General features: G+C 45.6%; 6 protein-coding genes across 11 annotated transcripts; all 6 read left to right on the top strand.

Moving 5' to 3' along the window:
* Positions 1-868: 868 nt before the first annotated feature.
* Positions 869-8,593, top strand: LOC146342594 (vomeronasal type-2 receptor 26-like). Its single transcript, XM_084807917.1, has 3 exons — positions 869-911; positions 1,082-1,122; positions 7,718-8,593. The coding sequence occupies exons 1-3, from the start codon at positions 869-871 to the stop codon at positions 8,591-8,593; spliced, it is 960 nt and encodes a 319-aa protein (XP_084664043.1).
* A 2,407-nt stretch (positions 8,594-11,000) lies between these two features.
* On the top strand, positions 11,001-19,150 carry LOC146342595 (vomeronasal type-2 receptor 26-like). The gene is made up of 3 exons (XM_084807918.1): positions 11,001-11,153; positions 14,995-15,121; positions 18,249-19,150. The coding sequence occupies exons 1-3, from the start codon at positions 11,001-11,003 to the stop codon at positions 19,148-19,150; spliced, it is 1,182 nt and encodes a 393-aa protein (XP_084664044.1).
* A 16,299-nt stretch (positions 19,151-35,449) lies between these two features.
* LOC146342596 (vomeronasal type-2 receptor 26-like) lies at positions 35,450-50,154 on the top strand. The gene is made up of 5 exons (XM_084807919.1): positions 35,450-35,485; positions 38,377-39,225; positions 46,927-47,154; positions 48,990-49,065; positions 49,976-50,154. Exons 1-5 carry the CDS (start codon positions 35,450-35,452, stop codon positions 50,152-50,154), a joined length of 1,368 nt encoding a protein of 455 aa, XP_084664045.1.
* LOC146342597 (vomeronasal type-2 receptor 26-like) lies at positions 46,933-65,697 on the top strand. Of its 6 annotated transcripts, none has more exons than XM_084808613.1 (3): positions 46,933-47,154; positions 57,685-57,811; positions 64,684-65,697. In XM_084808613.1, exon 3 carries the CDS (start codon positions 64,686-64,688, stop codon positions 65,583-65,585), a length of 900 nt encoding a protein of 299 aa, XP_084664739.1. In that variant the 5' UTR covers positions 46,933-47,154; positions 57,685-57,811; positions 64,684-64,685; the 3' UTR covers positions 65,586-65,697. The 6 variants fall into 6 exon arrangements, with proteins under 6 accessions (XP_084664739.1, XP_084664736.1, XP_084664738.1 ...); XM_084808610.1 differs by lacking the exon at positions 46,933-47,154 and adding an exon at positions 50,166-50,965; XM_084808612.1 differs by lacking the exon at positions 46,933-47,154 and adding an exon at positions 53,124-53,251.
* Positions 65,698-92,560: 26,863 nt separating this feature from the next.
* On the top strand, positions 92,561-117,069 carry LOC146342598 (vomeronasal type-2 receptor 26-like). Its single transcript, XM_084807920.1, has 6 exons — positions 92,561-92,652; positions 94,192-94,483; positions 107,264-108,115; positions 109,621-109,848; positions 115,542-115,668; positions 116,150-117,069. Exons 1-6 carry the CDS (start codon positions 92,561-92,563, stop codon positions 117,067-117,069), a joined length of 2,511 nt encoding a protein of 836 aa, XP_084664046.1.
* A 22,004-nt stretch (positions 117,070-139,073) lies between these two features.
* Positions 139,074-142,505, top strand: LOC146342599 (vomeronasal type-2 receptor 26-like). Its single transcript, XM_084808617.1, has 2 exons — positions 139,074-139,191; positions 141,607-142,505. Exon 2 carries the CDS (start codon positions 141,609-141,611, stop codon positions 142,503-142,505), a length of 897 nt encoding a protein of 298 aa, XP_084664743.1. The 5' UTR covers positions 139,074-139,191; positions 141,607-141,608.
* Positions 142,506-143,581: the final 1,076 nt, after the last annotated feature.

Here is a 143,581-nt window from a genome sequence, read left to right on the forward strand (position 1 = left end):
TTTGCTTCTGTGCTCATTTTGGGAACGTCTCTTTTCCTGGATCCATAGAGTAAAATCGTTTGAGGGAGGAGGGTATATAAAGAGAAGGAGAGAGCCAGTAAGACTCAGAAAGACCAGGCTGCAGCCAGGGCAAGAGCAGGAGAGATGGCCAGAGCCTGAAGTGAAAGCAGGGTCCAAAGAGTAAGCAGGAAGAAGCAGCCTAGAAAAGTCTTAAGGACAGCTAGGGTAAAGGAACATGGGTTTTGCAATTTTATTTTCCTTTTAATGCCTTTTGTATCACTCAGCATTATTGTGTAAATACCAATAGTTGCTATTGCTTGCTTTAAATTTACCAGTACACTGTCATGGTTCACCCCCGTGTCTGGTGTGTCACTCTACAGCCTAAACCCCATGTTATTGGGAAGGGGAAGGTAAAAGAAGGAGGGTGGGGCTCTTAAGTATGCAAGAGATCCTTAAGGGGTTGCTCAAGGGGTACAGGTCATAAGGGGAACCTTGACAAGCTGGGAGAGAGAAATTCAGGGACATTGGTATATGTGTGTGTTGGGGGGGCAGGTGCCAAGTCAATATATCACAAAGTCAGTATATACAATATACTGTACCTATATGCTTTACTACAGGGGAGGGCACCGTGTTTGGGGCCCCATCATCCCTAACTATTGCCTATGCTGGCTAGGGCTGATGAGAGCTGAAGGCAGGAACTTCTGGAAGGCCAAAGTTGCCTTCCAGTGTTTAAACCAGTGGATTGCTAATATGTTGTACTCAGAACACACAGAGGTTTGAACCCCACCTTCACCGTAAGGATTTTTAATGTTCTTTTCAACTCAGATGGGTTTAAAGTAAGGATGATACATTGACAGAGTTAAGAGTAATGGAACAAACCTATACATCTGCATTCAAAAGTGATCCAACAGGTATCCCCTTCATTTGGGGGAGGGTGAAAACTAATCCAGTTTAGCGCTTGTGCAAAGCATCACGCAGCCTCCAGAAGTTAATGCCTTGAAATCGGGTTCTACTTTTTGGTGTCACTTCCTCCTCCCTCCCTTTCAGAAGTTCTCATTTTTCTGTTCTCATGTTCTTGCAGTTGGCTATTACAAGCCCATGGGACTCTTGCTGTTGTGCTTGGTAGGTTCTGAGAAGACATCCATTGACATGGGATAGCCATGCTTTCTTCCACAATGTTCCAGAGAACCTATAATTCTGAATCAGCACACCTTCAATTATGAAATTAGACATTATTACATGTACTTCTTCTCCAACTGTCCAGGGACTTCCAGTGCCACCTAGCTGTGGCGGCGGGGCGGGTGGGGGGGAGACTTTTGTCTGCCGCATGCATACAAAGGAGTAAGTCCACCGGAATGCAGTGGGACTTACTTCTGAGTAGACATGCGTGGGATTGCAATGTGAAAGATGCTATTAATATCCCTGATGTCATTCCTGGCCGAGGCTACAAAAAGACATACCTCTGTCAATTTGATTGTTGACACTTTACACTGTACAGACATGTTTCGAATTCAAATGACCAGTGACCATTCAGCTGAAGCTGTGCTGCTGTACAATGTGTGGGAAGTCATGAGCTGGATGGCACAGCTGTGAACAAAGGTGTGTTATTCCTGGGGATGGCTTTACTTCTGCTGCCTCAGCTGGCATCCAAGGTTCCTTTTGATTCATGCAGCATTGGTGACCCTCTTCGTATTCATCACAAGTATTACCACCCCGGAGACCTGCTCGTTGCTGGCATTCTGTCTCAGATCTACATCTCTTCTAATGAGGTCACATTTCAAAAACATCCGTCTGAGGCTATACAAGATGAGTTCATGTGTGCATTGGTTTTGTTTTTTTCTCAGTTTTATCATAAAAGTATTCATTTATTATTAGGCACACCTATTCTGTAGATTGGATTTAGGTTCAGTTTGGTGGGGAATGATTTAACCAACAACTTTCTCTCTTTTTCTCAGAATGGCATTGTCCTTCTGGTACCTTATGTTGTCATGATCATAAGTCCTTCTAAGGTTGAATGCAGATACCATCCCTCTGAGGGTATAGAAGATGAGTACATGTACACATTTGTGTGTGTGTGTGTGTGTGTGTGTGTGTGTTTCTTTCTCAGATTTATAATAAATCCATTCAGATATTATTAGGCACACCTATTTTATGGACTGGATTTAGGTGCTTTTGGGCGTGGAATAACTTGCCCTGAATTTCTCTCTCTTTCTCTCAGAAAGGCAATCTGCTCCTTTCACTGCCTTATATTATCAATATCATCATCACTTCTAATAATAAACTCAGACAACTGAATTCTTACAGGGTTTGTAAGTGAAATGGGGACACCCCATAGGAAGCGAATGGGTTGTACATACACGGGGGTGACTCCCTAAGGGTTTCTATATCTATATTCTAAATGCAGTTACTAAAGGGTACCATAAATCTCCCCCCCCCCCGCCCCCGCGCTGTGTAGGCAGGAACAAAAGGCTGGTCAGATTGAACACCAACCCATGGAGGGTGGTGGCTCTAATTCTGGTGGGGTCATGAATCCTCGCAGGTTTCAGTCAGAACTAGCCAGAACTGTAACAGAGCTATCCAAGGTGCTGAAACAAACTCAGCAAGGTAGGCAGCCACTGTCCCTTATTTCCAACTTAACCTCATCTAGGGGACCCTCAGACCTTACAGGACACCCCTAAGGCTGATGAAACAAGGACCCAAGTCAGCACCCTCTGTTTCAAAGCCCTGAAACTTTAAACAGCAGCAATAATCATGAGGAAAGTTAGTACCAAGGCCTTAGTACCAATGCTAATTTGAAAGAAGCTCACACGTTCAGTTAGGTGGCAACTTTATTTATGGAAAGGGAAAAGGCAAAGGGAATCACATGCAAGAGAACCAGAGAACCAAAACTTCCAGGGCAGAACAATAAAACACACTACTTTTCTAAACCTGTTTATAGGTCTCAGTGACACAGGTTTTCAGAAGAGCAATACCTCAGAAAGCAAGCCCTCCAAGGCAAACCTTGCATGGGGAAAAACAAAAACAAATGAAGGCCAAGGCATCTCCCCCCATCCCATGTTGGTTTTATACCCCAAAACCGTGAGCAAATCTGAGGTGATCTTTGATCATGAGCTAAGTGAAAACAATTGCTTTCTGGGGGGTGGGGGGAGAAATTTCTTACCCTCAGCTGAATTGATCCAACACAATTAATGAAAGTCTTCCTGTGGCCTTGAAACCAGGGATGGCACAATATAGAACACCCAAGTGCTTTACCAAAGATGTGCATGGCAAGCCTTACAGGCTGTAAAACACAGCAGAAGAAGAAGAAGAAGGAGGAGAAGAAGAAGAAGAAAGGATTTATTGATATTATATCTATATTTTTGTGAATGTCCCAGAGAGCTACGGCTATTGGGTGGTATAGAAATGAAATGAAATAAAATCAATCAATGAATACAATAAAAAGAAAATATTTATTCATATATAGTAAAGGGAATACATTTGGGTGTTTTTTTTTAAACAAACAAATGAACAACACCCCCATCCCAATGCCCCATATACCTATGAGGCTTGAGGACTTGCAGATTTTTGACAGCATGGCAGTTGGGTCTGAACAGAAAAGGAGGTGTCTAAAGCAAGGGTCTCCAACATTTTTGGCTCATTAGGAATTTTGACAGTGTTGTGGGTGTTTTCACAAAATGGCTGTGATGGGCCATAATCCCATGTCATCAATAAAGCACTGTGCCCTGGGTTCAATGTATGACACCCTTTTGTATTTTATACAAATTAGAGTGGTTGGTTTGAATGCATAGTTAATCACAGTTTTCTAATGGATGTGGAAATACACCGGATGAATCTTAACACCCCAGGCAGTGAGTGAGTGAGTCCAAAGCATCTAATCACTCTTATCTGCCATACTTCTAATACATGCATGCAGGAGAAGTTACAAATCCATAAAACAAAGCCAATCTATCTATATTTAAAAAGTGGTTCCAAAAATTGAACAAATGCATGCATGTGTACCTCTGCTAACTAATAGCTTGCAGACATGTACTGGGCAGTGTGTTTGGAGAAGTCAAAAGCCTAGTGTTATGCATCGATGTTTCCTCACACCTCCATGGACTGAGACCATTCAATGTATTTGAAAGCAAACATATACTGAACAGAAACGTGACTAATGGAATATTCCAAAGAAGGTACACAGTGATGCAGCATGTAACTCTCATTGCAGGGTCCTAACTCAGAACTACCAGCACATCCTGGCCTTGGTATTTGCTCTTAAGGAGATCAATGAAAACCCCTTGATCTTACCCAACATCACCCTGGGCTTCTATATTGCCAACAGCCATTTCATTGCAAGCTGGACCTACCTTGCGTCACTGGAACTGCTTTCTACATGGGACAGATTTGTCCCTAACTATAAATGTGACATCCAGAGCAATCCAGTAGCTGTCATTGGGGGACCGAATTCTAACATTATTCTCTTCATGGCCAAAATTCTGAGCATCTACAAGATTCCACTGGTAAGAAATTCACACTGGAACACTAGAGTTTAAAATGGCATTCACACTTCTCTTGTCCTTTTATTACATTGTATGTATGACTGTGTTTTAAAGTAGAAAGGGGTGCCTTGGCATGCAGGGAAATAACAAACGCTGGAAGAAGGAAACCCAGGGTCCTATATCTTGATCAATGCAAGGCACAGCATTCTGCTAAGCTACCTTTGGCCCCCTGTATCGCCACTCGAAGCTTTGCAGAATTGCAGTTTAGGACCATAGAAAGAATTCAGCTGGAAAACCTGGGTAGCAGTGAATGTTGGTGAATCTCTGCTATCTTGTGGAAGTGGAGGGACAGTGATAAACTCTGTACACCTCATTGTTCAGGCGTTGGGTGTTATAGAGAATCACCCCTTCCTTCTAGCCCCATGGGCACAGACAACACTGCCCTCACTCACCTATTTACCAACTATTTATTTCAGTCCAAATTCAGTGCAAAGGCATAATCAACTCCATGTAAGCAGTAATCATGTTCTACATATTCTCACATATTGTCTTCACTTACAACTTTCTCTCCATGCAGCTGCCTTTTCCCTTGGATTCCCAGTCTTCTTCCTCTGCAGGCAGGGGGTGGGCACTGGAGTTTGGGCCTCTGCAATATCATTTAAAAATATGTCTATGTTTTAAAATGCTAAACCTTTAATAATGATAACCCAGTTCTTGGGAACCTTATTCATAATGCAATCTTATGATTCATAGTGCAATCTTTTGCATGCCCATCTGCATGCAATGGAGTGATGACGTGTCTGGGTCATTTTTTTGGGGGGGGGAGTAAAGAACTTGTGGTCAAGTTGCCAACAGCAGAGCTCCTTTTGATGTTTCTGCAGTTAGAGAAGAAAAAAAAAGTGAAACATAAAAATAGAGGAAGTAGCCTCCTCCACTGCTCAGGGCAAAGAAACTCCAAATGTTGGCATAGCCAATTCCTTCTTCTATATGTACAGATAGGAATTCACACACCTGTGTTCGGGGATTACACACACCCCTCCGAAAACACACACATCCACAGATTACTCAAATGTGATGTTTGGATTATTGTTTTCCAAGGACTAAACCAAATATTGTGGTGCAGTGGCTAGAGTGTTGGACTGGGTGTCAGGAGATCCGGGTTCTAGTCCCTGCTCGGCCATGGAAGCTCACTGGGTGACTTACAGCAGCCACAGCTTCTCAGCCCAGCCTACCTTACAAGGTTGTTTGGAGTTCGTTTTGTTTTGTTTTTGCTTTAAAAATAGCTTAGTTCTATCGGCCCTATAATAAGCTCATCAGAGACGTTGGTGCTGGTTAAAAGGATACACAATGTTCAATCTGATAAATGACATATGAGAAGAGCAAAGCAAGCTCAGAACCTCACCAATTCTACATCCTTCCTGTACCATGGGTGCTTTGAGCCAGTCACTGATTCTCAGCCTCACCTACCTCACAGGGTTGTTGTGAGGATACAAAGGAGAGGAGGGTTATGTATGCCAACTCAGGTTCGTTCAGGAGAGGGAAAGGCAGGATATAACTGTCATCATACATACATACATATTTCATTGTTGTGGAAAAAAATAGAAATTCATAGCATCGGACAGTTGAGCCAAATCATTATGAAAATCTCCAAGCTAGTGATAGAATGGGACAAGGGGGATATGTTAATTTGCTGGCATGAGTCAAGACAGTAACATGAAAACATCAGATACAATGTATGACTCATCCTGGTTCATAGGGCATCTCTACACTTGCAATTTATCACACATTCATCATTAGCGACTGACAGAGGTTTGTGGGTCCATTACACAAGGTAGTAATCCTCCAGGGATTTCCCCACCATTTCCCCCTGCCTATCCCATGTTATCCCGAACAGGAAAAAAAAAATGCAGTAACAGGAGTGCCATGATCTCCCCAGGTATTTCTCCCATAGAGCAAAGAAACCTCTGTGTGTGGGTGCGGGTGTGGGCGGTTGTTTTGGTTTGTTGGTGGTGTGGTCATGATGACGAAAGAAAGCCATTGGGGTGGTGGATGTATCAGTATACTCATAATGACCCGCCAGCTTGCTGCAATACCAGTTTGCCGCCATGCCGGTTTGCCGTGCCCTGACTAAATGCAATGCACTGACTTTTGCTCCTGACTTTGGCTGCTTTCTCCACAGCTCAGAATGGGCAGGATGCCGGCATGCCAGTATTTAGGGATGTTGGAGAATTCCGCCACAGACCCCAATGATGCTGGATTCCAAGAATCTGGCCCCATTAGGGTCCATGGAGGAATGGCGCACTCACCTCCACGCCCCTCCGGAATCCGTCCAGGCCAGCTCCCCCACGTGGTGATCCTGCGGAGCCAGCAGCCAGCTCCGCAGCCCTGGCAATACAGCCGGCCACCATTGCCATGCCGTATCGCTGTGCTAAGTACAGACGCAAATGGCCTCCACGACGCCATTTGCACCCATTTTCACGCGATAGGCTACGCAAATATCTACATAAACATAACTTGCATAGCCTCTCGTGTGAAAACAGGTACGCAAATGGTGTAGTGGACACCATTTGCGTCCAGACTTTGCACAGCGATACGGCATGGCAATGGCGGCCAGCTGTATTGCCGGCGTTGTGGAGCCGGCGACTGGCTCCACAGGATCACCGCGGAGCAAGGCCAGCCTGGACAGATTCCAGGGGGAGGGATGGATCACCTCCCCCCCAGGGACCCCCCCAGGTGGAACGGGGTAAGTGATCCACCCACCCGTACCAGTATTCGAGCAGTTTGCTGGGAATCTGCTGCCTGTGAGGGTGTGGTACTGGCGGTTCGGTGGAGGTTGCTCTCCACCCACATTGTGTGTCAATCATAACCAAACCGAAAGGGGCAGGAACCAGGAGGAAATTTTACAGTGTCCCCAGTGCATGTAATGGCTTTTCATGGAAAAGTAGCCACCCCTTGAAATGGCAAGGAATGGAATATAACGAGATAGAAACAATTGTTTAAAGTTGCCTGATCTGATCCCGTAATGAAACTGGATGGACAAAACCCTGGTGTTGATGTGGATTTTTGCCCCTGTGTGATGAACCCTATACAGACTCATTTATGTGCCCACACAAAATCTGGATTGCAAATGATGTTTGGGAACATGCATTACAATTGGGAATGTTCATCACTATGCACAAACATTCGTACCCGGATCATTTAATCTGGAAATATCTGCTTCATCTCCTTCACGTCCTCAGCTAACGTATGGCTCAGCTCCACTGACAAATAACAAACTCCAAGCTGCTTCTTTCCACCCTATGTTTCCAGCTGGGACTCATCAGTATATGGGCATTATCCAGTTACTGCACCATTTCAAGTGGTCATGGATTGGGGTGATTTATATAGATGATGACCATGGAGAGAACTTTGTACAGAAAGAACTTCCCAAGTTTTCACAGAGAGGTATCTGCTTTGACTTCATAGAAAAACTACCCCAAATCACTTTTTTCAGTGACATAGAAACAATGATGAAGGATTTCATTGAACTAGCTTTCCTTGTCAAGGGAAGCACTGCCAATGCAGTTCTCATACATGGAGAAATTCAGACAATTCTAACTTTGAGAATTTTGGCTGAGATTCCAGCGTATCGTCATGGACCAATGATGAGATTAAGTAAAGTCTGGATTATGACAGCCCAGATGGATTTCACATCACTACCCTTTCAAAGGAATTGGGACATAAGCTTCATCCATGGTGCTTTATCCCTTTCCATTCACTCAAAGGAGGTGTTGGGATTCCAGAAATTTCTTCAGAACAGAAACCCAAACTCAGACCAAGAAGATGGCTTCATCAGGGACTTCTGGCAACAGGCATTTATGTGTTTGTTCCCCAGCTCCAGTTTAGATATGCATTCTGAGGGGATCTGCACAGGGGATGAGAAGCTGGAGACTCTTCCTGGGTCTGTTTTTGAAATGACCATGACTGTCCACAGCTACAGTACCTACAATGCTGTCTATGCTGTGGCATATGCTTTGCATGACATGTGTAAATCGAAATTTCAGCAAGGACTTGCTGGAGAGAAGCAGAATATCCAAAATCTGCATCCATGGCAGGTAATGTTCTCAGCACACTAATGCAGGAGTATTGAGCATAACTGCTCATATAATGATTGTAGGGATCAGCAAATGTATACGTTCAACATTCTTCCACATTCACATTTTCAAAATCTCAGGTTCTTTCTCTCCAAAATATGAAGAATTTTGATAATGTTGGCAAATTCTTAAAACAAGAAAGAAAGAAATTAAATTACATCTTTCTGCACCAGCCAGATTTAATAGGTGCATCTGTTTCCTGCATGGAGAGGGCAATGTGGTACTTACCTGGCTTGTAGCTGTTAAAGATGAGGGGTCTATTTGAAAAAAAGAGGTGGCAACCCTAAGCAATGATGCTGTTGAATAGGGATTTAAACCCAGACTTTTTGGATCTAAGCCACAAAGCCATTGGACTGGATGGATTAATCTGTTCATTACGGTTTCCCCCACATTTAGTTCTTCAGAATAAGAATAATTTCCTTTTGTCTCAAATATGTAGAACATCACGATTTTTTGGTAAAGTCTTATCAAAATTGAACTGATACAAAAATCTCACTGATCCCTACACACTTCAATCCAGAATGTATCAAAGGTACTTCTTTTGCAAAGGATAGAATTTTGTCATCTATGTGCTCCTGTTCACATTAAAATCACAATTCCCTCGATTAGTTTGGTCATGTCTGATAAGTGTAAATTGGTTGCAGTGCATAACATTGTTTGGTCATCTCCATTTGATTTGTATGCATTTTTATTTTTCATAAGTTTTTGAACAGTTGTCAGTACATGTGGATGATGACAGTGATGATGATGATGATGATGGTGTGTGTGTGTGTACATACAGTATGTGTAATCAAATCATGTACTCAATGCAGAAAAAAACAACATTTTACAGCCTCTGGTTTCACAGCTTCTGTCTGAAAACCTCCAGTGAATGAAAGCCCATAACACCTCTAGGTAATTAGATCTATGGTTGAACTACCCTTACCACTACAGTGATCACCTAGATTCTGCCCTCCCAGAACTTAAGCTTATTAGATATAGTTTGGTCTTGTGGAGTAGTAGAGAAGAAGTATTTGCCCCATTTTGTGAGGCAGTAGCTTAGTGGTTAAGACGCTGAACTGCAGACAGGAAGGTCGGCAGGACAGCAGTTCGAGACCCGAGTGCCGCATGATGGAGTGAGCTCCCGTCTTCAGTCCCAGCTCCTGCCAACCTAGCAGTTTGAAAGCAAGAAATTGCAAGTAGATAAATAGGCACTGCTTCGGCAGGAAAGGTAACAGTGTTCTGTGCACCTTGGTGTTCAGTCATGCTGGCCACATGACCACGGAAGCGTCTTCGGACAACGCTGGCTCTTCAGCTTAGAAATGGAGATGAGCACCACACCCTAGAGTCGGACATGACTGGTTGGGGGCACCTTTACTTTTAGCAGCCATTCAGTTGAGGATTGTCATCATGTCACTTCACAATCATCCCTTCTTCAAGCTAAACATATCCGGTAGCTTCAACATTTACTCTAATATAATTTTGGTTGTTGTTCCACTTACCCCATGTGCTGCACTCTTTTGAGCCCATTCCAATTTTATTTTTATATCCTTCTTAAAGCATGGTGCTCAAAACTGGACATAGTACTGCAGATAAGATTTGACTGGTACAGAATAAAGTGGAATTAATACTTCTCATGACTTGGAAACTATAGTTCTAATAGCCTAAAATAACACTAGCTGTTTTTGCAGCTTCCTCATGCTACTGACTCATGTTCATCTTGTAAGTGGGTGGGAATAATGTAAACACTGTATTGCCCTTCCCTTTGCATTGGCTGTGTTTGTCTTCAATGACTTCATCATGTAATAAAATCTATTTACTCACCAAGTGCTATGACATTTGTCCTATTACAACTGAGTGCTGGCTGTGAAAGAGGCCGGGTTGTGACCTGACTATTCCAGCAAAAGCAATTAGTAATGGGATCATGATGCATTCCTCCATGCCATTTACTACCCAAGGGTGAAGTCACACATGTCCTTCCTCTTTCGCCATGTGGTTTTCACATTCATTAGATTGTGATCCTCTAGGCAGGATCTTAACTGGATTTCTATTTTCCTGTGTATCTTTGACTCCTGTTGCTCTGTTCACTGCCATGCACATTGCACCTTAGTTGCATGATTACTAATAGGACCTACTACTATCACTACTAATGCACCACCCAGCATTTCAAAATGCTCAGTTACTCATATTACTAGTCTACTAATGCCAGTTTTAGCATCAATAACTTTTAAAAGAAGTTCTTAACTACATATGTCAAATCTGAAATATGAATGTCTCATTGTTTATTTGCATAGTGTACATAATGTTGAATTGTCTTTCTCCCCTTTCAATTTAGCTCCACCACTTTCTGAGAAGTGTCTCATTTAACAATACTGCTGGTGAAAGGGTTTCCTTTAACCAAAATGGGGAAATGGTGGCTGGCTTTGATATTCTCAGTTGGGTCACCTTCTCCAATGACTCCTTTCTTCGAGTAAAAGTTGGAAGCATAGACCCAGAGATGCTCCCAGATGATGAGTTCACTATTCATGAGGATGCCATAGTATGGCCCATGAGATTCAATCAGGTAGGATTTGTGCACCTTCTCTGGTGCATCCTGTCATTCCCATTGTTCAGATGTGATTCATTTGGAAGACACTGAAATAGCTCTATGATTTCTAACACAAAATAGTCAATTTACAAAACTTGGAAAGTTGGAAGGATAGACCCAGAGATGCTCCCAGAAGATGAAGTCACTACTCATGAGCATGCCATAGTATGGCCCACCAGGTTCAGTCAGGTAGAATTTGTTCACCTTCTGTAGTGTCACTCATCACTCCCCAATGTTCAGAAATTGATTATGTGTGAAAACACTGCTATAGACCTATGTCTCTGTTTTGACAATTAGATAAAGCCCATTCAAACCATGTTTTCAACTCCCACATTTCCACTGACAAAACTTTAAAATGACATTATTTTTAAGTGCTTTGTCCTATAAGGTTGAACTCCTTTGCCTAGCTAATCTGCCATAAGTTCCATTCAACTTGAAGGGGTTTTCCCCAAGCAAATATGCCTAGGATTCATCAGTCATCAAGGTCACCTTCTTAGGAACAGAAATTGATATCCTCAACAACAACTAGTGTCCAAGTCCATCACAGAATATGGGTACTGATCTCTTAGTCTCTTCTGCCTTCACTTTCAAACTATGGGGCCTTTTTGATCATTCTTGTTGCAAGTTTGAAAATCCTCATGGTGCATGCATGCATGCATGCTTGTGTGAGTCCATTAGAAATACTAAGAAAGCCAAATTCATTTAGGGTGCTCTCTTCTGGCCATGAGACAGTGGCTGGATGGCCATAGGATTACTCAGATTTTTCGGGAATTGACTTCAGAGAACATGCTCTGGAGTCGGTTCCCAGAAAACCACCTCCCTTCCCCTACCCCCGCTGCTTCATAGGCGGCATGGATCGTCCCTGGCTCTGCACTCATGACAGCAGCACAGAGCAGGAGGAAAGGGAGTGTTCCCAGGGGTGGGAAAGGACCTCAGAAGGGCCAGTACAATGCTTCCTATGTGTCATCTCCACCCCGCCATTCTGAAGCACTGTGGCAAGACAGCTGAAATTGGCCACCTATCCGCAAATGCAGTGTGGCCGGAGTGTGGAGGAAAAGATCACCTCTGTGGTCCACCCAACCTGCATTGGATAGGCGGTTGCCTCTGAGTTTGGAGGAAGCCGCCTATCCCCATAGGATTACTCCACCCACCCATGTTTGCTTTCCCTTTTGGTCCTTCCAGGTCTGACAGGTGTCAGAAGCAATCCTTTCCTCAGAGAAGAGATCCTATGTTGGATTCAGCCTTTGTCTCCCTTGAAAGGCTGCTGCATAGCTGGGAAAGAAATACTGAAAGGCAGCATGCAAAGAACTTGCAATGCAATCCAAGCTTGCAATGCAATTCGCAACCCTCCCCCAATGCATTCGACAGCATGTGTACATTTGAAAACTGCACATGAAAAAATGTGTACTTTGAAAAATGTGCACAATCACATTAATCAGAAGGTGTGTATATTTCAGAAATGTACAGATTTGATGCATACATTTGAAAAAATATGCACAGATTTTCCCGCAAAAAGAAAAAAACAAAGAAAACAAAGCTCATAATCTGATAGAGACTCAAGTTGAAATGAGCTTCAGGATGGAATTCAGAGAACTTTGAAGGGCTTTGCTGATTTGAACATCCCTAATTCCAGGGCAGCTCACAATAATACAGCAATTGGAAAAAATACAACCCCAATAAAATAATAACAAAGAGGGATAAAAACGGCAGATAAAAGCTTACCGATGTATCTGTACATCTTTAAAAGCCTGGATGAATAAAAAAAGTGTTCACCTTGGCACCTAAAGGAAAATTGTTTAAAATCTGTTATTGTATTTTAAATCTCTGCATTGTTGCTAGGTTTTTATTTTGGTTTGTACTTTTATGTTGTAGTTTTAAGCTTTTACATTTTACATTGTATTTTATGATGCATTTTGTGGTTTTAATTGTTGTGAACTACCCAGAGAGCTTTGGCTAATGGGTGGTACAGAAATGTAATAAATAAATAGATATGTTGGTGCCAGGGGAGTCCGACATGCATGCAGCATGCAGCATGCAGGGGATCATGGGGCTTGTAGTTAGAAAACAATACATTTTGTAGGGCCTCTGCTGCCTAAGAGAGAGTCCTCAATCACGTATTACCATCTCCCTCTGTCCTATTGTGAATGTGTTTCTGGGAAGGAGGAATTTGGGGGAAGGTGAGCGGGGGACTGTTTGGCAAAGTCAGGATATCAGTCAAGGCAGGGTCCAACATCCATTTTGAACTGGGTTCAGCTCAGGGGAGACTAAGAGCCACTTCACAATGGGGCTGGAGTGTTTGAGCAGAGAAGTCGACATTTTGAGCTCCCCCTTCGGAGTCTTGTGACAACAACAAGTTTTCCAGCAACAAATTATAAAGTTTAATCACAGAAGAAGCAGAGTATTAGCAGACAACACCGACCAATTGCATCAAAGATAAAATAACAGGAAAATCATACTAATTGGAAAATGCTCTGTATGGTGTTTCGAAGGATGAGATACTGAAAGCTTTAAGGTAGGGGATATATTTGCCCAGGAACATTATCATACATGGCAAATACTCTAGGATGTTTTAGCAACCTATTGCATGCAAGTTACTCTGTAGATACAATGATATGAAGCCCTAAGCAACTCCAACAGTTACACATAACTTAGGGCTTTTCTACATGAGGCATTTATAGGGTTGGCGGAGAATTTCTCCCCGAAACTTCGGGGGGCCGAGCGCCAACGTGTTCGGCCCCCCGAAAAAGGTTCGGGGAGAAATCCTCCGAACCCCCCCCGCCCCCCGCCCCCCCCCCGGGACGGGACTTACCTTCGCCGAATATCCCCCCCGGCGGCGGGTCCGGACGGTGGTTCGGCGGGTGTTTGAGTGGGGCAGGAGCGGCAGCCGGTCTTTCGTCTGGCTGCCGCCGCCGCCGCCATTGCAATAAAAGAAAAAAAAACAAAAACGCCCCCTGATAGGCTACGTGACGATTCACGTAGCCTATCACGGCTAGATTTGCAAAGTCAGCCGTGATAGGCTATGTCAATCATCACATAGCCTATCACGGGTGACTTTAAAAAAAAAAAAAGTGTGTACGGATAATGGCGGCCCCCATAGGGAGCCGCCATTCCCGTTCCTTATTTGGTCGCTGTAGTCTACGTAAATGTTTACGTAGACTACGGCGAAAATAAGGGCAACGGTATTTGCATTGCCCTTATTTTCGCCGTAGTCTACGTAAACATTTACGTAGACTACAGCGACTAAATAAGGAACGCGAATGGCGGCTCCCTATGGGGGCCGCCATTAGCGTACGCGCTTTTTTTTTTTAAAGTCACCCGTGATAGGCTACGTGACGATTGACGTAGCCTATCACGGCTGACTTTGCAGATCTAGCTGTGATAGGCTACGTGAATCGTCACGTAGCCTATCAGGGGGCGTTTGTTTTTGTTTTTAAACTTTCGCGTTCACGGCCGGGCGAGGCGGGAAGCCTCCGCCCCCGGCCGGAACTTCGCGGGGGGAGCAACGAAGCGCCTCCCCCCCACCGCGAACGTCCTTCAAAGACAGGTAAGTGACTTTCGTCCACCCCTAGGCATTTATCATGTGTTCATCATCCACTACTCCTGGTTGTTGATGGATTCTTTAGACAAAGTCATGACCTTCCAATATTACTTCTGTGTCTAAAGAGCACTTTCAGCATTTAGAGCAGAGAAAATGTGATCTTTAATTGTTGAAGTGAAAGAAAGGTCTTTTTTCTACTGGTAATATATAAAGTCCAAATGTATTTTCCAAATGTATTTTCTGGATGTTAACACAGCCTCCTCTTCCATTTTTGGACAGGCACAGCCACTTTCTATGTGCAATGACAATTGCCATCCTGGCTATTTTAAAAGAAAGAAGGAAGGGAAGCAGTTTTGCTGCTATGATTGCCATTCATGTCCAGAAGGGAAGATTTCAAACAAAAATGGTAAGAGTTGTCACATTATACAGTTTATCATCAATATTAGTTGTAATCCAGTTTGTATCCACCATTGCCTCTCCCCACTACCCAAAAGAAGTCCCAAGTCAGTGAATTAAGGTTCAAGGAAACAAGAGTAATTTAGGATCTGCAAAAAGATCCAGAGAAAAGTGTGTGCACCTATACCTTAGTTAAGGTTTCTTACCCTGGCTCTATGACAAGGATGGGGAATCTCCAAGTTCCAAATATAATCTAGCCCATGGGAGTTACCCATCCTTTGATATGGAGGACCCTGCCCTAGGGGTGGACGAAAGTACCTTACCTGTCCTCGAAGCTTGTTCGCGGTGGGGGGGAGGCTGCTCCCCCCGCGAAGTTTAGGCCGGGGGGGGAGGCTTCCCACCTCGCCCGGCCGAAATTCAGGCTGGGAAGGAGGCGCCTCGCCTCGCCCGGCTGCAAAATCCAAAGTTTAAAAAAAAAACAAAAATGCCCCCGTGATAGGCTACGTGATGATTAACGTAGCCTATCACGGCTAGATCTGCAAAGTCAGCCATGATAGGCTACATTAATCGTCACGTAGCCTATCACGGGTGACTTAAAAAAAAAAAAAAGTGTACGCTAATGGCGGCCCCCATAGAGAGCCGCCATTTGCGTTCCTTATTTGGTCGCTGTAGTCTACGTAAATCTTTACATAGACTACAGCGACCAAATCAGGAACGGGAATGGCGGCTCCCTATGGGGGCCACCATTATCCGTACGTGCTTTTTTTTTTTTTTTTTAAGTCACCTGTGATGGGCTACGTGACGATTTACGTAGCCTATCACGGCTGACTTTGCAAATCTAGCCGTGATAGGTTACGTTAATCGTCACGTAGCCTATCACGGGGGCGTTTTTTTTTTTTCTTTTCTTGGAATGGCGAAAGACCAGCTGCCGCTCCCACTCCGAACAAACACCCGCCGAACCGCCGGCCGGACCCGCCGCTGGGAGGGACATTCCTTTGCTATTTGTGTTGCCCTTATTTTCGCCGTAGTCTATGTAAATGTTTACGTAGACTACACGTGCCCAAATAAGGAACGCAAATGGCGGCGCCCATGGGCACAAAAAAATTTGCGTACGCGCTTTTTTTTCCCCCCAAAGTCAGCCGTGATAGGCTACGTAAGGATGTACGTAGCCTATCACAGTGTTTTTTGAAAATCTAGCCATGATAGGCTATGTAAATCTTTACCTAGCCTATCACGTTTGTTGTTGTTGTTTTTTTCACCTTGGAAATGGCGGTGGCGGCAGCTGGTCGGAAGACCAGCCGCTGCCAGCGCCGAACCACCGCCGAACCTCTGCCGGGAGCCACCATCACCAGGGACATTTGCCAAAGGTAAGTTCCATTCCGGGGGTGGCGGACCGTTTCTCCACCAATTTCGGGGGGCCGAATGCGTTGGCATTCAGCCTCCTGGAGATTCGTGAAGAAATTCTCCACCATCCCTACCTGCCAGTAGGGATGGACGAAAGGGACTTACCTGGTCCTGCAGATTGCTTCGCGGTGGGGGTGAGGTACTTCGGTTCTCCCCCCAAAGTTCAGGCGAGGAGGGGGAGGCGCCCTGCCTCGCCCAGCCGAAATTCAGGCTGGGGGGGAGGCGCCCCATTCCTCACCGCCGAAATTCAGGCCGGGGAGAAGCGCCCCGTCTATTCGGCCACGAAAAAAAAAGGAAAGTAAAAAAAACAAAACACACCCGTGATAGGCTACGTAACGATTTACGTAGCCTATCACGGCTAGATTTCCAAAGTCAGCCGTGATAGGCTACGTAAATCGTCATGTAGCCTATCACGGATGACTTTGGGGGAAAAAAAAAGCGCGTACGCAAATGGCGGCGCCAATGGGGCGCCGCCACTTGCATTCCTTAGTTTGGCACGTCTAGTCTACATAAAGAGTTATGTAGACTATGGCGAAAATAAGGGAACGCTATTCGCGTTGCCCTTATTTTCGCCATAGTCTACGTAAATCTTTACGTAGGCTAGATGTGCCAAACTAAGGAATGCAAATGGCGGCGCCCATGGGCGCCGACATTTGTGTACGTGCTTTTTTTTTTTTTCAAAGTCACCTGTGATAGGCTACGTGACAATTTTCGTAGCCTATCACGGCTGACTTTGGAAATCTAGGCATGATAGGCTACATAAATCGTTACGTAGCCTATCACGGGTGTGTGTTTTGTTTTTTTACTTTCCTTTTTTATTTTGCAATGGCGGCAGCAGCAGCCAGTCAGAAGATTGGCTGCCGCCGCCGCAATGCCGCCGGAACCCGCTGCCGAGAGGGACATTTGCACGAGGTAAGTCCCATCCTGGGGGGGGGGCTGGGGGCCGGCGGAGAATTTCACTGCCAATTTCGGGGGTCCGAGTGCGTTGGCATTCGGCCTCCCGGAGATTCGTGGATAAATTCTCCGCCATCCCTACCTGCCAGATATGACCGATGTGGAAGCCAGATCACCAAATCAGTGATAAATCTCCCTGAGAAAGTAAGGAGTAGCAGGAAGAGAATCGGAGGGTGCCAAAACTTTCCTATTCAGCCCCCAAACAGAGGACTGGCTAACCCCTTACTGAAGCATAGGGGAAACACAATGAATGCCACACCAGCAAAAAGAGGCATTGGTTGAGGTGTGACTGACATATAAGTGGCTGGTTATGCCTCTCCCCACTGACCTGCACCCATCACATGGGGACCCCAACTCCCCCACCCCTATATTCCTCCCAAAGGTGAAGGAAAAAGAAATACCCCAGCCTGAATGCTGAAGAATGACCGTATGTCCAGACATTATGATTTCTAATTGCTTACTGCAGTGGTAGTAGGCTGTTACTAGGCTGTTGCTAAGGGTGATTATATACAACTTGCTATGATGACCTATTTGTTTATGACATTGCAAATAGAACCTCACTTGACTGCAATAAAAAAATGCAGTATTTGAGATTGCTTTGCTCACTTGGGCTTCACCTTGACTATCCATGAGCACTTCTTGTAGACAGCATGGCATGAGGAGATCTCAAACAGGACTTTCAGGCGTTGAGGCTTCATTCAGAGGTCTGAAATATTACGTTAATTGCTGCAGTGCACTTTGCATAAGGTGCTCATGTATCAGTGTGTTCTTTTTCCCAGACGTGGATGACTGCTTTCAGTGCCCAGAAGATCATTATCCAAACAATGACCAGGATTTTTGCATTACGAAATATCTAACTTTCTTGTCCTTTGAAGAATCTCTTGGAACCGGTTTGACCATTTCTGCTGTGACCTTTTTTTGTGTCACAGCTTTAGTGCTTCGGATCTTCATTAAGCACCAGGACACTCCAATTGTTAAAGCCAACAACCGGAACCTCACCTACACCCTCCTTGCCTCCCTCCTGCTCTCCTTCCTGTGTGCTTTTCTGTTCATTGGCCAGCCTCAGAAGATGACCTGTCTCCTTCGCCAAACTGCTTTTGGGATCATCTTCTCAATGGCTGTTTCTTCTGTGTTGGCCAAGACCATCATCGTAGTTCTAGCTTTCCTGGCCACCAAGCCTGGGTCCAGCATGAGGAAATGGGTGGGGAAAAGACTGGCCATCTCCATTGTTCTTTCTTGTTCCTGTATTCAAGCTGCCATTTGTACTGTGTGGCTGACAACCTCTCCCCCATTCCCGGATCGTGACATGCACTCAATGGCTGAAGAAGTCATACTGGAATGCAATGAAGGGTCAGTCACCATGTTTTATTCTGTCCTGGGCTTTATGGGCTGCTTGTCTGTTGGCAGCTTCATTGTGGCTTTCCTAGCCAGGAAATTGCCCGACAGTTTCAATGAAGCCAAGTTTATCACCTTCAGCATGTTGGTCTTCTGTAGTGTTTGGTTGTCCTTCATTCCAACCTACTTGAGCACCAGAGGAAAATACATGGTAGCTGTGGAGGTCTTCTCCATCTTGGCTTCCAGTGCTGGGTTACTGGGCTTTATATTCTTTCCCAAGTGCTATATCATTGTTCTGAGACCCAATCTGAACACAAGGGAGCAACTGATAAAGAAATCCAAGTAAGACCACCACTCTCCTGCTGAAGTGTTCTATAATTGTATTGATTTTTTCACCTCTGGGTGGTCACTGCACAGACTATTGGACATAGTAAAGTGATTAACTTCTGGTGGCAATTTAAAGGGAACCGAGCACTTGCACTTGCAGTGAGTTAGAGGAAGTAAGTTGCCATGCAACTAAATAGTTGGCTGATTACGTGCAATAGCCAGGAGATATTTGGAACCGGAATGCCGTTCTCTCCCCTTTCTAATTGAGGAGTATTGTCGGCTGGTGTTTGTGTGGAGAATAGACTGGGTGTTTTGAGCAGACTGAGCAGGTCCAGATCAAGGCTATGGTGGGTCCTGGGACTAGCATAAGTCAAATAAAACTATTTTATCTACAATGGAAATTTGAAAACATTTTACTACATATTTTAGTGGAAATAACCTTCTATTCTTTCCAGAAAGCAAACATGTAATACCTCATTCATGGTAGACAACTCAAATACGAACACAAGATTCCACTTTATAACTTACAGCACACAGACACAGGAAACATTAACACACATAGGAACTCCATCACAAACACTCATTGACTCAAGGATAAGACAGAGACATCGGGCTGTTCTATCTGAGGCTCTTAAACCAGTTCATCTACTTTCAGTTTTGAGCACTACACAAGCAACAGTTCCCTTCCTGCTTTTCTGCTATGTAACCTCTAGGTGGCACAGTGATATAAGGCAATTGCGCTAGGGGTGAACGAAAGTCATTTACCTTTTCTCGCAGCTTTTTTGCGGTGGGGGGGAGTGCTTCGCTGCTCCCCCCGTGAAGTTCAGGCCAGGGGGGGGAGGCTTCCCGCCTCGCCCGGCCGAAATTCAGGCCAGGGAGGAGGCTACCCACCTCGCCCGGCCGCGAACACGAAAGTAAAAAAAAAAACAAAAAAACGTCCCCTGATAGGCTACGTGATGATTCACGTAGCCTATCACGGCTAGATCTGGAAAGTCAGCCGTGATAGGCTACGTGAATCGTCACGTAGCCTATCACGGGTGACTTTAAAAAAAAAAAAGCGCGTACGTGAATGGCGGCCCCCATAGGGAGCCGCCATTCGCGTTCCTTATTTAGTTGCTGTAGTCTACGTCAATGTTTACGTAGACTACGGCGAAAATAAGGGCAACGCAAATAGCGTTGCCCTTGTTTTCGCCATAGTCTATGTAAACATTGACGTAGACTACAGCGACCAAATAAGGAACGCGAATGGCGGCTCCCTATGGGGGCTGCCATTATCCGTACACACTTTTTTTTTTTTTTTTAAAGTCACCCGTGATAGGCTACGTGACGATTCACGTAGCCTATCATGGCTGACTTTGCAAATCTTGCCGTGATAGGCTACGTGAATCGTCACGTAGCCTATCAGGGGATGTGTTTTTTTTTTTCTTTCATTGCAATGGCGGGGGCGGCAGCCGGTCGAAAGACCGGCTGCCGCTCCCGCCCCGCTCGAATACCGGACGAACCGCCATCCGGACCCGCCGCCGGGAGGGACATTCAGGGAAGGTAAGTCCCGTCCCGGGGGGGGGGGGGGGCGGGAGGCGGGGGGGCGGAGGATTTCTCCCCAAAACTTGTTCTGGGGGCCGAACACGTTGGCGCTCGGCCCCCCGAAGTTTCGGGGAGAAATTCTCCGCCATCCCTAAATTGCGCTTAGGGATGTACGAAAGTGACTTACCTTTCCACGGATTATGTTGATACTGGGGGGGAGGCACTCCGTTCCTCCCCCCAGAATCCTGGCCGGCCAGCTGTGCTCCGCAGTGATTCTGCGGAGCTGTTGGCCGGCTCCACCAGCAGCCGGACATCCGACCTCTGGCTAGCACGAGGTCGGATTGTTGTTGTTGTTGTTGTTGTTTTACTGGAAATGGCGGCGGCAGCAGCCGGTCAGAAGACCGGCCGCCGCAGCTGCTGCCGCCGAACCGCCACTGCAGCCGCCGCCGCCGCAGCCGCCAGGAAGATCCGCCCAAGGTAAGTCCCGTCCTGGGGGGGGCGGGGGGCGGGCCGTTCCGCCACTGATTTCGGGGGGCCGAATGCGCTGGCATTTGGCCTCCCTGAGATCCGTGGCGGAACTTTTGTACATCCCTAATCGCACTAATGCACAAGAGGAAAATGTGTTTTCTTTCACTATCAGAAATCATTGCTAGGGATGGCGGAGAATTTCTCCCCGAAACTTCGGGGGGCCGAGCGCCAACGTGTTCGGCCTCCCGAACAAGTTTCGGGGAGAAATCTTCCGCACCCCCCCGCACCCCGCATCCCCCCCGGGACGGGACTTACCGCCAAATGTCCCTCCCGGCGGTGGGTCCGGCCGGCGGTTCGGCGGGTGTTCGAGCGGGGCGGGAGTGGCAGCCGGTCTTTCGACCGCCTGCCGCCGCCGCCATTCCAATCAAAGAAAAAAAAAAACGCCCCCGTGATAGGCTACGTGACGATTAACGTAGCCTATCATGGCTGACTTTGCAGATCTAGCTGTGATAGGCTACGTTAATCGTCACGTAGCCTATCACGGGAGCGTTTTTTTTTAAAAAAAAAAACAATGGAGGTCGCGGCCAGGCAAGGCGGGAAACCTCCTCCCCGGCCTGAATTTCGGCCGGGGCGAGGCGGGAAGCCTCCCCCCGGCCTGAATTTCGGCCGGGGCGAGGCGGGAAGCCTCCCCCCCGGCCTGAACTTCGCGGGGGGAGCAGCGAAGCACCTCCCCCCCACCGCGAACAAGCTTCGACGAAAGGTAAGTGCCTTTCGTCCACCCCTAATCATTCCCAATTTTCCTTGCTCTATAAAAACCTCCTGAAAATGCTGTTTACAAACAGAAGTGAAACTGGACGGTCCTCACATCGTCTAAAGAACCTGTAAATATCTGTGACAAGGGAATGATAAGTGCACGACAAATTCCTTCAGCCTTATCTACCACACAGGATTGTTGTGGGGCTACAAAGCGGGAGACTTCTAGCTGCTCGAGGAAAGGCAGAACTTAAGTGTAATAAAATAGTGTAAAAAACAGATATACTAGAAAAACTTAGCAGGCTTATGCTATTTTATTAATAAGACACACACCCCGCTGCCTCAGAAACACACATGTAAAATGCTCAGTTCTGCACTACATGCTCCCTTACTGTTTGCATGAGAGAGAAGATGCCTCCAGGACCTGTACTGGAAAGATATAAACTGGGAAGGAGACTGAGGGCTGACACCAACTATTATCTTACTTCAAAAAATCTAAAGCATCCTTTTCCTTCTCATATTCCCTACCCATAGAACTCCATCTTCCCCATGATCAGTTCAAAGGAAATTTATTAACAATGCAACCCTTTCCAAGACTACTCAAAAGGAAGTATTACTGGGTGAAGCGGGATTTTACTCTCAGATAAATGTGTACAGTAGGGGTGGGCCACCTTATGTGGTCTGGGAGCTAATTTTCCCCTGGACACACCCCACGACCACTCACCTGGTGCACCACACCCTTGCTGTGGTGGTGACTTTTTTTTTTTTAATGGTGGCTTGCAAACTGCTGCAGAGGTTTACTAAGGGCAAATTTAGTTTTAAAAAAATCTAATGGGGGATTGCTAGGCAATGGGGGTGTGGAGTGGGATCATGTGTTGCCCATCCCAGATGTATGGGATGCAGCCTTACAGCATAATCCAATGGATATCTATTTAGAAAAGTCCTATTGTGGTCAATGACTTCTTGTCTACGTTTGCGTAAAACTGCAGGCCACGAGCCTTTCTACACAAGGCTTTTATTGTACACTCATGATTGCTCACTCACAGTAGTTTTAGGGATGGCAGAGAATTCCGCCATGGATCTCGGTGAGGCCGAATGCCAGTGCATTCGGGCCCCCCAAAATCTGTGGCGGAACAGCCTCCCCCCCCATGGATCCCCCCCGGGACGAGACTTACCTGGGGCGGATCTTCCGGGTGGCTGCTGCCGCCGCCATTTGCAGTCTTGTCAGGGGATTGTTTGTTTTTTTTACAAGATGTGATAGGCTATGTAAAAACTCACATAGCCTATCATGTCTGGCTTAAAAAAAAAAAAAAAAACACGTACGCAAATGGCGGTGGCTACAGCCGCCGCCAGTTGCATTCCTTATTTTTGGCCGTCTTAGTCTACGTAAATATTTACGTAGACTAGGATGGCCAAAAATAAGGAGTGCAAATGGCGGCGGCCGTAGCTGCCATCATTTGCGTATGCACATTTTTTTTTTTTTTAAGCCAGACGTGATAGGCTACGTAAGTCTTTATGTAGCCTATCACGGCTGACTACAGGGACACAAACGGTGGCAGCTATGGATGCTGCCATTTGCGTCCCTGCTAGCCAGCGGCTGGATGTCCAGCTGCTGGCGAAGCCGGCCAGCGGCTCTGTGGAATCCCCATGGAGCGGAGCCGGCCGGCCAGGATTCCGGGGGGGAGGCATGTAGCGCCTCCCCCCCCAGCGGAACCCGGCAGAGCCAGGTAAGAGGAGTTTCGTACATCCCTAAATAGTTTACAAGTCTGTTACATGATGTCATCATCCTCCAGGGCATTTCCTATGCTTTGCAACAATTATCACAGTTTTTGCTTTTTTGTTTTTTTTCCCCCTAATGAGGAAAGTCTAATATTTAAAAATGGTGGAATGTAGGGATATACGAAAGTCACTTACCTTTCCGCGGATTATGTTGATGGGGGGGAGGCATTCCGTCCCTCCCCCCGGAATCCTCGACGGGGGGGGAAGGCGATCCGTTCCTGCCCCCCGGAATCCTCCATGGCTGGCTGTGCTCCGCGGCAGCTCCGCAGAGCAGCCGGCCAGGCTCAGCCCAGCCCAGAGCTGTCCACAGCCAGATTTCTGGCCGCGGAGGGCTCTGGGGAAAAAAACAAACAAACCCGTGTATGCAAATGGTGGCGGCTATGGCCGCCGCCATTTGCGTTCCTTATTTTTGGCCGTCTTAATCTACGTAAATATTTACGTAAACTATGACGGCAAAAATAAAGGGGAATGCAAATAGCGTAGCGGCCTTTTTGATTCACCGTTTTAGCCTACGTAAGTCTTTATTTTTGCCGTCATTGTCTACGTAAATATTTACATAGATTAAGATGGCCAAAAATAAGGAACGCAAATGGTGGCGGCCATAGCCACCGCCATTTGCATACGTGTGTGTGTTTTTTTTAACCCAGCCATGATAGGCTACGTAAATCTTTACGTAGCCTATCATGTCATTTTTTTTTTTTTTTACAAGACAAATGGCGGCAGTGGCAGCCGCTCGGAAGACCAGCCGCCGCCGCCACCTGGAAGATCCGCCCCAGGTAAGTCTCATCCTGGGGGTGATCCACGGGGGGGCAGGGGAGTGGCAGGCCAATCTGCCACAGATTTTGGGGGGCCAAATGCACTGGCATTCAGCCTCACCGAGATCCGTGGCGGAATTCTCTGACATCCCTAGTGGATGAGAGTAATTTCACAATTCAACCACTGTGCCAGCTAGGGGTTAGGTAATGGAACATATAGAAAGGTGGAGAAAGAGCCCCCCAGTAAAAATGCACATGTAAAGGAGCCAATCTTAATCCCACAAAGAATCTGGATGCAGAAGCCTTGGCAAAGGTGTGGGATAAAAGCCTCGTATATAAATGCCCCAACTCTGGATCCCCTTCCTTTCCATCCTTCATGTGACTGTGGATGGTGATGGATGGATTCATCTGCACAGCTGCACCCACACTTGGCAGGTGCTCATACAGTCACAGCAGCCACCCACCCCCACTCACCAGGCTGCATGGACAGCTTGGTGAGCAGTCCAGGAGCTACCGGCAGCCACCCACTCTTTGATGCGAGTCACCATTTTTATTCAAGATGATGGCTCCAGACTTTCTGTATTTTTAATTGTATGCAAAATGGCTGCTGTACAGGGCCCTCTCTGTAACATTAGAGGGGCTTTTATGCCCCTAATGTTGTGGACCTTCTTAAAGAGAGGGAGGAAGCTACACCTAGGGATGGGTGAACCCATCTCTGTCGGGATGGGGTGGGGAGCTCAATTAGCTGCCCCCCCAGCTCTCATGGCCTCTCATGGCCCAGCTCGGTGAGCCTCCCTGGTTGCCCTGCTCACCCACTGAGCTGCGCAAGCCAGGGACTTGTGCTTTATGAGCACAAGGGCTTGATTGCTGAGAAAACCCCATTGAACCCAATGGAACTTACTTTTGAATATATATGTATATTTGATGGACTCCCCCCTGATTACTCCCCTGGGCGCCACTCACCAAGCCACAAAACACCTTCAGATGTGCTCTCTGAGCACTGCACGGTCCAGGAGCACCACATCACCATCCACTCCTAAATGCCAGCTGACACTTTTATGCAAGGTGGCAGCTCCATAATGTCCGTATTTTTAATGTTGCACAAAATAATGGTCATACAGGGCTATCTCTACAATATTAGAGGTGCAAATGGCCTCTTGTGGGCTGTGGGGTGCTCTTGAACCTTGCGACAATGAGCGAGCGTATCTGCAAGCTCCCTACAGCTCAGCAAGGAGTGTTTGGAGGGCTGAGCAGGGAGGAATTTGTTGGACTTTGCCCCACTCTTGGGAGCTCCTGACATCCCTTACTGTGAATCAAAAAAGAAAGCAATGGGTAAAGTAATGTGTGCCGTGCCGACATGCTGAACATACTTACTTACTGTGAAGGTAGTGTGTTGCTATTCTCCTGCTGCAATGGATGGGATGGGGGGGGGATTCAAGGAGGAGTACCTGACCGGCACACTGGGCAGGGGGAATAGCTGAGCCAACATAATGCTCATAGTGAGTGAGTTACCACCATTGCAAGTACCCTTAGTTACTCTGCACTTGAGTCTCACCACTTTTTTTTGGATACCTTCCAACTTAATATGAAATATTTGCTTCTGTGCTCCTTTTGGGAACTTCCCTTTTTCTGGATCCACAGATTAAAACTGGTTGAATTTCACACACCCTTTCAGACCTTTCGTCCCATTTAAACTGTGTGAATGTTTGAGGCCTACAGAGGCAAAGGAAAAAAGGGTCAGGCTTGGAGGCCTGTTGGGAGGAGTTAATCGTGAAAGGAGTAGTTTCATTTCTTCAGGTTGTCAATTTCATTTCTCCACTTAAGTTTCATTTCTTCAGGTTGAGGCAGTACTTTCAGTTTTGAGGGAGGAGGGTATATAAAGACACAAGAGAGCCAGTAAGAATCAGAAAGACAAGGCTGCAGCCAGAGCAAGAGCAGGAGAGACAGCCAGAACCTGAAGTGAGAGCAGAGTCTGAAGAAGAGCGAGCGGGAAGAAAGTTCCTTGTTGATGTTCAGTCGTTCAGTCGTGTCCAACTCTTCGTGACCCCATGGATCATAGCACGCCAGGCCTTCCTGTCCTGCGCTCTCTCCTGGAATGTGCTCAAGTCTATATTCATTGCATCAGTGATGCTATCTAGCCATCTCATCCTCTGCCGTCCCCTTCTCCTTTTGCCTTCAGTCTTTCCCAGCATCAGGGTCTTTTCCAGAGAGTTTTCTCTTCACATTAGGTGGCCAAAATATTTGAGCTTCAGCTTCACTATCTGTCCTTCCAATGAGCACTCAGGGTTGATTTCCTTTAGGATGGACTGATTTGACCTCCTTGCAGTCCAGGGGACTCATAAGAGTCTTCTCCAGCACCACAGTTCGAAAGCATCAATTCTTCAGTGCTCAGCCTTCCTTATAGTCCAGCTCTCACACAGCCATACGTTACTACTGGGAAAACCATAGCTTTGATTAGACGGACCTTTGTCGGCAAGGTGATGTCTCTGCTTCTTACTATGCTGTCTAGGTTTGCCATAGCTTTCCTCCCAAGGAGCAAGCATCTTTTAATTTCATGGCTACAGTCACCATCTGCGATGATCTTGGAGCCCAAGAAAATAAAATCTGTCACAGCTTCCATTTCTTCCCCTTCTATATGCCAGGAAGTTAGGGGGCCAGATGCCATGATCAGGAGAACTGCATGTCTTAGCCTCTTAAAGTCTAATGAAGGGTTCCCCCCGCCCCCCAATTTCATTTGTAAATACTTTCACCACACACTGGAAGGTACAGCCCCAATCAAATATAAATCTTCTCCCAAACTTTGGGAGGGTCTTTACACACACACACACACACACACCCAGCAACACTGCAAATGTGATGGACAGACATTAGGTGGCCCAGATGTTTCTTTCAGCTCTTCGTTGGCTTGGTATGCTTTAGCTGAACTGGGAACAAAGACCACATTTTTTCAGTGGTACAACATGAGGTCATTGTATCTGCCCAATGACAATTCCCATTCCCATTTGGACTTGAAGCATTCCCATGCTGAAGGCAATGGGGTGCTCTTCCATTGTACTCTGCACACATGGGTTTGAATGCCACCATCATCAGCTTAAAGGGTTATGTTCTTATAAACCTAGACGGAATTAAAGGGAGACTGACACATTTACAGGGTAGAGTCATGATGTCTATATGCTCCCCCCAGAATCAGAGCCACCATGCCTCTGGGTACCAGGGTGCTTTCAGATTGAGCGTTCCTAGGGTTAGGCTTTGTGCACCAATTCACACTTCTTTTTCCTTAATGTATTTTCTGCAGTAAGAGAAAAAGATGGAAGGAGCAGTGGGACAACATGGGCTTCCCAATGGAAGGTGACATTGTCTAGACCCACCGTGAAATTATGTGAATGTATTGGGGTGATTTCCCCACAAAAGCCTCATCTGAAAGCACCCTGGTCAATGGGTGACAACAGTGGAAGTGGGATTGTACCCCCATGCCCTCCAGCTCTTGGGCCACACACATGCACCTGACTGGACTAGACAGGACTTTCATAGGAACCAGTAATGCTCTTATTTGCGAAGAGAAAACTCTCTGGAAAATACCCTGATGCTGGGAAAGACTGAAGGCAAAAGGAGAAGGGGACAGCAGAGGATGAGATGGCTAGATAGCATCACCAATTCAATGAATATGGACTTGAGCATGCTCCAGGAGAGAGCGCAGGACAGGAAGGCCTGGCGTGCTCTGGTCCATGGGGTCACAAAGAGTCGGACACGACTGAACAACTGAACAACAACAGCAACAACAATGCTCTTATTCTTAGTCTTGAACAAGTTGATCCAATTTAGAACTTGTGCAAAACATTATGCAACCACTTCAGATTAATTCCTTGAAATCTACATTTTTGGGGGGGAGGGGGGCATTTGTTTTCTTTCTGAAGGATTCCTTCTTCTGATAGCATTTTCTTGCAATGGATCATTGCAAGCCCATGAGTCTCTTGCAGTCTCACCCCATAGGATCTGAGAACCTGTCTGCTGAGATGTGAATAGCCAAGTTTTCTTCCACAGTGTTCTGGAGAACCAGATTTAACTCCCCTTAATTATCTAATTAGCCATTATGCCATCTACTTCTTCTTCTCCAGGCCTATAGGGACTTCCAGTGGAAACTAGAGACAAACAACAACAGTACTGAGGCATTGATCTTGTGCAAGTGTACAAAGAAGTACGTATCATTGTTTCCAGTGAGATTTACTTATGAGTAGACGTGAATAAGATTGCAATGTGAACAATGCTATTAATAACCCTGACGTCATTTTTGGCCAAGGCTAGAAAAAGGCATCGCTCTGTTACTTTGATGGATGATACCTTCGACTGTACAGACATGATTTAAAATCGGCTTTCAAATCAAATCATGATTTCACATTTCCACTTAGGCTGTGCTGCTGCACAACATGTGGGAAGTCATAAATTGGTGCCTGGATGGAAGGACTGTGAACAAAGGTGTGTTATTCCTGGGGCTGGCATTAGTTCTGCTGCCTCAGCTGGCATGCAAGGTTCCTATTGATTCATGCAGCACTGGTGCACCTCTTCGTATGAATCACAAATATCACCAGTCGGGAGATATGTTCATTGCTGGCATTCTATCTCAGATCTACCTCTCTTCTAATGAGATCACATTTGAAAAACATCCCTCTGAGGATATAGAAGATGAGTTCATGTACGCATTTTTCTCCTCAGTTTTATTATAAATGTATTCATCTGCTACTAGGCAATCCAATTCTGTGGATTAGATTTAGGTTCTGTTTGGTGGGAAATTATTTCACCAGCAGCATCTTTCTCTCTTTTCCTCAGAATGACACGCTCTTTCTCTGACATTCTTTCATCATCATTCTTTCTAAGACGGAGCTCAGATGATTGAGCTGATATCATTGTGGAACCCATAGTAAAGGAATGGGTTCTTACTTACTTGGGATGACTCTCTAGGTGTACAGAATTATATATGTTGGTAAAGTAAACAGGGGAAAAGATTAAACACACACAGACACACCCAACAACACCTTGATAAGAACAATAAAAACAAAAAGAAGAAGAAAAAGGATAGCACAACAAATTGATGTGAGATCTGTGGACACACAGATGAACGATGGCAGTTCAGCCCATACAATAAAAACCAAAGGGGGGAGTGTCTAAAGGCACAAGAAATCAGCAGACTATGTGAATCTATTATTCATAGCATTGACAGCCATCAAACCACAGAAAATTAGGATAATGAGTTAAGCGGGGGGGGGGGAGATAAGTGGACAACAGAGAAGTGATTAAATGAAGCCTGAACAGTCTAAAGTGAGTAACCAGGAGGAGGGGGATTCATGTTGTAGGTACGTGTGTCATGAGGTTGAAAAGCTCATCCTGCACTAAATAGCAAATTTTCAGAGGTAGAGAAAAGAAAGGGGGCATCTTTTCTCCACTGAATATTTATATTATTTACTTGTTTATTTCTGTACCGCCCAATAACTGAAGTTCTCTGGGCAGTTCACAAAAACACTCACGTTCTGGGTTGGAGCTAGTCTTCTAGTGCTATATAGCACAGCAGAAAAAGGCTTTGGGAGGTGGAGTGGATTGAGAAAGCAAAAACATTCATTTCTCCCTTCCCCCTCCTTCATGAAGTCCAAAGATCACTACAAATCTCCTTTCCCATGGGGCAGGAGCTCTGAAGAGGAGCACTCTTGCTATACCCAGGTGAGTGGTATAAGATTGTAACCTGCAACTTTCTGGTGCAGATCCCACTACTTATGATTACAGCAGCAGCAGCAGCTCACTAATAGTAAATTCAACTTACAATTTGAAAACAGAGAAGAATAATTCTATTGAGTGCCCCCCCCCAATGTCTGTAAAGTGGCCAAACCCCCTAATACTCCTACATTCCCTTACACCAGCAGTTCTGCTTACCCAGTAGAAGAATGATTTCTCTCTTGCAGAAAGCAGCATGGCCTGAGTTCAATGTAAGATACTTCTAAAGATTTCTCTAAAGAAGTCACTTTCAACAGGGGGACTTCTTTGTTTTTGTACTTAACCTTTTTATACCTAAACTGCTCTTTCACCCTCAAAATGTCACCACCCTTATTGAAATGGTCATGGTATAATATAACATCAGAAATTCTTTCTGACACCCAGAAATTTTACTACAATTGGTTAAACTGTTTTGATTTCATGAGCGTTCCGAAATCCCACCCCAAGATCAACCCTTAATATGATATAATGTTTAATTAAATTTACAGAAAGACCTTAGAATAGTGTCACTGCTGTGATGGCAATCATAACACTTTCCCAAAACCTACCAAAATGTTTCTGTCATGTATTTTATTCCAGTTGCAATTACTGTTACTGAATTACGAAAACTACAACAGGGATTGTGTGTCTGGGAATGGATGCTTCTAGGTCTGTTTGATCTGTCATGGGTCGTTGCTGGTACCAAAGGAAATCATCATCTTACTATTACATCCAAAGGAATGGACTGTGGATGTGCTCACAGCTTGCTGCCCATGCTTACTCCTGAGAGGCTACCTCTCAAGGGTAGCCGTGCCCCATTCAACACCAGGTCAACATCCCCCAGCCTCCTCTTGTCTCCCACCAAAAGTACTTCGGTCTTGTCAGGGTTCAGCTTCAGCTTACGCCTTCCCATCCAGCCACTCACCATCTCCAGACATTTGGACAGGGATTCAACGGCCAACCTTGGTGAAGATTTAAACAAGAGGAAGAGCTGCATGTCATCCGCATATTGATGACACCGCACGCCAAACCTCCTGATGATAGCCCCCAGCAGCTTCACATAGATGTTAAATAGCATCGGCCAGAGGATGGAACCCTGTGGCACCCCATAAGTGAGCGGCCACGGATCTGACACCTCCTCTCCCAGTGCTACCCTCTGGTACCTGCCAGAGAGGAAGAACCAGAACCACAGTAATAGGGTGTCTCCAATGCTCAACCCCTCCAGGCAGTCCAGGAGGATACCATGGTATCAAAAGCTGCTGAGAGGCCAAGGAGAACAAGGAAGGAGCATTCACCCCTATCCAAAGCCCTCTTCATATCATCCACCAAGGCGACCAAGGCCATTTCTGTCCCATGCCCAGGCTTGAAGCCTGACTGAAATGGATCTAGATAATCAGCTTCATCCAAGCGTGCCTTCAACCGCATCGCCACCACCTGCTCAATCACTTGCCCCAAATTGGCAGATTTGAAACTGGGCAAAAGTTGTTCAGAACTTGGGGATCCAAGGAGGGCTTTTTTAAAAGTAGTCTTATCACTGCCTCCTTGAGAGCTGATGGCATCACTCCCTCCTCATTGGAGGCATTCACCACCGCCCTGATTCCTTCACCCAATCTCTCTCTGCAGCTCATAATGAGCCAAGATGGGCAATATGACAGGATCAAGTAAGCAGGTGTTTGGCCTTACAGATGAAAGCACCTTGTCCATTTCATCAGAGGAGGAAGGTGGAACCGATCCCACAAAACTGGTTTGCCACAGGCTGCCTCTGGCTCGCTAACTGTATCCACAGTGCACAGAATAACCATCCTGATCTGATTGATTTTATCCATGAAGTGCCTTGCCAAAGCCTCACAGGAGGCCTTAGAATGCTCCAGCGGTTCCAGAGCAACTGGACCGACCAGGCTCTGGACCACTTGGAACAGCCTCCTGGGACAGTACTCTGCAGACATGATACAGGCAGCATAATATTCCTTTTTTGCTGCCTTCACAGTCACGTGATAGGCTGAAGATACAGCTCTAGCCCATGTCTGATCATCTTTGGAGTGAGACTTCCACCACCGATGCTCTAGCCATCTCACCTCCTGTTTCAGACCTTGTAACTGTGGATTTGAGCCATGGGGAAGGTTGAACCCTGTTCAGAGGGAGAGGGCATTTTGGAGCCACCCCATCTAATGCCCCAGTGACTGCGGCATTCCACCCACCCACCAGAGTCTTCACCGAGTGGCCGTTTGCATGCTCCAGAGAATGCCCAAACGTGTTCAGGAATCCATTCAGATCCATAAGATGCCTGGGGCGGACCATTTTAATAGGTGGTCCTGCGGAGGGGTTGTGGAACCGAGAAGTCCAACATCACCAGATAGTGATCTGACCATGACAAGGGGTTGGTGGATATGCCTCCAACTTCCAGATCACTCCCCGCTTCTCCAGAAACAAACACAAGGTCTAGCGCATGGCCGGCTACATGGGTGGGCCCAGTTGGAATAGGGTGACGCTCCCAGGGAGCCATGGTCTCCATGAAGTCCCGAGATGCACCCATGAGTAGGGATGTACAGAAGTCCCTTACCTGATCCCGAAGCTTGATTCATGGTGGGGGGGAGACGCTCCGTCCCTCCCCCCCAAATTCTGGCCGGGGGGGAGGCGCCCCATCCCTCCGGCCGTGAATCCTCCTGCCCTGCTGGAATGCAAATGGCAGCGGCTGTAGCCGCTGCTGTTTGCGTCCCTGCAGTCAGCCGTGATAGGCTACGTAAATGTTTACGTAGCCTATCACGACTGAGTGAAAAAAAAAAACCCGCACGTACGCAAATGGCGGCACCCATGGGCGCCGCCATTTGCGTTCCTTATTTTGGCAAGTGTAGTCTATGTAAACATTTACGTAGACTATGGTGAAAATAAGGAGAACGTTATTTATGTTCCCCTTATTTTCGCCGTAGTCTACATAAATGTTTACGTAGACTACACGTACCAAAATAAGGAATGCAAATGGCAGCGCCCATGGGCACCGCCATTTGCATACGTGTGGTGTTTGTTTGTTTTTTCACTCAGTCGTGATAGGCTACGTAAACATTTACGTAGCCTATCATGGTGTTTTTTAAAAATCTAGCCATGATAGGCTATGTAAATCTTTATGTAGCCTATCACGTTTGTTGTTGTTGTTGTTATTTAACTTTGAAATGGCGGCAGCCGGTTGGAAGACCGGCCGCCACCGCCGCCGCACCGCCGCCAGAGCCGCCGCCGCCGCCAGGGACATTTGCACAAGGTAAGTCCCGTCCCGGGGGGGGGGGGCGGGGGGGCAGACCGTTTCTCCACCAATTTCGGGGGGCCGAATGCGCTGGCATTTGGCCTCTCCGAGATTCGTGGAGAAATTCTCTGACATCCTTACCCATGAGGAGAGCCTCTGAATGTACATTGAAGTTCCCCAACACCAATAAGTTAGGGGACTGCACATGCCCTTCAGAGACCACCTCAAGCACCTCGGCCAGGGAGTCAGTCTTGCAGTGGGGTGGGCGCTTCGCGAGCAGAATCCCCAGACTGTCTATTGAGCCAATAGAGCCGCAGAGCAGTTCTGATTCTGAGGAGGAACAGCAATCCATGGGAGAGGAGCTCGTTCATCTCTCACAAGCACAGCAGCTGGCAGAGATTCCTCCTGCAAGCATTCCTGGGATAGATAATGACCCTGGCAGTGAGAGAGCACTGGAGGGGAGCTTGCTGGATGCTCAGCGCAGACGCAGGGAGCAACGACAGATGGAGGGTGCCAAAAGGAGGTGCTCCACTTGTTTGGCACTCAAAACAACGGTCGCGTTCCAAGGACCCAAGGGAAAGAGGGAGGATCTCTCCCTAGCCCATAAGTTCAGGGTCTTCCCGCGCTTCTTCAAATGGGGACCAACTGCCTTACCTGGAGCTTAGGCTACTCAGCTATCTTTCCCCAGTGCTGTTCCTTGCTTTGGTGCTAGCAACTAGTATTCTGAAAGAGTCATAAAGTAATAAAGGAATAAAGTCTTGGAAAGAATTCATTGTCGTATGTGTCCTAAGTTGGCTATTGGTGGGGAGCTGCAAGAGGAAGTTAGGGTGCTCCTGACACAGACTGCCCTTCAGGCCTAACCTCCAGTACATGCACTCAGCAACCTTGCTGTCCTGGAAAGGGGGTCTGGTGAAGGCCAAGGACTCCTGGTAGTTAACACACACCCCCGCAATCCCCAGCCCTCGGCTGCTGTGCATACGAAAATCCGGCTGGGCACATGGCCACCAGAATTGGAGCAACGGAGTCAGCCAGCCAGGTCTCCGTAATACATGCCAGGTCTGCACCCTCATCCCAGGTCATGTCATGGAGGACAGATGTTTTCTGGGTAACAGACCTGGCATTGCAGAACAGCAAATGAAGGCCAGAAGGTGGAGTCATGCCTCCCCCAGCCATCCTTTGGCTCTGGACAGGCCCGGAACAGGGGACAGATATTACACAGCTCTCCCTTGTTCCTCTTACCTGGCATGTTCTTCCCCTAGCGCTCTGCCAGTGCCTGCCACCCAGCCTCTGTATATTCTGGCCCCCAACACTCCCCCCACTGCCTCCGTCAGGTGGACACATGCTCCCTCACTCCAGCCTATCAGGCAGGCTACCCCCTAAAAACACAAGATAATCCCCCCAAAACCCACCCCTACCAACAATTAAACAAAAATCAAAACAATACATCCCCCTTCCAAATACTGCCAGACCAGAGTCCACAGGGAGAGCGGTGGTGGCAGTGGCGGTGGTGGCAACAAGAGGCACGCCCTCTTCCCTGGGTGGTGGCTTCTCCTGCAGATCCTGGCTCCCTGGATATGCTTGTATTTACCACTGCTGACAAAAAGGTTCTAAATCAGTATCCATAGGCCTGTGTGTTTGGAGAAATGAAAAGCCCACTTTTATGAGTCTACGTTTCTTCACATTTCTATGGATGGTGACTGTTCAGTGTATTTAAGTGCAACAAATGTAGCAAAGATATACTGAACTGAAATATAGAGGAAGTCATTTTCTGAAGAAAGTCCACTGTGATGCATGTAACTCTCATTGCAGGGTCCTAACTCAGAACTACCAGCACATCCTGGCCTTGGTATTTGCTCTTAAGGAGATCAATGAAAACCCCTTGATCTTACCCAACATCACCCTGGGCTTCTATATTGCCAATAGCCATTTCATTGCAAGCTGGACCTACCTTGCATCACTGGAACTGCTTTCTACATGGGACAGATTTGTCCCTAACTATAAATGTGACATCCAGAACAATCCAGTAGCAGTCATTGGGGGACCAAATTCTGACATTATTCTCTTCATGGCCAACATCCTGTCCATCTACAAGATTCCACAGGTAAAATCTGCACATGAGAACAGAATAGTTTAAAGTGGCATTAAGAGTTTGCTTGAATTTTTTTAATTAGGGGTGTGTGTGTGTGTGTGTGTGTGTGCGCGCATGTTTTAATCAATAACGAATGGTTTGAACACAATCAAGACAGAGAACCTGAGATTTTTTAAAAAAATGAATGTGGGGAAAACTAAGATACATCCATCCATCCAGGCAGAGGGCTTTGAGTGACTAGCTCTTAAAATTCAGTGATCGAAACCCTGTGTATTCAATCATGATAGTATTAAATTAGAATTTCCACTTCTTCATTCCAATAGACTCCTCATCTTTAACAGCTATATGGTAGGCAGGTATATCATGGAATTCTCCATGCAGGGAGTAGCTGTACCTATTGAATTTGATTGGTGCAGAGGGACAATAATTTTGTTTGTCTTCATTTTTAATTAAATAATAACAATTACCGAAATCCACAACATTCTTAATCTTCAGGAGAGAAAGAACTCAAGATGTTAAATACTTGAACTTGGGGAAAGGTGAAACAGACAGAGTTGCCTGTTCCTATAGTCACATAATATGTTTGTTTATAACTTTGCTTCCACATGGAACCTTCATCTTTCAGCCATGATCCTCTTCCTCTGGAAGCAGGGGATACACAGAACATTGCATGTGGGCAATATCAATGTTGATATATGCTTTAACTATCCATCTATCCATCGATCTATCATCTGTCTCCACTTGGAAAGCTTATTTTAAGCTTCAGAGTGCAAACTTCTGCATGTCACCCACTCCTAAATGCTAGGAAATGATGAGGCTGGGCCATTAACGGAATGGTGCCTGGGCTGCCAACAGCTGAATTATTATATTATTATTATATCTATTTATATCCCACCTTTTTCCCAATACTGGGACTCAAGGATGGCTTTTGTTGCTTCTTCAGTTGGAGTTAAATTTCAGTAGTGTGAAACCTTTCCTTTGGATGGCTAGGAACACTGCAGCCTTGAAGCCTAGGGTTTCCATATTATATGAACAAGGACTACAAATGAAGAAAGGACATTCACTTAGGGATGGCAGAGAATTCCGCCACGGATCTCGGGGAGGCCGAATGCCAGTGCATTCGGCCCCCTGAAATCTGTGGTGGAATGGCCTGCCCCCCCTGCCCCCCTGCCGCAGATCCCCCCGGGACAAGACTTGCCTGGGGCGGATCTTCCAGGCGGCTGCGGCAGCGGCGGCTGCAGCGGCTGGTCTTCCAACCAGCTGCTCTGGCCGCCATTTGCAGGTTGTTGTTTTTTTACACCCATGTGATAGGCTACGTAAGTTTTTACGTAGCCTAAAATGTCTGGGTAAAAAAAAAAGGCATACACAAATGGTGGCAGCTACGGCCGCTGCCATTTGCATTCCTTATTTTGGGCCATCTTAGTCTACGTAAATAATTACGTCGACTAAGACGGCAAAAATAAGGGGAACGCAAATAGCGTCCACTACGCTATTTGCATTCCCCTTATTTTCGCCGTCTTAATCTATGTAAATATTTATGTAGATTAAGATGTCAAAAATAAGGAACGCAAATGGCGGCGGCCATAGCCGCCGCCATTTGCATACACAGTTTATTTGTTTCCCCCCCCCCCCGAGCCCTCTGCGGCTGGAAATCCGGCTGCAGACAGCTCTGGCCTGGCTGTGCCTGGCCGGCTGCTGAGCCGGCCAAGGAGGATTCTGGGGGGGGGGAGGAACGGAGCGCCCCCCCATCCAGGATTCCGGGGGGAGGGACGGAGCACCTCCCCCCCACCATCAGCATAATCCGCGAACAGGTAAGTGAGTTTTGTACATCCCTACTTTCACTTCAAACAGAACAATTCAAGAAAAAGAAAGGTGAAAGGAAAACTCTCTGGTAGAGTCAATTGTTATTTCAGCCAGCCAGCAAAAGATGGTGGTGACTTAAAGTGAAGGTCATCAAGAGTACAAGACAAGAAGCTGGGATGGCCAAAAAATCAGTCAAGGCAGTGCTGTGCCTAAAGATAATAAGGATGGTGACATTTTTTAAATATTAGGGAAATTCCCTATCCATAGCAGAACCTTCCAGAGCCCCACCCAGGACTTAAGCTGCCATGTCAGAGGCTTCTGAAAGAAGCCTTTCTCATGAGGAGGTCCCTAATCATGAGGAGTCTTTTACTCATGTGGAAAGTTCCTTTGTAAATAGGCACTACATCTCACAGGTGTTCTTCTGGCTTTCCTCTTGACACACTGCCACTCTTGGGGACTAGGAGGTCAGCTACCGCTTATCTCTGGGGTGGATCTCTCTTCCTTTTGTGGCATGGTCCCATGACTAAGGCTCAGAGGACCAGGGGGTGCTGAAGTTCACCAAGATTGACCAAACCCCAATCCATTGCTTGGCTTCCTCTCATTCCCATTCTCGTTTGCAAGCCATTTTTCAGTTCATTCGAAGGGGAAAAGTGTGCATTTCCAAAAAAAAAGAAAGAAAGAAAGAAAGAAAGAAAGAAAGAAAGAAAGAAAGAAAGAGGTGTCTACTTTCCCTCATTGACTTTGGTCTGAAACTGTATTTTTTTGAAAAATGTGCATATCCAAGTGCACATTTTTCAAAATATACATTTTGTATAAATGTGATCACAACTTTGGGAATTTGCAAACATTTCTCAAGAGAATGCATAATTGTTCATTTTTGTGCTCTGGATTGTGAGTGGGACATGTCTGAATGATTTGCAAATTGAAACTGAATTGGCATGCATCCTTACCTGTAATTCCCTTCCCTGAGGGCCTGGACACCTCCTGGTTTTCTGTTGGAAGCTACTCCTTGATGCCACCCATCTCTGGGACCTCTAGTTCTTCCTCTAAAGGAGATTCTTCCAGCGGGGGCATGACACTCCTCTCCTTTTATTCCTTAGCTAATGTATGGCTCTGCTCCACTGACAAATAACAAACTCCAAGCTGTCTTCTTCCACCGGTTGTTTCCAAATGGAACCCTTCAATATATGGGGATTCTCCAGTTGCTGCTGCATTTTGACTGGTCATGGATTGGGGTGATTTATATAGATGGTGACCATGGAGATATGTTTGTACAGAAAGTACTTCCCTTGTTTTCACAGAGAGGTATCTGCTTTGACTTCATAGAACAAATAACCCAATTAACTTTTTTCAGTGAGATGGAAACAATGATGAGAAGTTTAATTGACCTATCTTACCTTGTCAAAAGAAGCATTACCAATGCAGTGATCATGCATGGAGAAATTCAGACAATTCTAATCTTGAGAATTTTGGTAGAGGTTCCAGTATATCATGATAAACCAAGGATAAGTAAAGTCTGGATTATGACAGCCCAAATGGATTTCACATCATTACTTCTTCAGAGAACCTGGGACATAAGCTTCATCCATGGTGCTTTATCCCTTTCAATTCATTCAAAGGAGGTGTTTGGATTCCAGAAATTTCTTCAGAACAGAAACCCAAACTCAGACCAAGAAGACGGCTTCATCAGGGACTTCTGGCAACAGGCGTTTATGTGTTTGTTCCCCAGCTCCAGTTTAGATATACACTCTGAGGAAATCTGCACTGGGGAGGAGAAGCTGGAGACTCTTCCTGGGTCTGTTTTTGAAATGACCATGACTGCCCACAGCTACAGCCTCTACAATGCTGTCAATGTTGTGGCACATGCTTTGCATGACTTCCATTCATCCAAAATCAACCCCAGAGTAGATGGAGGGAGGCAGAAACTTCAAAACCAGCAGCCATGGCAGGTAATGTTCCCAGCAGTTCTAATGCAAGATCTTAGCATATCTGTTGACACATGAGTTCAACCCAGAATATGTAGAAAGCACTTCTGCAAAGAGTAGAATGTTGGCATCGGATTGCTCCTGTTTCAGGGAAGACCATACAATGCTGTATGATCTTCTTCTTCTTCTTCTTCTTCTTCTTCTTCTTCTTCTTCTTCTTCTTCTTCTTCTTCTTCTTCTTCTTCTTCTCCTCCTCCTCCTCCTCCTCCTCCTCCTCCTCCTCCTCCTCCTCCTCTTTCCAGTGTTTTTTCTTCAAGTATATATGGATTCTTCCTCTCTCTGTGTGTGTGTGTGTTTGTATGTGTAGTCCAACCATCTACAAAATGATACAGGAAATCTCAACATAAAGCATCCCCAACAGATTTCTGCCCAGCCTCTGCTTGATGACTCCCATTGACAGCCCATCACCTCTCTAGGTATCTAGTTTCATGGCTGAACTACTCTTCCCACTCAGACCACGTCCTGATAGTCAACCAGAATCTGCACTCCTGTAACTAAAGCCCATTAGATCTAGTCTTGCCCTTCAGAACAATGGAAATCAAGTATTTTCCTTCTTTTGTGTAGCAGTGGCAGCTGTTCAGTTGTCTCAGGAATTATGAATCATAGAATCATAGAATAGTAGGGTTGGAAGGGTCCATCATTGCATTGATGCCATTCCTGCATTGAGCCATCGAGTCCAGCCCCTTGCTCAATGCAGGAATCCAACTAAGAGCATCCCTGACAGATGGTTGTCCAGCCTCATCTTGAATGCCTCCAGTCAGTGTGGGAGAGCCCTCTCCCTAGGATGAGATGGCATCCCTCATTCATCTCTTCCTCAAGCTAAACATACCCACTTCCTTCAGCCTTTTCTCACATAACTTCATATATAGCAGTGAAAATTTCTCCTTCTTTTGAAAATAATTTTGTCAAAAGAATTGAGAAACAATCCTGCATCATTCATGATGCAAGAAGTATTGTCTATGCCTTTGCATTGGCTATGCTTGTCCTCAATGGCATAATCATGTAGTAGTATCTGATTGTCAGTGTAGTATTAAATCATTATAAGATGATATGCGGCTAGGCTTGATAATCCCTGTAATGGAAAGGAACCTACTATATGCTTTATTGCTAGATTTTACGTAATTAAGGCTGCAGTCCTATGGTTCCAGGGAGAGTGTCCAATGGGCCTTTGAACCAACTGAGAGATCTCCCTCTCTGCCTTTGGAGATGCATGCCTGCAGACAAAGGTCTTCTGAGTGGCTGTGAGCTCACCAGGTGCTACTGAGAGCTCCAACTGAATTGGGTGTGTGTGGCCTGAGTACTCCCAACAGCTGTGTGGGCAGGAAGCTTCAGCCTGTTTCCCATCTTCCCCAGATGAGCAGAGCAGAGCAGAGGAAGCTGCTCCAACTGGTCCAGGAACTACAGAAGCAAGCAAGCTCCCAGAGAGTGAGCGATCAGAGTGAGTGAACAGGGGGAGCAAACAGGAGTTGGCCAGGGGAGTTCGGCAGGGGAGGTCAAGGGGAAGGACCCTAACTTTTTTTTTCATTTATTTGTCTTGTAACATTCACTTCCATACCAGTGGGACTCTGTTTTTAACCTCCAGTGAGTAAAGGCCAGGCACAGGCTACTCTAGAAGAATCAGAAAGCTAGACACAAACAGGAAAACAGACTATGGAAGAACAAGACTCTCCAGTGGTGATGACCTGCAAGGTGTGTGCCATGTTTGTTTTCTTGCCTGAGAACAACATGGCCTACATGTGCAACAAGTGCAAGTTGATCACACTGCTGGAAGAAAAAGTAAGAGGACTGGAGCAATGACTGTCGACCCCCCAGGGAATAAGAGAACATGAAGAGTTCTTGGACAGAACATTGGAACTACAGCAGAAAAGTGAAGTACAGGAGCTAGAAGAGCAACAGCAAGCTGAGGCAGAAGAGGGAAATGCTGAGGTGAGGAAAAATGAAGTAGAGGATACTCCTTGGAAAAGGGTGACAGGAGCAGAAGAACTAGAAGCCACTCTGCACCAGTGGAGGCAGTGGAACTAGGGAACCATTTCCAGGTACTTGAGGATGAGACTGGAGGACAGCCTGAAGAAGAAGAATTACAGGGGAACCTGCATGAGAGCAAGCAAGAGACTGGAAGGTCAGTCAAGCAGAGGTGATGAAACCAAGGCCTACAACAACAAGAATAGAAGAGTAGTAGTAGTGGGAGACTCCTTGCTGTGTGGGATCGAAACCCAAGTATGTTGCAAAGACCTGTGGACTCACCAGATATGCTCTCTCCCAGGAGGATGGATTAGAGATGTGACTGAAGGGTTGCCTGCACTCATAAAGCCCAATGACAGGTATCCCTTTCTTGTCGTCCGTGTGGGAACAAATGATACCGCCAAATGGAGCTACGAAGAAATCGCGTCAGACTTTGAAGCTTTGGGAAGAAAACTCAAGAACTGTGGGGGCCAGATAATTTTCTCATCCATCCTTACAGTAGTCAGAAGAGGGATAGAAAGGGAAAGAAAAATACTCCAGGTGAATGACTGGCTACAAAGGTGGTGCCGACGAGAGAGATTTGGATTCTGGGACCACAGGCTATACTTCCTGGAAGATGGACTGTTGGCAAGGGATGGGTTGCACCTCACCAAGGCTGGGAAGAATGCGTTTGGCCACAGCATAAAGAACTTTATCAGGATGGCTTTAAACTGAATCCTACAGGGAAGGGAGATGTAAAGTTGTGGGTAACAATGGACGAAGGCTCATGCCCTGCAACTGAGAGGACAGCTCTAATAGTGCCCAATAACTGTCTTCACAAACATGTAGGAAGAAAGCCAGACCATGAAGCATATGATCTTTGATGTCTCTATACTAATGCACAGAGTATAGGAAACAAATAGAACAAACTTTAACTCTTAATACAGGAGTGAAATTATGACTTGATAGGTGTGACTGAGACTTGGTGGGATGACTCTCATGACTGGAAGACAGCAATTGAAGGATATAACTTGTTCAAAAAGAACAGGAGGAACAGAAAGGGAGGTGAGGATGCACTATATGTGAAAAATACCTCTCTCTGCTAGAGATGTCAGAGAATTTATCCACGAATCTCAGGGAGGCCGAATGCCAGTGCATTCAGCCCCCTGAAATTGGTGGAGAAATGGTCTGCCCCCCCTCCGGACGGGACTTACCTTGTGCGAATGTCCCTGGCGGCGGCGGCGGCTCTGGCGGTAGTGCGGCAGCGGCAGCTGCGGCAGCCAGTCTTCGACCAGCTGCCGCCACCACCATTTCCAAGTTAAAAAAAAAAAGTTATAGGCTATGTAAAGATTTATGTAGCCTATCACAGCTAGATTTTTAAAAAACACCGTGATAGGCTACGTAAATGTTTACGTAGCCTATCACGTCTGAATGAAAAAAAAAAAAACCGCGCATACGCAAATGGCGGTGCCCATGGGCGCCGCCATTTGTGTTCCTTATTTTGGCATGTGTAGTCTACGTAAACATTTATGTAGACTATGGCAAAAATACACTATTTGCGTTCCCCTTTATTTTGGGCCGTCTTAGTCTACGTAAATATTTACGTAGATTAAGACGGCAAAAAATAAGGAACACAAATGGCGGTGACTGTAGCCGCCATTTGCGTATGCAGTTTTTTTTTCCCCCCAGAGCCCTCCGCGGCCGGAAATCCAGCTGTGGACAGCTCTGGCCTGGCTGGGCCTGGCCAGCTGCTCTGCAGAGCTGCCGCGGAGCACAGCCAGCCACGGAGGATTCCGGGGGGGAGGAACGGATCGCCTCCCCCTCTGTTGAGGATTCCAGGGGGAGGGACAGAACGTTTCCCCGCCCTACCATCAACATAATCCACGGCAAGGTAAGTGACTGTCTTTCGTACATCCCTAGGATAAAGTTACAGGAGCTCTGGGGGAAAGCGACCATGTTATACTTGAGTTCTTGGTTCTAAGGGAAGAAAAAGCCGAGTGTAGCCAAACGCATACCCTGGATTTTAGGAAAGCCAATTTTAATAAACCTGGAACAATGATAAGTAAGGTCCCATGGCAAGCAACTCTAATGAGAAAAGGAGTCCAAGATGGGTGGGAGTTTTTAAAAAAGGAAATTCTCAAGGCATAATTACAAACAATTCCAACAAGAAAAAAAGGTGGAAGACAACAGAAGAAGCCAATGTGGCTTCACAAAAAGCTTTGAGATGACCTGAAAACAACAAAAAAAAGTACACATATAGGAAGCGGAGAGAAGGCCAAGTAACAAAGGAAGAGTACAGGCAGGGAGCACAGAATTGCAGGGATGGCGTCAGGAAGGCTAAAGCTGAGAACAAGCTGAGGTTAGCGAGGGATGCTAAAAGCAACAAAAAGCTTTCTTCAGTTACGTGCATAGTAAAAGACAGAGGAAAGAAATGGTGGTTCAGCTATTAAATAAGGAACACAAAATGATAACAGATGACAAAGAAAAGGCAAAGGTGCTCAATTCCTACTTTGGCTCAGTCTTCTCCCAAAAGAGGGTCTATGACCCCCCTGGCAAAGGTGAAGTACAGGCTGAAGGGGCAAGATTGTAGCTTGAGATCGATAGGCATATGGTCAAGGAACACCTCATTACTTTGAATGAGTTCAAATCTCCAGGGCCAGATGAACTGCATCCTAGAGTAATGAAGGAACTGGCAGAAGAACTCTTAGAGCCACTGTCTATTCTCTTTGAGAAATTATGGCGGATGGGTGAAGTGCCAGATGACTGGAGGAGGGCTAATGTTGTCCTGATCTTCAAAAAAGGCTAAAAAAGAGGAACTGGGGAACTCCAGACCAGTCAGTCTGATATCAATCCCTGGGAAAATTCTGGAGCAGATGATAAAGCAATCCATCTGTAACCACCTTGAAAGCAATGCAGTGATTACTCGAAGCCAACATGGATTTGTCAAGAACAAATCCTGCTGGACGAATCTGATCATGTTTTGATCAAGTAATGTCCCTTCTGGACTGTGAAAATACTGTGGACGTAATATACCTCGACTTCATCAAAGCTTTCGACAAAGTGCCCCATGAAACCCTGATGAGCAAACTAGCTCAAAGTGGACTAGATGTAACAATGATCTGGTGGATCCACAGTTGACTACAGAATCAGTCTCAAAGAGTGCTTATCAATGGGATCTTCTCAAACTGGGGAGAGGTGACGAGTGGGTTATGGCAGGGTTCTGTCCTGGGCCCAGTGCTCTTCAACATTCTTATTAATGACTTGGAGGAGGAGGTGCAGGGAATGCTGATCAAATTTGCAGATGACACAAAATTGGGTGGGATAGCTAATACCTTGGAAGACAGAAACAAAATTCAAAGTGATCTTGATAGACTAGAGTGCTGGGCAGAAAACAACATAATGCAATTTAATAGGGAGGAATGCCATGTTCTGCACCTAGGAAAAAGAAACCAAATGCACAGTTGCAAGATGGCAGATACGTGGCCCAACAACACTCCAAGCGAGAAGGATCTTGGAATTGTTGTCAATCACAAGCTGAATATGAGCCAGTCAGTCTGACATCAATCCCTGGGAAAATTCTGGAGCAGATCATAAAGCAATCCATCTGGAAGCACCTTGACAACAATGCCGTGATTACTCGAAGCCAACATGGATTTGTCAAAAACAAGTCCTGCCAGACAAATCTGATCTCATTTTTTGATCAAGTCACCTCCCTTGTAGACCGTGGGAATGCTGTAGACATCATATACCTCGACTTCAGCAAAGCTTTCGACAAAGTGCCCCATGATATCCTGATGAGCAAACTAGCTCAAACTGGGCTAGATGAAACAACGATCATGTGGATCCACAGTTGGCTACAGAATCGGACTCAAAGAGTGCTTATCAATGGGACCTTCTCAAGCTGGGGAGAGGTAACGAGTGGGGTACCGCAGGGCTCAGTCCTGGGCCCAGTGCTCTTCAATATTTTTATTAATGACTTGGAGGAGGAGGTGCAGGGAATGCTGATCAAATTTGCAGATGACACAAAATTGGGAGGGATAGCTAATACTTTGGAAGACAGAAACAAAATTCAAAGTGATCTGGATAGACTGGAGTGCTGGGCAGAAAACAACAGAATGGCATTTAATAGGGACAAATGCCAAGTTCTGCACCTAGGAAAAAGAAACCAAATGCACAGTTACAAGATGGGGGATACGTGGCTCAACCACACTACGAGCGAGAAGGATCTTGGAATTGTCGTCGATCACAAGCTGAATATGAGCCAACAATGTGATGTGGCTGCAAAAAAGGCAAATGCTATTTTGGGCTGCATTCATAGAAGCATCGCTTCCAAATCCCGGGAAGTACTAGTTCCCCTCTACTCAGCACTGGTTAGGCCTCATCTGGAGTACTGTGTCCAGTTCTGGGCACCACACTTTAAGAAGGATGCAGACAAGCTGGAGAGGGTTCAAAGGAGGGCAACAAAGATGATCAGGGGACTGGAAACAAAGCCCTATGAAGAGAGACTGAAAGAACTGGGCATGTTTAGCCTTGAGAAGAGAAGACTGAGGGGAGATATGATAGCACTCTTCAAGTACTTGAAAGGTTGTCACAGAGAAGAAGGCCAGGATCTCTTCTTGATCATCCCAGAGTGCAGGACACGGAATAATGGGCTCAAGTTACAGGAAGCCAGATTCCGACTGAACATCAGGAAAAACTTCCTGAGTGTCAGAGCAATACGGCAATGGAACCAATTACCTGGGGAGGTGGTGGGCTCTCCCACACTGGAGGCCTTCAAGACGAGGCTGGACAGCCATTTGTCAGGGATGCTCTGACTTGGATTCCTGCATTGAGCAGGGGGTTGGACTCAATGGCCTTGTAGGCCCCTTCCAACCCTACTATTCTATGATTCTATGAGCCAACAATGTGATGTGGCTGCAAAAAAGGCCAATGCTATTTTGGGCTGCATTAATAGAAGCATAGCTTCCAAATCCCGGGAAGTACTAGTTCCCCTCTACTCAGCACTGGTTAGGCCTCATCTGGAGTACTGTGTCCAGTTCTGGGCACCGCACTTTACGAAGGATGCAGACAAAGTGGAGAGGGTTCAGAGGAGGGCAACAAAGACGATCAGGGGACTGGAAACGAAGCCCTATGAAGAGAGCCTGAAAGAAATGGGCATGTTTAGCCTTGAGAAGAGAAGACTGAGGGGAGATAGGATAGCACTCTTCAAGTCCTTGAAAGGTTGTCACAGAGAGGAAGGCCAGGATCTCTTTTCAATCGTCTCAGAGTGCAGGACACGGAATAATGGGCTCAAGTTACAGGAAGCCAGTTTCCAGCTGAACATCAGGAGAATACTTCCTGACTATTGGAGCAATATGACAATGGAACCAATTACCTAGGGAGGTGGTGGGCTCTCCCACACTGGAGGCATTCAGGCTGGACAGCCACCTGTCAGGGATGATCTGACTTGGATTCCTGCATTGAGCAGGGGGTTGGACTCTAAGGTCTTGTAGGCCCCTTCCAACCCGACTATTCTATGATTCTACCACTACTACTACTAAACCACCTAGCATTTTAAAATGCTGAATTGCTCATATTACTAGTTTATTAATGCCAATTTTAACATCAATAATGTTTTTAAAAGAGTTCATTAACCACATATATCAAGTCGGAAATATGAGTTTCTAATTGTTTATTTGCATAATGTGCATAATGTTGAATTGTCTTTCTCCCCTTTCAATTTAGCTCCATCGCTTTCTGAGAAGTGTCTCATTTAACAATACTGCTGGTGAAAAGATTTCCTTTAACCAAAATGGGGAACTGGTAGCTGGCTTTGATATTCTCAGTTGGGTCACCTTCCCCAATGACTCCTTTCTTCGAGTGAAAGTTGGAAGCATAGACCCACAGATTCTCCCAGATGATGAGTTCACCATTCATGAGGATGCCATAGTGTGGCCCACCAGGTTCAATCAGGTAGGATTTGTGCACCTTCTGTGGTGTATCCTGTCATTCCCATTGTTCAGATGTGATTCATCTGGAAGTCACTGAATTGCTGTATGATTTCTAACACAAAATAGTCAATTTACAATTTACTGGGTAATTACATTACATTAAAGTTTTTTGGCCTATAGGCTGAAATCTCATTTCTAGTTATTCTGCAGTAATTTCCCTTCAACTTGATATATTCCAAGTATTCATGCTTAGGATCTGTCACTGCCAGTCATCCAAATTATAAGCTTCTATTTGGGGGAGTACAAACGCATATATTTAGCAACTGCTTGTGCCCAAGTCTATCACAGAAGATGGTAGTGATTTCTAAGTCCCCTTTGGCTTGACTTTCAAATTAATTGGCCTTTTTGAACATTCCTATTGAATGTTTGAAAAACCTCATGGTTCATTGGGTTTTGCATGCAGGTGTTAAACTGAGAATTCCCTGGGCACACTCAGAAAGCCCAGTTTGTTCAAACCATGCCCTCCATCCCTTCCAGTCTTTCCAGGGCTAACAGTTGGCAGAAGTGATCATTCCCACAGAAAAGAGATACTGGGTTAGATCTAGTCACAGTTAGAGTAGACCCATGTAACTCAATGGGACAACGCAATGAGAGACTGCTCCTTAATTAGAGGAGAATCATTGAAAAGAAGTATACAAATACAAATGATGATCACGATGATGGTGATTTCCTGTAGGCAATCATAGGGCTTGTACTTAGAAAACGACAATCCATTGGATGTGGTCATTGGGGAAATTGGGGCAAAGTATCATCAATACAGGCATGACACCCAGCTCTGTTTCTCTGTAATGTCTGCATCAGGTGTGCCCATGAACAAGCTGGACCACTGCCTGGGTGCAGTGTTGGTCTGGATGAGGGGGAACCAACTGACATTGAATCATGGGGAAATCGAGGCTCTGTGGGTGTGTGGTTCTTGGGTCTGGGAGTTGGGTGATTTTCCTGTCCTGAAGGGGGTTGCAGTCACCCTATGGGGACAGGTGTGTAGTCTAGGGCTGCTTTTAGAAGTCTAAGTGGCCTTGGTGGCAAAGAGTGCCTATTATCAGCTTCAGCTGGTCCATATAACACATATAACACATATAACAGTATAACAACCATTCTTGCATTGGAATAGCCTGGCCACAGTGATCCATGCACTGGTGACCTCAACACTGGACTATCGTAATGCACTTGAGATTGGTTTGGAACCTGTGGTTAGAGCAAAATGTGGTGGCTAGATGGCTCAGTGAAGCTTCTTTCCAACGCATGTTATATTTCAGACTCCTGTGCTGAAATCTCTATACTGGCAGCCAGTTAGCTACTGAGGCAAGTAAGTTATTATTGCTGAAGGCCCTAAACACCCCAGGACCAGGTTACCTGAGAGAACACCTTTTCCTGTATAGTCCCCTAGGGTCTCTGTGTGGGAGGCCTTGCTTACTGTTCCCCAGCCTAATGAGGCTCATTTTTCCATGATGCAGAGAAGGGCCTTCTCAGTTGTGGTACCCACCATGTGGAATGATCTTTCCATTGAGACAAGACAGGTGTTTCCCCTACCACTCATGTTGGCAGCGACCTGTGGTTATTTTAATGAGATGTAATTGCTTTATCAGTGTTTTATTATTTCAATGATTGGATAGTTCACATTTTATCATTATTATATGTTATAAACTTCTTTCAGATTATTATCAGTATTTTAAATGAAAAGTGGTATAGAAATCCCCTGAAATAAATAACTAATAAATAAAATGATGGGTCAACACTGGGGATGGACGGACTCACCTCCGTCTGGTTCCACCGGGTGCGCTCTGCACCACTGCCTAGCAAGCTGCCATTTTAGCTAAAAACGGTGGTTGGGATTTTCTGGATACCAACGGGTCCAGTAAGTGGCAGCAGCTTGGTGAGCGGGGTCCGGGAGTCCAAGCGGGAGACAGTCCATCAGAGTCCATCCCTGTCTCAGACTCCCACAACATCCCTAGTCATCACTAGCTAAAGACAGGGTTTGTGGTGCCTCCCTGTATTGTCCCCAGGAGTGTAACCAAGTCATTAGAGCAGCCTAGAGATCCGTAATGCTTGCTTAAGTCCATTACTGGTGCAATTCCCATTCTAGTAAGCCTCTGAGCATGTGCAGATGCATCAAAAGGCCGATAACAGTCTTCTTAGATCATTCCTTGCTAATGAGGAGAATGTCTTATCATTGATGAGCCTGAGAAGCAGAGTTTGTTTACCTTAAAGCTGCAGGTGGCTATGCTTGAGAACCAAGTGCAGTTAGTTTGTGCTGAGAATGAATGCTAGGGGCACCTGCTGCTGTTATGCTGCTTATTGCTGACCTGTATTGTATAAAACCCATTGTGCCCAATGGCTTGAGATTCAGAGAAGCTGTCTGATCCAGCCATTGGGTACGCCTGTGTGCTGTGAGTTACTCAATAAAGTCTCCTTGTAAGCAAACCTTTGAGTCTGATTTATCACTATCTTGGCACTTCTAACCTAAGAGTTCAATGCCCACAGCCGGGGCGACACAGTTGGCACAGCGAGCAGGGTGCCAAAGATACTGCTATGTTCAGGTTCAAAGGGAAGGAGGATTGGGGGTGTCAGTGTGTTAAACTGACTCCCAGGCTGGCCACAGGATGGTCTGTGGGGTCCAGCTACAAAGCAATTGGCAGTCCTGAGTGGCTTGAGTGCATGGCCAGAGGTCGAAGAGGACTGCACCCCAGTGGGTCTGGAAACTGCGATAGAATCTCTGCAGCTGGGAAAGTGGTCAGCTAAAGAGAAGCAGCATGCAGGACCTCTACCATGGTTGTTGCTGACAGCTTTAGGAGCTGTTGGGCAGAAGGAGTTAGACTGGAGAGAGGAAACAGCAGAACAGCCCAAGGACGAGCTGAGAAAAGAGCAAGTTCTCAGGCTGGTAATTAGAGAAATGTTGCAGGACAGCTTGGACTCTAATGAGGTGTGGGAGTCGAAGCCGAAAAGCCGAAGAAGTAGCCGTTAGGCCAATACCCCGACCTCAGAAGAATTACCCACAGTGTTCCAGGGTGTGCAACCTCATCACCTCGCCTGATTGGGATGAAATCCTGAAGAAGTGGAAACTGAAAATGAAGACCCAGAAGATGAAGATGCAGAATGGAGTAAATATGAAGAATCAGCCCCCAGAGCACAGACTAGACCCCTCTTAGAGCAGGAAGTGCGCCAGAGGATGGTCTCAAAGCAGAATGAAGAGACTATGTTGACAATCTCTGTCAAGTAACCCTGTTTAGCTGCAAACTGTTCTAGAATTGCATAGAGCCTGTAGCTACTGACCATCAGCTATATGACTTTTGAAGAGTGTAACCATTAAGCTTTTGCTGTGGGATTCCCTGCAATGAAGCAATCTAACTGATTTGAGTGTACAGTGTTGGACTGCCTGAGCGTGTGCACTGAAGAGATCGAGAAAATGCTACTACCATGCTCCTGGAAGCTGCAATAAACTGTGTAAGCCGGGAGACTGAACCTGATTGAGTAGAAAAGAAGATATTGGAGTAGCTGTCCTTAAAAGACACAGGGATCTGTGTAGCTAGCTGGCTGACGTTGTCAGTGATGTTAAAATCTAAGACTGTTTTCCTGTTTGAGACCCCAGCGAGAAAAGCTGACCTGAGTCATTTGTCGCCTCTGATAAGGCAAAGATTTGACTGCCCTGTATCTCATCATGTCCTGTTTCGAATTTGGGATTTACAAATACAAATTGTGAAGCTTCACCCTCAAGTCCTGCAAATCACCCCACTGCTGCCTCCCAAAGAGGATTAATGGCTGCAGCAAGAATGCAAGTATGAAGTGACCCCCACTTCCCTGTTCAGCACTTTGTTGCTGTGTGCCAGGTTAAGGGAGAAGAAAAAGAGTGTATGTGTGTCATGTTGTGAGTCCCTGGCTAGCCTGTCTAGTGACTGAAAGCCCCAAAAGCTTACTCCTTGTTTAAGAAGTGTTTAAAAGCACAATTATTGTTCTGTTGTTAAGTATTATGAGAGTGAAAACAATGTCAAGGCCTAGTATCAGTAATGCAGTGAAGCCTTGCACGTTATAGCCAAGATTTGATTAAAAGTAGCCTAATAGAATTTAGGCCTATTCAGTTTTTAGAATGTTAGAGTCTGTGTGAGCTTATCTGTGTGTTCCCAGTGGGGGAGTCACTCAACTCCCTAGCCGCCGCTGGTCTAGCCTTGGCAGGCAGGGAGGCTGGAAGATATCTGAGAGAACCTGACAGAGGCAGGGTGAAATTTACAGAGGGGTTGCCCAGGTTGAAGCATCACGGCTAGAGAGCTGAGCCGTGCCATTCTGTTTAGACAGAAGCCTTGCTGAAAGGCTAAAGGCCCTTGTCTGTTGAGGGATCTGGAAGGGGTGCAGGGTCACACCTTCCCTTCAGCTGATGCAGAGGTGGGGAGCCTTTGCTAGAAACATCCTGTCTTCATTACCCAAAGCCTCCTCTGTTTAGATCCATCATCATTTGGACTTTTTAGAGACACTCTGCACTTTGGATTGTGAGAGACTTGTCATGGAAAGTATCGTGAGGCTTTTTATAGCCTTGAACTCTCATTGATGTGGATTGTGTGTCTGTGTGCTTGCAGTCAGCTCAGTGTACGGCAGGCTGACTTTGATCTATGACTTTTGGACTTCCCTCTTTCAGAACTCATGCAGTGTAGAGTTGCCGATGAGAAAGTGGTGGCCTAGACCTCTGTGCGTGTGTGAGCATGCCCTTCCTGTGATTTTGATGGGCCCAGCCAGAGGAGAAATATGATTGCTGGATCTGCTCCATCATGCCTCACCATGCAAGAAATGTTTTCCAGTCATGGTGTTAGATTTCAATGAAAGTTTGTTGTGCGTATTTTATGATTTGTTAAATACTATGTGATATTTGAAAACATTTTTACTGTCAGTTGCAACCCCGAATGACATTGAGTGTGGTTCCCAGTGGTTTGATGATAGTACCACCCAGGACAGGTCCTTCAGAGTTACACGGACAGAGAGAGAGAGACAAGGAAAGTGTGAAGAGAGAAGAAAAAGTGGTAGGCAAAGCAGAAGAAAGGAGAGAAAAAAGGCAAAGAGAAGAAGAGGGAGGAGGAAAGAGGCACAGAGAAAGAACATTAGTAGAGAAAAAGTGTGGCCATGGTTACCCCCAGGGTAAATTAGAAGCAGCTGATTGTGCCTGGAGCTTATTACCTGTGGATAGAGTAGCCACAATAATGTAAGAGTTCTTTAAGATGAGAAAATGTGACTAGAAGATGAAAAAGATCCTATCCCAAATGTGCGTCATTGGGACTAATGTAAGTAGGGGTGGACGAAAGTCACTTACCTGTCCTCGAAGCTTGTTCGCGGTTGGGGGGAGGTGCTTCGCTGCTCCCCCCGCAAAGTTCAGGCCGGGGGGGAGGCTTTCTGCCTCGCCCGGCCGAAATTCAGGCCGGGAAGGAGGCGCCTCACCTCGCCCGGCCGCGAACTCAAAAGGTTTTTGTTTTTTTTTTAAACGCCCCCGTGATAAGCTACGTGACGATTAACGTAGCCTATCACGCATAGATCTGCAAAGTCAGCTGTGATAGGCTACGTTAATCATCACGTAGCCTATCACGGGTGACTTTAAAAAAAAAAGCGCGTACGCTAATGGCGGCCCCCATAGGGAGCCGCCATTCGCGTTCCTTATTTGGTCGCTGTAGTCTACGTAAATCTTTATGTAGACTACGGTGAAAATAATGGCAACGCTATTTGCATTGCCCTTATTTTCACCGTAGTCTATGTAAATCTTTACGTAGACTACAGCGACCAAATCAGGAACGGGAATGGCGGCTCCCTATGGGGGCCACCATTATCCGTACGCGCTTTTTTTTTTTTTAAGTCACCCGTGATAGGCTACGTGACGATTTACGTAGCCTATCACGGCTGACTTTGCAGATCTAGCGGTGATAGGCTACGTTAATCGTCATGTAGCCTATCACGGGGGCGTTTTTTTTTTCTTTTATTGCAGTGGCAGCGGCGGCAGCCAGTCGAAAGACCGGCTGCCGCTCCTGCCCTGGACGAACACCCGCCGAACCGCCGGCCGGACCCGCCACCGGGAGGGACATTCAGCAAAGGTAAGTCCCATCCCGGGGGGGTGCGGGGGGTGGGGGTGTACGGAGAATTTCTCCCCAAAACTTGTTTGGGGGGCCAAACATGTTGGTGCTCGGCCCCCCGAAGTTTCGGGGAGAAATTCTCCGCCATCCCTAAATGTAAGGCAAAAAAGTTTAAGTAAGTGAATTTCTGTTGAGATCAAGGCAAACAGCCTAACTTGCAGAGAAGACAAGTGAAGGGCTGAAGTTAGTGCATGGCACAGAGAGTTTTATGTAGAAGATGGGGGACATAATAGCCCACCTCTGGGCTGTTACATACAAGCAAAATGAGAAAACACATCACCTAGAAGAGGAGTCCTTCTTCGAACCAATTTCAGACTGGTTTCTAGGGACGTCAGAGAAATCTGCTGAGGACTGGAGGCAGAACGGCACTCGGCTGCTTCTTGCCAGCCAGAGCCGTTCGCCTCCTCCCTGTCCCTGCCAATTGCCTTGTCTTAAAAAAAAAAAAAGAAGAAAGGCAATCAGGAGGATGTGCCTCTAGACTTATATGCAAATAGAGGCATGAATCTTGCGTATGTGTCCATAGGCTTATACGCAAGATTCATGGCTCTATTTTGCGTATAAGTCTATGCGATCAGAAGGATGTGCCCATAGACATATACGCAAAATAGAGCCATGAATCTTACGTATAAGCCTATGGACACATAGACTTATATGAAAGATTCATGACTCTATTTGTGTATAAGTCTATGGGCACATCCTCCCAATTGCCATTTTTTTTAAAAAAAGACATGGCAATCGTCAGGGACAGGAAGGAAGCGAATGGCTCTGGCTGGCAGGAGGGAAGGTAAGCACCTCCCAAGCCAGTCCCCCCCCACACACAGAATCCAAGTGGAGCAGAACCACTCTGGAGGATTCCGGGGGGGAGGAACAGATCACCTCCCCCCCCCCAGGATTCCCCACTGGAACAGACGGTGGGGAATCCGTATACCCCTACTGGTTTCAAGGAATTGGGGTGGTGGTGGAACTGAGTGGTTGCAATAACTCTGACTGCTATTAGCAGCTTTGTAGCTTTGTGTGCTTGCTAATGTGGCTATTGCATTTAAAGTATAAATTTAAGTCGATGTCAACCCCCTGGTGATCAAGTGGCAAGGCAGACTGTTATCAGCCTTTGATCATCTGAGGGTGGAATGTATTGGCCTCAGGAGTGTAGCCAAGTCATTTGTACTGTTAGAGGGGCCTAGAGATCCATAATGCTTGCTTAAGTTCATTATTGGTGCAATTCCTATGCTAGTAAGCCTCTGAGCATGTGCAGATGAGTCAAAAGGCCAAAAACAGCCTTCTTGGTGCATTCCTTGCTAATGATGAGGAGAGTCTTCTGATGTGCCTGGGAAGCACAGTCTGTCTACAGGTGGCTGTGCCTGAGAAACAGACACTTCTAACCTATGCCGAGAATGAACACTACGGGTGTGTGCTGCTGTTATGCTGCCTATTGCTAACATGTATGGTATAAGACCCATTGTACCCCATGGCTCTGGGTCCAGAGAAGCTGTCTGTAGGAATGTACAAAACCCCTACCTGGCTCTGCGCAGGGCAATCCATGGGGGGGGGAGGCGCTCCATCCCTCCCCCTGGAATCTTGCCCGGCCAGCTCCGCTCTGCGGCCAAGCCTTGGAGCCGCCGGCCAACTTCGGCCGCCCACAGCTAGACATCTGGCCGCTGAGCAGCCCTGCAGGGACACAAATGGTGGCTGTCGTAGCCACCATCATTTGCGTCCCTGTATTGAGCCATGATAGGCTACGTAAATATTTACGTAGCCTATCACGGCAGGGGGAAAAACCCCAGCGTACGCAAATGGCGGCTACTGCCATTTGCGTACGCTGGGGTTTTTTTAGGGATGTCAGAGAATTCCGCCATGGATCTCGGTGAGGCCGAATGCCAGTGCATTCAGCCCCCCGAACTCCGTGGCAGAATGGCCTGCCACCCCCCCCGCCCCCCGCGGATCCCCCCTGGGATGAGACTTACCTGGGGCGGATGTTCCGGATGGTGGCGGCTCCAGTGGTGGCTTCGACGGAGGTGGCAGTGGCTGATCTTCCAACCGGCTGCTGCTGCCACCATTTGCAGTCTGTTCCCCCCCCATTCGTGATAGTCTACGTAAAGACTTATGTAGCCTATCACGTCTGAGTTTTAAAAAAAAATGCGTATGCAAATGGCGGCGGCTACAGCTGCCGCCATTTGTGTTCCTTTTTTTTGGCCGTCTTAGTCTACGTAAATATTTACGTAATCTAAGACGGGGAAAATAAAGGGGAACACAAAAGCGCCCACTACGCTATTTGCGTTCACCCTTATTTTCACTGTCTTAGTCTACGTAAATATTTACGTAGACTAAGACGGCCAAAAATAAGGAATGCAAATGGCAGCGGTCGTAGCCTCCGCCATTTGTGTACGCGTTTTTGTTTTTTTTAAACCCAGACGTGATAGGCTATGTAAGTCTTTACATAGCCTATCACAGCTGAATACAGGGACACAAACAGCGGTGGCGGCTATGGCAGCCGCCATTTGCGTCCCTGCTAGCCAGCGGCTAGATGTCCGGCTGCTGGCGGAGCTGGCCGGTGGCTCCGTGGAATCCCTGCAAAGCGGAGCCAGTCGGCCAGGATTCTGGGGGGAGGCGCAGAGCGCCTCCGCCCCGGCGAGGATTCCAGGGGGAGGGACAAAGCACCTCCCCCCCCAGCGGAACCTGGCGGAGCCAGGTAAAGGGGGTTTCATACACCCCTAGTTTTTTTTCCCCCTGCCATGATAGGCTATTTAAGTATTTACATAGCCTATCACGGCAGGGGGAAAAAACCCCTAGCGTACTGGGGTTCCCCCCCCACACCATGATAGGCTACGTAAATACTTACGTAGCCTATCATGGCCTCTGCAGGGATGCAAATGTAATCCCTGCATTACCCGTGATAGGCTACGTAAGTATTTACGTAGCCTATCATGGCTACTGAGAGGAGGAAGCGAATGGCAGCCGCAGGATGGCCGCCATTCGCAAAGCAGCGTGGATGGGAGCAGGTAAGTGCTCCATTTCGCATGCCTTTCATGGGGTGGGGGCGGCGGGGACTTCATCCCGCGATGGATTTCGGGGGTCCGAATGCACTGGCATTCAGTCTCACCAAGATCCATCGCAGAATTCTCTGACATCCCTAGCTGTCTGATCCAACCATTGGGTATGCCTGTGTGCTGTAAGTTACTCAATAAAGTCTCCTTGTAAGCAAACCTTTGAGTCTGATTTATCACTATCTTGTCACTTCTAACATAAGAGTTCAATGCCCATGGCCAGGGCGACACACTCTCCTGTCTGGAAGCAAGTCCTACTTCACATACTACCCTCTCACTCTTCACTATTGCAAAGGTGTTTGGAGGGAGGAATTTGGGAAAGGTGGATGAGGGACCGGCATTGATGATTGCTTATCAGTAAGACAGGGCCACAATCCATTTTGAACTGGATCCATCTTAAAAGGAGACTGGAACCAGCTCAAAATTAGTGTTTTTGAGCAGTAGGAGTTCACATTTTGAGCTCCTCCTTTGGAAGCTTGTGACCACAGTAAACTTTACAACACTAAATTGGGAAACAAGGTTTAAGCATGCAAAAGTGACTGATTGCATCAAAGGTAAAGGGTGTGTGGGGTATCCTTTGAAACATAGTAAAGAATAAGGTATTGAAAAAAGCTTCAAGGTAATTATATATTTGACCAGGCCCTTTATTGTAAGGATTTTTGAACAGCCTATTGCATAAAATTGCTCAGTAGGTAGGGATGGCGGAGAATTTCTCCCCGAAACTTCGGGGGGCCGAGAGCCAATTTGCGTTGCCCTTATTTTCGCCATAGTCTACGTAAATCTTTACGTAGACTACAGCAACCAAATAAGGAACACGAATGGCGGCTCCCTATGGGGGCCGCCATTTGCGTACGCGTTTTTTTTTTAAAGTCACCCGTGATAGGTTACGTGACGATTAACGTAGCCTATCACGGCTGACTTTGCAGATCTAGCTGTGATAGGCTACGTTAATCGTCACGTAGCCTATCATGGGGGCGTTTTTTTTTTTAAAAAAAAAAACTTTTGAGTTCGCGGCCGGGCGAGGCGAGGCACCTCCTCCCCGGCCTGAATTTCGGCCGGGCGAGGCGGGAAGCCTCCCCCGCGGCCTGAATTTCGGCCGGGCGAGGCGGGAAGCCTCCCCCCCCGGCCTGAACTTCGCGGGGGGAGCAGCGAAGCGCCTCCCCCCCACCGCGAAAAACTTCGAGGACAGGTAAGTGAGTTTCGTCCACCCCTATCAGTAGGTACAATTACATTCAGATCCTCCATCATTATCCCATTTCTCAATAGGATATGAACCAGTCAGTGATATATCAACTCCTGAACCATATTTTCTGGATGTAAAGAAAGTCTCCTCTTTCTTTCATTTATGGACAGGCACATCCACTTTCGGTGTGTAATGACAACTGCCATCCAGGTTATAGTAAAAGAAAGAAGGAAGGGGAGCCATTTTGCTGCTATGACTGCATTTCATGTCCAGAAGGGAAAATTTCAAACCAAAACAGTAAGAGATGGCATATCATACTGTTTATCATCAATATTAGTTGTATTCCAGTTTGTGTTGTATGATAAGAAATGATAAACACAGGAATGCTCTAACTGTGTGGAAGATAAAGAAGGTGCAGTTAACAGTGTTGTCTAGAAATGTGAGTGTTTGGAATGTAATTCATTTTACATTGGTAAAACTCAAAGACCCCTCCTAAAAATTTATATATTTAAACAGCACTTGGCTGTTATTCAGCATAATGAAACACATGCTAGACCCTTGGTCCCTTCATCTGAAAGAAAAACATGCAGCAGAACAAGATTCGTGAAGATCTCAGTCCTAGCAATTGAACAGAGCCTCCAAGGGAGAAAGATGGAGGAGGCAATGTTGATCCATCAGCCAAGACCGGATATTGATGTAAAGAATGAGATGATGAAACAAGCCATGATGCTTCTTCATGTGGCTTGATTGGCTGTTGAATGTAGCTGCTGGGTGTTAATCTTTCTTTCCCCCACTGAGGTTCAGCCTGTTCCTGGTTGGTTCTGGCTCAGTTTATAAGTGATATTGTAGCATACTCTTATTCATGCCTGAGGCTGGTGTTCTACGCTGAAATGGTTTACATTTTAAAATCTGTCTATCTATACATTTATAAACTGGATGCACTATCATTGGTGGCTTGTTTTGTTTTGTAATGCAGTGTTACCTGCATCATATAGCCTACATTTCTATTAGGGCTGTGCACCACTTTAGTCCGAAGCCAGAATAACGAGGTGAAGCAGGCTGATTTCAAGGTGCCTCGGCGTGTTACAAGGCAGATCAGAATAGCAGCAAGGTGCCCCAAAGTGAAGTCGCTCAGTCATTTGGAGCTCTTATGATGCCTTCTGAGCAGCCCAGACAGCCTGGCACCAAATGTATCAACTTTCGAGAGATAAGGGAGGAGAAGGGGGGGAGTGAGCTTTAGAAAATCATAACTCTAGTTGCCAAATTAGGGCTGAACCTAACCCAGCAGTCTCCAAACAGTGAGCGTGGGGGAGAAGGGGAGGGAATACCAGAGTGGAGAGGTCATCCTGCTTGCTTCCTTTCCTTTCATTGTGTGAGAGGGTGCACGCTGGTTAGGTGGTGGTTTTGTTGTTAGTAGGGATGTACGAAAGGTACTTACCTTTCGCGGATTATGTTGATGGTGGGGGGGGAGGTGCTCCGTCTCTCCCCCCAGAATCCTGGAGGGGGGGAGGCGCTCCGTTCCTCCCGCCCTGGAATCCTGGCTGGCCAGCTGTGCTCCGCAGTGATTCTGCGGAGCCGCCGGCCGGCTCTGCCAGCAGCCGGACATCCGGCCACTGGCTAGCAGGGACGCAAATGGTGGTGGCTGTAGCCGCCACCATTTGCGTCCCTGCAGTCAGCCGTGATAGGCTATGTAAATGTTTATGTAGCCTTTCACGGCTGACATAAAAAAACAAACAAACGCGCATATGCAAATGGCGGCAGCTACAGCTGCCGCCATTTGCGTTCCTTATTTTGGCACGTCTTAGTCTAAGTCAAGATTTACACAGACTAAGACGGCGAAAATAAGGGGAATGCAAATAGCGTAGCAGACGCTACACTATTTGCGTTCTCCTTATTTTCACCGTCTTAGTCTACGTAAATCTTGACGTAGACTAAGACATGCCAAAATAAGGAACGCAAATGGTGGCGGCTGTGGCTGCCACCATTTGCGTACGCACATTGTTGGTTTTTTTTTTTTTAAGTCAGCCATGATAGGCTACGTAAACATTTATGTAGCCTATCACAGGTTTTTTTTTAAACTTAGCCGTGATAGGCTACGTAAATCTTTACGTAGCCTATCAGGTTTGTTTTTTTTTTAACTGGAAATGGCGGCGGCGGCAGCCAGTCGGAAGACCAGCCGCCGCCGCCGAACCGCTGCCGCAGCTGCAGCTGGAGCCGCCGCCGCCAGGAAGATCCACCCTAGGTAAGTCTCGACCCGGGAGGGCGGGGGGCAGACCGTTCCGCCACCGATTTCGGGGGGACGAATGTGCTGGCATTTGGCCTCCCCGAGATCCGTGGCGGAATTCTCTGACATCCCTAGTTGTTAGAGAGTGACTGGAGAGAGATCCTGTGTGTGCAGCTTTTTGTGTCTTTCCTTATTCCCAATCAAGTATTCTCTTTCATTCCTTTGTAGATTCTTTATTTCAAAAACAAACAAATGTGTAGTATTGAGTTTGAGTTTTCTCCCTGTTCTTTGTTTCACCTCAGTCTGTGCAGTTCTGTTTGCTCATTGTGTGAGAGATCATTCTGGAGGGCTCTGTCTGAAGTTATTTGGCTAGAGAGGTGTGTGTGTGTGTATGTGTGCGTGTGTGGTTGTCTCAACTGAACTATTCTGTTTCTTTAAAAAACAAATATTTAGTCCTTACTTTCAGCTTCCGCCCTAGCTCTCTCCCCCACACCACTCTTCCGAATTAGGTCTTACCTTTCATTCTCGTTTGTTCATTTTAAAAAATCAGAAAATTTCACTTTGTTGCTTAGCTTCCCCCCCTTTTTTCAACTATCTCTCAACCATTAATTTGCCTTTACTTTGACTCTCTCTCTCTCTCTCTCTCTCTCTCTCTCTCTCTCTATATATATATATATATATGTATGTATGTATGTATACATGTGTGCATGAGAGAGAGAGAGAGAGAGAGAGAGAGACTTTTTGTCCCTTTCTTGCCTCCCCTCCCCTCTTCTCAAGTCCTGTATTCCTGTATTTCTGATTTCTTTTCCCCCACAAAAAAATTAAAAAAATAAAACCTCTTTTCTCTTCTGTTAGGATTATACTTAGTCTCCTCCCGCACCACCCTTTGCTTGTAGTTTAGTGTTTCCTTTTCTTTTCCTTGTGTGTGTGTGTGTGTGTGTGCTTGTGCTGTCTGGACAAGCACATAGTGTGTGTTAAAGCACTACGCAGTCCACATTTGCAAAAACAATGGGCAAAGCAGTACATATGTCAACAGCTATTATTTAAATTATATAATACTACACTGTGTGGCAAAGCAAGCAAGCCCAATATGAGGTATCTTCGGGGTGTCGTTCGCAGGGGCAGAGGTGGGTGAGGTGCTGCTGGGAGTAGCAGCAGTGTAGGCAAGCTGGTTTCCCCCTAGTCTGGATAGTGTGTCCCAGCAGGCAGGCAGCAGGGGCAAGCAGAAGGCTGGTAGTGCCAGAACTCCTGCAAGCTCTCTGTCTATCACCCTGAAGAGACCTAGGCAGGCCACGATGGAGGAGGTGGGGAAGGGGAAGTATGGGTCACCAAGGGAGAGGTTCCCATAGTTCAACTTGATGTGCCCTCCTGACAGGGTTGCTTGCTGTGCCTTGCTGCCTCTGTCAGGCAAGACAACTGAGAGCCTGAGGTCCTGACTGTGATTCTGAATAGGAAAGTACTAGGCGAAAGGGGTTGTTTGCACTTCAAAGAAACCTACAGCAGAGATTAGGGATAGTGACCTCCTCTGCTTCAAAACTTAACTTCTCTGGTTATTATCCCTTCTGAATTTGGTTTGAGTTTCTGAGAGAAGCACATTTTACCTGCACCTAGCACAAAAACTCCTGGGCCAAACTATATGAAATTTGGCAGGTCAGATCTAGGGATGTACGAAATGGACTTACCTTGTCCCGCAGCTTTTTTCACGGTGGGGGGGAGGCGCTTCGCTTCTCCCTCCAAAGTTCAGGCGAGGGGGGGGGAGGTGTCCCGCCTCGCCTGGCCGAAATTCAGGCCGGGGAGAAGCGCCCCATCACCCCGGCCGCGAAAGAAAAAGTGGAAAAAAAAAACGTGATAGGCTATGTAACGATTAACGTAGCCTATCATGGCTAGATTTCCAAAGTCAGCCATGATAGGCTACGTTAATCGTCACGTAGCCTATCACGGGTGACTTTGAAGGGAAAAAAAAAAGCGCGTACGCAAATGGCGGCGGCCCATGGGCGCCGCCATTTGCGTTCCTTATTTTGGCACGTCTAGTCTACGTAAAGATTTACATAGACTACGGCGAAAATAAGGGAACGCTATTTGTGTTGCCCTTATTTTCGCTGTAGTCTACGTAAATCTTTACGTAGACTAGACATGCCAAAATAAGGAACGCAAATGGCGGCGCCCATGGGCTGCCGCCATTTGTGTATGCGCATTTTTTTTTCCAAAGTCACCCGTGATAGGCTATGTGATGATTTACGTAGCCTATCACGGCTGACTTTGGAAATCTAGCCATGATAGGCTACGTAAATCATCACGTAGCCTATCACGGGTGTGTGTGTGTGTTTTTACTTTTTTATTTTGTAATGGCGGCAGCGGCAGCCGGTCGGGAGACCAGCCGCCACCCCCGCCCCCGCCGAACCGCTGCCAGGACCCGCCACTGAGAGGGACATTCGCTGAAGGTAAGTCCCATCCCGGGGGGGGGGCGGGGGGCCAGCGGAGAATTTCCCCAACACTTTCAGGGGGCCGAATGCCTCGGCGCTTGGCCTCCCGAAGATTCGTGGAGAAATTCTCCACCATCCAGGGGGGCTGAGAGTTCCCCAAATTTCATGCACTTCTGTGCAACCAGTGAAAAATTGTAGCTCTTTGCTCTGAGAGTTTTTGTTGAAAAATTCAAATGTCACCTGTGCCTATCACAAAAGTACTGTGGCAGACTGTCTGAAATTTGGCAGATGGGTCCCCTCCAGGAGGGCTGAGAGTTTTCCAGATTTCATGTATGTATCATAAAAATTGAAAACATTATGGCCATTTGTGTTTCCCTATGCAAGTCAATGGGAAAATGTCAAAAACAAGTGATCCAGATGTCCACATCATGCTTCAGATTTGGATCCCTCAAAGTGGATGGGGTCTGAATCAGTCTGAACTGAAGTGGGGCCACTTCAGATTGTCTGAATCAGCATCTGAAGTGAAGTGGGGGGTCCATGCACAGGAATAATTTCTATTTATTCCAGTCTGTCCACTTCATCCCCCTGCCACGCCCCCCTCCCCAAGTCAGTGAACTAGGGCAGAAGGGTCACAACATTATTGATTAATGCTAACTTAGGATCTCCAAAGGGGATAAAATAGAGAAAAGTCTGGGCATCTATTTGCTAAGTAGGGCTGCTGGGTAGACATGAGCACCTACCCACTGGGAAATGTTATCCTGGCTCTAGACAGGTGGGCCAAAGTCAGCCTGCAGGAGTTCCCTCTCTAGCCCATGGAGCCTCCTTGGATTCTTCCTTGGTGTTGGGCTTAGCCTCCAAGCTAAGACATCTGGAGGAATTCCCCACTGTCGTCTCAAATCACAGCAGAGGGGAAGGAGTGGCCTGACCTGATTCAATGTCCACATTACCTGTCGACCAAAAACAGAGGAAAAGGTTCCTGAGTGTTAAGGCAGAAAGGCCTGGGTGGAAAAACTCCGTGGCCAGTCGGGGATGCCCAAACCATTCCTACTCAGCCCCCAAACAGATGACTGGCTAATCTCTTACCAGTGGAGGCTGGTGGCTCTGAATTCAGTGGGGCTGTGATTCCATTCTAGGTTTCAGTCAAAATCAGCCAGAACTCTAGAGAGGTATCCAAGATACTGAACTAATTTTGGGGATAGGGTTGAGCAACTTGGATAGCTGCTTTAGAGTTCCAGCTGGTTCTGACTAAAACCCAGAATGGATTCACAGCCCCAAGCTTCCACTGTCCTTTACTGAAGCACAAGTAGGATGGAAGGGCTGCCATGCCATTGAAAGGAGGCCTTGGCTGAGGCTTAGCTGCCCTATAAGGGGCTAGTTATCTCTCTCCCCATTGACCGGCCCCTATTCCATTCCATGGTGGTTTCCCCCTTCATCTTCCTTCCAAAGGGGGAAGGACAAAATCACCCTGGCCTGAATGAATATGTTTAGTCATTGAATTTTCTAATTGTTTACTGAAGTGATGATGCTAATGCGGCTGAGGGACATTACATAGAATTTGATATGATGACTGATGCGCGTGCCATTGCGAATAGCACACCACTTAACTGCCATCATCATCATGCTACCATATTCAAATATGGAGTAACTGACACTGAAAACTCCCTGGTTATGATTTCTAAGAAGATAGGACTAGGGATGTCCGTTGCTGGAAAATCCAGCCCTTTGGGGCCTCCCTGGATTTCTGCAGCAACCCCAACTTGGTTTGTATTTGCAAGCCAAGCCAGGGGCTTGTTTCTGAAATCCAGGTAGGTTTCTTCTGTGTGTGTATGGTGTGTGTGTGTGTGTATGTGTGTGTGCACGCGTGCAAGCGTAAAAAGCGATTTCAGCCGTAATTTGCAAAAAATTATGGAAATTAGAGCTGAAATTTGTGCAAAGTGATCCAAAGTCCGGGGTGGGGGGTGACAAAAGCTCAGTGAGTTCCATCTCTGGACAGATTCCTCTGACATCCCTAGGCAGAGCAAGTTAAGTGAAGCATTGAATTGCTTTGCTGACTTAGTTTCTCCATAACCATCTCCAAGAACATCTTCTTGCAAACATAAAAGCATGAGCAGACTGCAAATGGGAATTTCAAACACTGACTAAACAGCTTTCATTTAGGGGTTTGAAATATTGTCTTGATTATATACAATCTGGTATGATGAGTGATTTGTTTATGGCATTATTTATAGCAACTCAATTTTAATAAAAAAAAAATGTGCATATTGAAAGATAGAGTCAGTGATACTGATAATACCCAGGTTGTGATTTCCAAGGACATTGGGGAACAGAATTGATGGGTTGAGATTGCCTTTCTCCTTGACCATCCGTGAGCACTTCTTGCAAACAGAATGGCATGAGAAGATCTCAAACATGTCTTTCAGGCTTTGACCTGGAGCCTTCATTCAGGGGGTTGAAATATTACCTTGATTTCCACAATTCATTTTGCATAAGCATGTCATGTATCAATGTGTTTGTTTTTTCAGACATGAATGACTGCTTTCAATGTCCAGAAGATCATTATCCAAACAATGATCAGGATTTATGCCTTCCAAAAGATCTAACCTTCTTGTCTTTTGAAGAATCTCTTGGAACCGGTTTGGCCATTTCTGCTGTGACCTTTTTTTGTGTCACAGCTTTAGTGCTTCGGATCTTCATTAAGCACCAGGACACTCCAATTGTTAAAGCCAACAACCGGAACCTCACCTACACCCTCCTTGCCTCCCTCCTGCTCTCTTTCCTGTGCGCTTTGCTCTTCATTGGCCGGCCTCAGAAGATGACCTGTCTCCTTCGCCAAACTGCTTTTGGGATCATCTTCTCAATGGCTGTTTCTTCTGTGTTGGCCAAGACCATCATCGTAGTTCTAGCTTTCCTGGCCACCAAGCCTGGGTCCAGCATGAGGAAATGGGTGGGGAAAAGACTGGCCATCTCCATTGTTCTTTCCTGTTCCTGTATTCAAGCTGCTATTTGTACTGTGTGGCTGACAACCTCTCCCCCATTTCTGGATTTTGACATGCATTCAATGGCTGAAGAAGTTATACTGGAATGCAATGAAGGGTCAGTCGCCATGTTTTATTCTGTCCTGGGCTTTATGGGCTGCTTGTCCATTGGCAGCTTCATTGTGGCTTTCCTAGCCAGGAAGTTACCCGACAGTTTCAATGAAGCCAAGTTTATCACCTTCAGCATGTTGGTCTTCTGCAGTGTTTGGTTGTCCTTTGTTCCAACCTACTTGAGCACCAAAGGAAAATACATGGTAGCTGTGGAGGTCTTCTCCATCTTGGCTTCGAGTGCTGGGTTACTGGGCTTTATATTCTTCCCCAAGTGCTATATCATTGCTCTGAGGCCAGATATGAATAAAAAGGAGCAGCTGATAAAGAAAAGAAAATGAAAACTGTCTCCTGCCGAACTGTTTGCATGTGCTATAATTGTGTTGATTTTTCCTGTTTGTGGTGCCTGGGCTTTGTCTTGGGGAAATTAAAGCTGTTGCACTATGCTAAACTACATGATGGTTATTGTGATATTCCCCATCTTGTTTGTTACAAGGTTGCACCAGAAATGTATATAAAAAACGGTACCCCCATCCAACGGAGCAGCTTGTATGCCAATAAGGCCTGCTTGATTAAAAACAATTGTGCCTGCTGGTGGAAGGACAGCAGAGAGTGAGTTAATCTAGCCACCCTAGTTAGACAGTTCCACAGTCTGAGAACCGCCACCAAGAAGGCCCTGGCCTTCTCTGAATCATAGAATCATGGAATCATAGAATAGTAGGGTTGGAAGGGGCCTATAAGACCATCGGGTCCAATCCCCTGCTCAATGCAGGAATCCAAGTCAGAGCATCCCTGACAGATGCCTCCAGTGTGGGAGAGCCCACCACCTCCCTAGGGAATTGGTTCCATTGTCGTATTGCTGTAACAGTCAGAAAGTTTTTCCTGATGTTCAGCTGGAATTTGGCTTCCTGTAACTTGAGCCCATTATTCTGTGTCCTGCATTCTGGGATGATCGAGAGGAGATCCTGGCCTTCCTCTCTATGACAACCTTCAATACAGCCAACAAGATGGCTGTACTGAAACAAAGTCCTCTCCCAAAGGTGTGATATCTGGGCAGGCTCATATGGGAGAAGAAGGCAATCTTTCAAGTAGCCTTGTTCTACATAGGGATGTTGGATAAATCCATTTGGGAGGGTGGAGTTCAATGTGTTTTCCTAGGATCAGCCTCCTGGACTTTGTTTTGGCCAGTACTTTGGCCAAGAATGGAATATTGGAGACTAGGTGGAAATTATCCAATATGGTGGGGTTCAGGGATAGGTTTTCGTTTGTTTGTTTGTTTGTTTGTTTGTTTTAGCAAAGCCCTTACCACCACCTCTTGTAGGCAAAATGGAATCACATCTTGCTATATAGCAGAATTCACCGCTACACTTACCCACTCAGTGAATCTCTTCCTGGCCAGGAAGTGCAAAGTTCCAGCACACATATGGTATGCCTCACCTCTCCAAGGATCCTGTCCACATCCTTGGGCTGTACAACTTTAAAAGTATCCATTACAGCTGGACAAGCAAGGGCCAAAGTTACATCCACCTGTCCTTTATCATCTATGGCATCCAAGGTGTGGATATGATCAATTTTATCTGCAAAATGCAGTGCAAATTAGTCACAGTGAGATATTGAGTGATTTATCTCTTCGTCTTGTGGGCCAGAGTGTAATATTACCACCTGAAACAGCTCCATTAGGCAACTCTGTGTACACAAAATGGCAGCAGCAAAGAACAGGTTTGTTTGTTTGTTTTGCCACCCTCAATGCCATGGAGTAGGCTTTCAAATTAACTCAGATTAACTCTAAATATCAGACTCATTTCAAGTTTTCTGCCAATCTTGCTGTAGTTGATTCCCCAATAATTTTCTTGCTCACAACTCCCTGGAAAACCATGGAGTGCCTTTGGCTCCATTGCATAGGAGAGGATGTTTAGGATGACCTTGTTAATTGTTGTTGTTGTTGTTTATTCGATCAGTCACTTCCAACTCTTCATGACTTCATGGACCAGCCCATGCCAGAGCTTCCTGTCAGCCGTCGCCACCCCCAGCTCCCCTAAAGTTGAGTACGTCACCTCCAGAATATCATCCATCCATCTTGCCCTTGGTTGGCCCCTCTTCCTTTTGCCTTCCACTTTCTCTAGCATCAGCATCTTCTCCAGGGTGTCCTGTCTTCTCATTATGTGGCCAAAGTACTTCAATTTTGCCTTTGATATCATTCCCTAAGTGAGCAGTCTGGCTTTATTTCCTGGAGTATGGACTGGTTTGATCTTCTTGCAGTCCAAGGCACTCTCAGAATTTTCTTCCAAAAGGAAAGGTTCCTCCTGTGCAAGCACCGGGTCATTACAGACTCCTAGAGGGATGCCGCTTTCGCTGGCATTTTCATGGCAGACTATAGTGGGGTGGTTTGCCATTGCCTTCCCCAGTCGTGACTACCTTTCCCCCCAGCAAGCTGGGTACTAATTTTACCAACCTCGGAAGGATGGAAGACTGAGTCAACCTGAGCCAGCTGCCTGGGACCCAGCTTCCACTGGGATTGAACTCAGATCGTGGGGAAAGTTTCGGTTGCAATACTGCTGCCTATTACTCCAGCCCATTTCCCATTCCAGAGGTCAACTGGTGTTTTGATAGAATCACCTTCATTTGTCAACCTCCGAGATCTCCATAAAAGGAAAATGCTAGCCAGGAGAGAGGGGGAAGGAGATCAAATATAGTGACTGACAGGTCTAGCAGACTTTGGGGTAGGATATGGTTTGTTTTTGGATTCTGTTTTTTTTCCCCATTTCCTTTTTTTAATGCAATGCTTATTAATCCTTTTTTTTCTGTCTTGTTGCTGTAAGTATCTTAAGTACAGGCCTGGATATTTTGAATATGCAGTGGTGGTGATGCTGTTTGTATATGGGTTGTTTTGTGGAGGTGGAATGCTTTAGAAACGTAAGAGAAGGAGCACTGGGTTGTCTTCAAATGTATATAGTGTGCTGATTCTATATGGCTTAGGTATGGCAGAGAATTCCGCCACGGATTCCAGTGAGGCTGGATTTTGTAGAATCCAGCCCCCCAGAATCCATGGCGGAATGGCCTCCTGCCCTCCGCCCCCTCCCCTCGGAATCCCTCGGGATGGAACTTACCTGGGGCAGATGCGGCGGATGCTGCGGCGGCGGTTCCAGCGGCAGCGGCTCCGGCGGCAGCTGGTCTCCTGGCCGGCCGCGGCCAGGCTGCTGCAGCCACCATTGCTGTCCTTGCAGCTGTGATAGGCTACGTAAGAATTTACGTAGCCTATCACAGCTACCCCCCCAAAAAAAACCCAGCATACGCAAATGGCGGCTATGGCGGCCGCCATTTGCATTCCCTATTTTTCGCCATTCTAGCCTATGCAAATATTTACATAGGCAATTACAGCGAAAAAAAAAGGGAACCGCAAATAGCATAGTGGGTGCTATTTGCATTATTTTTTTTCCCCGCCGTTTTATCCTACGTAAATATTTACGTAGGCTTTTACGGCAAAAAAAGAAAAAAAGAAAAGCAAATAGCACCCACTACGCTATTTGCGGTTCCCTTTTTTTTCGCCATAATTGCCTACGTAATTATTTACATAGGTTAGAATGGCGAAAAATAGGGAACGCAAATGGCGACCGCCATAGCCGCCGCCATTTGCGTATGCCTTTTTTTGTTTTTTTTTGGGGGGCATGCCGTTATAGGCTATGTAAATACTTATGTAGCCTATCATGGCAGCCTGAAAGGACATAAATGGCGGCCGCTATGGCGGCCCCCATTTGCATCCGGAGCAGCCCATCCGCAGCCGGAAGTCCGGCTGCGGACAGCCCTGGCTGGCTGCTCCGCAGAGCCACAGTGGAGCAGAGCCGGCTGGGCAGGATTCCAGGGGGGAGGACCGGATCACCTCCACCCCATCGAGGATTCCGGGGGGAGGGATGGAGCGCCTCCCCCCCCCCAGTGGATGCCCCGACCGGAACCAGGTAAGTGTTTTGTACATCCCTACTATGAAAGGGGATTCCATTGTTCTGCCTTCATTCTCAGGACAATCTGTGTCGAATGTATTTTGGTGGTGTTTTTGAGTTTATCTACTAATCACAGCTAGCCTCCCAGGCTGCCTGCGCTTCCTGATCTGAAAAAGCCCTAAGGGAGGAATTACCTTATGATGCCTTCCGAGAAGATTCAATTGAAGTGTAGGGAGCTGAGGAGGCTACAGGGTGCCAAAGAGATGGCAATGGAAGAGATGTATGGCTCTGCATATATTGTAAATGAAGGGGCAAGGATGAGATGGCGAGTATAAATCAGTGTTTTAGATACATTATTGGATTTGTTGTATGTTCCTCCTGGCTGTTCCTAACCTGTGTATTACTATGCCCTTGAATATTATTACTTGAAATGTTAGGGGCCTGGGTACTCCCAGCAAATGAAAACAAGTGCTTTCCAAACTTAAGAAGCTTAAAGTGGAGTTTGCTTTGTTCCTGGAAATTCATCTTTGGGGGTCAAGAAGCAACAGTAAGAACCAGACATGGAACAACCGATTGGTTCAAAATTGGGAAAGGAGTACGACAAGGCTGCATATTGTCACCCTGCTTATTTAACTTATATGCAGAGTACATCATGAGAAATGCCGGGTTGGATGAATCAGAGGTCGGAATTAAGATTGCCGGGAGAATTATCAACAACCTCCGATATGCAGACGATACCACCCTAATGGCAGAAAGCGAAGAGGATCTCAAGAGCCTCTTGTTGAGGGTGAAAGAGGAGAGTGCAAAAGCTGGTTTGAAACTCAACATTAAAAAAACTAAGATCATGGCATCTGGCCCCATCACTTCCTGGCATATAGAAGGGGAAGAAATGGAAGCAGTGACAGATTTTACTTTCTTGGGCTCCAAGATCACCGCAGACGGTGACTGTAGCCATGAAATTAAAAGACGCTTGCTCCTTGGGAGGAAAGCTATGGCCAACCTAGACAGCATAGTAAGAAGCAGAGACATCACCTTGCCGACAAAGGTCCGTCTAATCAAAGCTATGGTTTTCCCAGTAGTAATGTATGGCTGTGAGAGCTGGACTATAAGGAAGGCTGAGCGCCGAAGAATTGATGCTTTCGAAGTGTGGTGCTGGAGAAGACTCTTACGAGTCCCCTGGACTGCAAGGAGGTCAAATCAGTCCATCCTAAAGGAAATCAACCCTGAGTGCTCATTGGAAGGACAGATAATGAAGCTGAAGCTCCAATATTTTGGCCACCTAATGCGAAGAGAAAACTCCCTGGAAAAGACCCTGATGCTGGGAAAGACTGAAGGCAAAAGGAGAAGGGGACGGCAAAGGATGAGATGGCTAGATAGCATCATGGATGCAATGAATATGAACTTGAGCACGCTCCGGGAGAGAGCGCAGGACAGGAAGGCCTGGCGTGCTATGGTCCATGGGGTCACGAAGAGTCGGACACGACTGAACGACTGAACAACAACAACAACAAAAGGCAGACTGCAGAACTTGGGTAGGAGAACTTTATGCTTGTGACAATTCCAAGAAAGCTAAATGAGTGGTTGTCCTTACACATTAAAAACACACACACCTTGGGGGGAGCAGCCACGAATTCTGCCACTCCTGCTAGGCACTCCTACTTAGTGGTAAGTAGGGATGTCCATGGAATCCACCACAGACTCAAATGAGGCTGAATTCCATTGAATTCAGCCCCATGGAGTCCGTGGCAGAATGGATGTACTCGCCCCTGCCTCCTGGACCCATGCGGACCGAATCCTCCCTCCCGGCGGCTCCGTTTGGGAAGTGATCTAAATGCAAATGGTGTCTGTGATGCCATTTGCATCCCTGTATTTTCCTGTGATAGGCTACGCATTTGAATTTGCGTAGATAGTTGCATAGCCTATCGCGTGAAAAAGCAGGGATGCAAATGGCATAGTGGATGCTGTAGTGGCTTTTTCACGCGATAGGCTACACAACCATCTATGCAAATTCAAACGCATAGCCTATCATGAGAAAATACAGGGACGCAAACTGCGTTGCAGATGCCATTTGCATCCAGATCACTTCCTGTTTCCACCCAGCAGCGGTACGGACAGCAGTGGCGGCCTTCCACCCCCAGTGGGCCACCCGCCGACAGCAAGGTAAGGGATTCATACATCCCTAGTGGTAAGCAGGTTTCCAGTCAGCTATTAGTGATTTAACATGCTAAAGTCAAGCTGTTTAGCATATGGCAAGAAAGAAAGAGGAAAAAAAAAACACTAGGAAGGGGCACGTGAGGCCTGATTCCCCCCAAACACCAGCAATCAAACTCCTGAACTACAGCAGGACACCAACACAAGCACCCCATAAGAGTCCATGGATCAGAGCCCTAAGTAAGCCCAAGTTCAAATAAGCTCAGTCAGTCCAAACAGGAGCCAGAAACAGAGTCTTAAAGTCCAGTGTTATAGAATCATAGAATCATAGAATCATAGGGTTGGAAGGGGCCTGCAAGACCATCGAGTCCAACCCCCTGCTCAGTGCAGGAAACCTGATCCAAGACAGGATCCAAAGGGATGGGATTCAAGGCATGCAAAAGTGCAGAGTTAAAGTGTAGTCCAGCCAAAAGGGTATCTATTACCAATGACACTGTACCACAAAGCTATTTTGTCTAAGGATGTATGCGTCAGCAAAACCTGAGCTCACCAAAGTTCTCCAGTTCTCTCTCGAAGCTCATTCTGACCCAAGTCCATATCAGATTGTGAGATTTCTTGGGGTTTTGTTGTTTTACTTTTTGCATGGACATCCATGCATATTTTTGTTCATATTTTTCCCCGCATATGTACATATTAATTGTGTGCATCTATGAAATGTACACATTCTCCTCTCATTGATTAAGGCATGTTTAAGCCTGTTTTTCAAAAGTACACATTTTTCATGTGCATTTTTCAAATGTACACATGCTTTCAAACACATTTGTGGGGGAGGGCGGTCCACAAATCACATTGCGAAATTGGAAATGTATGGACTTTGGCCACAGTTTGTGTCTATGTTCAAAAGGTGTGAACTAGGCAAATCCTGACAAAAAAGCCAAATTGTCAGAGAGCTCACCTCAGATGGCAAATTGGGGCCTTATACATGCATGAACCTGCAGTAAATTGTGGTTATAGGGATCTTTTCAATCTTGTCCATCAGTGTATGATTACAGGGTTGCATCACAAATACGTCTTCATTTTTTGTAGGGGTGAGTGGATCACTTAACCAGTTCTGGTCCAGGACATCCGCTGAGGGAGGGAGGCGATCCGTCCCTCCCCCCGGAATCCTCCCCGTCCACAGCTGGACTTCCAGCCGCTGCTGCCACGCTGCGTAGCCTATCACGGCAAACAGCAGGGGCACAAATGGCGCAAACTAGAAGCCAGTGAAGGTGTTGCAACAAGAAAGTAATCTGTTCCCTGTAACCAGCACTGGGCAACAGACTTGCTGCAACATTCTACATCAGTAACAGTTTGCAAAGGCAGTCCCACATAAAGTGTGTTACAATAGTCCAAACTGGATGTAACTAAGGCATGTGTGACAGTGGCCAGGTCCTATATCTCTAGCAATGGGTACAGTTGCTGCACTAGTCTCAGCTATGCAAATGCACTCCTGGCCACGGCCAGACTGAGTCTGAGTACCCCCATGCAGCATAGGTTGGATCCCTATTCTTTGATCTAACCAGGAGCATCTCTGAATTGTCTGGATTAAGCTTCTGTTTGTTCACCAACATCCAGTCCATTACAAACATCAGGCACTGATACAGATCTAGAACAGATTGCTTGGATATAGATGGAAAGGAGTGATAGAGCTGGGTGTCATCCACATACTGGTGGGTTACACTAAACTCCCAAACTCCAGTAAATCTCTCCCAAAGGTTTCATGTATATGTTAAATAACATGGGGGAATAAGATGGGACACCATAGTCCAACAGCAATGGCATTAAAAAGGAGTCCCCCAGCATGATGTATCTAAGTAGGTCTGAGGCCTTGTTTTGTTACAGTTAAAGGCCTGTGTAGTAGTTGCTTATTGACATTCTGAAGGTGGGGAGAAAGACAATCACTTTGAATATTGTTAGATGGAGCCTGGATCAGGTAAATTCAGTTCTGATTGGCTGGGGATTCCAGTAACTGGCAAAGAGTGGTTGGGAAATGTGATTTAAGGAGTTGACCATTGACAGCCTGTGGGTAGTTAGAGAGGGAGATGGTCCACTGGTTGTTGCGAGGAGCTATAGAAGGACTAGGAGAAAGCTGAGGAGAAGGTGAATAGCTAACTCTCGAATATGAAGCTATTCCTTCTCTGTGGCATAACCTGATGTAGCTGGTGAAGATAAGGAATAGGGGGCAGGTGACAGAAGGCTGCCCTTGGATTTGGATGGCTTAAAAAGGTGACAGGACAAATGCCTGGAGGAGAAGGCTATTAATGGCTACTAGTCCTGACAGCTATATGCTGCTTCCTGGATCAAAGGCATACTGCCTATGTACACCAGTTGCTGGGGAACATGGATGGGAGGGTACCGTGGCACTCATGTCATGCTTGTGAGTTTCCTGCAGGCAGCTGGTTGGCCCCTGTGTGAACAGAATGCTGGACTAGATGGACCCTAGATGGTTTACTCGTGCAAGATCATCTGCTTTGTGATCCCGCTTGGCTCTTCTTATGTTCTTATGCCCTAAGATCTTGCCAGAAGAAGTTTACACAAGCAGGCAGTAAAACCCAGATAAATGGTCCAACTGTCCAGAAATACAACAGGGGCAGCTTTAATGTCAGAGGAATACTGTACCCAGGAGCTGGATCTGGTTGTGAGTGTATTTGGCTGGACCTGGGCTTCGGAATTTGCCCTGAGGTAAAAGAAGTCATTAAATGGCTTGTGGCAGCAGCAGCAGTATCTCTTAAGTCCTTATGAATTGTCACCAAGCAGTCTTTTGAAAACCCTAAAATAAATATTAGTAATCCTTTGTATACAAAATATCCCTTTAATAAATTATTGTGTTGAATCGTTCATCTTGTCTCTAGTGTTGGTGCCCATCTCACACCTAAGCCTCATATAGGAAGCTACTCAGAGCTTTTAAAGTATTCTCAGAGAACTGGTGGCAGAAGAAAAGGGTCCATTTGTGGAACTCCGAGTAACAGTGACGTAGAGTCCCTTAGGCCCTGAAATACAAGTATTTGCTAAAAATAAGAAACCACATAGGTGGGATTTCCCAGAGAAGGAGCAGTTTCCCCATAGGTGGTGGCAGTGCTGGGGAAAGAAACTCCCCCATAGTTGCTCTTCCCACCCCACTGAGCAAGACTAGTGAAGGCGTCTGCTCAATATTTATTTTTATTTATTTATTATTAAATTTATTAATCGCCCATCTGTCTGGTCACCCAGCCACTCTGGGCGATGTACAACACACCATAAAACAATTTAAAACAATAAAATTCTACCATAAAAAAAAATTAAAAATACCCTAACCCACCCCAAATGCCTGCCTGAACAACCACGTTTTTAATGCACGACGGAAGCTCATTAAAGAGGGGGCATGACGGAGTTCCCTAGGGAGGGATTTCCACAGAGTGGGGGCCACCACAGAAAAGGCCCTCTCCCTCGTCCCCACCAGTCTAGCTGTCCTGGCTGATGGGACAGAGAGAAGGCCATCAATATGATAAAGACATATTCTTCTGTGGTATTGCAGAAAACCTACAACTTTGCAAAGGTGATTATCTCCCCATATAATTACCAATTTAACCATGATTAATTTTATTTCTCCCCCAAAGTTACTAGACAGTTCTAGTTGCCTCTAGGGAAATGAACCAAGAACGAGAGATGCTATTAATATCCCCTGTCCCAATCATAGGCAGAGCTACAGCACTCTGGTTGCTGACACTTACACCATATAGTTCTTGCTTTCAGTTTGTACATCCACCACATCACTTGCCATATGAGTCTAGATACAACAGACAGTAAAATGGCAATGTGGAAGCAGATGAACTGGTGTCCAGAAATAAGAATTCTCTGCAAGATTATGGCATCTGTGGTGTTGGTCTTAGTCCTACTGCCTCAGGTGATGTGCAAGGTTCCTACTGATAAATGTACCATCAGTGACCCTCTTCCTATTCTCCACAAGTATTATCAGTCTGGAGACTTCATCATTGCTGGCATTGTTTCTCAAATCTATCTGCCTTCTGATGAGATAGCATTCACGAATCATCCTTTCCAGGAACCCGTTGATGAGCTCATGTATATCTTGCATCTTCCTAAATAATATATATTTCTTTCTGTCTGGCCAGTTCTATGGATGGGCTTTTTTTTCCTTTTGGGATGCGGTTTGACTAGAACTGTATCTTTGTTTTGTTTTGTTTGTTGTTGTTGTTGTTGTTGTTGTTGTTGTTGTTTTCCCTTCTATAATGGCAGCCAAGCTTGCCCATGCCAAATTAATTATTGTGAAGTATAACCCACTACAGGTCACTGTATGTAGACACATCATTCAGAAAAGTTCTGATGAGTGTAAGCAAGGGTCAGAAAGCTATTTATTTTTATTTATGATGGCACTTTGAAAAAGTTCAGGACTTATGGCATCTTGTTTTGGAGAAAAGTTTCAATGGAATTGTAGATAATACTACTCTAGAGAACCCAGTAATGTTTTGGATTCTCTAGAGAGTTTCCCTTTCTTGTGGACAGAGATAGTTTACTTGTGTAAGGTCATCTGGTTTGTGTTACAAGTAGGGGTGTACGAAACAACTTGTTCTGCTGGGGCCACCCGCGGTGGGGGGGGAGGCACTCTGTCCCCCCCCCCGGAATCCTCCCTGGCTGGCTCTGCTCCGTGGTGACTCTGTGGAGCCACTGGCCGGGGCTGCTCACAGCTGGACCTCCGTCCACTGCTGGGCTGCGGCCGCCATTTGCGTCCCTGCGGTAGCCGTGATAGGCTACGTATATATTTATGTAACCTATCATGGCAAAAGGCAGGAACACAAATGGCGGCTGCTACGCCATTTGTGTCCCTGTCTTTTGCCATGATAGGCTACGTAAATATATACGTAGCCTATCACGGCTACCGCAGGGACGCAAATGGCGGTCGCTACATCATTTGCGTCCCTTCCTGCATTAGCCGTGATAAGCTATGTATATATTTATGTAGCCTATCATGGCAAAAGACAGAGACGCAAATGGCGTCCCTGCATTAGCCATGATAGGCTATGTAGATACTTACGTAGCCTATCATGGCTTGGCAGGGATGCAAATGGTGGCCGGCGTAGCAGCCGCCATTTGTGGCCGCAGCCTGGCAGTGGCTGGAAGACAACCCGGAGCTGCCAGAGCCACTGGAGCTGCTGCAGGAGCTGCCGCAGGAGCTGCCGCAGGAGCCGCTGCCACCACTGCCAGGTAGGCTCCATCCCAGGGGGATTCTGTGGGGTGGGGGGGGATTGCTCCATTCCACCATGGACTCCAGGGGGGACGGATTCTAAAGAATCCAGCCTCACTGGAGTCCGTGGCGGAATTCTCCAACATCCCTAGTTACAAGTCATCGACAATTATGTAATAATTGTTACTGTTAATCAAAATGCATTTCTTTCAATTCTCCCCTCTTCATGATTATCTGTTATACAGTTTATCTGTTTGGTTAAGAATGACTCAGAAGCTTATAGCTGCTAAACCATCTCTGTTGTTGTTTTTCTATTGTTTTGCATAATCTCTTGTCCTTTGTATCAGCCTGTTGTTTTAAGTCTGTAATCTTTTTTATGATCTATACTTAAACTAATACTAAGCAAAATGTAGATGAACATAATTATTAGTAGCACAGTCACATAGAATAAGTGTAGCGTGCTTTCTGCTGGCATATGTGAGCATTTCTGCTAGAAATCCCCTCTCCCCTATACTCAGTTTATTTTACTGTATGAAAGGCAGTGGAAGTCCCACAACCAAACTTTCCATCCGGAGTTTGCTTGTTCTGTTCTAGACACATCTCTTCATGAATTTTATGAAGTGAACAGCATGTTCCAACTTTTGACCATGAGATGTAAGATTCTTGGGGCACTATCCTATGCATGTTTAGACAGAGAAAAGGCCTCCCACTCCCAGCATTCCCCAGCCAGGCTTGCTGGCTGGGGGATGCTGGGAATTGTAGGCCTTTTCTCTCTCTAAACATGCATAGGATTGTGCCCTTAGAGAACCTCATTGAAAGCTTTCTAGAAATCAGGTTATGCCTTCCAAATTTAAGCGAAGTCATGTTTCCATAACTCTATAAATCAGTAGATGACTGAAGTCAGAGCATCGTATATAATACATTGCCTTTCTCTAACACTCTAGCACAAAGATGCAAAACATATTACAGTTTACAGATTTGCAAAACAAATTCACTATAAATAAACATGTGAAGCTAGTTTTGAATAATGTGCATAAGTGTGCAAGTGTACTAACTGGGGGCTTTCAAAGCTTTGCTGGTGTTGAACTGGTGTTCAAACAAGGCAAATTTCCAGCTCTGTTTGCCAATGCTTCTTCATATTTCCTTAAGCTGGGGTCATACAATCCATTTTACAGCAAAATATTTAGTCATGACTAACTTAGGTCCATAGATTTGAATGGTCCTACTCTAAGTATGAGTAATCTGGATCCAATGCAATGGGTCTACTCTAAGCAAATATAGATACGGATGGATCCAAACTTACTCATGCTTAGAGTAGACCCATTGTGTTGGATCCAGATTTACTCATATATAAGAAAAAGTTAGTCATGAATAACTTGCTCCATTGATTTCAGTGGTTCTGTAACAACAATGAAATATGGACCCAACCCACTGAATTCAAATGTAGTGAATGTCAATATTCTAAAGCAGCTGCATTGGGACAAATCATATAACTCTCATTACAGTGTGCAGACTCAAAATTACCAGCACATTCTGGCTTTGGTATTTGCTGTAATGGAGATCAATGAAAATCTCCAGATCTTACCCAATATCACCGTGGGGTTCCACATCTTGAATAGCCATTTCAGTGCTAGTTGGACCTATCTTGCCTCAATGGAACTTCTCTCCACTAAGGACAGATTAATTCCAAACTACAAGTGTGATATCCAAGATAATCCAGTAGCAGTCATTGCAGGACCTAATGCTAACATATGTTTCTACATGGCAACTATGTTGTACATTTACAAGATTTCACAGGTAAGATATACATAAGAAGCATAAGAATTTCACTCAGAGTCTTGTAGCAGTGTAAAGACTCACACATGCATTATTGTATAAACTCCCATAGATTAAACTGAATTTCATCAGATGCATGTGATGAAGTGGACTCTAGTCAAAGAACACTTATGCCATAATATCTGCATCTACATCTACATCTATATCATCTATATCTATATTTGTATCTATATATCAAGTTCTTCAAGGTATTTATTACTTAAGGTATTTCTGTATTTTTCTGAGGCTATCAAAATGGTGTTCAATAATAATAATAATAATAAATAGTAATTAAATAAAAATAACAAAAGTATAGAAGCAACGTTAAAAAACATGATAATTTTTTTAAAACCCACCTTTAAAAGATGCATCTTGATGCCCTTCCTGAATGCAGAGAGGGTGGGTACTGGGTACCAGACAGTTGCCAATACAAAAAAGGTACATTCCAGAGATTGGGAGCAACACAGGAGAATGCCCTTTCCCTTGTACCTGACAAGTGAGCCTCTGCATCTGCAAGCAAGGATGTCTTCTAAAGGAACTCTCCTGATGGTCTTAGGCCATAATCCTACTGTTTCTGCCCTCAATAAACATAAGGCTCTGAACATATTGCTGTCCTTCTGCTCTGCATTTTTGCAAGATCAGCTTTTCAGCTGGGGCGTTTCAGAGAGGCAGGGAAGGGGGCTGGAGGGGCTTCAGGATAGCTCATATCCTGGCTTCTCCTGTCTCATCCCCTCTCTGCCTACCAAACCATCCCCTTTCCTTGTCCTCCAAGGTTGAGTTCCTGACTCACAGTGCAATTCTTTCCATGCCGCCTGCGAGGGGAGTCGGAGCACAGATTCCCCCCTCCAAGGTCGGCATGATGTCTCCGACCTCAGATCTGGGAATCTGAAATACCCTATGGCCCCCCAGGTGTTGTCTAAAGGCCATAGGATTGCTCCCTTAATAACTGGGCAGGTTCATAGCCAGACCTTAGCTTTTGTTGCTTTTGCTACAACTGATTAAGAAGGCTGCCTCTCCTGAAGGAATTTAACAGTTCATTCACATTCCTCTTGTCACTGATATTTGTTCTCCAGTTTGGAGATGGAAAGGGACTTGATTGAAATAAGGCTGCTTAAATAAATATTGAGTCAGATATATATATATATATATATATATATATATATATATATATATATATATGACTCAAGACAAAAAAAATCTTTCTGGTTCATTTGGACGTGTAAATAAAATCATAGGAACATGGGAAGCTGCTTTTTTACTGAGTCAGATTATTGGTCCATCTATCCTACTATTTGTCAACACTGACTGGCAGCAGCTCTCCAGGGATTCCGGCTGCATTCTTTCACAGCCTCTACTTGGATATGGTGGAGATTAAACCTGTGAAGGTTTAATCTCCTAAGAGGTAGAGCAAAGCATGTGCTCTACCTCTTAGCTATGGTCCCTATTTTCCATTCTTCATGTGCATAACCACGTATATGAAAAACGCAAAGCATCTTTACATTCTGTCAAGCCATGCTTAAGTAAAGAATGATGTGAAATGTGACAAGTGTACCTCAGCACACAATCATACTTTTTATATTTATTTTTAGTTTGGAAAATCCAATTTCTCTTCTCTTACGTATTCATTTATTTTTTAGCTCACATATAGTTCTGCTCCACCAATAGCTAACAACATTGAAGGAGCTTTTTTTCACCACATGTTCCCAAGTGGGACTCTCCAATATAGGGGGTTTCTCCAGTTGCTCCTGCATTTCACATGGACATAGATTGGGGTAATTTACGTGGATGGTGAAAAAGGAGAGAGCTTTGTACAGAATGTGCTTCCCACATTTTCCCAGAATGGGATCTGCTTTGACTTTGTAGAAAGGTTTCCCACAATAACATTTTCCGCTGGCATCAATGAAATGATGACAGAAGACTTACAAACACTCTGCATTGTCTTAGGAAGCACTTCAAATGCATTTATCTTACATGGTGAACCTCAGACCATGATGATTTTGAGAATATTCCTCAACTTTGCAGAATTTGAGGATATATTTGTGACAACCAAAGTCTGGATTATGACAGCCCAGATGGATTTCTCCTCACGTCCTCTTCAGAGAAGATGGGACATACAATTCCTCCATGGCACTATATCCCTTGCAATTCACTCAAGGGACATGTTTGGATTTCTTCAGATGAGGAACCCCACTGTGGAAAAAGAAGATGGCTTCATCAGAGTCTTCTGGGAAGAGGTGTTTGAATGTTTATTCTCCAACTCAGTTGCATACAGGCAAGTTGGAACAATCTGCACTGGAGAGGAGAATCTAGAGACTCTTCCTGTCTCTGTTTTTGAAATGAGTATGACTGGCCAAAGCTACAGTGTCTACAATGCACTCTTTGCAGTGGCATATGCTTTTCATGCCTTACATTTATCCAAATTCAGTCACAGAGCAATGGCAGATGGAAGGAGCCAGAAGCATCTGAATAAGTTATCATGGCAGGTAATATCTTGAACACACTAATTCAGGGCAGCTCACACATCTCTGCATGCAATAAGACTAATCTTTGGAATCCCTGTCTCTGACATGGCTAGAGCTTTGGCAGATGAATGGAGGGCTTATTATGGCTTCTGTTTCACAGGCAGTTCCCCAGCTCCCCTATTATAAAGTCAGAAAAAGTTCATTAAAAAAGTAAGGCACTTTGCTGCATGAGTATGAAGTTAGCCTTAGCACAGCCTTTTCTACCTTTGGGTCCCCAGATGGTGTTGGGATACAATTCCATCATTCCCAGGCAGTACGGCCAATGGTCAGGGATGAGATGAATTGTAGTCTAACAACATCATAACTCCGATCTGTTCTTTTCTGGTGTAGATTATGTCAAAGTATCAAGACTACTGCAGAGGTTGTCCACTGTACTGTTTGGTAAAAGAAATAAGGAAACAAAAACATTTAAAGAAAAATCCCTTAAAAATACCTGTGAGTTTCAAGGTTCCCATCTTTTAAAAGAGAAATAAAGTAGTATTGAAGTTACGCAATACATTTCAAGTAGTCACCCCAACAACAGAGAATGGGAAAGGTAACTAGTGTGTTCTAAAAATTGTGCAGTCCATGAAGGAGGAGTTGAAGGAGGATTCCTCCAATGGAACCAATGACCTAGGGAGGTGGTGGGCTCTCCCACACTGGAGGCATTCAAGATGAGGCTGGGCAGCCATCTGTCAGGGATGCTTTGACTTGGATTCCTTCACTGAGCAGGGGGTGGGACTTGACGGTCTTATAGGCCCCTTCCAACCCTACTATTCTATGAGTCTACGAGTCTATGATTCAGAAACAAATTTCAGAGGAGCAAAAGTTGGCTGGGAAGGATGCAGGGAGAGCCAGATGAATACCCCTCCCCTTTGCCTGCATCCTAGTATCCCTCAGCTGCCATGCTTTTTATGTTTATATTCATTTTATTTTTCATGAACTTTTTATCCTGCTCCTGCACTCTGAATACTCCAGGTGTTTAATAGCAAATGTTAAAGGAATGCAAACACAGACAAACATAAAAAAAAAAAACAACTGAGGCCAAAGGATAACCAAAACAAAAAGATCTTCTGCCCATAGTGGGAAATCAACCTGGACTCGGTGGGGTGGGGGTTAAATGGCCTTCTGGGGCAGTCACACTAGCAGATTTACACACACTGACCTGGTTTGCACATATTGAGAAGCCACCATGGGGGAATTTCACCATGGGGCTTTTTGTTGTGGTGGCAGCCGCTGTTTTGAAGATGTGAGCCATGGCTAGGTGTGCCATAGCTTGCTGTTATATGCAAACCTGGTGAAGGTGGGTAGTTGGGGTGCTTGACAAGCCATCCAGAAGCTATGGCCTGCTTTCGGGTTGTGAGAGCCTTGTCCGGCAACCCAACCTTGCTAGGTTCACCCATAGGGACAAGCTATGGTGTATCCCTGCTGCAGCTTGAGTATTCAAAATGGCAGCCACCACCATGGTGGCCTCTCGTTACATGTGAACCCACCCATTGAGATGCACCAGCCATTTACTAGCCAAGCCCAAAGCAGAATACCCTAGTTTTCCTCCTATTTTCCCCCTGCCTTTATATGTTCATGTTCATTTAACCGCAAGACTGCAGGCAAAGCCTTGACTTCATTGTATCTGTTGGGTCTCTTTGATTGTGTCATTTTTTTAATAACCTTATGCTTCAATGGGATAATCACAGTAAGACGAAAAATGACAGTGCTTAATATATGTGTGGGCCAATCCTATTCAGGCAGGAGAGGGAGAAGCAGAGCAACTGCCAAACTGAAAGCCCTGTCTCACTCACACCAGCAAAGTGGAATGGGAGCAGCAGCTGGAGGGAAAATAAGTATGCCAGCTCTAAGGCTGAACTGCTGAAGTACATTTTTTCCTGTTCTGGACCATGTTTGAAGAACAGGAGAGTTTTGGGTCCAGGAGAGCCAAAGTCTACCCCATTCACACCTGAAACCCACCCAGAACACACACACACACACACACACACCTGAGGCTGCCCTGATGGTGGACCTCCCTTCCTGCCTACAAAGGGTGCGACCTGCAAAATCCTATGGCCCATGAGATGCCATTCCAGGGACCATAGGGTTTGTGCTCTAAGATACCAATTTCTACTTCCACTATTACTGCTACTTAATACTACTACTGCTATAAATATTAACATGAATATTAGTCTTGATAAATACTTTAATGGGATCATTCATTACAGTTCCCAAATGCTACAGATTATCGCCAAGTCGTATATTTATATCATGGTATGCATTCTTATGAGTCGCACTTTTGCTTCCTGTTTAGCTTCACCGCTATCTGAGAAGTATCTCATTTAACAACAGTGCAGGGGGAAAGATTTCCTTCAACCAAAATGGGGAATTTAAGGCTGGATTTGACATTATCAGTTGGGTCACATTCCCAAACCAGTCTTTTCTTAGAGTCAGAGTTGGAAGGATAGACACACAGGTGGCTTCGGACCATGCATTCACCATTCATGAAGAGGCCATCATGTGGACCGGCGGGTTTAACCAAGTATGGTCAGTGCATATTTTGTAACATGTCAGTTCATTCCCCCCAAATTGGTTCACTCTTCTGTTGCTAGATTAATGCTGACCAGTGGTGGGGGAGCAACTTTTGAAGTGCAGGTGTGCATCATGGCAGTCCACATAGCCATGCCCCCAAGGAGAGTCCAAAAATGCAGTCATCTTTGGGGAACTGCATCAAGCCCAACCTAGCACTTTTCATCTCCACCAGGAGCAGGTCTTTTGTAAAGTTAATTGGTCTTAACTGCCCATTCAAGACCAAGCCACTCTGAAATATGTAGTATTACAACAGGGGCAGCTCACAAATATATACCCCCCCCAACACACACACACCTCCCAGGTGTTGTAATGATTGCAGCTAAGCTCAGAGGCAACAGGGAAAACTTAGGGGGGTTCTAAGCAAAAAGTCCTGGCACTTGTGAGCCCTGTTGCTGACTCTCAGCCTCTTCACATCTTGCACAATCATAGAACGTAAGGTCAGATAAGGGGGAGCATGGCGGTGCCATTATATTTTATTATATCAGTGTGAGCCAATTTCTTAACTGCGGATGGGCTAGTGAGATAGAAACTCCCCAGACATATTATCTGAATGTTAAAACATTATCCTCTGTGTCTTATAATCAGGTGAAACCACTTTCTGTGTGTAATGAAAATTGCCGTCCGGGTTACAGTAAGGCCAAAAAGGAAGGGAAGCCATTTTGCTGCTATGACTGCCTTCCATGTCCAGAAGGGAAGATTTCAAACCAGAAGGGTAAAAAAAAAAAAAAACCAGTAACTACACTGATTACCATATGTTTGGCTGGAATGCACCTTGTGAAAATTTAATTAGGATGTAGAATAGGGGGGTGGGAGAATCAGCAAGGCTCAATTTTGTCAGGGTCCTACAAGTTCCACCTCGAAGCTCAGGTTGTCTCATTCCCGATTGTGAGCTCCCCACATTTGAACAAGAAAAGGTTGTATTTGGGTGCACCTTTAAAAGAAAAAGAAAAAGGGATAACCCAAATGTGTAACTTTCCCCCAGTGACTAAAGTGTGAAAATGTGCATTTCACCCAAACGCATTTAAAAAGTGCATTTTTAAAGTGAACATTTTTCTGAAGTATGCATTTTGTGAATGAGGATCCCAAGCCTATGGAGGGACAGGAGACACCCCCCATCCCTGGTTCTCTTGAAGCCTGCCCAGCTCCTGTCCCCACTTAAGTGCCCCCGGACCCCCACTCAAGCTCCCCGCCACTCCTCAAGGTGCTGGCACTCACCTGGGACCTGTCCTCAAGTGCTGTGATTGCCATTCTGGAAAAAGGAACAGAAAAGGTGATCACAATTATGCACACATCTAGTTGTACACAAAATGGCTCCATGAATGGCTCCTATATGCAAAGTTACAGGCATAAGTGGGACATCTGTGCCTGTAATCTTGTGTCTATGGGCCATTCATGCTGCCATTTTGTGTACAACTAGATGTGTGCATACTTGCGACTGACTTTTGTTTTTTTGCAAAATGGTGGTTGTGGCACTTGAGGATGGGTCCTGGGTGACTCGGTGAGGGGAGGGTCAAAGGGGGGGTCATAGAATCATAGAATAGTGGGGTTGGAAGGGGCCTACAAGACCATTGAGTCCAACCCCCTGCTCAATGCAGGAGTCCAATGCAGAGTCGAGCGGGGGCAGGGGCTTGGCAGGCATGGCTTGGGGGGGGGGGACAGGGAGGTCTGCTGGGATCCTGAATAGGGTGCCCATGCCATTCCTATCTAAGCTTGGGAATGTGTGATCTTTGGCTGCAAAATGTGCTCTCATTCAGGGGAAGCTCTGGCCTTAAACCAATGGAATCAAAATTATCTCACTTCCCTAGAGTAGACACACTAGTTTCCCTAAGGTTTTAAATATCGACAATTCAGTGGCAGTGGTGGTTGCTGATAAGAAGATACACTTTGGTATAATCACTGACGTATTGGGTCTTGTGTTTAGCACCTCACTTGAAAGGAACAAAAAAGTATTACAGCAAGGTGGACCAGCAAACAAGTATTACTAGTGGAACCCAGTAGCGATAATTCTTTGCATTGAAAAATTCAGGGAGAGAAGACAATGATGAGGCTGAGGTCTGATGAGTAACTGGAGGTCTTGGGATTCTCCTTGAACATCACTGCATACAGTCGCAAACTTTTCTTTCAAAGCGTGACCCAGCAATCTCCATCAAAAACTTGGTGATATTAAGGGCAGTCCAGTGGCGTGCTTATGTCCCCACCTATTCCTTTTTTTGCCCCACCAAGTCCCTTCTGCAAGTGGTGGGTCCCTCCAATTCCATTGCACAAGCAGGACCCATCACTTACACAAGGGAGATTTAACACTTCCTAGGAGAAGCCCCCAAATGAGCAGGAAATGAATGCTTGTTCCTGGAAGGAGGCAGGTTGGCGTATGTTCCGTGAGGTCCGCTGATCTGCCTCCTTCCAGATATTTTTTTCTGCTGGTTTTGGCATGTCCCTGAAGCTCTAAATTCCCATTCTGCAATCAGTGGGGGCCACATAGGGATGGACAGACCCAGCTCTGTCCAGATGAGGGGGAGCTCAATGAGCTGCCATCCCCGCTCACGTAGCCTCCCTGCTCGGCCCGCCCCTGCCCGCTGAGCTGTGTGAGCCACCCTTGCTCAGTGGCAAATGCCCCTCAAGCACGCCAGCCCATCTCCTCCTTGCAAGGAAGAGATGACTAGAGTGGCTGGGGTGCGCACGGCGCCAAGGCCCCCCACCAGCTGTGAAGGTCTTGCTTGACATCCAGCGGGCGCAGGAGGAGTCCTCGTCACGGTGCTCGCCCCAACTGCTCTTCCCTTCTCCTCCTCACAAGGAGGAGATAGAGGGAGTGGTTGGGGCACATATGGCAATGATAACTCCGGGCTGCTCCCAGCCACTCACAGAGCTCCAGGGCACTTGGCAACCAGGTCTGCCGGCAGCACCCCGCAGCTCGGAGAGCAGAGCCTGGGTGTTGGGGAGCCTGCCAGCCTCCCAGACTAAGGCAGGCACTCATGACATCACTAGGGCCACTTGCACAATGGAATTGGCGGGGCATAAGAGAATCGGTGGGGGTATAAGCACCCAGCTGAATGCTGCCCATGCCACAGCTTCGATTCCTGCAGTGAGCTGTAGCTAGGACTCCCATGTATCGAAAACCATGTGTTTTCTTTTTCAGACATGATGGATGACTGTTCTCGATGCCTGGAAGATCAGATTATCCAAACAAGGACCAGGATTTATGCATCCCAAAATCTATACATTTCTTGTCTTGAGAAGATTTGTTGGGGGTCAGCTTGGCCATTTTTGCTCTTGTCTTGTCTTTCATCACAGCTTCGGTCTTAGGAACCTTTATGAAGTACCACGACACACCCATTGTCAAAGCCAACAACTGGAGCCTCTCTTATACTCTTCTGCTCTGCCTTCTCTTGTCCTTCCTTTGTGCTTTCCTACTCATTGGCTGACCTGAAACACTGACCTGTCTCCTCCGTCAAACCACTTTTGGCATGCTTTTCTCTGTGGCTCTTTCTTGCTTATTGACAAAAACCATCATGGTGCTTCTAGCTTTCATAGCCACGAAGCCAGGTTCCAGGGTGAGAAAATGGGTGGGGAAAAGATTGGCCATTGCTGTTTTTTGCTCCTGTATTCAAGCCACTATTTGTACTCTGTGGCTGGCAACCTCTCCACCATTTCCAGATTTTGACATGCATTCAGTGAATGATGAAATAGTACTGGAATGTAATGAAGGGTCGGTTGCAATGTTTTACTGTGTCCTTGGTTATATGGGCATCCTGGCCTTTGTCAGCTTCGTTGCTGCTTTCCTAGCCAGGAATTTACCAGACACTTTCAATGAAGCCAAGAATATCACCTTCAGCACGTTATTGTTTTGCAGTGTCTGGGTGTCCTTTGTTCCAGCCTGCTTGAGCACCAAGGGCAAATACACATTGGCTGTCGAGCTCTTTGCCATCTTGGCTTCCAACACTGGGTTACTGGGGTGTATCTTTTTGCCAAAATGTTACATCATTTTTCTGAGGCCTGGTTTGAATAAAAGGGAGCAACTAATAAATAGAAAAATGTGAAGGGAAAAAAAAGTCTTCTATACTATTGGTTGTAATTGAATATTTTGCATATATACACTGGGATTTTTCTGGAATTCCCTTTCACCAGATCCAGGACTAATATTAAGAAAAGTGTGTTGATGCTCCTGAGATGGAAGAATTTGAGTTTAAGCTACCATTCCAAATTTCAACGTATGGTCATATCACTAGTTCTACATGCCCATTCTCTGAGCTCTTCTCCCTACAGACACTTCAGTATCTGCTTATAGCTGGAGATACTTGGGGATTGCAGTTGAACATGTTAAGGGCACAATCCTATGGGTTGTGGCCTGAGGGGCTTATGAGTATCCTAAGCAGTGTGGGAGGTGCCTTGTGCAGTTAAGCTAGATGAGCAATTTCGCACATCTAGCGGAGGCTTTGGGGAGAGGAGGAAAGGAGGATGGGGTGACCATAGGAAAAGTGGTAAGCCAGCCAACTTGGTTTCCTCCCCCCCCCTACCCCCAGGAACACCCCTTTCCCCCATCTCCCTGTCCCTGACCTCATATCCAGGAAACTGAAGAATCCCATTTCCCCAGATCCTAGGGGTCATGGAATTGCTCTCTACATTTATCATCTCTACATACACATTTTATTTTGCAAACATCCTCTTCCTGTTCCCCCTTTTGTGTGTGTATGTATGTATGTATTTATCTATCTCTCGTGATTCACCCTGTAGCTGAATATCTCAAGCTGAAATACACAGAAAAATAAACACAATTAAATCACAGTAATCCAGGTAGATAAGGTAAAAGCAGCCACAAACACAATTTAAAATGGTGAAGACTTATTTAAAGGCTGTGAGCATGACCAGTTACAGCTACAGCATATACAGTGCTCATTTTGCTGTTCATGCAAATCCAAACACAGAGCGAGGGTGAGTGAAGGCGGGGAGAGAACCAGGTATCAGTGGCAGCAGACTAATGCAGCAGAGCTTATAACAGCTGTGGGTGCGAGAACAAGTCTTATAATATTTAGAAGGCTGTCTCGTTACCAAGACCAGAGAACTGACAACTAGTTGCTTTAATTCCTGCTGTTGTTTTGACTTATACCCAAAAAAGACACGATCCCCAATTAGAATTCAACAAAAACAAGGTACAAGGAGCCTTACAGAACCGCAGTTAATCAATATATATTACATAAAAGAAAGTGCATTTGTAGAAGTTCAAAGACATGCATATAAACAAATAAGGCACATTCAATAGTACACACCAAAAATTACAGAGGAAGTCAATAGTTTGAACGTATATACATCATACCAAACATATCAGTCTCATACCCAACATATCAATCAACGGAACCCCAGCGTATTATCATTTTGACTAAGAATAGTCTTCTTCAGGAACTGTATAGACCACTCTTCTTGATGTTATATATGGGAAGACCTCAGATAGCTCCTTTAGAGTTCTGGCTGATTCTGACTGAAACCCAGAATGGATTCACAACCCCACCAAAATTGGAGCCACCATCTGGGGATTTCTCTCTCCCCTCCCAAAGCCCCCCGAAAGGCTCCCAGAGGTTGCAGAGGGGAATTCCTGTGTTATATCCAGTCAGTGCTTCGCCATAATAGGGAGGATTCCCCTTACTATGTCACTCCGCCTCCCAATTGGGAAAGGGAGTTGCACGCTGAGTGTTTTCCCCATACCAGGTTCTCCACTCCATTGGGAAGGATGTGATGTGGGTGAAGCAACCCCAGCTGAGGTGACATCTGGAGCACTCCAGCCACTGCTTCGATTGGGGCCACTTCCACCCTAACAGTGAAGATGGGTGAACCACCAAAGTGGCCCTAGTTGAAGCGCTGGCTAGAGCTGCCATTTTTTTGTTGGGGGGGATTCAGGCTTCCCCTTCTCCCCTTAGGGGGGACACAGGGCATACAAAGCAGCCATGACAGAAGTGCTGGCTGGAGGTTTGTCCCGGGAACAATGAAATCAGGGGTGTGACTGCAAAGGATGTGAAAGAAAGAATGGAAGATTTCATGTGGGTATGTGTGCTCAGTCAGTGTGCTCAGTCAGTGTTAACTTTTGCAGTAACAGCAATTTATTCTCATGAGCATTCAGAACAGCAGGAAAAATGCATCCCCCCCATAGGATTCTCTCCACATTTTATCTAATAGTTCTTCTGCACCTGGTGTCCCTTAGAATCTGACACTAATTATATGATATATAATTACATCAGAGCATGATTATTCAACCTACTTACTGCCACAGCCCACAAGGAGATGTTTCCCCTTTTCATTAATGCTGATATAATAATACCTCATTTCGTATTAATACTGGTCATTTCTAGGGATGAAAAGCTGTAAACAACCTGCATCAGCCTGTTTTTTATTGGTATCTTATTGAAGTTTAGAAGCCAGTTCTCACAACAGTTTAGCGGGAGCCACTGAAAGGAGAATGCTGTAACATGGCTGACGCCAGATAATAATGACCCAGACAGGAAAAGGAGATCCTGTGTGGCGAGGAGACGGTTCTGCCTTCTCTATGACAGTCCTCTCTTTCCTGCTGTTCCTTTTGTTGCCTCAAACTGAGTGCAAGGCTAAGCCTGCTATGTGTACCATGAAAGAGTCACTCCAGATGCACTACCAGTTTTATCAGCCAGGGGATCTTATCATCGGTGGAATCACTTCTCAACTCTTTTCCCTTTCTGACACTGTATCCTTCAAGGAACATCCCAAAGCAAAGTTTCTTGATGAAGCTGTGTAAGAAAATTGTGTGTGTCTCTCTCTCTGTGTGTGTGTCTGTGTGTGTGTGTGTCTGTGTGCGCTTACGTGTGTATTCCATAACATGCAATTGATGGGTTTATAATAAGTACGATTAGAAAAAAATGCAATTCAAATATTTGTTTATGTTTATGGGAAATAGTGTATCTTGCGTTGTCCTACAGGTGGTACTTCTAGGGGATTTAATTTCTTCTCTGTTGTTGGTTCTATGTGTCACCAATGCCTATCACAGCCCATGGGTTCTGGGTGACTTCTTATGCACGGCAACCCTGCCCAGGTTTGCACATTAGGATGAGCGACTGCCCTCCGTGCTTGAATATTCACAATGGCACACACTGCAACCCACCATGGCTTATTTAAGCCATAGTGGATGGTGCCCATCATGAGACCAGGTCAGCGTTATATTGCTCTTAAACACACACACACACACACACACACACACACACACATCTGAGAAGTATTTCTTGCTTCCTTATCTGAAAAATGCTGTGGGGGTCTCTAAAGCTGGGCTGTATTAGTCTGGCTTTGCCAGACTGGGATCACATGAACTGGCATATATGTCAGCACATGCAGCCTCCAGCTGCAGAAGCAGCCGTTCTGCATGGCCAAAAACTAGGGATGTATGGATTTTGTAAAATCCATTCCGTCTGCATTTAGCAGATTGTTAGGTGCCTTTTGTGCCATTCTCCACTCATTGATGGGAGTGGATTTATTCCGATTTCCCAAATGTGAGCAAATTCATAAATGCACAAATTCTCTTTTGCACACATGTGCAAATCCCCCCCCCCAATATGTGTATGTTCATGCTCTAGCCTATGAAGAAACTGTGTGTTTTTGGCCAGTGATTTTTATTATTATTATTATTATTATTATTATTATTATTATTATTATTATTATTCTATGACTAAATTCTGCTATAACCTGACCTGATCTGCACCTCCTGGATGAATGTGCAGATTGGAACTTATAGTGCAATCCCATACATATCTACTCATAAGTAAGGCCAGCTGAGTTCAATGGGACTTATTCAAGGTAAGTGTGTATAGCATTGCAGCCTTGGTTACCCACCAGCTTTTGCACTTCCTGAATGTTCCGACACATTTCCCAGCTCAAAAATGGGTCAACATATATTTTAAAATGCATATTTTGTGAGAAAATATTTAAATACATATTTAAATGCACATTTCATGTGCATTTTAAAAACCACCACCACCACCACCACCACCGCACAGGTCAATGTGAGAAGAGAATGGAACAGACACATGCAAAACTGATATGGAGCCAAAATTGACTTGATTCACCCATTCCTAATGCTGGGCTAGATGCACTTTAGCTGATCCAGCAAGGCAATCCAGTGCATCAAATGACTTGACAAACAATAAAGCCAATTAGGGCAAATAATGCTTATGCGATGAACAATACTTATTCAGAGTTGCCCCGCAAAAGCACCATAAGTCTATATCCAGATAAGCTTTACAGAGTCTAGGTCCAAGGTACCAAAGGGAGCGCCTTCTCCCCTACGTCCCAGTCCACCACCTGAGGTCCTCTGAGGCTCTGTGGCTGCCTACTGTGAGATTGGCAGCCACAGCCACACACAAGAGGACCTTTTTCTTTGCTGCCCCTCAGTTGTGGAATGACCTGCAAGTTGAAATGCACCTGCTGACCTCTTTGAAGGTCTTTAAGCAGGCATTGAAGGCTCTATTAGTCCTGCAGGTAGGGATGTACGAAAGTTACTTACCTTTTCACGGAATTGATTTGTGGTGGGGGGGAGGCGCTCGGAATCCTCAATGGGGGGGAGGCGATCCGGTCCTCCCCCCCCAGAATCCTGCCTGGACAGCTCCGCTCCACAGCAGCTCCACAGAGCAGCTGGCCAGGCCCATCCGCAGCCAGCATTCCGGCCGTGGACGGGCTGCTGCAGATGCAAATGGCGGGCGCCATAGTGGCCACCATTTGTGTCCAGCCAGGCTGCCATGATAGGCTACATAAGTATTTATGTAGCCTATCATGGCTGGGCAAAAAAAAAAAAAACAGCGTACGCAAATGGCGGCAGCTACGGCGGCCGCCATTTGCGTTCCCTATTTTTCACCATTTTAGCCTACATAAATATTTACATAGGCTATTACCGCAAACAAAAGGGGAACGCAAATAGCGTAGTGGGCGCTATTTGCGTTCCCCTTTTTTTTCACCGTAATAGCCTACGTAAATATTTATGTAGACTAAAAAGGCGAAAAATAGGGAATGCAAATGGCGGCTGCCGTAGCCGGCGCCATTTGCATATGCTTTTTTTTTTTGCTTGGCTTTCTGTGATAGGCTACGTAATACTTACATAGCCTATCACGGCAAAGACCAGGATGCAAATGGCGGCCACAGCAGCTGGACCCTCCGCCAGAGTCACCAGACCCTCCGCCGGAGTCACCACCATGGTCTGGAACATCCGCCCCAGGTAAGCCTCGTCCTGGGTGGAATCTGCAGGGGAGGTGGGGGGGGGCAGGCCGTTCTGCCACAGATTTCGGGGGGCTGAATGCCAGTGCATTCAGCCTCACTGAAATCCGTGGCGGAATTCTCCACCATCCCTACCTGCAGGCCTTCTCTTTTTAGAACTCTGGTTCCTTTTGCTGACTTTTGTATACTGTTTTTAAGCTGCGTTGTTTTATTGTTGTTGTTGTTTTAAATGTTATTAGTTCAAAGTTGTTTTTAGATATGTGTTGCTTGTTTGTAGGGATGCCAGAGAATTTCGCCACGAATCTCGGGAAGGCCAGTGCATTCGGCCCCCCAAAATTGGTGGCAAAATGGTCTGCCCCCTCGCCCCCCTCGGAATGGAACTTACCTTGGGCGAATCCTCCTGGCAGCGGCGGCTGCTGCGGCGGTTCGGTGGTGGTTCGGCAGCAGTGGCGGCTGTGGCAGCCGGTCTTCCGACCGGCTGCCACCACCTCCATTTCCAGTACAAAAACCAAACAAACAAAAAAAGTGATAGGCTACGTAAAGATTTACGTAGCCTATCACGGCTACATTTTTAAAAAATACTGTAAATGTTTACGTAGCCTATCATGGCTGAGAAAAACAAAACAAAAAAACCCCGCGCATACACAAATGGCGGCGCCCATGGGCGCCGCCATTTGCGTTCCTTATTTTCGCACGTCTAGTCTACGTAAACATTTACGTAGACTATGGTGAAAATAAGGGGAACGCAAATAGTGTAGCCCATGGGCGCCGCCATTTGCATATGCATGGGTTTTTTTTGTTTTTTTTACTCAGCCGTGATAGGCTACGTAAACATTTATGTAGCCTATCACAGCTGACTGCAGGGACGCAAACGGCGGCGGCTATGGCCGCCACCATTTGTGGCCTGGCCAGCCAGGATTCAGGGGTAGAGGGACGGAGCGCCTCCCCCGCCGGCCAGAATTTCGGGGGGGAGGGACAGAGCGCCTCCCCCCCGCCAGAATTTTGGGGGGAGGGATGGAGTGCCTCCCCCCCACCGCGAATCAAATTTCGTTCAAGGTAAGTGACTTTTGTACATCCCTACTTGCTTGTATATATTGTCCGTATGCTTTTATGTAAATAGTTTTTATACTTTGTATACTGTATTTGTATGTTTTAACTTTTGTAAACTTCCCTAGAGAGCTTCAGCTATGGGGCAGTACATAATGTTAACTACAACAACAACCATCTTGACTTCATGATGCCAATGTGAGTGAGTGTGGAAATGTCCATGGAAATAATACAACTGACTCTACAAATCCCTATTTTGGAATGTTAGAATGGACAGATGTGTAATTATTTAAAATCCACTTTTTCTCTCTAGCTTCTTTATGGCTTTGCACACCACCATACCGTTGATATGTCTAGCTGTGATATGAGACAAGATACAATGTGATGTGCAGGTAGCTCTGAAGCGGATGATCCCACAGGAGCTGGAAAATGTATGAAGGAATATGTGAAGTATGGAATAGCCATCACATCCATTATGTGTCTCTTGTTTTAGAGCAGTGCCAAAAAATTACCAGCAAGTCCTGTCCTTGGTGTTTGCTGTGAAGGAGATCAATGAGAATCCCAAGATCTTACTCAATGTTACCTTGGGCTTACACATGTATGACAGCCACTTTGATGCAAAGATGACTTATCGGAACAGTTTGAATCTTCTCTTTAATCAGAACAGGACTATACTGAACTACAACTGTGACATCCAGAAGAATTTAGTTGCTGTCATTGGGGGCCTTGACTCTGACACCTCATTCCACATGGCCACTATCTTAGGCATCTACAAGATTCCACAGGTAAGGTGAACTATGCTCCAATTATCCCTATGAACCTGGGAGAGTTCCTACTTGGGGGTATTTATCCTTAGAAACATAGGGAACTGCCTTATGCTGAATCAGATCATTGGCCCATCTAGCTCACTAATGTCAGGGTCGAACCTTGGATGTATTGTGTACAAAGCATGCGCTCTACCTAAGGATGTTTTAGGAATTCAGTCTTTTGAAATTCCAATAAGAACTGACCTGATTTTCACCTCTTGGACTATCATGTGCATGGAACATGACTATTATTTGGATGTTGCCTTTCTCTGAATTTTGTGATAGCTCAAAAATACGTTTTAAATGCATATTTATCAAAGGGGAGATGCAGGTTATGCCTATATATAATTGGGAATGTTTGTACACATGTGTGGCATTCAGTTTTTCAGATATCAGTCCCCATTCCTGGAACTCTAGATTTAAAATATTTGAGTAGGCAGGAGTGGGGATTCATGTTAACTCTAATGCACATACATGCCGATATACAAACACGGATAGAAAAATGCAAATGCACTGCCTCCATTCCAACTCATCTACTGCCTATCCAAATAATAAATGATTTTGAATATGTTTCAGTTGTAGATATTCCTCCTTTTGGGTAGTTGATACCTTATTAAATGTATTATTATTTATTTATTGCATTTATATCCCACAAAGGCAGACTAGTTTTCTCCAAAGTCCTTGCGCATACGTATGTATGTGTGTATATGTATGTGTGTGTGTGTGTGTGTGTGTGTGTGTGTGTATATATATATATATATATATATATATATAACCTTATATAGGGTTGCGAGGTTGAGCCATTACGGCATATTCAGATATAGCTTTTTTCTTTATATGGTGGTACTCTCCTAACACTTTGTACAGACATGTTATATTTATTCATAATGTATTTTGAAACACTGACATGCGACCATTCCCAAACATTCAAGGTGGATGTCAAAGAAAAAGAAATACAAAGGGGTTGGATCATGTTTAGAAAAGATCAGCTGAGATCAATGCAACTTCAGTTGGTCATTGATTTTAATGGGTCTCCACAAAGTATGACTAGTTTTGGCTAGTCATACTTTGATTGAAAGTATCATCATACATTTTCAATCATCATGTGTTGATTGAAAAGTATGTTAAAAACTCTTTCAAGATACAACAAAACATGAAGACATCATTACTGACAGGAAGAAATCTAGCAGGCACAAACAGAAGATAAAACCATAAGATCAGCAGTAAAACCTACCAAACTTAGCATAAAATCAATAACAACGGAAAGCCTTCCTAAAAGGAGGGGATTCACCCTGGGGTAGAAGACCATCAAGAAAAGAATGTAGCAGATCTCTTTGGACATTTACATCCCACCTGGAAAATGTGAGTGACAGCAATAGTAGGGATGGAGATGAAATTCGTCTGGTTCACATTTTAATAGAAACTAAAGTAGGTTGTAGTTCCCCAATTAATATGCTGATCAGAATAGAATTATAGAGCCACAGTCATGGCCCTATATGAAGGATGAGTTAGCTGAGCCTGAATTGCATTCTGCCATCATAACTGGAAATTGGAATCAGTACATTCTACAGCTTACACTGATAAAACAGCCCAATGGCCTGGTCAGAAACTTGACAGTTTAGGAGAGGAGGGTGAGAGGATGGCCATGCCAGTGTTGAGGTAGAATTAGGGATGGACGGAACACTTACCTTCCATTCTGTTCTGTTTCCGTTGGGGGGGGAGGCGCTCCTTCCCTCCCCCTGGAATCCTCGACCAGGGGAGGGAGGCGATCCAGTCCTCCCCCCAGGAATCCTGCCCGGCTGGCTCCGCTCCGTGGCCCAGCCGCGGAGCCGCTGGCCGGCTCCGGCTGCCCGCAGCTGGACATCCGGCGGCTGGGCAGCCCTGCAGGGATGCAATTGGCGGCTGTCATAGCCGCCATTTGCATCCCTGTATTTAGCCATGATAGGCTATGTAAGTATTTACATAGCCTATCACGGCAGGGGGGGGGGGAAACCCAGCGTACGCAAATGGCGGCAGTTTGACAGGTATGAGTTTTTCCCCATAGACTTACATCGGGTTCAATTTAACATCAATCTGTTTACAAAATTAAGGGTTAAGTGGAGCACACATATAGACTAACTGTTAGTCATTCAGATGTTTTAATAAATTAGCATGAGTGTTCATGTGTTACAACCAGCCATCCGATGTTATAAGTGGAACTGGAGGCTCTGAGTCAGAAACGTCAGTTAAACAGGTATATCGGCAGCAAGCATTCAATTATCTTCAAGTGATAGGTATAAACTGCCTGTGGAATGCAGAAATGACCCGGGCAGTTGACATGATTGCTCCTGAGCACCCTCTCCTGAGTAGAGCTCATACTGCTCCATGGTATACCCTGGAGCTGAGAGTGATGAATAGGGATGGCGGAGAATTTCTCCCCGAAACTTCGGGGGGCCGAGCGCCAACGTGTTTGGCCCCCCGAACAAGTTTCGGGGAGAAATCCTCCGCACCCCCCCGCACCCCGCCCCCCCCGGGACGGGACTTACCTTCCATGAATGTCCCTCCCGGCGGCGGGTCCAGCTGGCGGTTCGTCCGGTGTTCGAGCGGGGCGGGAGTGGCAGCCGGTCTTTCGACCGGCTGCCTACCCCGCCATTGCAATCAAAGAAAAAAAAAACAAAAGTCCCCTGATAGGCTACGTGACGATTCACGTAGCCTATCACGGTAAGATTTGCAAAGTCAGCCATGATAGGCTACGTGAATCGTCACGTAACCTATCACGGGTGACTTTAAAAAAAAAAAAAAAGTGTGTACGGATAATGGCGGCCCCCATAGGGAGCCACCATTCCCGTTCCTTATTTGGTCGCTGTAGTCTACGTAAATGTTTATGTAGACTACGGCGAAAATAAGTGCAACCCTATGGGGGCCGCCATTCGCGTACGCGCTTTTTTTTTTTTTTTTAAAGTCACCCGTGATAGGCTACGTGATGATTCACGTAGCCTATCACGGCTGACTTTCCAGATCTAGCCATGATAGGCTACGTGAATCGTCACGTTTTTTTTTTTTTTTACTTTCGTGTTCGCGGCCGGGCGAGGCGGGAAGCCTCCTCCCCGGCCTGAATTTCGGCCGGGCAAGGCGGGAAGCCTCCCCCCCGGCCTGAATTTCGGCCGGGCGAGGCAGGAAGCCTCCCCCCCAGCCTGAACTTCGCGGGGGGAGCAGCGAAGCGCTCCCCCCCACCGCGAACAAGCTGCGAGAAAAGGTAAGTGACTTTCGTCCACCCCTAGTGATGAAACAAAATAGGAGATGGCTTGAGTACAGATGGAGAAGAACTCCTAGCTGATGCAATCAAATGCTGGTATGTGCCTATAGTAAAGTGTATTCAGGGGCAGTGAGGGCATCAAAGAACACACATCTTGCTGCCTCTATTGAATCGTCCATCTGCGATCTGCCGCCCAGCAGAGCTGTTCAGAGTCATCCGGGGGCTATTACATGCCCGCCCCAAGGACACTGTAGACCCCTCTGAGGTCCTCTGTAATGCATTTTCTAGGAACTTCCAGGTAGGGATGGCGAAGAAATCTGCCATGAACTCCAATGAAGCCAGACTCTTTAGAATTTGGCCCCCTGGAGTCCATGGTGGAACAGACTACCCACCCACCACCCCCCAAAATCCACCCAGGACGGACCCTACCTGGCGGTAGCTGGTCCAGGTCTGTTGTCTTTGTTCTGCAGCTATCCACTGCCTATTTTTATGTAGCCTATTTATGTAAAATATTTACATAGCCTATCACGGGCCACCATAGGGACACAAATGGCAGCTGCTACGATGGCTGCCATTTGCGGCTGCAGCAGCCCGGCAGCGGCTGGAGCTGCCGCCGGTTCTTCTGCTGCCAGAGCCATCACCGCATCCGCCACCATGTAGGTCCATCCTGGGGGGATTCTGCGGAGTGGAGGGGGGGGAGGCCATTCCGCCATGGACTCTGGGGGGGCGGATTCGAAAGAATCCGGCCTCACTGGGGTCCATGGAGGAATTCTCCGACATCCCTAATAGCAGCTGAATCTGGTGAGGTATCCAGAGTGCAGCCTTGTCCTTATGGTTGGTGGAGAATTTCTCCCCGAAACTTTGGGGCGCCAAGCACCAATGTGTTCCGCCCCCCGAACAAGTTTCGGGGAGAAATTCTCCGCACCCCCCCACCCCCTGCAGCCCCCCACGGGACGGGACTTACCTTTCCCAAATGTCCCTCCCGGCAGCGGGTCCGGCTGGCAGTTCGGCGGGTCTTTGTCCGGGGCGGGAGCAGCAGCCGGTCTTTCGACCGGCTGCCGCCGCCGCCATTCCAAGAAAAGAAAAGAAAAAACACGCCCCCGTGATAGGCTACGTGATGATTAATGTAGCCTATCACGGCTAGATTTGCGAAGTCAGCTGTGATAGGCTACGTAAATCGTCACGTAGCCTATCACGGGTGACTTAAAAAAAAAAAAAAGCACGCACGGATAATGGCGGCCCCCATAGAGAGCCGCCATTCCCGTTCCTTATTTGGTCGCTGTAGTCTACGTAAATCTTCACGTAGACTACGGCGAAAATAAGGGCAACACTATTTGCATTGCCCTTATTTTCGCCGTAGTCTACGTAAAGATTTACGTAGACTACAGCGACCAAATAAGGAACGCGAATGGCGGCTCCCTATGGGGGCCGCCATTTGCGTACGCGATTTTTTTTTTTTAAGTCACCCGTGATAGGCTACGTGACGATGTACGTAGCCTATCATGGCTGACTTTGCAGATCTATGCGTGACAGGCTACGTTAATCGTCACGTAGCCTATCACGGGGCCTTTTTTTTTTTTTACTTTTTAGTTCGCGGCCGGGCGAGGCGAGGTGTCTCCTCCCTGGCCTGAATTTCGGCCGGGCGAGACGGGAAGACTCCCCCCCGGCCTGAATTTCGGCCGGGCGAGGCAGGAAGCCTCCCCCCCTGGCCTGAACTTCGCGGGGGGAGCAGCGAAGCGCTTCCCCCCCACCGCGAAAAGCTTCGAGGACAGGTAAGGGACTTTCGTGCACCCCTACTTGTCCTATGCTTCTGGGTGGTTCGTGAAACCACTTCCGTACTGGATCCTTGTCCCGCTTGGCTTATAAAATCTGGCAGGGAAGGAACACCTGGCTGGGCCAAGGAGGTGATTAATGCCTTGTTGCAAGATGGAGTGGTCCTGGGCCACATCAAAGAGGCAGTAGTGAGACCACTCCTGAAAAAAACCTCCCTGGACCCAGAAAATCTTAATAATTTTAGCCCAGTGGCAAATGTTCCATTCCTGGCTGGGCAAGGTTCTTGAGCAGGTGGTTGCCAACCAGCTCCAGGCACTCTTGGATGAGACCAATTATCTAGATCCATTTCAGTCAGGGTTCAGGCCTGGTTTTGGTATGGAAACAGCCTTGGTCGCCCTGTATGATCACCTATCTTGGAGAGAGATAGGGGGAGCGTGACCTTTTTGATTCTCCTTGACCTCTCGGTGGCTTTCGATACCATCAACCATGGTATCTTTCTGTTAGGGATGGCAGAGTATTTCTCCCCGAAACTTCGGGGGGCCGAGCGCCAACGTGTTCGGCCACCTGAACAAGTTTCGGGGAGAAATTCTCCGCACCCCGCCGCCCCCTGCACCCCCCCTGGGACGGGACTTACCTTTGCCAAATGTCCCTCCCGGCGGCGGGTCCAGCCGGCGGTTCGGCGGGTGTTCGTCCGGGGTGGGAGTGGCAGCCGGTCTTTCGACCGGCTGCCGCCCCCGCCATTCCAATAAAAGAAAAAAAAAACGCCCCCGTGATAGGCTACATGACGATTAACGTAGCCTATCACGGCTAGATCTGCAAAGTCAGCCAAGATAGGCTACGTAAATCGTCACGTAGCCTATCACGGGTGACTTAAAAAAAAAGCGCGTACGGATAATGGCGGCCCCCATAGGGAGCTGCCATTCCCGTTCCTTATTTGGTCGCTGTAGTCTACGTAAAGATTTACGTAGACTACGGTGAAAATAAGGGCAATGCTATTTGCGTTGCCCTTATTTTCGCTGTAGTCTACGTAAATCTTTACGTAGACTACAGTGACCAAATAAGGAACGCGAATGGCGGCTCCCTATGGGGGCCGCTATTTGCGTACGCTTTTTTTTTAAGTCACCCGTGATAGGCTACATGACGATTAACGTAGCCTATCACGGCTGACTTTGCAGATCTAGCCGTGATAGGCTACATTAACCGTCACGTAGCCTATCACGGGGGCATTTAAAAAAAAAAAAAAAAAAACTTTGGAGTTCGCGGCCGGGGGAGGCGAGGCACCTCCTCCCCGGCCTGAATTTCGGCCAGGCAAGGCAGGAACCCACCCCCCCGGCCTGAATTTCGGCCGGTCGAGGTGGGAAGCCTCCCCCCTGGCCTGAACTTCTCTGGGGGAGCAGCGAAGCGCCTCCCCCCCACCACCAACAAGCTTCGAGGACAGGTAAGTGACTTTTGTCCACCCCTACTTTCTGGGACAATTGTCTGAGCTGGGAGTGGGAGGCACTGCATTGCAGTGGTTCTGTTCATACTTGGAGGGTCAGCTCCAGAAGGTATTGCTTGGGGAACACTGCTCAGCACTGTGGATTCTCCAATATGGGGTTCCACAGGGGTCGATTTTGTCCCCCATGCTGTTCAACTTCTACATGAAACTGCTGAGTGCGGTTATCCGGAGTTTTGGAGTGCATTCTCATCAGTATGCTGATTACAAGCAGCTCTATTTCTCCTTTTCACCTTCTTCAGGTGAAGCTGTGGATGTGCTGAATCAGTGCCTGGCTGTGACAATGGATTGGATGAGGGCTAATAAACTGAAGCTCAATCCAGAAACAAGACTGAGATGCTGTTGGTGGGTGGTTCTGCTGATCGGATGGAGGGTTTTCAACTTGTTCTGGATGGGGTTGCCCTCCTCATGAAGGAGCAGATCTGTAGCTTGGGGGTCCTCCTGGAACCATCTTTGTCACTTGAGGCTCAGGTGGCCTCAGTGGCACCGAGTGCCTTCTACCAACTTCAGTTGGTAGAAGGTAGTCAGGGTTGTTGTTGTGAGGATAAAATAGAGAGGAGGAGGAGAATGTAAGCCGCCTTGGGTTCCTTGCAAGAGGAAAAAAGATGGGATAAAATTGCAATAAATAAATAATAATACATTTAATAAGGTATCAACTACCCCACAATGCACTCTACATGGGGTTAGGGATGTATGAATCCCTTACCTGGCTTCGCGCAAGGGCATCCACGGTGGGGGGGAGGTGCTCCATCCCTGCCCCAGAATCCTCCCTGGCCAGCTCTGCAGCGGCTCCACAGAGCTGCTGGCCAGGGCCATGCCCAGCCAGAGTTCTGGCCACAGCCAGGCTGTTGCAGCCGCAAATGGTGGCCGTTGTAGCGGCCACCATTTGTGTCCTGCTAGGCTGCCATGATAGGCTACGTAAGTATTTACGTAGCCTATCACGGCAAAGAGCAGGGACGCAAACGGCAGCCACTACACCGTTTGCACCCCTGCTCTTTCCGTGATAGGCTACATAAGTATTTACGTAGCCTATCATGGTAAAGGCAGCCATGCAAATGGCGTTGTGGCTGAGAGACTAGCCACCGCCGCCAGAGCCGCCAGAGCCTCCGCATCTGCCCCAGGTAAGCTTCATTCCAGGGGGATTCCGGGGGGTGGCAGGGGGTGGGAGGCCATTCTGCCACGGGTTTCGGGGGGCCGAATGCCAGTGCATTCGGCCTCACTGAAATCCGTGGTGGAATTCTCTGCCATCCCTATGTGGGGCTGCCTTTGAAGATGGTTCAGAAACTGCAGCTCATGCAAAATGTGGTGGCCAGAATGATTGCTAACAGGGACCAGAAAGTCCGAACATATAAGACCGACTCTGGCCTGCTTGCACTGGCTGCCTGTATGTTTCTGAGCCCGATTCAAGGTACTGGTTTTAACCTATAAAGCCTTACATGGCTTGGGGCCACAATACCTGATGGAGCGCCTCTCCCGACACGAACCTACCTGTACACTACACTCAACATCTAAGGCCCTCCTCTGGCTGCCTACTCTGAGGAAAGCTTGGAAGATGGTGACAAGGGAGAGGGCCTTCTTGGTGGTGGCCCCCAAATTATGAACTCCCTGACGAGGCCCGCCTGGCGCCAACATTATTATCTTTTTGGCACCAGGTTAGGACCTGTCTCTTCTCCCAGGCATTTGGCAGCATATGATAAGTTTTAATTGATCCTGGAATAGCGTATGGTTCTCTGCTTTGAGATTGCTTGTTGAAGTTGTTTTAGATGCATGTTCTTGTATATTGTTCTGTTCGTGTGTTTTTTATAGAATTGGCTTTTAAAATCTGTATATGGTATTTTTAAATGTTTTAACCTTTGTAAACCTCCCAGAGAGTTTTGGCCATTGGGCAGTATAGGAATGTAATAAACAAACAAACAAACAAACCAACCAACCACAAAGTGCACTAGGTGTCTTAAAGCGACAGTTGCCAACCACAAAGTACACTAAAAGTCTTATAATGTGAATAGGAGCCATAGTCCTTATTCAGTCCCAGATTAACCTAATCAAACGTTCTCATCATGTGTCACAGCACCCTTAACTGTGAACTATAGGTGACCATTAAAGGTGTTTTGTTGAGGGTTTTTTTTTTATCTTGCTGGTATTGGAACAGTTTACTTCTAGGGTTAAGGGTGCTGTAACACATTATCAAAGAACTGCAGCCCATCCTGGAAGATGAAACCACTCTAAGGGACATAATAGGAGACGCCCCTACACTAGCTTATAGGCAGCAACCTATATGTGTATTGCACTTAACCCTTGAATTTGTAAACACCAGACTAACACAGTTATACTATAATACTTCTCAGTTTCACCATAGCCCATGTGCGGCTGTTTTGGTCTTTGTATAGGAACACCCATGAAAAGTTAATTACACCTTTTTGCTCCAGGGTGCCCAGCTGATTATTCTGTGAAGTTTCTTCTTGAGGACTGTGATAGGTTGGTTACAGCAAAAATGCCAATTTCTTTTTAGCAATTGCCATCAAAGTGAGGGCAGCAAAGGCATCCTGAGTTTTACATTGCATAATGGTAGCTGTAATTGTATTTAATATTTTTATCTGTTTGGTAAACCCTTTAGTAGATTTTTGACGGACACTGGGCAGTATTACTGTTTGTTTTACGTTTGATTATGTATACCTGTATGAATATTGTTACCAATTGCAATGGCCATTGGCTTGGTGCAAATACAATTTGATTTGATTTCTCAGTTTGTACAGCGTCAATCAGAAAACAGTTTGTCATCTTAGGTAAGGGAGAAGAAAGAAGAATAAGGTATCTGTTGGGGGGGTTGGGGGGGATTTTTCACCCCATGTTAGCCTATGGGATTTCATAAGTTCTTATTTGCAGGATGGGAGGGGGAATAGAATGGATCATAAGTGCAGTCCTCTGGTGGAATGGCAGCAAATCTCGATGTAGTGCTGGTTCATTTCTCATACTTGTCATGGAATTTCTTCCTCCCCAAGACCTGTGGCCCATTCCGCAAGACACTCCCCCCGCTCTGCCACCCGAGGGTGACCTGATGGAGATCAAGATTACAATGAGAGTTTAGGAAGATAAATATTTACTATTTGTATAAAGTATGTGCGATTGTTCAGAGTCTGTTATATATTCAATGATAAAAAAAAACCCTGCTAGAGTTAAGGCTATCTTGAGACCAGAGTTAAGGCTATCTCATGTTGGCTCAGACTCCATCAAGCCAGGAAAATGGAAGCCTAGGATGAAATTGGAATCCTGTGCCCAGGAACACCCACACATGGCCTTGGCTTTTCAGGCCCAAGCATTGTAGTTTCAGAGCAAAACGGAGCATGTCCAACATAACTTTGCCAGCAACTGGGACAGAAAAACCTTATGGCATGCGGAAGTGACTGTGGGGTTGTGGAAAACTGATGTGAATCATATACCCCATCCTGCCCACATGGTTCATCTTCTTTGGAAGAATGAGAACTTCACTTACACTTTCTCCTTAGGGAGGATGTGTTCTTAAGACTTGATGGTATAGGGATGTGACTACAGTCTTTCCCAGTTGAATTTTTCCCTGCATTTCCTGGAGGCAACTGAAATGATCCCCCCTTTTAACACTCCACAGTGTTCAAGGCTCACAAAGGCTCTTCCACTGTCCTTACTCCCTTCAGTAAATCTCAAGGAGTCTTCCCAGTGCCTATCAACACAGGCAGCTATTCACCTGACTCATCCCCAACACCTTCCTGAGAGATGAACTAACATCTTTCCCAGTTGAATGTCTGCCTGCATTTCTTGAGGTCATTCAAAGTGCCCCCCTTTTATTGCTCCCCGTGACTCAAGGCTAACACAGCATTGTTGCTCTAACTACTGTACCTTACTTCCTTCAGTAGAACTTAAGGAGTTCTCCCAGATGTGTATCTGCTGGCTGGGCAGGTATGTATGTGTATCTGCTGGGAAATCAGAGTGTGAAGAGAGTCATCATCACCTGCCAATTTCCCAGCAGTATCCAGCTCCCAATCCCCAGCCCTCCACTGTTCCCATCAGGTTCAGTCCCTCCACCAGCTCACCAAACTGCATCACTTTTTCATACTCCTTCTCGGACACTAATAATATGTGGTAAACAGCAGTTCCCCCCTCCCTCTCAGTATTAAAAATCAGCTGTGATGGGGAAGAGAGAAGGAGAGAGATTGCTACTAGGCATTCCTGGGCTTGTCATTAGTCCCATTGACTATTATTGCATTTTTAAAAACTTATTTTAAAGACTAAAAGAAATGGAACTTTGAAAAAAAAAATAGTTCCCCACCAACACTATTACAAGAAGAATAGAGAGCCTTTTTTTCTTTTCTTTTTTCTTTTTCTTTCCGGTGGAACATTTCTGGTTTCTTCAGAGGTTATGACTATAAATAGGTCACCATTTTTTAAAGTTACTTTTGAGTGGGGGGGCTCTTTTACTTTTTGTATTTAAGCTGGTCTTTATCCCTCAAAATTTCAACAACTGTCCTGAATTCTTCCAAGTTGGTCAGATGAACACTCCTTTGCAGCACCTGCAAATTTTAATTTCAGAAAGATTGGTGGAACCGTTTCAGTTTTTAAAAAGCTTGGAACAACCCCACTGCCATCACCATAATTATCATTTAACATGGCGGAATGCTCAATTTACTGATGGGCCTTATCATAACTGTCACTGCTGTGGTTACAGGCGAGGGAAACAGAAGGATCAGGGCTTGATACCACCATTCTGAAAGCAGAAATACAGCACATTGGCACTGATCATTCATCTTCCTTTCCACATGATAGGTACATGAAACTTTGAGGTTAGGGCCCATGTGTGTTCACTTTCTGAAGACAGAAAGACATTGTAAGGGTACCAATCTTTGCTGTTCTTTTCTGTGTGGTAGGGAAATGTCATGCAAGGATTGTGATTCACAGTAGGTATACATTACAATTTGCATACAGGAACAGGACAATCTGGGGTGTCTTTGCCAGTCCCAGGCACTCCATCCTCCCCATCTGGATTTGCATGAGAGATCAAGGAAAAGTGTAGGTGCATGGAGGGCAGGTTGTAAACAAGCGCAATTTGTGACATTGCACAACATCATCACTGATCACAGGGCATGTTCGTCAAGGCATCAGCCTTAGCTTCCAATCTCCAGGCTTTGTGGACCTTGATCCAACATGAGATCACCTTAACTCTGGTCTTAAACCATCAGATTTTTCTTCTTTTTAATCATTGATTTTGAATAAGAATAGCTAGTCACTATCTCAGTATATCTCATCCTATGTTACCTTATAGGACTGAAGGTTAAAATAAGTGTGTGGGGGGAAGGACCTGTATGTATGCCACCCTGAGCTCATTGGACGGTGGTGTGACGATTCCACATGCACAATATGTAGACAGTAAAGGTTTGTATATATGTAGGGTGGCTGGTATGTATCTGGAATGACTGACAGGCAAGTGTAAGGTGGGGGTTTGGCAGAGTGTGGGCAAGAATTACAGTTTGGCAAGTGGAAGAAAGGGGGAGTGGCTGAGTGAGAATGGAATGCTTGTGATTGGAGGAGAGCTTGTGCGGAAAAGGGTGGGGTGATTGCTTCTAGGGAGTCAGATCAGTCTGGGAGGAAGATAGGTTGGGTACAGCTAGATAGTCTGAGATCAGATTGGGAGATAAGAGTGAGAACATCTAGTGATATAGTCTGAGGATTAGAGAGTGTGTCAGATAGTGTGAGAGAGGGGGTGAGAGGTAACTAAAAGCAAGAGTTATATTGTGCGGTTTATAGTGTTGTCTTATTTTAGTCATCATCCCTGATATCCTTTCCTCGTCCCAACCCTGTTCCTATTTCCAATCCTGTTGCACCAAGTAAACCTTCTTTGTTCTCAATTTTAAAAGACAGTTCCCTTTTTTGTGATTAGGAAGGGTTTTGTGGAATGACCCCCACGTACTAGCTGCTTGATCCGTGCTCCCAAAGAGGAAGAAAGCAGCTCAAACAGCGTTCTCGTTGGCAGCAATTGAGAGAGTGGTGAAGCTTCACAAGACACAGACAGAGGGTTGTGGGTGAGAGCCTAAGAGTGGCAGTGTGAGGAGAGACACTGACCTGGTGACTAGAAGTAAGATGGTGAGGTGGTCAAAAAAGGCCTCAGGTCCTCACAGGTGGTTGTATTAGAAATGTGATAGATTGAATTAATATTGTAGTTAAGCAGCAGCACAACTCTAACCCCAATAATCTACACTGCAGTGAAAAAACAACACTTTTTCTTGCTTAGGTCACCTATTGCTTATTTCCTCCAGTGATAAGCGGAAAGCCCCATATTTCTTTCTTATACCGAATGGTCCCCCATGAAGCACATCAGTACACTGGGATTGTCAGGCTTCTTCAGCATTTTCAGTGGAAGTGGGTCGGGATCATTGCAATGAGTGATGATAAAGGAGAAAGGTTTGTACAGACTTTGAATCAGATGTTTTCCCAGAGTGGCATCTGTGCAGCTTTCACTCAAAAAATACCAACCCAGGGTAATATGTTTGACATTTTTAATTGGTTAGATCCCCTTATGAATATGACAAACTTTCTCACCAAGACAAGTGTAAATGTATGTGTTGTAAGCGCAGACACGCATAGTATGTTAACTCTGCAACTGGTACTGAATCTGTTTGAATCAGACACCATGACACCCATGGACAAGGTGTGGCTTATGACAGCTGATTGGAATTTCTCATCAGAGACATTTCACAGACCTCTCGATATACAAGTCTTCCATGGTGCCTTATCCTTCGCAGTTCAATCCAATGAGGTGCATGGGTTCCAAGATTTCCTTCAGATGCTGAATCCTCACTCTGATGCTGATGGTTTTATCAGAGTCTTCTGGGAGCAGGCATTTGACTGTTTATTTCCAGATATGGTTGAGTGTAAAGAGACTGGGAAATGCTGCACTGGAGAAGAGAAGCTGGAGAGCCTTCCTGGGCCTTTTTTTGAGATGAGGATGACCAGCCAAAGTTACAGCATATACACCGCTGCCTATGCTGTGGCACATGCTTTGCATGCCATGTATTCACCCAGAACCAAACATAGACCAGTGTCAGGTGAATACACAGAGGCTGTTAAACCACAATATTTTCAGGTAATTGTTCACATAAGTAACAGATCTATTATTTTATTAAATGACTTATGCAAGTGTGGTCATTCTATCTATTATTGAGCATGCACTTTCGAATAGCCGGATTACTAGCATGAGCGTGCCTTGAAGGAAAAGAAAACCAACAGGTTCAAGGAATGACATGAGTCAAAGTACAGAGTTGCTAGTCTATCATTTATTGTAATATATAAGCAACTTGACATTATACCAAATTCAGCCAGATGTCAAAGGAACACATAGGAATAACATTTCACACATTGTGGCAGAAGAACATTAAAATAACTAGGAGTATACGAAACCCCACTTACCTGGCTCCGCTGGGTTCTGCGGGGTGGGGGGAGGCGATCCGTTCCTCCCCCCAGAATCCTACCCGGCCGGCTCCGCTCTGCGGCCAGTCTGTGGAGCCACCAGCCAGGCCAATCCGCAGTGGGGGGTCCCATCCGCTGCCGGGCTGCTGCAGATGCAAATGGCGTCCTGCATAGGGGATGCCATTTGCGTCCCTATGCTAGGCCGTGATATGCTACATAGATGCTTACGCAGCCTATCACAGCTAAAGCAGGGACGCAAATGGCAGCAGCCATGATGGCTGCCATTTGCGGCCACAGCAGCCTGGAAGACGACCCGGAGCCACCGCTGCATCCGCCGCCAGGTAGGTCCATTTGGGGGGGGAGGATGCGGGAGGTGGTGAGGGGGTGAGGTCATTCTGCCACAGATTCTGGAGTCCATGGCGGAATTCTCCAACATCCCTAAAAATAACACATCATGTCATGATACCAGGAAAATACTGGGATCTCTGTAATAATCCACCACATTTTCATTTTGTGGATTTCATATTTCATCTTGGTATGCAGTCTTAATCAGACCAGAAATTTTACTGTTCTAAATGTAACATAATTATCAGTATCTTTAATACTGATAATACCATCTTCCTATTAAGCTTCTAAGATAGGACTATCTTCCCAAGATAAGTTTCTGTTATTGTCTTAGGAAGATAGTCCTACCTTAAAAGCTAACAATTGTCAAATTGTCAACACAAAGATCTTCATGCATCCCACATTCAAGTATAAAGTGAACAAGATCTTCAATGATCTGAGAACTACAAGGATAAACTCAGCTTTTTCTAGGATGGACCCTTAATTAGATCCACCCATTCTGCAAGGGGTAAAATGTTTAATCAGACCTTACAAAAAGCCATTCTTAATTTAACATAGATTAGATCCCTTAAATAACTGGATGTGATATAAGTAGGAGGAGTCATATAGAGAGAATGGATTTGATTTACATTCCCTTATCTACTCTGTGTCTCAATATATTTTAGTTGCTGCAGGATAGTAGACCTGGTCCCATTATCACACACACACATACATATATATATATATATATATATATATCAGGGGGAAATCAGCAAAGCACTAGTCAATGACTAGAAACCATATACTGTTCTCTTTTCCCATTGTTTTTGTACAATCTTTTATTTTATTTTATTCCAGCTTCACTCTTTTCTGCAGAGGATCTCATTCAACACCAGTGCTGGGGACACTGTGTCTTTTGATGAAAAAGGTGAATTGGCAGCTGGATTTGATATTATTAACTGGATTACTTTTCCAAACAAATCATTTTTAAGGGTGAAAGTAGGGAAAATTGATCCTCAAGGTCCCTGGGACAGAGAATTCTCCATTAATGACACAATCATTACTTGGCACAGAATATTTAACCAGGTAGGACTTGTCCGATGTGTCTCGGTGACAAATCTAACTGGGGTCCCCTTTATAATCCCTCACACATGATTGCAGGATGAATTCCACTCAGCACGGTTGACTGTCCTCCTGTTGAAGGCTCTATGAAAGACATGGGGAAATCCCACATATTATTATTTGTGTCCAGACTATTTGAGCTTTTCCAGATAATTCTTGCTTATGTCTTTTCCTGAAATTCACTGAAAGTCCAAACTCATTCAGGAGCTAACTGCTAGACCTGTGCTGTCCACTGCCTTGTTTGTCACTGCTTTCCCTCCTCCTTTTCTCAACCTAACATTGCAAGGAAGGACAGGACAGAAGCTGATATTAGGGTACTATGGTGACAGCAAAAGACCAATCTTATCACTATAATCATGTTACTCATATACTCCATAGCTGTTGAGAATACTGAGATCTGTAGCTTTAATTATTCCTGGCTGAATGGATTAGGCCATGTTGAATTTCATGTTGCATTTCTTATTGCATTTCTTTTGCATCTTCTGCATTGCATTTCTTTTGTAAGATATTTTCTTGGTCAGGGATTAGGAGTATGTGCTAGAGGTCTCATTGAGACTTGTATTGGCTGCTTCAGGAATCCAAGACTTGGGAACGCTGTAATGCTCACCTCAAATAAGAGATTAGCATTTTCATCCTAGTCAGGGAAGAAATAACATCCTTCTCAACCCCAAACCTATAGACGGGTAGCCCCCAATCCTCCAACTCCTTTAACCCTCCCCTCCCACCTATTTAACATGCTGCTGCACCAGCAGTGGTGGTAAGCAGCAAGGAGGGCAGCACGCAAGAAAGTATCTCATCCATTCCTCTAGCCAGCACCAGGACTACTGCTACACCTGCAGGCTGTAGGTGCAATACAGTTTCCACAAGGACTACTGACATACACGGTGAACTTCAGTGACTTTTCTCACTGGGGCTGATTGCGCTTACAGCTCAGTTCCATCACCCCCAGTGAGAAAATACACTTGGGTTCTTCTTTTCCAGCTAGCAGAGGGGCCTTGCTTCTTACTTGTGCAACGGAGCCTTCTCCCATCAACTTGGCGGGTGTGTGTGTGTTTTCCTTTGTGAAGGCGAGGCTTCCCACTCCACCTCCTCTTGGTGAAGGGAGAGTTGGCAGTGGGAATGTGGCCAGCAATTGTGCCCTGCAAGCATTTTGTGAACACTTGTTGGGCAGGTTCACACAACACACTAAGCCACCCTGTAAATAAGAAATACTATGTGGGGGTTTTCTGGAATAACCCACTGTGTAGCTGACAGATGATTAGGCTCACCATGGGCTATTTTCTCTCCCTTTGGCCCTTCGTCCTCCAGCTGGTATCCCAGTGTCCTTCACAGCAGAACCCATCTTGTCTGCCCATACCATCACTGTCCCCAGTCTGATTGCTCCCCCTTTTCATTTCCTGGCTTTTTAAATTTTATTTTTTGGCCCCAGGGATTTGCACAAATGGGGTCATAGTTTGATGATGATGATTATGGTGATGATGATGCTGCTGCTGCTGTTGCTGGTGGTCTTTCACAAGTGTGCAAATGCGCACTTGAAGCAGTTTGATAGATGTAGCCTTGCCTTGTCAATGTCCTTGTATGTTTCAGCTGTCAAAGGAAGTGAGGAAACATACAAGGAAACTGACAAGGTGAGACTTCATATAGGCCAGGGATGGGTGGATTCCCTACGTGTCGTTCCGGGGGGGGGGAATCCACCTGTGGGGGGAGGCGATCCGTCCCTCCCCTAGGGATGTACGAACCGAAACTTCGTACCTGAACCTTACCTGAACCGAAACTTGATTCGCGGTGGGGGGGGGAGGCGCTCCGTCCCTCCTGCCGTGAATCCTGGCCGGCCGGGACGCAAATGGCGGCGGCCGTAGCCGCTGCCGTTTGCATCCCTGCAGTCAGCCGTGATAGGCTACATAAATGTTTATGTAGCCTATCATGGCTGAGTGAAAAAAAAGCAACAACAACCACGCGTACGCAAATGGCGGCGCCCATGGGGGCCACCATTTGCGTTCCTTATTTTGGCACGTGTAGTCTACGTAAACATTTACGTAGACTATGGTGAAAATAAGGGGAACGCAAATAGCGTTCCCCTTATTTTAGCTGTAGTCTATGTAAATGTTTACGTAGACTACACATGCCAAAATAAGGAACGCAAATGGCGGCGCCCATGGGCGCCGCCAGTTACGTACGCGCGGTTGTGGTTTTTTTCTCACTCAGCCGTGATAGGCTACGTAAACATTTACGTAGCCTATCATGGTGTTTTTTTAAAATCTAGCCATGATAGGCTACGTAAATCTTTACGTAGCCTATCACTTTTTTTTTTTTTTAACTTGGAAATGGCAGTGGCGGCAGCCGGTTGGAAGACCGGCTGGCGCAGCCGCCGCTGCCAAACCGCTGCCGAACTGCCACCGGAACCGCCGCCGCCACCAGGGACATTCACACAAGGTATGTCCCGTCCCGGGGGGGCGGGGGGGCAGACCGTTTCGCCACCAATTTTGGGGGGCTGAATACGCTGGCATTCGGCCTCCCCGAGATTCGTGGCGAAATTCTCTGACATCCTTACCCTCCCCCTGGAATCCGTCTAGGCTAGCCTTGCTCTGTGTCAATCCTGCGGAGCTGGCCACCTGCTCCACATTGCTGGTGATATGGCCGGCAGCCATTGCCGTGCCGTATTTCTGTGCTAAGTCTCTGGACGCAAATGGCATAGTGGGTACCATTTGCGGCTGTAAAGCTGGTAGATTAGCCTAAATGCAGCCATTCACAGCTGCATTTAGGTTAATCCACCAGCTTTACGGCCGCAAATGGTGCCCACTATGCCATTTGAGTCTGGAGACTTACTTAGCGCAGCAATACAGCACGGCAATGGCTGCCGGACGTATCAACATTGACCACTGATGCGGAGCAGGCAGCCGGCTCCGCAGGATTGACACAGAGACGGATGCGACCAGGAAAGATTCTGGGGGGAGGCAGAGCTGAGTGCTCTGTTCTGCCATGGGCCCCAGTGGGGCTGGATTCTTGGAATCCGGCCTCATTAGGGTCCATGGCGGAATTATCCCCCATCCCTAATATAGCCTAATTTGCACACCATTGTCAGGGACCATGAGAAGTAGGTCCACCAAAATTGGGGAAGGACAATATCTCCCCCTTGGCATGTTGATCTTCTGGGTTTTAAGTGTTGAATGAAACTGGTCAGTGTCCTGCTTCCATTCAACAGTTACCCAAGTCTCCAGCAAGTCCAGATAGGGGAGATCCCCCCCTTTCACAGCTCCCTTTTACAGTAGCTGCAGCAGTGGGTCTGCCCAGATCTCCTCTATCTGGACTTTCTGCAGACTCAGGGAAGTATTGAATGGAAGCAGGACACCTACAAGTGTCAGTTCAACACTTAAAACCCAGAAGATAACCTTGCTAAGTGGACAATATTGTCCCCACCGCTTTTGGTGCACCGCCTTCTCCTGATCTTCGCCCCTATTCTCAGAGCTGTCACTGGTATATGTGAGCAAACTAGCCTACATGCAGTCTCACCATCCTAATTTCCTTGTATGTTCCCTACTGCGCTTCTCTCCCTTTGACAGCTGACCCTTTCAAGGACATTGACAAGGAAGGCTACACATATTAACAGCCATAACTATGCACTTGCACGCCTACAAAAGACCAGCTCCCCCGCCTCCCAATGATAACATTTGCGCAAATTTCTGAGGCCGATTTTTTTTTTTTAAGAGATGGACTGGCCAACTAGTGTCAGCCCCTCCAAAGTGCTCTTTGGTCTTTGTTGGAGGGGAAGTGACTGGCAAGGGAGGCTTGAGGTGACCTGGGCAAGTGTGATCATGAACAGTGCCAGGGTTTTTTGCCATTTTCGCCAAGTGGCTCTGTACCCGACTGCTACAACACACAATTGAATGGCTCTTCCAGGTTTGGATGACACTCCATCCCATCATAGGTCAAACAACCCCTAAAACAAACCATGGGTTATCTGGGTGGCACTGTTGCCCCAAATTAAGACACCCTGCGGAAAGGGGTGTGGGTTCGGACAACAGGACAACCCACCATTGCTAGTTACCCATTATGGGTTGTCATGATATGAATCCAGTCATTGGATTTGCTCAAGGGTTTGTGATTGTTTGCCAGTAATGCTCATGGGGCACAATTGGTTTTCAGAGAATGCAAATCCCTGAAACCATTGTACTCGCTCTGTGGCAGATCAAGCAAATATTTATATTTGCATGATATTACCCCTGCTACTCAGTTAAGAAATTATATAATCAAATGCCTCCAAGAGAATTCTTGAATTAAAAATGAGATCCCAGTGCCTAATACAACCCAGTATAGCATTCTGGTGACCCAAGAGTAATAAAGGTGTCTCTTAACATTTGCCAGATGAGAGACAGTAGTACCAGGCCATTAGAGATAGATCATTAGCACCCTTTACTAATTAGAAAAGAATCCAGGTAAGAAGGTGCCAGTGTAAAATTTAGGGTTACAACTTTCACTTAGCAGGGTACCATAAACCAAGTAGCTATATGATGAGGCCAGATAGGCCATCAGATAAGTGACCAATAGCCTCATCCCAGATTTTAAATATAATGAAATACGTATATGATAGCAAGCTTACAAGACAGCATGATATCAAGGAAATGCGTTTGTGTCAAAAACATCCCTGTAACATATCAAAGAAAGCTAAAACATTGTATAAGTATGCTGTTAGGTGCATTAAACTTGATAAGAAGCTTCAAAATGTGATAAAAGACATATGGAGATTTAAAGTAGAAGTGTTACCTTTGGAATTCTTAGATAAGAAATATAATTTGTCGTAAAAATAGATTGAACATATTTTATAGCATCCAAAAAGTATATAAAAGAGACTCAGAAGAACACGCAACAGTGGAAGCTTTCCTTAACATGTTGCCTGTAGAATCAGCCTGGTAAGCTTGATATTGATTATCATTAAGAACTAGCAAATGTATTTGACTCTGCTTAGAAGCCTTGTATGAGAGTGATGTCAGGTATTTCATGTGTTTGAATTGATGCATGCATAAGCTCTTGTATTTAGTACTGTTAAGACAAAAAGACAAATCTTGTCTGAGAGTGTTTCTTAAGAAATAAGAGTTGCTATATCAAAAAGGGAAATATTGAGCTGGCTTGAGATGTTATCTGGTTTTAGGAGAAATCTGACGAGACAAGTGATCAGTGGTTGCCAACATACTGACAGTATAGTTTGATAATCTCTGAACCAGGGCGTATGCCACAATCCATCCCTGGTGATGATGTCATGATCACGAGAAGCTGATGTGACTGGGGCCAAATTATGCTGAGCTAGAGTGACAACAAATATTCCTGGAATGATAACATTCCTGAGGGTAGTAAAGCAGGACTCACTGAGGGGAAATGAAGCCTATCATGAATTAGGGCAATTCTTTTTAAGTAAGTGTAGGTATTCATGGGCTTTCTCAGTAAATAGTTGTTGAAAAAAATCACAGACACCGAAACGCTGAAAATATTTGCAAAAAGATAACCCCTTTTTCTTCAATCCTAATATTAAAAGCATCCGGTAAACAAAATATTTTTATAAGTTTTTGCCATCCTTACTCTTGTTCAACAGCCTGTTCATTACAGGCTATGGAGAAGTGACAGAAAAATGGAATGCATGATTTGTCTCCTTTTTTTAAGTATAGGATGTTCCCCTTGCATTGTGTAATGACCACTGCTATCCGAGTTCCTGCAGACAAACAAAAGAGGGACAGCCGTTTTGTTGTTATGATTGTGTTCTATGTCCGAAAGGGAAGATTTCAAACCAAACAGGTAGGAGACATCAAGCTACAGCACATTAAGAACATGCATGTATATAATCATGAACACTAGTATACCTTTGTTTTCCTAAGAAATAGAGATGGGCAGATATCTGCCCCTAACAGACTCTTGATATAAATATTTAGCAGTCTTACAAAAGGGAGAGCTTTAAATTCAATCATCATCATCAACATCATCAAAGAAGAAGAAGTCTTGCCTGCTTCCCCCCCCCCCAATACACACACATGGAAGGTACCACCCCATCCAAAGGAGATCATTCTTATTTCTAACCCTGCATACACTATTAAGTCCTAGAAATCACATTCTGTGTGTGGCAACTTCCATTTGCCCTTCTGTAACCCATAGAGGACCTCCTATATAGTCCTATGGTAAAATGTCGCCATACGTAAACATCTCTGTAGAAATAAATGTCTCTCAAGAAACTACAATATATAGCAACAGTGTGTCTGAGACTGAAATATATTTATTTAAGATATGGATGACTGTTTCAAATGCCCTGAAGATCGATATCCTAACAAGGAGAGAAATCGCTGCCTTGCCAAGGACCTCAACTTCCTTTCTTATGATGAACCTTTGGGCATCACTTTGGCTGTTCTGACTCTCTTTCTTTCTTTGACAACAACATTGGTGCTTGGAATCTTCATTAAGAATCAGAACACTCCCATTGTCAAAGCCAACAACCGGAACCTCACCTACTCTCTGCTCATTTCCCTTCTGCTCTGCTTCCTGTGCTCCTTGCTATTCATTGGCCATCCCCAGTTAATCACTTGCTATCTACGACAAATTGTTTTTGGTATTATCTTCTCAATGGCAGTTTCTTCTGTTCTGGCAAAAACTATCACAGTGGTTCTGGCTTTCATGGCCACTGAGCCAGGATCCAAGCTGAAGAAATGGGTGGGGAAAAGACTTTCAAACTCTATTATTCTCTGCTGCTCATTTATTCAAGCAAGCATGTGCATGGTGTGGTTATGTACTGACCCTCCATTCCCAGACTTAGACATGCACTCTCTGCCTGAAGAAATCATAATTGAATGCAATGAAGGATCAGCCAACATGTTCTACTACATTCTGGGGTACATGGGATTTCTATCTCTCATCAGCTTCATTGTAGCTTTCTTTGCCCGGAAGTTGCCAAGCACTTTTAATGAAGCCAAATTTATCACTTTCAGCATGTTGGTGTTTTGCAGTGTGTGGGTGTCTTTTGTTCCAACTTATCTAAGCACCAAAGGGAAATACATGGTGGCTGTGGAGATCTTTTCCATCTTGGCCTCCAGTGCTGGGATACTGGGATGTATCTTTCCCCCAAAATGTTATATAATCATCCTGAGGCCTGAACTGAACAGCAAAGAGCAGTTAACAAGGAGAAATAAATTTAAAAAATCTAATAGATGATACCATATTTATTAAAAAAAAGTAAACTAACGATTGCAATGGGCTTTTCTTTCATTTAGGTTTGCAGATCAAATATTTCAAGTTTGTCTTATGATATTCTGAATTCATGATCTTTACCTAGAATTATGTGGAAAATATTTAGATATGCCTCCCCCCCCCCCCATGACATCTTTTCCTCTAATAAAGTTGTCTTAGAGTCTTGAGGCTTGGTTAAATTATTCAGTCAATGCTATATATTGGGTTAGTTGCTTAATTAGTTGATTGATTCCAGTTCTAAATAAATATACTATTTCTCCCTCCACCTATGTCTCCCCTCCCCTGGAAACCCTTGGAATCCATATTAATAAATACATTTCAGCTATTCCAACTCTAAACCTCATAAGTCTTCATGGACTATAATTAAAGCTCATATGCAATGATGTGTCCCATGATCAGTGATGATGTTGTGCAAAGTCACAAATTGTGTTTGCTTACAGCTAACCCTCTCTACACCAATTATCAGGTAGATCATGAATGCCAAGTCACTAGTGCAACAGGTGCTATTTCAATAAGCAATAGGATTTTGATGCTTATATTGGTGGAACCCCCCCCCCCTTTTGTGACTCACCCTAAATAAGGGCACACTCCTGTGCCCCTTTCATTTGGACAATTAATGTTGCATTTACTTGGGCTTGAGTGTAGTGGGAGAAAAATTGGAGGATGGTTGGTGGGAGGAAGGGAGAGAGAGAATGTTGGTACTGGCTGAGTGTATGTGTAGGAGCTCAGGATAGAAATTGGCTGGAGAGCTTAATATCATGACAGGAGTTCCACGGTGAAGTGCCTATCCTAGAATCTACATCTCCTATAATGCCTAGCCATGTACACCAGACATATTCAAGAGCATCTTCTCCACATCCTGTCTCTCTCAGTCTAGATGGGACCCCTCTAGATACATTCTCACAAGTGTCATATACTGTGTGAAGACGTATTTCCTTTTAGCTCCCCTGAAACTCCCACCATTTGGAGTCAGTGGATGGCCCTGAGTTCTAGTATATTGAGAGAAGGAAAAAAACTTCTCCCCATCCATGTTCTCCATACTGTGCATACTGTGTTTTACACACTTCTATTGTGTCCCCCCTTGATTTCCCTCTGCCAACATGGATTTTGCCTTTTCCACAGCAGCCACACACACGGTCAACATTTTCAGCGAGCTATCCACCACAGCTCCAAGAACTCAGTTATTGACAGCTCAGATGCCATTGGCTTACATGTGAACATTATTATTATTATTATTATTATTTTACTCCAATGTGCATACATCATCTTATACACCTTGAACCACATATATCATTTTAATGTCCATTTGCCCAATTTGGAGAGATCATCTGTGAATTCTGTGTTTGCTCAGGAGTCTATAGCAATAGACCCTGACAAAAGCTTTTTGGAAGTTCAAGTAAACAATGTCTACTGGATTACCTGATTCTACAGATTTATTGGCATTCTCAAAGAACTAATCAGTGGCTCTGCTTATAATCAGCTTTCTGCTGTTGTGACAAAACTATTTAATTGTTTGGGGCTACCCTCATATGATGCTCTCCTCAGGGATAAATGTAGAATTGGAGAAAATGTCATTTCCTTTCTACCTGTCCAGAAGCAAAAACAACAACAAAACCCCCACCTAAAATTAAAAAAAATTAAAACATAAAAATCCTACTTGGCCTTTATAGGGGATTTTCTCTTCTCAGTACTGCCACCACCTATGGGGAAACTACTCCTTGACTGGGCAATCCCACTTATGGGGTTTCGAATTTATAGCAAATGCTTATTTTTCAGGGCCTAAGGAACTCTCTCCCAGTATAACCTAGCGTCCCATTCCACTGCCACCAATTCTCTTAGAATACTTTAAAACCTCCTAGTAACCTGGTTTAAGAGGCGTAGGTGTGAGATGGCCATCTAGAGACAAGATGAACTATTAAACAAGATAATTTATTAAATGGGTACTTCGTACATAAGGATTACTAATATTTACTTGGGGTTTTCAAAAGACTGCTTAGTGACCATTCTTAAGGACTCAAGAGGCACTGTTGCTGTTACAAGCCTCTAATGACTTCTGTGGAGGAAAGTTTTCAGACCTTACCAAGGAACACAGCGGGTTGGGGGTTTTCTAACACTAAAAGCCTTTATTAAGCCAAGCATGCTAGTATGGGTGGATTGCACACACGGGAGGTCCATACGAGCAGATTCTCAACAGAGCATACTGACACTAAAAGCCTTTATTAAGCCAAGCATGCTAGCATGGGTGAATCGCACACACGGGAGGTCCACACCCTCAGGTCAGCAGAAACTTTAGATAGTTTGCCATTTCTTTCTGTGCCACAGTGCTCAGCCAATCAGATACTAACATGCTAGTATGGGCTGCTACAGTTGAATCACGCACATACAGAGAACAAAACATTCCAGAACAGTTTTCTTATCTTCTTACAACATTTCAGCTTTACAACATCCCAACACATCCTCTTTATCTGCTTACAATGCATTTCTACTTTTCCCACCAGTGGCAACATTCAAAACACTCAGAGGTGTTTTGAACAGCCATATCTTACCTCAACAGACATATCTTAAGTGTCAGTTCCCAACCACTCTTTTCCACCTAGCTAGAATCCCCAGCCCATCAGAATCAAATTTACCTGATTCAGGCCCCATTTAACAGTCAGAGCAATTCTTTCTCTCATTCCCGCTTCAGAACTTCACTATGGATGTTGGAGAAATCCTCCATGGACCCCAATGAGGCCAGATTCTATTGAATCCGGCCCCACGATGTCCATGGAGGATCGGATCCCCTACCTTCTCCTGAATGGTGAAGTCCTCGCCTGCGGATCCTCCCTGCCACTGGCTTCAAAGCCCCAGCAATATGGCCACCATGGCCATATCTCTGGGGCAGGTAAGGTGAGTCTCCTTGAGCAAATATTTGCATACCCTATCACGTTAATGAAAACCACGGACGCAAATGGCATTCAGGACACCATTTGTGGCCGTAAAGGCCTTAGTTTAAGGCAAACGCAGACATTTACGGCTGCATTTACCTTAAACTAAGGCCTTTACAGCTGCAAATGGCATCCCTGGTGGCATTTGTGTCCGGAGACTCACCCTGCCTACCCCAGCAATGTGGCCATGGCGGCCGTATCGCTGGGGGTTCGGAGCTGACTGGCGGCTCCGCAGAATCGCTGCGGAGTGGAGCCGGCCGAAGAAGATTCTGAGGGGGAGGAACGGATCACCTCCCCCCCTGTGGACCCCTGCCCCTGGAACAGCAGGTAAGCGTTCTAGCCATCCCTAAACTTCATTCGGCAACTGCTACATGGGCCTTTGGCATTAACAAAACAAAGCCTCAGTCTTACTCAGATACATTGTAGCATCAAAGAGGCCACACAACATAAATATTACTTAGCAACAACAGTTATTTTTATGCAGGGCATTTCTTCACAGGCTAGATGTACACCCTGTCATATCATAACAATCCCATCATTGTAACACCCTTTTGGGTATTTATACCTTGTAGGACACACAATGGGCATTTCTACAACAGCCTAAAATCCTGCATTTGAAACGGAGCTTTCTGCTTCTGTTTTAAATGCAGGATCACCATTGACACGCTTCCTCCTCCACCCCCGCTTCTCCCCATATCTGAGTCTTCCATCATCTTTCTTTGATCTTGCTTCTCTTCTTGCCGCTTTAACTCTTTGCACAGAGGAAACTGAAGTGGAACACAAGGAGTAATTTGATAGCTCATTATCTGCGATCTATTTAAAAATGGAGCAAAGGGCATTTAGTGCAGGAGGGTCACGGCAGAGTCATGACATCATGTAAAGAGCCCGCAAACTTCCGTGAAGGAGCAATCTCAATCTCAGGATAATAGGTCCGTGTGATGAAGCCCCATGACATTTGTTGTGGTATTTTGGATAAAGTGGAATAAAAAGCAGGAAATAACACTACAAAAGTGGTATATTGAATGTGTAATGTGTAGGGATGTCAGAGAATTTCATCACGAATCTCGGGGAGGCCGAATGCCAGCGCATTCAGGCCCCCGAAATCGGTGGCGAAACGGTCTGCCCCCCCCCTCAGGACGGGACTTACCTTGGGCAAATCTTCCTGGCAGCGGCAGCTGCGGGGGCTGTTCGGCGGTGGTTCGGCGGGGGTTTGGTGGCGGCGGCAGCCGGTCTTCTGACCGGCTGCCACCACCACCATTTCCAGTAAAAAAAAAAAAAGACACACACAAAAATGTGATAGGCTACGTAAAGATTTACGTAGACTATCACGGCTAGATTTTAAAAAAATACCATGATAGGCTACGTAAATGTTTACGTAGCCTATCACGGCTGATTTAAAAGGAAAAAAGAACTGCGCCTACGCAAATGGCGGCGCCCTTGGGCACCACCATTTGCGTTCCTTATTTTGACACGTCTTAGTCTATGTAAACATTTATGTAGACTAAGACAGCGGAAATAAGGGGAACGCAAATAGCGTAGACGCTACGCTATTTGCGTTCCCCTTATTTTCGCCGTAGTCAACGTAAATGTTTACATAGACTAAGACATGTCAAAATAAGGAATGCAAATGGCGGCGCCCATGGGTGCCGCCATTTGTGTATGCGCGTTTTTTTTTAAAAAAAAATCAGCCGTGATAGGCTACGTAAACATTTACGTAGCTTATCACAGCTGACTGCACGGACGCAAACGGCGGCGGCTACGGCTGCCGCCATTTGCGGACCCGGCCGGCCAGGATTCAGGGGGGAGGGATGGAGAGCCTCCCCCCGTGGCCAGAATTTTGGGGGGAGGGATGGAGCGCCTCCCCCGCACCGCGAATCAATTTTGTAAGAAGGTGAGTGACTTTCGTACATCCCTAGTAATGTGCCCCAACAGTTATTAGTGCACTTAGGGATGCACGGAAGTCACTTACCTGGTCTTGCAGCTTGCTTTGCGGTGGGGGGGAGGTGCTTCGCTGCCCCCCCTGAAGTTCAGGCCAGGGGGGAAGGCTTCCAGCCTCGCCCGGCCGAATTTCAGGCCAGGGAGAAGCACCCCGTCTCCCCGGCCTCGAACTTCAAAAGAAAAGAAAAAAAAAACACCCCTGTGATAGGCTACGTAACGATTAACGTAGCCTATCATGGCTAGATCTGCAAAGTCAGCCGTGATAGGCTACGTTAATCGTCACGTAGCCTATCATGGGTGACTTTGAAAAAAAAAAAAAGCGCGTATGCAAATGGCGGCCCCCATAGGGAGCCGCCATTCGTGTTCCTTATTTGGTCCCTGTAGTCTACGTAAAGATTTACGTAGACTATGGCGAAAATAAGGGCAACGCTATTTGCGTTGTCCTTATTTTTGCTGTAGTCTACGTAAATCTTTATGTAGACTACAGGGACCAAATAAGGAACGCGAATGGCGGCTCCCTATGGGGGCCACCATTAGCCGTACGCGCTTTTTTTTTTTTTAAAGTCACCCGTGATAGGCTACGTGACGATTAACATAGCATATCACGGCTGACTTTGCAAATCTAGCCATGATAGGCTACGTTAATCGTTACATAGCCTATCACAGGGGTGTTTTGTTTTGTTTTTACTTTTCTTGTAATGGCGGCAGCGGTGGCAGCCGGTCGAAAGACCGGCTGCCGCCCCCGCCCCTGACGAAGACCTGCCGAACCACCGCCGGGACCCGCCGCCGGGAGGGACATTCGTGAAAGGTAAGTCCCATCCCGGGGGGTGGGCGGGGGGCGGAGGGGCGGAGAATTTCTCCCCGAACAACCTTCGGAGGACCGAATGCATTGGCACTCGGCCCCCCGAAGTTTCGGGGAGAAATTCTCCCCCATCCCTAACTGCACTTCAATATTGTTATAAAGCAGTAGTGTAGATCTAGCCATGGTGTCTTGGGCAGTGTTGGTGGTAGGGCTGTGACACATATTGCAAAGAGATACGGTGAAAGGGTTTGTGTGGCATATATAACCCTCTTTAGCTTTAGTACAATATGCATGCTTGTCTGTGCTGGAAAGTGTGGTCTGACTTTTAGCAGAGTTGATTTATATAAAGAATGTGTGATGACACCACTTTTAGTATGAAAGGCAATAAATGCAGTCTAGAGCCAGGTTAGAAGAAGTCCAAAACAACTTACTTTATTGGTGCTTTTGCAGAGAAGGCTATTTAATACTTTTTAATTATGAGCACCCCTTAAAGCTTGGTACATAAGTGTAAGGAAGAGAAGGCATGAGATATGCACCACATATCTTGGGCACCACACTTTAAGAAGGATGCAGACAAACTGGAGAGGGTTCAGAGGAGGGCAACAAAGATGATCAGAGGACTGGAAACAAAGCCCTATGAAGAGAGACTGAAAGAACTGGGCATGTTTAGCCTTGAGAAGAGAAGACTGAGGGGAGATATGATAGCACTCTTCAAGTACTTGAAAGGTTGTCACAGAGAAGAAGGACAGGATCTCTTCTTGATCATCCCAGAGTGCAGGACACGGAATCATGGGCTCATGTTACAGGAAGCCAGATTCCGGCTGAACATCAGGAAAAACTTCCTGACTGTTAGAGCAATATGACAATGGAACCAATGACCTAGGGAGGTGGTGTGCTCTCCCACACTGGAGGCATTCAAGGTGAGGCTGGACAGCCATCTGTCAGGGATGCTCTGATTTGGATTCCTGCATTGAGCAGGGGGGTGGACTCGATGGCCTTGTAGACCCCTTCCAACCCTACTATTCTATGATTCTATGATTCTATATGATTACTTGCTTCCTTTCTGGAGAGACTGCATGGCGCTTGTTGCAAAGGCAGGAGGAGGAGAAAGAGGAAAGGGAGGAAGCAGGAACTGATCAGACAACAAGGGGGACGAATAAGACATGAGCCTGTTGAAGCAAAACATTATCTATTGCCCCCTAGTATCTGGAAGCATTGCAGAGTTGTTCCTGTTATCCAACACAGTCTGCAAGCTTGCCCTTTTCTGCCCCACCTCACAACACCACCCAAGAGGGAAAATGCCAGCCTGACCCCCACTCATCCATTTCAGAATGGGGGAAGGAATAACTGGCTGAATTCTCCCTGCTAACATTTATTTGATTCAAACAAAAATTGTGCTGGACTAGCCACAGATCAAAGAACAATCTCTGAGGACAGGCACAAAAATGTGTGAGCGGAAGATAGAGGTATTTTGAAAATATTTTGCACAGATATTATTTATGTATAATGCTTTTATTAGGGCTGTGCACTGCTTTGGCACAAAGCCCAAGCCCCAAGTTGAAGTGGGGCACTTTGAGTCACTTTGGACCACCTCCAAGGCAAGGCAGAAGGGGCACATAGTGGCTCGAAGCGAATCAGATCCACCTATGAAGCCCCGAAGCACCCTCAGCATTGGATCAAGGGGTCTGTGAACAGCCCTAGTGTTTATACCACTTAGGATACTAAATGGTATATACTATACCACTTAATATACTATACCACTTAATATATTATACACAGCCCTAGTGTTTATTCCACTTAATACACTAAATTCCCTAAGCATTTCACATTAAAAAATACAAATATTAAAAATTAGATAAAATAATACATAATTAAAAATATTACGACAATGTGACAATAAAACAGAGCAATAACAAAATCCATTAAAGTTTAGATAAAGCCTGTGTGAACAAATAAGTTTTCAAGGGGTGTTTAAAATTTGGCAGCATTTCTGCCTCTGAAACACATGAGGGAGAGGGTCTCAAAGATTCAGGGCCACCACCGAGAAGGCCTGCTTACGTGCCATTACCTGGCGACATCCCATTGGTCATGCAATGAGCATTCAGGCTTCCTCAGAAGATTTTGGGGGTTGACTGTGTATGTATATGGGAAGTCCCCTATATATACCGAGTATTTTCTGCAAAAATGCACTCCAATATTATGCAGAAAAATAATAAACGGAATTAAAACAAGTCTCAGCACAAAACCCATTGGGTTGGGTGCAGATTTATCAGCCTATTGGTCATGAGTTGAATTCAGGGAAGCTTCCTCTGACAGAGGAACATGGTTCCTCCACTGGGAAAAGCCCCTCTTTCAGGGGAAATTTCTTTGGATCCAACCCAACAGGATTTGAAGGTGCTTAACTTTGACTGCAAGGTGTCACTCTGCTCCTCTGAGCATAAAGAAGCACTATATTTAGGAATAGCATGGGAACCACGATGGATAAATTAAAATTGATGACAATATTGGAAAAGTCCAGGCTCTATGCAATCTGCTTGCAATTATTGCTAGTGTTTACTTTAATTGTTTGGCTCACTTCTTGTCCCCATTGGATACAATACTGTACAGACCTAATTGTTCACCCTGTAATTAACTCAGGTCACAATGTTTGAGCATTTTTCTGTTGAGAGTTGACATAAAAGTGTTCAAAATCCCGATGTAAATAGCCCTGCACAAGCCAGAGCAGGAATGGAGGGCGTAAATAACTAAAAGCTCTGTCAGTCTGTTCATGGACAGTTTCCCCATAAATTTAAAGGCCTGCTAGAATATCAGTTTTGCACCACGCTCTAGAGCCATTGAAAGAAGGATGTTTTAACCAGGCTGATGCTGGACAATACCCATCAAGACAGGAACAGTGGATTCAAGCCAAGGGAAGGAGCTTTTGCCTTATGGGGGACAGTGTACTTCTTGCCACTGCTCTTCCTTCTGTTGCTGCTGTTGCTTCCTCAAGCAGCATGCAAGATACATCCTGCTGTGTGTACCATGAACGATACCCTGAGCGTGCAGTTCAAATATTATCAGCCAGGGAATCTCATCATTGGTGGGATCACTTCTCAGCTCTTCTCCTTTTCTGAAAGTGTATCATTTGATGAACACCCCAAAAGAAAGCTTCTTGATGAACCAATGTAAGGAAATCATGTACTCTTCTGTGTAACATAACCGAAATTTATTAATGATCCCTACGAATGGAGGAAACAAGAGAGAATCTTCTGAAAATGACCTAGTTATTTTTCTATACTTGGAAAACAAAATGATATTCCAAAATGCATTTATGCTGTTCGGGGTGGGGGGAGAGACAGGGGGATGCACAGGTTGTTTCTGCTTACCCCTCTTTCTGTCATTTATTTTTTATCTTCTTTTTTGTTCTGTACTTCAGCAATTCCTGTTACCACAACTCTCTCCCTTCCATTTTCTTTGCATGCATATGCACATGTGGACACATACACACCTTTTGTCTTATGTCCTGATGCATTACATTACTTAGAGAGATGCCACCAGATATGGTGGTAACCACCAGCTTAGATGGCTTTTTAAAACGATCAGATAAAAAAAAAATCTAAGGAAAACTATCCTGTTAGTAAGACATCTGGGTAATAAATATGGCTTCCCCATATTCGCTTTAAAGTCTTCATGATATTTCTTTATGGTTTTTAGTTTTTCACTATAGACTATAGATAATGGTAGCTGAAACCTCATGATAGGCTTTCCGTTAGCATAACCTTCTGCAGGAGGAGGAAAGATCTAGTATTATACTTAATGTGTCTCTTATTTTAGCACTGTGCCAAAGAACTACCAGCACGTCCTGTCCTTGGCATTTGCTGTGAAAGAGATCAATGAGAACCATCACCTCTTACCCAACATCACCTTGGGCTTACACATCTATGACAGCCACTTTGATGCAAAGATGACATATCAGAACACCTTGAACCTTCTCTTTAGTCAGGATAGGAGTGTTCTAAACTACAACTGTGATATCCAGAAGACTCCTGTAGCTGTCATCGGGGGCCTTGACTCTGACACCTCACTCCACATGGCTACTATCTTAGAGATCTACAAGATCCCACAGGTTAGATGGCACGTGCTCCAAGTGTAACTATTTACCAGAGACAGTTCTTATTATTTAGTGCCCATTCTTGAGAACCCACTGTCCCTGTATTTTCATACAGCATAAGAATTTAATAAGTGAGAACAGCTTCATTTGGGGGTGAAGCATTCTCTAAATATTTAACCATTTTTTAATAAAATAAAATAAAACCCCACAGCTATGGTCTACAGTAGGTCATAGCCTGCTTTGAAAGACTATACATGATAGGGAAGCTATTGCAGTGTAAATGTCAGCAAGCAGAGGAAAGGTGAGGGAGAGAGCTCAGGTGTTCATCCTTGGTGTAACAATGAATTTTGCAAATAAACAAATATTCCTGTTTTTGTTCGTGAAATGTTGGAAGCTATGTGATCAGAATGCTTGCAATGAAGTTTTCCCTATACATCTACATATAGGGGAATCTCCTATACATATAGGGGAATTTTCCTACACATCTACATATAGGGGAATCTCCTATACATATAGGGGAATTTCCCTATACATCTACATATAGGGGAATCTCCTATACATATAGGGGAATTTCCCTATACATCTACATATAGGGGAATCTCCTATACATATAGGGGAATTTCCCTATACATCTATATATAGGGGAATCTCCATTTCCCCTATACATCTACTCAAAAGTATGTCTGATTGACTTCAATATGGCTTCTTGCCACCTAGGTGGATGTTGGTTTGCAGCATAATGTTGTGAGTAAATCACACTGGCAATAAGTCCCTTTGAACAGAATGGAGCTTTTTTTTGAGTAGTCATATGTAAGGTTGCACACTGTAAGCGACACAAAGGCAGCCCTCACAACCAATGAAGACAGAGGGAGCAAATAAACTTGCAGCATACTCTTGTACATGTCTAGTCACTAGTGCAGAAAATCCCTTTGAATTCAATGAAAATTACTGCCACAGATGGGACAGTTAGCATGTGCACAAGCGGTTAATAAACCACAATGGCTTATTAACCATCCTGTGTATTCCTGGGATGTTCTGCCCAATTTCCCTAAATACTCTCATCAGAAACAGCTTGTCATCATTACCTGTGAACCCAGTGAGGGTGGGTGGCTGTGGTGATTAACAAACCACCCAGGAACCCTAGAACAGGCCATAGGTTCTGGGTGGTTCATTGACCACTGGGTTCATAGCTTAATAAACCTTCCCTGCTCCAACCAGTTTCACAGGCAATGGCAAGCCGTGCCCAGTGAGGGTAGTGAGGGAAATTGGGCAGCATGCATGCATGCAGGTGGTTAATAAGCCACTGTGGTTTATTAACCACCCATGCACATGAAAACCCTATTTTACTCTCCATCCCATCACGCAGCTTAACAGAGAGAACATTCTCACCTTATTACTAGGGTGATGGGGTAATTGTGCAAACCAGCTCAGTGTGACCGGAAGCCAGGCACCATCTTTTATTTATTTATATTTATTTTATTTATTACATTTATTTATTTGTTTGCTTATTTATTTATTTATTGTATTTTTATCCCTCTCCTCAGCCAAAAAAGGCTCCCAGAGTGGCTTACAATCAATGAACAAAGAAGACAGTCCCTGCCCGCAGACTTACACTCTAAAAAAGACACGATGCACAAGGAAAAGGCAATGGGGAGGGGAGAATTTCTATACTGCCCAATAGCCAAAGCTCTCTGGGCAGTTTACAAAGATTAAAACATTTAAAAATACACTATACAGATTTTAAAAGCCAATTAAACAAAGCACACGCGAACAGAACAATATACAAGAACATAGATCTAAAACAAACTTCAGCAAGCAATCTCAAAGCAAACAACCATAACCATACACCATTCCAAGATCATCTTTTAGCCAAACTTGTCTCATGTAATTTTCCATTGGTTACAATGAGCAGAAACTCCATGTGTGCTTTACATGGGTTCCTGGGATACCAATAGGATAGAGAGAAATGGCGTTACTATTAAACAAATGTGGGATTATCAAAGTGCACATCATCTACACTACATGGATGATTTTTGTTTTCTTTTCTTCCTCTCTCTGCCTGTCTTTTGGCTTAGGTCTCTTACAGTTTATATTCTCTGGAAACAAGTGATAAAATCCACATCCCATCCTCATACCGGATGGCCCCCAATGAAGAATATCAGTACACTGGGTTTGTCCATCTTCTTCTCTATTTCCAGTGGAAGTGGGTGGGGATCATGGCAATGGGTGACAATAAAGGAGAAAGGTTTGTGCAGATGGTGTCAGCATTTTTTTCCAGGAATGGCATCTGTACTGCTTTCACTGAAAGAATGCCAACCCAGAGTAACATTTTTGATGTTAATACTTTGTTAGACCACTCTTTGAACGTGGCAATTTTTCTGAGCAAGACAAATATCAGTGTATTTCTTGTGAGTGCTGATACCCTAATGATGTTAGATTTGCTGCTGTTGCTGAATCTGGGTGAACTTCATGCTGTGACACCTATATGCAAGGTGTGGGTTATGACAGCTGATTGGAATTTCTCATCAGAGACATTTCACCGATCTCTAGATATACAAGTCTTCCATGGTTCCTTCTCCTTTGCAGTTCAGTCCAATGAAGTGCAAGGGTTCCAAGATTTCCTCCAGATCCTGAATCCCCATTCAGATGAAGATGGTTTTATCAGGGTCTTCTGGGAACAGGCATTTGACTGTTTATTTCCAGATACAGATGCGGATAAGCAGACAAAGGACATCTGTACTGGGGAGGAGAAGCTGGAAACCCTCCCTGGGCCTTTTTTTGAAATGAGCATGACCAGCCAAAGCTACAGCATCTACAATGGTGTTCATGCTGTGGCACATGCTTTGCAAGCCATGTATTCATCCAGGAACAAACACACAGCTATGGTGGATGCAGACTGCTTGAATTATCCTAAGGTACACCATTTCGAGGTAATGTCTTACATGGAAGATGCACTTTTTTAATGAACAAAATAATGTTTGAGGCAATTGTGTCTAGATACACTAATAGCACCAAATCCGCCAAGAAGTAGGGATTGGCAATTGTGAGTGGAGATGGGTTAAAGAAGACGCAGACAACAAGCTTGGGTTGAAAATTGGGCCACATTTATTGAAATACCTGCAAAGGAGTAACTAGGATGGGCATCTAACTGTGTCAGTGGCTAGCTGGCACTTCTTGGGCGAAAACATACCCAGCCTGAGGGGTGGCGGTGATCTCGCCATCCCTCTGGACTGCCCCTTCTGGGGGAGGTAGACCTTCCCCTGTCACCCCCAACCCGGTGCCGCACAACACCTGGGTGAGTGAGGAGGGTTGGTCTCCCAGGCAATCCTTATCTCCCCGCCAAGCCGCACAACCCGTTCGGGGGGCCTCAGGCATCACCTGTCACCATAAGGTGCCTCTGCATGCACATCATCCCTAATCTCTTTCTGCTTTTGCCTGTCCTAGCTGCCAACTGGAATGTGACCGATGATATAGACAGTGTTCCCTTACAGGACACACTCAACCCGCAAAACAGTGTGAAATAGGCAAAAAAGACTCACAGTAATAGGCCAATCAAACTGTGAGCCAAAAAATTCCTACATGGCTCCCAAAGGGCAACCGGCAAGAAACCCACACTGCTTAGGGGAGGGTGGGAGGGAGCTGCGTCGAGCCAGAGAGCTGAGGTTGGGAGGGGGGCTGAGTTTAAGGCAACTCAGCCTGCCCCTCCTTGCATGGTGGTGCCACTGGGGTGCACCAATCAGAGGCCCCTACGTCTTGTCACCCCACCCACCTTCAATGCCCCCCCCCTTTCAGCCAGATAAGCTGGCGCCGGGTGAGGGCCTTTCAATTTTGCTTTCTCCTGCATTCTATCAATCTATCTATCTATCTATCTATCTATCTATCTATCTATCTATCTATCATCTATCTATCTATCTATCTATCTATCTATCTATCTATTACTTTCTCTCTCTCCCAGCTATTTACTTTGTGGATTTTGGTAAATTCTTACCAAAGGAAACTGAAACAAAATTCTCACCATTGGCACCAGCCAAATTCAAGAGACACACTTCTGAGCATGAAGAGCACATTCCATAGTTTAACTATGCGCTGTGTGAAGAAGTCCTTCCTTTCATTTGTCCTGAATCTCCCACCAATCAGCAGCTTCATGGGATGACCCTGGGTTCTAGTATTTTGAAAGAGGGAGAAAAATGTCTCCCTATCCACATTCTCCACACCATGCATAGTTTTGTAGACCTCTTATCATGTCTCCCCTTACCCTCCTTTTTTCCAAGCTAAACAATTGCAGCTGTTGTAACCTTCTCTCAGAGGGGAGATGCTCCAGCCCCTTGATCATTTTAGTTGCCCTTTTCTGCACTTTTTTTTCCAGCTCTACAATGTCTTTTTTTAGGTGTGGTGACCAGAACTGGAAGATGTGTGGTCACACTATAGATTTGTATAGGGGCAGTATGATATTGGCAGTTTTATTTCCAATTCCTTTTCTAATTATGCCTAACATGGAGTTTGCCTTTTTTACAACAGCTGCACACTGGGTTGATATCTTCATTGAGCTGTCCAGTCCACCACAACCTCAAGATTCCTTTCCTGGTTGGTCACTGCTAGCTCAGATCCCATCAGGCTATACTTGAAGTTAGGGTTTGTTTGTTTTTTTCCAGTTGCATACAAGAACCACAAACTAGCAGAAATGCTCATGACATTTCCAGAACAGGGCATATCAGCACAGCTCGGATTACTAAACTCAGCCAAGCTGTTTGATCTGGAAACAAGCATTTCCTCTCATTTGGGGGAGTTACTTTTCAAGCACAAAATCCCTGTTACACAAGCAGTGGGTCCCATTGTTGCATGATGTTACCCAGGATATGGAGTAAGATGCCAGTGACTTTGGATCCAATCAGGAACAACTGATGCATTCAGATAATTGGAAATAGCTGCTTTTAGAAAGGGGCCAAGAAGTAGCCAAGGAATTACAGAGTGAATGTTCTTCCTGGTAAATCAGTACAGATCATTATTAAAGATATCTTTGTTAAACACACAGAAAATAACCCTTCTTCTGTGGAAGAATAAGCATGGCTTCCTCAAAGAGCCAATGTGGTGTAGTGGCAAGAGTGTTGGACTAGGAGCTGGGAGATCCGGGTTCTAGTCCCCACTCGGCCATGGAAGCTCACTGGGTGACTTTGGGCCAGTCTCAGACTCACAGCCCAACCCACCTCACAGGGTTGTTGTTGTGAGGATAAAATGGAGAGGAGGAGGAGGATAATGTCAGCCGCCTTGGGTTCCTTGCAAGAGGAAAAAAGGCGGGGTATAAATGCAATAAATAAATAAAATAAATAAAGGGGTGTTCTGTCCCATCAACCTCTTTGAATTATTTTAGCGGGTCAACAATAAAACAGAGAGGGAGAATGTTAAATACTTGAGGCCCCAAAAAAGCTTTTGAAAACAACTTCTCAGTTTGGTGGTGGTGGTGGTGGTGGTGGTGGTAGCAGTAGTAACATGAACTAAAAGAACAAACACAAGACACTAGTTTAGGGGTGGGGGATGACACTATTAAAAATAGGGGTTTACAGGGGTTTTTTTTGAATCTATATTTATTTTATTTTTTATAAGTGAAATAAACAATATCAACAACACGGTCAAAATCTACAGTTTCCAACATTACAGTATTCTGGGGAAGAAAAACAAATAAGGAGGAAAGCAAAAGAGAGAGAGAGAGAGAGAGAGAGAGAGAGAGAGAGAGAGAAAGAACACAAAAGATTATATCTAAGCTTCTATGAAAGCAAACCAAATATCCAAATATAAGTCCAATTGCAAATTATACCTATACAGCATCTTCCAAACATTGCAGGTATCATTAAATCTTCAATCCGCTGCACCATAAACTGTGAGCCTTGTCTTTCAATGTTATAACCTCAGTCTTATAGCAAATAAACAGCAGCAAACCACCCATTTCCATTAACCATTTATTACCATTCCATTGACATGTAGTAAACATTAAAAGTTTAACCAACAAGAAATAATCATAATCCCATAATAATGATAGTAATACTAATATTAATGATAATTTTAAAAAAGGAGAAGAAGAAGAAGAAGAAGAAGAAGAAGAAGAAGAAGAATTTTTTTAAAAGGATAAAAAATAAAAAGTAAAAAATAAAAACAAACCATTTATTTATTTTAGGTAATATCATGTCTAAAAATTTATTTATATGTGTACCCCACATACACACATACAATATAACACACAAAGGAGAAAGAAAACAAAAATATGCAAACATTAATCTGGCAAGCTTCCCAGATATCCTATCAGCTAAACCCCAAACAAGACTTCAGAGGAACAGTGAAAATGACTAAATTCCAACTCAGGAGGCTGAGAAAATTGGCTCCCTTGTTTGAATGTTAACACCAATGAGAAATCATGATTTGCCGTGTCAGGATTTAAAAACTTTTTCATCTAGCCATCAAAAAGAATGCAAAATGTAGCAGGATATTTAATATGATATTGCAGGTTAATTTGCTTTGCCAGACTTCTCGCTTTGGTAAATTGCCTTCTTCTGTCAGCAATTTCTTTAGTATAATCAGGAAAGAGCATAATCTTGTCATTTGCTTGTCCCCACTGCAGCTCACCTCGTTCTCTTGCCAGACACAGAAGATAATTTTTTGTAGAAACTCGTGAAAACTGAACAACAGTCCCAGAAGTCCCTTTAGTGCCACGTATTGAGCCAAGAACACGATATGCATGCTCAATATCCAGTAGAAAATCAGATGGCAAAACCAATAACTCATGCAAAAGTTTATCCATAAATTCAGCCAAACATACATCAGCAGCCATGACTTTAATACCAAGAATATGAAGGTTCGCTCTCCGTGTAAAAGCCTCCAATTGGGAAATTCGAGAATGAAAAAGTATTGTGAGATGCTTGCATAGCAGTTTCCTGAGCATTAACTTGATCTTCCAGCACACTAACCTTCATTTCCATCTTTTGAAGAGAGATATTAATTAAATCCACAGCCCTTGCAGGGAAGTGATTGAGTCCTGGATTGTTCCAAGCTTCTTTGACGGCACTGATAGCTGAAAAGACATAGTTTTTATCAAAGCAAGCAACTCCTCTTCACCTCCAGCATTTCTAGAAACCTTTGCTGGGGGAGCAATTGGGGGGTAGGAGGCATTCCCAGACCTTTGGTTTTTCCCTTTGATACCACCATCCTCCACTTCCAGAACCACAACAAACAAGTATAATTGCAGAAACAGAAAAACAAACATTTAATTAGATGTCTCGTAGTCTCCTAATTACTAGGAGTTTCAAACAGCTTTCAGTAGATGATACTCCGGCCACTGACCTTAGATTGTAGCCCTTCTGCTGCAGCGCAAAAGCAGCCTGTTCTTCCAAGATTTCAACTGGTTGGTACTGTAAGATTCCCTTTCTAATTCCAGGGGAATTTTAAATGGTTTCTCAAGCTTTTCATATCTGTTTGAGATAACCAACCTGCAGTAGGGTTGGTGGAGAATTTCTCCCTGAAACTTCGGGGGGCCGAGCACCAACGTGTTTTGCCCCCCGAACAAGTTTCAGGGAGAAATTTTCCATACCCCCCCCACCCCCCGCACCCCCACGGGACGGGACTTACCTTTGGCGAATGTCCCTCCCGGCGGCGGGTCTGGCCGGCGGTTCGGCGGGTCTTCGTCCGGGGCGGGAGCGGCAGCCGGTCTTTCGACCGGCTGCTGCCGCTGCCATTCCAATAAAAGAAAAAAAAAAACGCCCCCGTGATAGGCTATGTGACGATTAACGTAGCCTATCACGGGTGACTTAAAAAAAAAAAAAGTGCTTATGGATAATGGCGGCCCCCATAGGGAGCCGCCATTCCCAGTCCTTATTTGGTCGCTGTAGTCTACGTAAAGATTTACGTAGACTACAGCGACCAAATAAGGAATGCGAATGGCGGCTCCCTATGGGGGCCGCCATTTGCGTACGCGCTTTTTTTTTAAAGTCACCCGTGATAGGCTACGTGACGATTTACGTAGCCTATCACGGCTGACTTTGCAGATCTAGCTGTGATAGGCTACGTTAATCGTCACGTAGCCTATCACAGGGGCGTTTTTGTTGTTTTTTTACTTTTTAGTTCGCGGCCGGGCGAGGCGAGGCGAGGCGCCTCCCCCCCGGCCTGAATTTCGGCCGGGCAAGGTGGGAAGCCTCCCCCCTGGCCTGAACTTCGCAGGGGGAGCAGCGAAGTTCCTCCCCCCACCGCGAAAAGCTTCAAGGACAGGTAAGGGACTTTCGTGCACCCCTAACCTGCAGAGCACCGCAGGTCACTACCAAGATGCCATGGCTCCAACTGGAAGTGAGGGGCGGGGGCTTACAAAATTATAGATGGCACACACTCTCCAAAGGGAAGGAGGGGTACCACAAGAAGGCAATTGCAATCTGAAAAATCCAAAACGAAGTAACTCTGACCCTTCCCGTTTTATATAGGGATGTACAAAAGACACTTACCGTTTCATGAATCTGCTTCACAGTGGGGGGGGAGGTGCTCCATCACTCCCCCTGGAATCCTTGATGGGGGGGGAGGCACTCCATCCCTCCCCCCGGAGTCCTGCCCAGCCGGCTCCGCTCCGCAGGGATTCCACAGAGCAGCCAGCCGGCTCTGCCTGCAGCCGGACATCCGGCTGCTGGGCAGCAGGGACACAAATGGCAGCGGCCATAGCCGCCATTTGCGTCCCTGTATTTAACCATGATAGGCCACGTAAATATTTATGTAGCCTAGCAAGGCAAAGTAAAAAAAAAATGCGTACACAAATGGCGGCAGCTACGCTGGCTGCCATTTGCGTTCCTTATTTTTTGCCATTTTAGCCTACGTAAATATTTACGTAGACTAAAACGGTGAAAAAAAAGGAACACAAATGGCAGCCGCCGGAGCCGCCGCCATTTGTTTTTGCCATTGTTGTTGTTGTTTTTACCCAGACGTGATAGGCCACGTAAGTCTTTATGTAGCCTATCACATCTGGGTAAAAAAGAAGAAGACCAGACTTGAAATGGCGGCCGCAGCAGCCGGTCGGAAGACCAGCCGCCGCCGCCGCCGCCGCTGGAGCCGCCGCCGTCCGGAACATCCGCCCCATGTAAGTCTCATCCTGGGGGGGATCCATGGGGGGCGGGGGGGCAGGCCGTTCCGCCACAGATTTCGGGGGGCCGAGTGCCAGTGCATTCGGCCTCACTGAAATCCGTGGCGGAATTCTCCGCCATCCCTAGTTTTATACTTCTTCAATAATTGGCCTCATTTTCTTTCATTCGAACTCATTTCATTCAAACTCTTTCTCACCGCTGTATAGATATTACCTAGCTTTGGAGACAATATGGTACCTTGAGGCACACCACAGAAAGATTTCCCCAAAGTACGAGCTCCCAGTGCGATTCTCTGCAACCTGCCCTGCAGATATGAGTGAAAGCAACACAAAAGAGTGACTCCATGTCCCAATCCACAGAGACGATCTAGGACTAGAAGTATACCAGATTCAATAGTATCAAGCCACTGCAAGATTTGATCAACCACTTTGAATTATTTTATAGTCTCAACAATAATACAGACAGGGAAGATGTTAAATACTTGGGTTCCCAAAATCTTCTGAAAAAAGGGTTTTTAATTTAGTAGTGTGGGGGTGGGGGGGGTAGCAACAGCATCAACTAAAAGAACAAACACTAGTTTGGGGCGGCGGGGGGGGAAGGACACTATTAAAAATAGAGGTTTACAAAATTCTCCACAGCGTGCACCCTCCAAAAGAACTAAGGGGTACCACAAGAAGGCTATTGTAACATGTAAAATGTAAAATTACATAATTCTGTCTCTTCTCATCTTATGCTTCTTCTGTAATTGGCCTCCTTTTCTTTCATTCCAGCTCCACCCTTTCCTCAGGAGTGTCTCATTTAACAACAGTGCTGGGGTCAAGGTGGGGTTTGATGAGAAAGGTGAATTGTCAACTGGATTGGATATTATCAACTGGGTTACTTTTCCGAACAAATCCCTCTTAAGAGTGAGAGTAGGAAAAATGGATTCACAATCACCCCTTGGGAGTGTGTTTCTCATTAATGAGACAGCCATTACATGGCACAGCGGGTTTAACCAGGTAGGAACTGATTGGCATGTCTAGGTACAAAAGCGAAATGTGATGCCTTGTTTATCCCTGACAAATGGCAGGACTAGGAGTGGACGAAAGTCACTTACCTGTCCTCGAAGGTTGTTCGCGGTGGGGGGGAGGCGCTTCGCTGCTCCCCCCGCGAAGTTCAGGCCGGGGTGGAGGCTTCCTGCCTCGCCCGGCCGAAATTCAGGCCGGGGAGGAGGCTTCCCGCCTCTCACGGCCGCGAACTCCATTTTTTTTTTTTTTTTAAAAAAACGCCCCTGTGATAGGCTACGTGACGATTAACGTAGCCTATCACGGCTAGATCTGCAAAGTCAGCCGTGATAGGCTACGTAAATCGTCACGTAGCCTATCACGGGTGACTTAAAAAAAAAAAAAAGCGCGTACGCTAATGGCGGCCCCCATAGGGAGCCGCCATTCGCGTTCCTTATTTGGTCGCTGTAGTCTATGTAAATCGTTACGTAGACTACGGCGAAAATAAGGGCAACGCAAATAGCGCACGAACACCCACCGAACCGCCGGCCAGACCCACCGCCGGGAGGGACATTCAGCGAAGGTAAGTCCTATCCCGGGGGGATGCAGGGGGTGGGGGGGTGGAGAATTTCTCCCCGAAACTTGTTCGGGGGGCCGAATATGTTGGCGCTCGGCTCCCCGAAGTTTCGGGGAGTAATTCTCCGCCATCCCTAGGCAGGACCATTTCTACTCTGCAAAGTTGTTGTATTTTATCTTCATGGCTGTGTATTAGTAGGGATGTATGAAAGTCACTTACCTTTTCACAGGTGTGATTCGTGGGGGGGGGGAGGCACTCTGTCCTTCCCCCCAGAATCCTCCCTGGCTGGCTCTGCTCCATGGCAGCTCTGCTGAGCCACTGGCCAGGGCCGTCCACAGCCGGAGTTCTGTCCGCAGTTGGGCTGCTGTGGATGCAAATGGCGGCCACCGTAGCGGCCACCATTTGCCTCCTGCCAGGCTGCCGTGATAGGCTACATAAGTATTTATGTAGCCTATCACAGTAAAGGCAGCCACGCAAATGGCATAGTGGCCAACATTTGCGTGGCTGCCTTTACCGTGATAGGCTATGTAAATACTTACATAGACTATCACTGAAAGATCAGCGGTGCAAACGGTGTAGCGGCCGCCGTTTGCGTCCCTGCTCTTTGCCGTGATAGGCTACATAAATACTTATGTAGCTTATCATGGCAGCCTGGCAGGACGCAAATGGTGGCCACAGCAGCCAGCCGAAAGACCAGCTGCTGCTGCCGGAGCCAGAGCCTCCGCCTCCGCCCCAGGTAAGTTTCGTTCCAGGGGGATTCCGCAGGGTGGCGGGGGGTAGCAGGCCATTCCACCACAGGTTTCGGGGGTCAAATCCGTGGCAGAATTCTCCGCCATCCCTATGTATTAGTCTTGTAGGAACAAATTGTGATTCTGAATATGGATGGTCTTTCTAAGCTTTTGGGGGGAGATCTTGGAGAAGATCTTGGGGTGATCTAATTTCTTCAGAGAACCCTCTCCAAGTTTAGAAAGAGAGGGACCTGCCTCTTCTGTTCTGCCCTCAGCCTGCCGTGTTGTGGTCTTCTACGAGGGGAAGATAAAGGATGAGTGAAGCCCACTCAGGAGTCTTGCAAGCATCAGATGGGTATGCAGCCCACCTTCACTTGTTCTTCACCTGCTCTGTGAAGGGAAGGCAAAGGACAAGTCAACTCCACTTGTGTGGTACTCCTAAGAGCTCCTGGAATTGCTGGAAAAATGAAGAGCCATCACTTCTGTAGGGGAATCCTCTTGTTATCTTCAATCTGTGATCAGAGATAATGAGGTTCCCCTGCAGGATGTTTGCCCTCCACTGGGAGGCGGAGCAGTGCACAGGGGAATCCCCTTTTTGTCTCTGAATGAAAACTGGAAATAACAAAGGGATACCTTTCTGCAGCTCCTCCCAGAGGCCCCAGTAGCCTCCAGGCTTGGGGGTTGTTGTGACGGTAAAACAGAGAAGAGGAGGTGGATCACGTATGGAATCTTCACTTCCTTGGAGGAAAGAAAGGTATGATATAAATGTGAGAATGAATGAATAAGCTATCTCTTTTTTCTGCTTGATAGGTTATTCCCCTTGCCTTGTGTAATGACTACTGTCATCCAGGATACAGAAGAAAAAGGAAAGAGGGGAAACCATTTTGCTGCTATGATTGTGATCCTTGTCCAGAGGGGAAGATTTCTAGCCAGAAAGGTTTGAGGCATCATAACAGACCACATAAATTACATACATTTTATAAGTTTATTTTACTTAGTGAAAGAGGGGATGGGGTGGGAAAGGGTGGGATGGGAGAGACACTGTCACTGAATGGCTCCTAATATAAATCCCTTGCTGTGGTCAAGAGGAGATGTTTGCATAAAACATTTAGAGCACAGTCTTATGCACTTTTAGACAGAAAAGAAGTCCTGCAACCCAATGAATTTCCCAGCCAGCATGTCTAGTTACAGAATGCTGGGAGTTGTAGGACTTTATTCTGTCTAAACATGCATAGGATTATTACACCCTGAAATTATGATAAAGTGCCAATATATGTCACCTCCTCCAGATATCTGGGAATGTGTCCCACATGTTCAAAGATATCTGGAGATTGGTGCAGATCCGTAGACCCAGGCCCAAATCCAGTTCTCCCACAGTCCCAGTCTTGTCATCCATGGTTCCCCAGATGACAACACCCACTTCATTTGGCCTCCTTTCTTCCCAACCTTGGTCATGTCATGGTTTCCCAGATTGTGTGCAGGTTTTTCCCCCTTATTCTAAAGGGATGAAAGGCTGAGTTACTTGCAGTAGGAGCTTTAAATTAAAATATGCTGTGTGTGCATGTGTGTGTGTTGTGCGCTTTCAGAGCTTTCCTTTATGTAGCAATTATTGTGCATGCATAATTCCTCACTCACATTTGAATTGGTTCTATAGACAACATTGCGACCCTCCAGTTTCACTTCTATTCTTAGAAAGCACTCTCCTGGGTTTTTCAGAGTGGGGAAAATGCAGTAATATTTCAGAAAGTGAAACAAAATTCATTTTCCCATTTCTGTAATTACATTATTCTACTATTCCACAGCACCACCTACAGGTTAGACAGCAGAAAGGCAGGAAGGAAAACTCTTGTGTAGAGCTCAGCTCTCAATTCTGCGATGAAACTGAAAGTCAGTACAACAGATTAACAGCCTCATGTAGAAAAGCGCTGAGAAACCTGCATAGGATTATAGTTTGTATGAGCTGTATTTTCCATCTCCCATCCTATTAGGTTCCTCATTTTTTAAGAGTGAGAGGCTGAGTACCCCTATTGTGAGAGCTGATTCACCACCACACAAACAGGAACAGCAGGGATCAGGGTCCTCATGCAATATCTCTGCCTTCTAAAAGGTTGCACAAGGGCCCTAATCCCCACCTTTCCTTTTCCAATGAGATGGAAAGGAAGAAAGAGGGATTGGGGCCCTGGTGCTGTATTTCTGCTTTAAGAAAGCCATGTGAAGCCATGATCCTTCAACTTCCCCTTCCATGTCAGCCACCAATTCCCTGAAAGTCAGATTACATGTTACTTCAGAGACGTAGCTAGTAGCTATGGATTTCCCCCCCTCATTTTTACATAAGTTCAGGGTATATGAATTGGAATCCTAGTTTGGGGGAATGAGGGTTTTTAACTTCTTGCACTCCACTGTGGTCATTATTGGGTTTGGGGCCCCAGTGCCTGCCAAGTGGATCACTTCTTTGCGACATCAATGGTAGTTGTGCCTGTGTGTGTGTGTGTGTGTGGGGGGTGATCACAGGGGAGGGCAAAGTGTTAAACCCTCCTACTCCCCCACCTTAGAATCCCAATCCATGTTGTAAGATGTAGTCTGACACTGAGAGATCACATTGCAGAACTAAAGGAATAGGCATTCTGCATTGAATCCACTAGATACCCTCTGCGATGTAGCTTCCATCTGAACACACTGGGAGTACTGGCAGCATTCTAGCCCCAGGATGAAACTGAGCATGCATGCACTGCACAACGTAGTTTGCAATTGTGCCGTAGTCTTTGACAGGGTAGAAAAACCTTAATAATGTTCGAACCACTCCTCAGAACTTTACCTAGCCAGTCATGGATTGGACTATTCCACAAGTCCAGATGGAGTAAATTATTTTCTTTGTTTATTTATTCATTACATTTCTATACCGCCCAATCTCCAAAGATGCAAGTATAGTAGTAGTTTTCACCAACATTGGAAATAAATGTAAGACACGTTGGGAAGTGGGGGGGGGGAAGTAGAATGAGTCATTTCTCAGCACTTTTAAATTTGCTGTGCCTGTGGATTTTTTAAAAAATGTTTTCATCAAATTGGACTGGAATAGATCATGGACACCCATTTTTAAAATATACGATTAAGAGGTGTCTTCCATATAAGAAATAGGGCATTGATGCTTATAGTGGTGAAATTACTTGCCCTAACTAAAAGGGAACTGGGCACTCCCATATCCCTTTAATTCAAGGACCTCCAACTGAATCACATTAGATTTCAATATACCCAATGTCAGAAAATCTAAACTGGAATATATTATTATTAATATTATTATTATTATTATTATTATTATCATCATCATCATCATCATCATCATCATCATTTTAAGACATGAATGAATGTGACAAATGCCCAGCAAATCAGCATCCTAACAAGGAGAAGAATGCATGCTTTCTGAAAATTCTAAGCTTCCTATCCTATGATGAACCTCTGGGCATCGGTTTGGCTTTTGGGGCTCTGTTTCTTTCTGTGATGGTAGCACTGGTGCTTGGAATCTTCATTAGACATCGGAACACTCCCATCGTCAAAGCCAACAACCGAAACCTCACCTACTCTCTGCTCACCTCTCTTCTCCTCTGCTTCCTCTGCTCGTTGTTATTCATTGGCCGGCCTCAGACAATGATCTGCTATTTGCGACAAAATGCTTTTGGTATCATCTTCTCAGTGGCTGTTTCTTCTGTGTTGGCAAAAACCATTACAGTGGTTCTGGCTTTCATGGCCACCAAGCCAGGATCCAAGATGAGGAAAAGGGTGGGGAAAACACTTGCAAACTCTATTGTTCTTTGCAGTTCATTTATACAAGCCACTATTTGCACGGTGTGGCTATGTACTGACCCTCCATTCCCAGATGTGGACATGAACTCTCTGCCTGAAGAAATCATAGTGGGATGCAATGAAGGATCAGCCAGCATGTTCTACTACATTCTTGGTTATATGGGATTTCTGTCTCTTGTCAGCTTCGTTATAGCTTTCTTTGCTCGGAAGCTGCCAGACACCTTTAATGAAGCCAAATTTATCGTTTTCAGCATGCTGGTGTTTTGCAGTGTGTGGGTGTCTTTTGTCCCAACCTATTTAAGCACCAAAGGGAAATATATGGTAGCGGTGGAGATTTTCTCCATCTTGGCCTCTGGTGCTGGATTACTGGGCTGTATTTTTTCTCCCAAATGCTACATAATTGTTCTGAAGCCAGAACTGAACAAGAAGGAGCAACTAATAAGGAGAAATTAAGAAGAAGAAAAACCATTCTTGTCATCCAATCCTAATCCTGTTTCCTTAGATATAGACCATATTGATCTTACTGTGTTTTATTTCAAAATAAAGTTTATTTAGGATGGCAACAAAATTATGGGCAATTTCTCCTATTGTTTTATTTAAGGTATAATTAATTTGAGAATTATTTGCTGTACACAAACATTCCAGTCCAGTCTGTTTCTCATGATATCTAGAATCCCTGACATGCTAATCCAATAGTTTTGTCTTTCATTTTGGTTGGCATAATAATATGAATTATGGTATGGTCTTCTTGCCTGCTTGTATGGAAAGTTGATGTAGAAAAACCTTATTTGGGTGATAATGACGATGGCTGAGAGTTTTGTGTGGGAAATCTTTAGTCAAGGATCAGTTAAAACTTTGACCAAGCAAACTGTTCCTGTCACTTTAAATTAATAATGTAAGAACTGGATCAGACTAAAGGCCTATCTAGTCCAGAATTCTTTTCAAATAGTGATCAGCAGCTGCCTCTGGGAATCCCCCAAGTATAACTCAAGTGTAACAACACCTACACACAGTTCTCTAGCAACTGGCATACAGAAGCATATTGCCTCCAATATAGACATCATAATTAGCAGTGGTTGATAGCCTTATTCTCTATGAATTTGCCAAATCTGCTTTGAAGGCCATCCAAAGGTGGCCATCACTGCATCTTGTGGTAGTGAACTTGAAGAGTGAAGTGTTTGAGATAATCTGAAAATTCCATTTGGCAAGAAATGAATGTCTTTGTTTCTTTAGTGATTTTGATTTATCATTATGTACATTCATCTTTTTTGTGGCCTTTATTTTGGTAAACTTATTTTGAAATAGAATAAAATTTTATGAGGAAACAAAAAGTCATTTTGGGGGTAAGATGTCACAAAAATATTTCAATAAATAAATAAAGTATTGTATGCAGCCCTGTTGGACTAAACAAGAACAGCAAAGCATGGCAAGAGAAAGAATGGGCCAATTGCCAGGGCCCTGGGTATGCATTTGCTACCCTGCAATTCAGTGTGAGGATATCAGTGAGGCAATTCCAATGGGTCACCTGG

This window comes from Heloderma suspectum, chromosome 6 (genome assembly GCF_057233095.1).
Source record: "Heloderma suspectum isolate Gila_16-S chromosome 6, 16-S_ref, whole genome shotgun sequence".
In the NCBI taxonomy this organism is placed as follows: domain Eukaryota; kingdom Metazoa; phylum Chordata; class Lepidosauria; order Squamata; family Helodermatidae; genus Heloderma; species Heloderma suspectum.

Excerpts from the sequence above, each read along its gene's own strand:
- LOC146342594 (XM_084807917.1), top strand. The coding sequence starts at position 869 with ATGGAACAAACCTATACATCTGCATTCAAAAGTGATCCAACAG. Across the intron at positions 912-1,081 it reads ATTCAAAAGTGATCCAACAG|TTGGCTATTACAAGCCCATG; the intron begins GTATCCCCTTCA and ends ATGTTCTTGCAG. Across the intron at positions 1,123-7,717 it reads GACTCTTGCTGTTGTGCTTG|CTAACGTATGGCTCAGCTCC; the intron begins GTAGGTTCTGAG and ends TCACGTCCTCAG.
- LOC146342595 (XM_084807918.1), top strand. The coding sequence starts at position 11,001 with ATGGTGGCTGGCTTTGATATTCTCAGTTGGGTCACCTTCTCCAATGAC. Across the intron at positions 11,154-14,994 it reads GGCCCATGAGATTCAATCAG|GCACAGCCACTTTCTATGTG; the intron begins GTAGGATTTGTG and ends ATTTTTGGACAG. Across the intron at positions 15,122-18,248 it reads GAAGATTTCAAACAAAAATG|ACGTGGATGACTGCTTTCAG; the intron begins GTAAGAGTTGTC and ends TCTTTTTCCCAG.
- LOC146342596 (XM_084807919.1), top strand. The coding sequence starts at position 35,450 with ATGGCCAACATCCTGTCCATCTACAAGATTCCACAG. Across the intron at positions 39,226-46,926 it reads AAAACCAGCAGCCATGGCAG|CTCCATCGCTTTCTGAGAAG; the intron begins GTAATGTTCCCA and ends CTTTCAATTTAG. Across the intron at positions 47,155-48,989 it reads GGCCCACCAGGTTCAATCAG|CAAGCTGCCATTTTAGCTAA; the intron begins GTAGGATTTGTG and ends ACCACTGCCTAG.
- LOC146342597 (XM_084808610.1), top strand. The coding sequence starts at position 50,945 with ATGGCTGCAGCAAGAATGCAA. Across the intron at positions 50,966-57,684 it reads TGGCTGCAGCAAGAATGCAA|GCACATCCACTTTCGGTGTG; the intron begins GTATGAAGTGAC and ends ATTTATGGACAG. Across the intron at positions 57,812-64,683 it reads GAAAATTTCAAACCAAAACA|ACATGAATGACTGCTTTCAA; the intron begins GTAAGAGATGGC and ends TTGTTTTTTCAG.
- LOC146342598 (XM_084807920.1), top strand. The coding sequence starts at position 92,561 with ATGCAAATGGCGGCCACAGCAGCTGGACCCTCCGCCAGAGTCACCAGA. Across the intron at positions 92,653-94,191 it reads GTCTGGAACATCCGCCCCAG|AGCAGTGCCAAAAAATTACC; the intron begins GTAAGCCTCGTC and ends CTCTTGTTTTAG. Across the intron at positions 115,669-116,149 it reads GAAGATTTCAAACCAAACAG|ATATGGATGACTGTTTCAAA; the intron begins GTAGGAGACATC and ends TATTTATTTAAG.
- LOC146342599 (XM_084808617.1), top strand. The coding sequence starts at position 141,609 with ATGAATGAATGTGACAAATGCCCAGCAAATCAGCATCCTAACAAGGAG.